The following is a 109261-nucleotide window of genomic DNA, read 5'->3' on the forward strand; positions in this document are numbered from 1 at the left end:
ACATCATACTCACCATCAACATGGTACCACCCATCAATTCAACCTCAATCACCCATCAAGCATATATCACAACATGCATTTCTCATACATCACACAATCAAGGCATCAATATTCATAATCACATATATGAACACATCATATATCTCAACTATTCAATAACACCAACAATTCAATGCCTATCTTAGGGCCTCTAGCCTAAGTATTTCCTACCACATTACATATTAGATACGAGAAACCGAAACCATACCTTAGCCGATTTCCCAAGCTCAACCGGAGCACTTCCAAACCACTTGTCCTCAAGCTCTCAAGGTCTCAACACCTCCAAGAACAGATTTTGTCACACAAAACCCTCTTCCAAGCTTTCTAAAATCACCAATCAAGCTCCAATATTCACATATACACAACCTAAGCCACAATCATCATACCCATACACAACATCTCAATGCCCAAACCTCATAGAACAACAAATTACACTAGGGTTGAGAATCTTACCACACCCAAGGTCCAAGGAGACAAGATTAACCTTCTCCTTCAAGAGAGTTGGGTCCTATAACATCAAAGAACCCAAAATCTCAACATTTTTGCTCATGAAACTCGAAATCAAGGGCTGGAATTTCGAACAGTAAAACGTGGCTTATCTCAAGATTAATTGTATGGGTTTTGTAGAGCTCTCCGCGGTGAACGCGTGGCCACAAACGGAGCGGCAATCGGAGCTCTAGATCAAAAGTTATGGTGGTTTGAAGATCAAGTGAGAGAAAGAACTTGAGAGAGTGTTCTTCCCTCCATAGCCTCCATTTTCAGCGTGTTTAGTGTGTTGTGAGGAGAGAGAGTGCTGAAAACTAGGGTTTTGGTTTAGTTTAGTTGGGCCAAGGGCCCACTTTGGGTCCGGTTGGACCGGTTTGGCCCGTTTGGTCCAATCTTGGTCCGATTTCTATAAAATTGGTATCGAAATTCTCGTCTCAATCTCCTCTATCACATTTAGCCATAAAAATAACATTTTTGGCTTTCTAGAATAAATTCTCATTTATGGGTTAATTAGCCGTTAATTAACTGGGTCTTACATTCTACCCACCTAATTGGGAATTTTGCCCACAAAATTCAAATGCAATTACCTGAGAATAAGTGCGGATAATCCATTCGCATCTCCGACTCAAGTTCCCAAGTGTGTTCCTCAACACCGCCTCGACTCCAAGCCACTTTGACTAATGAAATCTCTTTTCCACGCAGTCGTTTGATACTAGTATCATCAATTCTGACTGGAGCCACTGGAAGCGTCAAATCTTCCCTTAACTGAACCGATTCGGGTTCTAACACATGGCTAGCATCAGGGGTGTACTTCCGAAGCTGCGACACGTGAAACACGTCGTGCAGGTTCGAAAGATGAGGTGGTAGAGCCACGCGATACGCCACCGGCCCAATCCTCTCCAGGATCTGAAATGGACCAATGTATCGAGGATTCAACTTCTTTGCTTTAATCGCTCTACCTATTCCTGTGGTCGGAGTAACCTTAAGGAAAACATGATCTCCTTCCTCAAATTCCAAGGGCTTCCGCCTCTGATCGGCGTAACTCTTTTGGCGACTCTGCGCCGTAAGCATCCTATCTCGGATTTTCTTAACTTGTTCAGTAGTCTCAGCTATCATTTCCGGCCCCAACAAGCCTTTCTCTCCAGTTTCATACCAACATAGCGGAGATTGACATTTCCTCCCATACAATGCCTCACACGGAGCCATTCCGATGCTCATATGGTAACTATTATTGTATGCAAACTCCACTAACGGCATATACCAATCCCAACTTGCCGGTTGATCCAAAACACAAGCTCTCAACATATCCTCTAGTGTTTGGATCGTCCTCTCAGATTGACCATCTGTTTGAGGATGGTAAGCTGTACTCAAGCTTAATCGGGTTCCAAAAGCTTTCTGAAATGCACCCCAGAATCTCGAAGTGAAACGAGGATCTCTATCAGAGATTATAGTAGCAGGTACACCATGGAGTCTCACAATCTCCTTTATGTATAACCGAGCTAGCTCCTCAAGGGTGTAAGTCATCCGAATGGGCAAAAAGTGAGCTGACTTTGTCAGTCGGTCCACAATCACCCAGATAGCATCAAAACCAGTCTTAGTCCTTGGCAATCCCGACACAAAGTCCATTGCAATACTTTCCCACTTCCATTGCGGAATCTCTAAAGGTTGCAACATCCCGGAAGGTCTTTGATGTTCAATCTTTACCTTTTGACAAGTTAAGCACTTTGAAACATATTCCGCCACATCATTCTTCATACCCAGCCACCAAAACATCGCCTTTAAATCATGGTACATCTTAGTACTTCCCGGGTGAATGGAGAATCCGCTTTTGTGTGCCTCCTTTAAGATATCTTGCCTCAAAGTACCAACATCCGGCACAATGATCCTACCCTTGAATCTCCATAACCCATATTTTTCTTCCGACACTCTCCACTGTTTTCCTTGCTCAATAACCAGTAACACCTTCCATAACGCTTCATCATTTTCATGAGCCTTTAGGAGTTCGGACTTAAAGTCACTTGAGATTTCTAATCGGCTTAAACACAAGGTTCCAGATACTTCTCGAGCACCAATTTTTAGACTCTCGAATCCCTTGAGCAACTTCTCCTCTTGAAGCATCATCCAAGACGCATATAACGACTTCCGACTTAACGCATCCGCCACTACATTTGCCTTTCCCGGATGGTAATTCAACTCAAAGTCGTAGTCTTTCAATAATTCCATCCACCTCCTTTGCATCATATTAAGCTCTTTCTGATCAAAGAGATATTTCAAGCTCTTGTGATCAGAGAAGACTTGGAACTTAACCCCATAGAGATAATGCCTCCACACCTTCAAGGCAAACACAACCACAGCGAGTTCCAAATCGTGCGTAGGGTAACTAACTTCATGAGGTCTTAACTGTCGTGAGGCATACGCCACCACATTATGATGCTGCATCAGCACGCATCCTAGACCCTTTAGTGAGGCATCACAGTACACCTCAAAAGGTTCGTTCGGCTCAGGTAACACTAACACAGGTGCAGTGGTCAACTTTTTCTTCAATACCTGAAAGCTCTCCTCGCACTCAGGAGTCCAAACAAACGGAGTGTCTTTGCGGGTTAACTTTGTCAATGGCAAGGCTAATTGCGAAAAGCCTTTGATGAACCTTCGGTAATAGCCAGCTAAACCCAGAAAACTCCTTATCTCAGTTACTGTGGTTGGTTTCCTCCAATCCATCACAGCTTCCACCTTAGTTGGATCTACGGCTATTCCCTGCTTACTCACCACGTGACCCAAAAACTTTACCTCACTCTTCCAAAACTCACACTTAGACAGTTTCGCATAGAGTTTCTTCTCCTTTAAAATCTGCAACACGGTCCGCAAGTATTCCGCATGCTCTTCTTCAGTCTTGGAGTAAATCAGTATGTCGTCAATGAAGACAACAACGAATTTATCCAGAAACGGACGGAATACTCTATTCATGTAATCCATAAACACTGCAGGAGCATTCGTCAACCCAAAAGACATCATAGTATACTCGTAATGACCATAACGAGTCCTGAAAGCGGTCTTAGGGATATCCTCACCCCTCACCCTTATTTGGTGATAACCGGATCGCAAATCGATCTTAGAGAAAACCCCAGCTCCTTGTAACTGATCCATGAGATCATCAATCCTTGGCAATGGGTACTTATTCTTTATAGTGACCTTGTTCAGCTACCTGTAATCCACACAGAGCCGCATACTTCCATCTTTCTTCTTTACCAGTAACACTGGAGCACCCCACGGGGAAACACTTGGTCGGATAAAGTTCTTACCCAACAATTCCTCTAACTGAGACTTTAGCTCGGCCATCTCTAACGGTGACATCCTATAAGGAGCACTTGAGATTGGTCCCGCCCCAGGCACCAACTCAATAGCAAACTCGACCTCTCGGTTAGGTGGAAATTCCTCAATATCATCGGGAAACACTTCCGGAAACTCACACACTACCGGAATCTGATCCAACTTTTGATCATCACCCGAAACACCAGCGGTTAACAACAGGATATCCTGACATTCGATTCCAGAATAGTTCACCATCATCGAATTCAAGTAATAATTATTCACCACGACCGGCCCTTCTGTATCTTCCGGCATAAAGTACACCGACTTTGTAGAACAATCAAGCAGGACATGGTTCTCAGATAACCAGTCCAATCCCAAGATAAGATCAAGACCGATCATCGGTAAGCAGATTAAATTATGGACAAAATCACGCTGCTTGAACCTAAACGAAACTTTCGGGCATCCTAGCCTAGTTACCATGGCCTCATGGGTAGCATTATACACTTTTAAGTCATAACCTAAGGTTACGATCTTCAATCCTAATTCATGGGCTTTCTCAAATGCAATAAATGAATGTGATGCTCCCGAATCAAATAAAGCATTTAAAGTTTGACCAGCCATTTCACAGTTACCTCGAATGAGTGTCTCAGATCCCTCTGCACCCACAGCTGAGGTGGTGAACACCCGACCAGTCTGTTGTGCTTTCCCAGCACCTTGCTTTTGCTTCTCCGGACAACTTGTGGCTTTATGCCCCGCTTTTCCACAATTGTAGCACAAACCCCATTCGGCCTTGCATGGTACTCCCGGATGGTGACTCCCACACCTAGTACAAGCTTGATCATTCTGAGGCTGCTTCCCAAACCTTTTCTCTTGGGAGTAGTTGTTGGGCCTCCTAAAAGAACCTCCCCTCTTGAAAGACGGACCTCTAGGTGCAAAGCTCTTCCCTCGGTTCTGTGGAAATGATCCTTTGTGACTTCCTTTCTCAGCGGCTGCCCTCTTCACACACTCTTCAGCAACCCTACACTTGTTCACCAATTCGGAGAAAGTCCTAATCTCCATTGGCCCCACTGAACCGAAAATATCACTCCGGAGTCCTCCTTCGTACTTAACACACTTCTATTCCTCATATTCCACCAGAGTCCCTTGACACATACGAGAGAATCTGAACAGCTCCTCAAACTTGTCAGTATACTCAGATACGGACATAGTACCCTGCTTCAGCTGCAACAATTCAAGCTCCTTGGCTGTCCTGGCAGAAGTCGGAAAGTACTTCTTATAGAACTCCTCTTGGAAGACGTCCCAGGTGATATAATCATCACCCTGCTGCAGAAGGCGTCGAATACCCTGCCACCAATGCGACGCTTCAACAGTGAGCAAATAGGTAGCAAACTCCACACGCTGCCCTTCAGGTACCACCTGCGCTTGCAGTGCTCGTTCCATAGCCTGAAACCATGTATCGGCCTCAGTCGGGCTAGTAGTTCCCTTGAACTTTGGGGGATTAACCTTCAAAAAGTTTGCCAGTGTCATTGGGCCCTGAACTCCACCTCCGTCATTACCATGGTTATTCATCTGTTGACCAAGAGCCTCAACAGTGGCTTGCATAGCAGCAGCCATATTCTCCAACGTAGTCATAAAGTTCACCGGGTCATTAGGGTTAGTCTCCGGCGCACGAGCATTAGTACGACCTCTCCCACGACCTCTACTGCGTACACGAGACACCATCTGGTTCCTCTACACACCAAACAATCGATATTAAGTTGATCAGTCTCAATATCGGAAGTCTAGTGCTTCAAAGTCCCAAATGTATGCTCATGAACGTTTATGCCAATTATATCAAGTAGATATACTAACAGCACATAACACACACACAGAGAATGCACAGAAGCATAGTCAGTCCATTCCTCAGGCTCTACAGGAACGAACTGCTCTGATACTATAATGTAACACCCTACCATACAGAGTCTTATGCTTAAGTCATAATTCAGAGATGGCAAGGTATTACGACCTCTAAAACAAAAATTTAGTACGTATAGTAGTATGAATAATTGATTATAGCTAGGAGCCTTTGTAGAAAAAGGGGTAAACAAAAACCGTAACTCGAACGCGCAACACTCCGATTGATAACGTAACGAGCAAAGGATAAGCTAACGCAAGATCATATATATAAGGAGTGTCAAAAACGGGAATATCAAGACTCAAAATCCGGCTGCGAAGATAACTGGTCCGAGCATAATAATATATACATATAATAAAATAAGGAAACCCCAAAGAAAACCCAAAGGGACACAAATACATACAACCTATTCTCCAAAATCCCCTCTAGAAGGAGTCATCATAGTTTGTATTATTTAATGGAGATAAAAGTATCTAAACAAGATATATAAACCAAACAGAGTCCCAAGAACAAAGGATCTTCGCTAATCCAGGAGTCTCCAGCATGCCTCAACGAGAAGCCTCGCGTCCTGCATCTGAAAACCACAAAATCCGCATGGGTGAGAACCAGAGGTCCCCAGTACGGTAACAGCTTCCACATATATAATACATAATAATAGAGGAAAGCCGAAGGCAATCCTAGAACTTCCTCCAGGTAATATCAAAGCTTATAAACAAGCTAAACCGTAAGTGGCAACTGACTAAAGACCCTTCATTCTAACTAATACTTCCCTTTCCAATTCCTTCAGACCTCCCAACCACCAGCAGGAGTATAATATAGCAAACACAGTTATATCAGACAAGAGATTTACAAATAGGAACAGATAAGGCATTTAGGCAATTAGCAAGTAATATGCAGTCAATAGGCAATCTCAAACAATTCATGTAGTATGCTTATGATGCATGCCTGTCCCTAGTGGCTGATGATATCATCTGTCGGTTATAGAGCCAACCCGACAAGTCCTGGTAGCTAACCATTGGACTGTCCCTCTGTCGTGCATCCCCAACTCGAGTTATACTCATCATAAACTTGATCATAATCATGATCCATATCCATCACCCTCACTGGTGAATATTTACGGGGGCGAGCTCATCCGGGCCTTTCACAGTGCCCGGCCACACTTACGACATTGGGTTAACAGAGCTTCGAGTCTCAACCTGGAGCACATGGTGGCTAGCCATTGCTACTACCCAGGGAAACCCTCATCTCCAATGGTGGAAGTGCAAACATACACAATTCAATCAACAGCATATATGCATTTATACTTGGCCATAAACATGGCTCCGCCATAACACGGCAATAATCTAGCCATCCGGCTCACGGTTAAATCCATAACCAGCCAATTCATTAACAATTATGGCCCTTCGGCCCATGGCATAACAAGCACTTCCACCGCCATTCTCCGCATCTCACATAATCATCTTTGATCCTCAATGACCATTCATTTTTCCCCTTGCTTCACTCGCAAGTTACCACAGTCACTAGCCCTTTTTCTCATGCTAGGCATATCATAATGATTTAAGACATAAGTGGTGAGATCGGAGGCTTAGAAGTATGAAATTTGGCTTTTAAAACTCAAAAATCAACTTTGGGATGAAAACAGGGCCACGCGTACGCGCACTTCACGCGCATGCGCGGATGGCCTTATAACTCATCTACGCGCAAGCGTCATACGCGCGAACGCGCGGGTTGAAAATTAGCCAAACAACGCGCACGCGTCAGCCACGCGTACGCGTGGGTACTCTTGTGCCCCAGGCACAAAACGGGCACAACTCTGGCACAACTCTCTGGAAAATGGCTGGGCATTGGGTGCAGCACATTCGGCGCGCCCGCGCACATCACGCGCACGCGTGGATGGCGCTTCCTGGAAGAACGGCGCGTACGCGCCAAGTGTGCCTACGCGCGGGGGGTCATTCTGCTAAAAATTTTCTAAGTTAAAAACTGCAGAATTCACAGATTCAACCCCCAATCTTCCGACGGTCATAACTCTCTCATTTTAAATCATTTTTCACCCGTTCTTCAAACGGCATGGACATCCCGGATTCAATTTCATTTCTAAACAGATTTGGCACAAATCAGAGATCCGTAGTCCAAGTTATGTCCCGTCAAAGTATGCCCAAAAACCATGTTTTCATTCAAAACCACAAAGTGCCATTTTCAAAACAAGCCACTTTCAACTCTTTTCAAAATCAATCAAAACATGCTAATTTCAACCCTTCTCTTTGAAATCATTCGAAATGTACCAAAATCAACAACAAGCCATCCTCAACTCACACATTGACATTTTACCAAAATTTCCAAAACTACCTCTAACCATTTTAACACTTCTTAATCAATGACTAAAGGACAAACACAATCTCATGTCATACATCCTTCTCATCCCAATTTCCAATAATATTAATTTCCAAATCAACCATCATTATACATGATCAACATCATACTCACCATCAACATGGTACCACCCATCAATTCAACCTCAATCACCCATCAAGCATATATCACAACATGCATTTCTCATACATCACACAATCAAGGCATCAATATTCATAATCACATATATGAACACATCATATATCTCAACTATTCAATAACACCAACAATTCAATGCCTATCTTAGGGCCTCTAGCCTAAGTATTTCCTACCACATTACATATTAGATACGAGAAACCGAAACCATACCTTAGCCAATTTCCCAAGCTCAACCGGAGCACTTCCAAACCACTTGTCCTCAAGCTCTCAAGGTCTCAACACCTCCAAGAACAGATTTTGTCACACAAAACCCTCTTCCAAGCTTTCTAAAATCACCAATCAAGCTCCAATATTCACATATACACAACCTAAGCCACAATCATCATACCCATACACAACATCTCAATGCCCAAACCTCATAGAACAACAAATTACACTAGGGTTGAGAATCTTACCACACCCAAGGTCCAAGGAGACAAGATTAACCTTCTCCTTCAAGAGAGTTGGGTCCTATAACATCAAAGAACCCAAAATCTCAACATTTTTGCTCATGAAACTCGAAATCAAGGGCTGGAATTTCGAACAGTAAAACGTGGCTTATCTCAAGATTAATTGTATGGGTTTTGTAGAGCTCTCCGCGGTGAACGCGTGGCCACAAACGGAGCGGCAATCGGAGCTCTAGATCAAAAGTTATGGTGGTTTGAAGATCAAGTGAGAGAAAGAACTTGAGAGAGTGTTCTTCCCTCCATAGCCTCCATTTTCAGCGTGTTTAGTGTGTTGTGAGGAGAGAGAGTGCTGAAAACTAGGGTTTTGGTTTAGTTTAGTTGGGCCAAGGGCCCACTTTGGGTCCGGTTGGACCGGTTTGGCCCGTTTGGTCAAATCTTGGTCCGATTTCTATAAAATTGGTATCGAAATTCTCGTCTCAATCTCCTCTATCACATTTAGCCATAAAAATAACATTTTTGGCTTTCTAGAATAAATTCTCATTTATGGGTTAATTAGCCGTTAATTAACTGGGTCTTACAAGTATTGGTATTTGTCATCCACCTGAAACCAACACAAATAATTACACAACAAAATAAATCATTTACACATTCATGGGTCTTTTTTAAGTACCACTCCTCCAAATTGAGGGTCGCTTGGTTTCGTTAAGAGAACGACTCCAGGGTGAGCCAGGATTTATCTCTTTTTCTATCTTTTATTGTTGGCATGGTTCTTTGTCTTGTACTAGATAGAGCCATATAGTTGAACTTATCTTTCAGAAACTTATAAACAAATCTAATTTGAACAACTTTAAAGCCCAACAAGTGGTATCAGAGCTGATGGTGGCCAACAAATAGCTATATAATATTAGTACTTTTATTTTTATTATTATTGTTGTTGTAACATTTTTTTCTAATGCATTGTACTCATTTCATTTCAAAAAAGGCTTAAGGAGAGCAACGACATCTTCCGATTTTGCAATCAAGCTTAATGAAGAAAGCCAGCAGCAGGTGAATTAATAATGAACTAAATTAATTAATTTGCTAAATTTTATTTTTGTCAGAAAAGAAGCTAAAAAGTACTTAATTAATTGATGTTTTGACATTAACATAACTAGGTCTGAATTTTACTTGTTTTCAGTTGGTGGTTGACAACGGCATCATTTCAGTGACTTTGTCAATACCGGAGAGCTATGTGTGTATATATGAGCTCTCTTTTTCTATTATTTATTATTTTTATTTTTTATTAACTGTTTGTTTGACATCATACACTTTTTAATTGTGATTTTTATGTATTATTTTTGTTATTATCTTTTTATAATATGATTTCTTGATCCTATTAGAAAAGCTAAATTAAATAAAAAATTTATATTTCTTTAGTTTTATTTAAAAATATATTTTATTTATTTTTATATGTTATTTTTATTTTAGTAAGTAAATATTAATTTCATTATAAAATTAACTAATAACTATTCAAATATCTAAATTAAAATGATAAGATAACATAAAAAAAATTATTTAAGTTGATGTCTATTTTAATAAATTTTTATCTAAAAATAATTTTGAATAGTATAATTCAAACAACATTTATTTTATTATAATCAATTTTGATACAAAAACGGCCAAACATAAATCACTTTAATACAAATCTTTTTTTTTTTATCAAAATCAAGTTTGTAAAATCAATTTTATGCAAATAAGTAGTATCAGATTCGAACAAGTGGTATCAGAGCCGATGGTGACCCGACAAATGCTATATAATATTAGTGCTTTCACTTTTATTATTATTATTGTTGTAACATTTTTTTCTAATGCACTGTATGCATTTCATTTTAGAAAAGACTAAAGAGGGAGCAACAGCATGGAGGCAGCATAATATTTCGATTTTGTAGTCAAACTTAATGAAGAAAGCCAGCTGCAGGTGAATTAATAATAAACTAAATTAAATAATTTGCTAAGTATTATTTTTATCCGAAAGGAAGCTAATCTCCCACCCTTAACGCACCTGCTACATTTTATATAAGTCATGGTGTGAAATTAAATAGAAAAATAAACATATGAAAAATATTGTATCAAATTATTGTACCAATTTTAGACTAACAATCTTCCTAACACTATTCTTCGTTGATCAGGTGGAAAGTAATCTGGTGACAGTAAAAAATCGTAAGGTCAGGCTTTGATTTTATTGGAGAACTAATAATAATTACCAAAGAATAAAAAAATCAATTATTAATTATCGTAATTATTTTCATTATGAGAAATTAAAGTAAGAGAGAAACCTGGTAAATAGCATCTGACCAAAGAGACAAGGGATGATCGAAGATTGAAGCAGAGTTAAGGTAGACAAAAACAGGTCCGAAAACCTTTTTATAAGTGTCGCCTTGTTGGAAAGACATGGTTACTTCTTTGCCGACATATTGAGTGCTGACAAACATGAAAAGAGTGAAGGGGCCAACGTGAGAAGTGAGGTCTAGCTTGATGGGGTCACCATCGCGGAACTCATTGGAAGGAGTAATCATCCAAAAACCCACGGATTTATCAGGCTGAAGGCTAATTCATCCATGAACATTGTTTTCACTGTTCTCACTTGAGTATTGGTATTTGTCATCCACTTGAAACCAACACAAATAATTACACAACACAATAAATCATTTACATTTTCACGGGTCTTTTTTAAGTACCTCTCCTCCAAATTGAGGGTTGCTTGGTTTCGTTAAGAGAATGACTTAAGGATGAGCCATGATTTATTCTATTTTTCTATCTCTTATTGTTGGCATGATTCTTTGTCTTGTACTAGATAGAGCCATATAGGTGAACTTATCTTTCAGGAGCTTATAAACAAATCTAATTTAAATAACTTCAAAGCCCAACAAATGATATCAGAGCTGATGATGGCCCAACAAATAGCTATATAATATTAGTGCTTTCACTTTTATTATTATTGTTGTTCTAACATTTTTTTCTAATGCATTGTACTCATTTCATTTCAAAAAGGGCTTAAGGGAGCAACGACAATCAGATAGTATCATCTTCCGATTTTGTAGTCAAGCATAATGAAAAAAATCAGCAATAGGTGAATTAATAAAGAACTAAATTAATTAATTTGTTAAGTTTTATTTTTATCAAGAAAGAAGCTAAAAAGTACTTAATTAATTGATGTTTTGACATTAACATAACTAGGTTTGAATTTTACTTGTTTTCAGTTGATGGTTGACAACAACATTATTTCAGTGACTTTGTCAATACCGGAGGGCTATATGTGTTTATATGAACTCTCTTTTTCTATTATTTATTATTTTTATTTTTTGTTAACTGTTTATTTGATATCATACACTTTTTTAATTGTGATTTTTGTATATTATTTTTATTATTATCTTTTTATAATATGATTTCCTGATCCTATTAGGAAAACTAAATTAAATAAAAAATTTATATTTCTTTAGTTTTATTTAAAAATATTTTTTGTCTATTTTTATAGGTTATTTTTATTTTAATAAGTAAATATTAATTTTATTATAAAATTAACTAATAAGTTCTATTCAAATATCTAAATTAAAATGATAGGATAACATAAAAAAATTATTTAAGTTGATGTCTATCTTAATAAATTTTTATCTAAAAGTAATTTTGAATAGTATAATGCAAACAACATTTATTTTATTATAATCCATTTTGATACAAAAATTGTCAAACATAAATCACTTTAATATAAACTTTTTTTTTATCAAAATCAAGTTTGTAAAATCAATTTTATACAAACAAGTAGTATCAAAGTCGAACAAGTGGTATCAGAACCGATGGTGACCCTACAAATGCTATATAATATTAGTGCTTTCACTTTTATTATTATTGTTGTAACATTTTTTTTCTAATGCACTGTATGCATTTCATTTTAGAAAAGGCTAAAGGGGGAGCAACAACATGCAGACAGCATAATCTTCCGATTTTGCAGTCAAGCTTAATGAAAAAAGCCAGCAGCAGGTGAAGTAATAATGAACTATATTAAATAATTTGCTAAGTATTATTTTTATCAGAAAAGAAGCTAATCTCCCACCCTTAACACACCTGCTACATTTTATATAAGTCATGGTGTGAAATTAAATAGAAAAATAAACATATAAAAAATATTGTATCAAATTGTTGTACCAATTTTAGACTAACAATCTTCCTAACACTATTCCTCGTTGATCAGGTGGAAAGTAATCTGGTTATAATGGAAAATCGTAAGGCCAGTCTTTGACTTTATTGGAGAACTAATAATAATTACCAAAGAATAAAAAAACTAATTATTAATTATCGTAATTATTTTCCTGGTAAGAAATTAAAGTAAGAGAGAAACCTGGTTAATAGCATATGACCAAAGAAACAAGGGATGATCGGAGATTGAAGCAGAGTTAAAGTAGACAAAAACAGGTCCAAAAACCTTTTTATAAGTGTCACCTTATTGGAAAGACATTGTTACTTCTTTGCCGGCATAGTGAGTGCTGGTAAATATGGAAAGAGTGAAGGGGCCAAAGTGAGAAGTGAGGTCTTGCTTGATGGGGCTACCATTGCGGAACTCATTGGAAGGAGTAATCATCTAGAAATCCAGGGTTCATCAGGCTGAAGGCTAATCCATCCATGAATGTTGCTTTTAGTGTTCTCACATGAGTATTGATATTTGTCATCCACCTGAAACCAATACAAATAATTACACAACAAAACAAATTATTTACACATTTACGGGTCTTTTTTAAATACCTCTCCTCCAAAATGAGGATTGCTTGGTTTCGTTAAGAGAACGACTTAAGGGTGAGCCAGAATTTATCCCATTTTTCTATCTCTTATTGTTGGCATGGTTCTTTATCTTGTACTAGATAGAGCCATATAGCTGAACTTATCTTTCAGGAGGTTATAAACAAATCTAATTTAAACAATTTCAAAGCCCAACAAGTGGTATCAGAACCAATGGTGGCCCAACAAATAGCTATATAATATTAGTGCTTTCACTTTTATTATTATTGTTGTTCTAACATTTTTTTTCTAATGCATTGTACTCATTTCATTTCAAAAAAGGCTTAAGAAGAGCAACGACATGCAGATAATATCTTCTTCCGATTTTGTAGTCAAGCATAATGAAAAAAACCAGCAATAGGTGAATTAATAATGAACTAAATTAATTAATTTGTTAAGTTTTATTTTTGTCAGAAAAGAAGCTAAAAAGTACTTAATTAATTGATGTTTTGACATTAACATAACTAGGTTTGAATTTTACTTGTTTTCAGTTGGTGGTTGACAACGGCATCATTTCGGTGACTTTGTCAATATCGGAAGGGTAGGTGTGTTTATATAAGCTTTCTTTTTCTATTATTTATTATTTTTATTTTTTGTTAACTGTTTATTTGATATCATACGCTTTTTTAATTGTGATTTTTGTATATTATTTTTGTTATTATCTTTTTATAATATGATTTCTTGATCCTATTAAAAAAACTAAATTAAATAAAAAATTTATATTTCTTTAGTTTTATTTAAAAATATATTTTATCTATTTTTATAGGTTATTTTTATTTTAGTAAGTAAATATTAGTTTTATTATAAAATTAACTAATAAGTTCTGTTCAAATATCTAAATTAAAATGATAGGATAACATAAAAAAATTATTTAAGTTGATGTCTATTTTAATAAATTTTTATCTAAAAGTAATTTTGAAATGTATAATGCAAACAACATTTATTTTATTATAATCCATTTTGGTACAAAAATTGCCAAACATAAATCACTTTAATACAAACTTTTTTTTAATCAAAATCAAGTTTGCAAAATCAATTTTATGAAAACAAGTAGTATCAGAGTCGAACAAGTGGTATCAGAACCGATGGTGACTCTACAAATGCTATATAATATTAGTGCTTTCACTTTTATTATTATTGTTGTAACCTTTTTTTTTTCTAATGCACTATATGCATTTCATTTTAGAAAAGGCTAAAGGGGGAGCAATACACATACAGGTAGCATAATCTTCCGATTTTGCACTCAAGCTTAATGAAACCTAGGAGTAAGAAACGTCCTAGGATACGCCGCCGGTTCCTACAGTGGTCTCCATCATATCTTCCCGTTCACAAGAACGAAAGCGGACGATGTATACTGCACCCACCTGAAAAGCTGCTTTTTCCTTTGAATCACGCTGTTGCTAACCCTAGCCACGGCAGTGGCGGTATACGTGAAAGAGAAACCACTCTCGCCGCAGAAATTAACGGCGGCGGCAGACGCCGAGATTAAAGGCAAATCAGAACGCATGGATAAGCATTAATACATTATGGTAACAAAATGTATATTTAATTATTCTGTGAGAACTAAAACTAAATATATTTTGTTATTTCTATATTTAATAGGCTTTATCAAATATAGAAATAAAATAACATTTTCCTAATTTCTAACTAATTATTCTATAAAAGTGTAGATCATTTTTTAAATAATCTAACCTTGTTTATGTTATTTTTAACTAGAATTAATTTGACTAAAGGATCTTAAATTAATTAAAATATCCTTCTCCCTCCCTCTTTTATTATAAAAACTCTCACATCCCTTCCCTTGAACTCCACACCGTAACACTCAACTCACAAACACACACACACATACACACACTACTTGAATTGAAAGTTTCAAACACACGTAACACACAATTCACAAACACACACACAGTACTTGAATTAAAACTCTTTCAAACACACAATGGAGTTCCTTTCTCTTAACGTAGAGAACCAGTCCGCACTACTATCGAAACCGAGTCTTTTACGTCAGATCATTGTTGTGGCGTCTATCGCCGTAGGTGTTCAGTTTGGATGGGCATTACAGCTATCCTTGTTGACACCCTACGTCCACCTCCTTGGTATCCCACACGCTTCCGCAGCTTACATCTTATTTTGCGGACCAATAAGTGGGATGCTCGTGCAGCCCAAAGTAGGCTACTAAAGTGACCGCTGCACGTCGCGGTTTGGACGACGGCAGCCTTTCATTGCTGTCGGTGCCTTAGCGGTCGCCATTGTGGTGCTACTTATAGGCTACGCTGCTGACATGGGACAGATGTTTGGTGACTCGCTCGAGAAGAAGGCCCGCCCGCGCGCCATAGCCATCTTCATGGCCGGGTTCTGGATCCTCGACGTTGCGAACAACATGCTTCAAGCTCCATGTCGGGCACTCCTCGCCAACCTCGCCGCTGGTGACCAACGGAAAATGCGGACGGCCAACGCTGGCTTCTCATTCTTCGTGGGGTGGGAAACGTCCTAGGATACGCCGCCGGTTCCTACAGCGGTCTCCATCACATCTTCCCGTTCACAAGAACGAAATCGGGCGATGTATACTGCGCCCACCTGAAAAGCTGCTTCTTCCTTTTAATCACGCTGTTGCTAACCCTGGCCACGGCGGTGGCGGTTACGTGAAAGTGAAACCACTCTCGCCGCAGAAATCAACGGCGGCGGCTGACGCCGAGATTAAAGGCAAATCAGAATGCATGGATAAGCATTAATGCATTATAGTAACAAGATGTATATTTAATTATTCTGTGAGAACTAAAACTAAATATATTTTGTTATTTCTATATTTAATAGTCTTTATCAAATATAGAAATAAAATAACATTTTTCTAATTTCTAACTAATTATTCTATAAAAGTGTAGATCATTTTTTAAATAATCTAACCTTGTTTATGTTATTTATAACTCAAATTAATTTGTCTAAATGATCTTAAATTAAATAACATACCCTCTCCCTCCCTCTTCTATTATAAAAACTCTCACACCCCTTCCCCTGAACTCCACACCATAACACACAATTCACAAACACACACACACACTACTTGAATTGAAAGTTTCAAACACACGTCACACACAATTCACAAACACACAATGGAGTTCCTTTCTCTCATCGTAGAGAACCAGTCCGCACTACCACCGAAGCCAAGTCTTCTACGTCAGATCATCGTCGTGGTGTCTATCGCCGTCTGTGTTTAGTTTGGATGGGCTTTACAGCTATCCTTGCTGACACGCTACGTCCACCTCCTTGGTATCCCACACGGTTCCGCAACTTACATCTTATTTTACGGACCAACAAGTGGGATACTCGTGCAGCCCATAGTAGGCTACTATAGTGACCGTAGCACGTCGCGGTTTGGACGACGACGGCCTTTCATTGCTGTCGGTGCCTTAGCGGTCGCCGTTGTGGTGCTACTTATAGGCTAAGCTGCTGACATGGGACACATGTTTGGTGACTCGCTCGAGAAGAAGGCCCGCCCGTGCGCCATTGCCATCTTCGTGGTTGGGTTCTGGATCCTCGACGCTGCGAACAACATGCTTCAAACTCCATGCCAGGCACTCCTTGCGAACCTCGCCACTGGAGACCAATGAAAAATGCGGACAGCCAATGCTGGCTTCTCGTTCTTCGTGGGAGTTGGAAACGTCCTAGAATACGCCGCCGGTTCCTACAGCGGTCTCCATCACATCTTCCCGTTCACAAAAACGAAAGCGGGCGATGTATACTGCGCCCATCTGAAAAGCTGCTTCTTCCTTTCAATCACACTGTTGCTAACCCTAGCCACGGCAGCGGCGGTATACGTGAAAGAGAAACCACTTTCGCCGTAGAAATCAACGGCAGCAGCGAATACCGAGATTAAAGAAAAATCAGAACGCATGGATAAGCATTAATGCATTATGGTAACAAAATATATATTTAATTATTCTGTGAGAACTAAAACTAAATATATTTTGTTATTTCTATATTTAATAGGTTTTATCAAATATAGAAATAAAATAACATTTTCCTAATTTCTAACTAATTATTCTATAAAAGTGTAGATCATTTTTTAAATAATCTAACATTATTTATGTTATTTATAACTCAAATTAATTTGTCTAAATGATCTTAAATTAAATAACATACCCTTGAAGGGCCAGCTTATCTCTAGTATATATTACATGATCATACTTGTATATATTACATTATCAGGTTTCAAACCATGATCCTGCATCTGTTTTAAGAGACCAAATAGTGTTTTCCTATCTAGTTGCTTCAGTGAACCGTGGATGAGAACAGCATGGCAAACCAAATCTAAATTGATTCCTCTTTGAATCATCTCAGAAGCAGCACTCAACGCCTCCACCAATCTACCTTCCCGGCAATAACCATGTAGAAGTGCGCTATAGCACATCTCGTTTAATTTACGGTCCTGTTTGTGTAGAACATCAACAAAATTTTTAGCATCTGAAACCCTGCCAGCAGAACAAAGGCCACTGATAAGAGGTCTGTAGGTATATGTGTCCGGAACAGGGCCTTTCTGAAGCATCTCATCAAGTAATTCAAACGCCTTGTCAATTTTACCACTCCTACAATACCCTTCAATCATAACATTATATGTTACCTCATTTGGGGTGATTTTCTTTTCCACCATTTCAACAAAAAGTTTGGATGCTTCAGCCATATTATTTGCACTGCAAAACCCAGAAATAAGCGCAGTGAAGGTATACACATTTGGGGCATACAGTTGGAATGCTTTTCGTAGTTGTAGATCTTTGCAATATGTACTAATCAACGGCGTAAAGGTTGTCACAGTAGGCTTCAAACCTTTATTGATCATCCGAGCGAACAAAGACTCGGCGGCACTCAAATGACCAAACATGCATTGGCCATTTATCATGGAGTTGTATGCATATACAGTTTCTGCTATGCCAGCCTCTATCATTCTATCAAACCTTCCCCTTCTGCAAAAGGAATCAATCAGAATAGAATAAGTAATATCGTTGGGATGCAAGTTCACCGGACACATATTATAAAGCGACTCTGATTTATCCAAATCTCCTCGTTTGCACAAAGCTTTGATTAATGCATTACAAGCAAACAAATTTGGCAGAAAACCAAATCTGCTTACCTGAACAACCAAATTATAAGCATCATCAACCTTTCCTTGCTTTCTTAACCCATCTACTAGCCAATTCAATCATTTCATTAAAAAGCTGCAATCCAGCCGAACAAGTATAAGAATCAGGTCCAATATCCACGTTCACCCACTCATCAAACAATTCCAAAACTATTATAAACCTTCTAATTCTCAATAAACCATTCAAAAGCGTCCTCACTACTCACAATTAAAACTGGTCAATAGAGACTCCATATTTTTACACTTCCATTCATGTGTATCTAATAATAGAAAAGAAGAAAAAAAAAAACGATTCATATATCACTATACTGCAATGTCTATTTATCATTTTGTTTTATTTAAATTAGAATAGAAGAAAAAATAAGTAACAGGAATTACTTAATAATTCATATATCACTATACTGCCATATTTATTTTAATAAATATCTATCTTTGATTTTTTTTAAAAAAAAAATTTACATGCCAATCGCTTAAATTTTTTGAGTGTCTTTTATTTTTTATTTTTAGAAAAATAAACTAGAACACTCTTAAGTCTTGACTCAAGTCTTATCCAATGGAAATCATGAACTGGATGTAATTCCTTATCTTCTTCGGACACTCCAAACCCCTTGCTCCTACACTCACTCACCATGCCACTGCCACATATTCAACAAACCACCGTAAACCAATTACACCATTAACCACCTTTAATGGAAGCTGTTTTATTCGCCGCTAATCCAGCTTCTCACCTCAAACTTCTTCCCACTCTCAAACAACCCTTCTCTTCCACCCACCACCTCCCCTTCCGCCACAAAACCAACCACGTCCACCTCCCTCCTCTCTCCGCACTCCAAAACCAGAGCCAGCCAACTCCCACCGAAGATGAATCCTACGGCGAGGTCAAGAAAATCATCGGAAGCAGAGCCCTCGAAGGTGCCACTGGAATGGAGTACCTCATAGAGTGGAAAGACGGTCATGCCCCTTCCTGGGTCCCCTCTGACTTCATAGCCAAAGACGTCCTCTCCGAATACGAGTCTCCCTGGTGGACCGCAGCTAAGAAAGCCGACCACGACGCACTCCGTCAAATCCTCGACTCCGATGATGGTCGGGACGTCAACGCCGTCGACTCAGACGGCCGCACTGCCCTCCTCTTCGTCGCTGGACTGGGTTCTGAGCCCTGCGTCCGCCTCCTCGCGGAGTCCGGCGCCGATGTCGACCACCGCGACAACGCCGGCGGCCTCACCGCTCTCCACATGGCGGCGGGCTACGTGAGGCCCGGCGTCGCGAAGCTTCTCCTGGACCTCGGTGCGGATCCGGAAGGGGAGGACGATCGAGGGAGAACGGCGCTGGATCTGGCGAGGGAGCTTCTGAAGGCGACGCCGAAAGGGAATCCGATGCAGTTTGGGAGGAGGATTGGGTTGGAAGGGGTGGTTAGGGTTTTGGAAGGCGCGGTTTTCGAGTTCGCGGAGGTGGAGGAGATTATTGAGCGGAGGGGGAAGGGTGAGAATTTGGAGTACCTTGTGCGGTGGAAGGATGGTGGCGCCAACGAGTGGGTGAAGGCGAGGTTTGTGGCGGAGGATCTGGTTAGGGATTACGAAGCTGGCCTTGAGTACGCGGTGGCGGAGGCGGTGCTTGGGAAAAGGGTCGGCGATGAAGGGAGACCGGAGTTTTTAGTTAAGTGGGCTGATATGGATGAGCCCACTTGGGAGCCTGAGGAGAATGTGGATCCTGAACTCGTTAAGGAGTTTGAGTTAAGTAGTAATGGTCAGGCCCAAATTAGTAATGGGCCTATTCCGAGTAATGGGCCTGAAGTGGTGTTTTCGAATCAGGACAGCCTGTGATTGGCATAATTGTTTCGTTTCTAAAATTACATGATCTAATAATGCAAATTTTACTAGTTGCTTTGCTGATTAAATGGTAGTGACCATGTTATTTTTAAAGAAACTACAAACCATATTCATATTTGCTTAAATTTTATCTAGATTTTGACAGAGTATGATGTTAGATGTTCAGAACTTAGACTTTAGACCACAAATTAACCAACAACGAAAAAGAATTAGAAAAGAAGAATATGAAGTATGAACAGCTGTTTTGACAGCTCATCCAGCAGGAATTTGTGTTGCCGGTATTGGTGGTTTCTGACTTTCTGTGCTCTGCTCGATAAAGAAAATCATGGGAAAATGTTGTTGTATTTAGTTTGGCATTTTCCATCTAAGCAGCAAGTGATTTATTATTTATATACCAAAAGCACCCTCAATTTGAATTATCAAATTACTGATACAAAGACTTTCTAAATTTACCAATGATAAAAATATTCTAAAATGTGAAAAAAATTGAAAAATATATAATTTTTTTAATAAATGATAAATGAATTTTGTATTTAGCAGAATATTTGTTTTTTTATTTGAAATTTTAAAAAATATTTAAATAACTATTTAAAAATTTATGCAATAAAAGACCAAAATTCAAAGTTTAATTTTTTTTGTTTTTTAGAAATGATTTTGGTCATTCAGAAAAAATACAAAAAAAAATCCATTTAATATAAAATCACAAATTTTTTTTAAGAAATATATTTTTTATTTAAAAAAATATATTTAATTTAAATATTTTTATTATTTTTTTAAATATTTTGAAAATATTTTGCTTGTGAGTAAATTAGAAGATATTTAGTCACCAAAAAAAAAAAATTAGAAGATATTTTTGTCTACCATAATGACTATCATTTGATAATACTTAATAAATATGGCGAAAATTAATATCACATTATTTTCTATTTGATAACACTTCATTTTAAAATAAAAAAGATATAAAAATATAACGAAATTAAAAAATATTATAAAACAAAATTCATGTCACCTGCATATTTCTGTCTTCAAGGGATCACATATTTAATCCATCTCTGGTTTCCATGTGATCCAAAAGCGGAGGCTAGTACTAGTGTACTAGGCCCTCGATTTTGGTACCCAAGGAGGCAAGGACTAGTATAAGCCTTTGCTTCATAAAGAATTCTGAAAACCATTCACTGTGGGCTAATTTTGTTGACTTGTGAGCCCAATAATCAAACGTTGAGAATGGAAGGAGGGTCCACAACCTCACCCAAAGCCCTATCCTAATGGAAACAATGGGACCACTTTCCATGTTAGTGTCCTTACGAAGAGCGTTCTAGACAACTAATTTAGATTAATTGAATAATTATTTTTTTCGTCTATTTAAATAAATATTAAAATTTATATCATATATTATATATGTAATAATTTATTAATTAATAAAATTTTTATATAAAAATTAAATTTATAATAAAATAGTCTTTAATATGTTAAACTAAAAGATACTATGAAAAAAAAAAAATCTTAGACTCACTACTGCCTGCGCAAATCCGCAAACCAAGACTAAAACCTTCATGTCTTTTAATGCATGAAAATTTGTCACCCAAAACAAAAACGCATGAAATTTGGCCCCACACTCCTTTTTGATCATGCATTCTTAAACTCCACAAAGGTATTTATTTATTAAGAATATTTTCTTTTTAGGGTGAATTAGTGTCCTATCCCACCCATAACCCTTGAAGCCTATATATCAACTCTAATTCTATTTCAATTCAAGTATTCAACCACTCACTCGGAAAGAGAGGACAAAGGAAAAACGTAGCTTAAGAAATAAGTCACTCACACAAAACAAAATAAGTCAGATACACGAGGAAGGTAAAACCTTCGAGTTTAGTGCGCCTATCTCTGCTTCCCACAAATCACCAAAGAATTTGAGTGTTTGGAATTGCGTGATAAACCCCAATCCACCAAAGATTGTACTACTAATATTAAAATACCAAAATTTAAGAATATTTAATATGTACTTAACGAAGAAAATTAATATTTCTTTTGCATAAATGATATGGTTTTTAAATTTGTGACGAGGTATAAAGAATGGACTTGAAAAAGCAAAATAATAAGCCAGAGAATTTTAACAAAGAAGTAAATAAATGATATATTTGCGGAAGCCATCTTTCCAAATAAATTGGCCTACTATACAAGAAATTATCAGATTGAGTAAGAGGAGATATGCTATAAATAAAGCCATAAATATATTCATTGCCAACGCGTTCAAACAAATTTTTCAACGCAACAGCACAAAAAGGGTACACCTTCTATGACGAAAATTCTATTTACATTAAAAAATAAAATCAATTATTATATATTTTTATATAAATAGTTCATTTTAATATAGATCTAACATAATTATTTTTACAAATACATAAATTTTTATTTTTATTAATAAAAGTTTTAAGTGTTAACATATATGAATTAATAAAATTAATTTTGTACAAATAAATAAATAAATGATCGTTTTTATCTATATAAATTCACAGCTTTCTATAAATAAAATTAACATTTAAAAACTTTTGTGATATAAAAAATATATTTTGTGAATATAAACTTAATTTCGTTCAATTGATAATGTAAACCTTTTTCATTGTATTACTAAATTAAAACTTACCAAAATAACTGATATTCTTTAAACTTCTAACAGTCACACATTATTATTACTTATAATTTTCCCAAAACTATTAGATTAAAAAAAATATAGAGAGACAATAAATTTAATAAATAATATAATTATATATATAATAATTTTTTTTATTTATAATTTTTGTATGAGTGTAATGTATTTTTATTTTATTAAATTAATTCTAAAATATATTATTTATATTGTTTATGAAAATCATTGTCAACCTAATAAAACCGAATTGATTAAACTGCCGTAAAACCCTTTTTTACTTGGAAGTTTGAAAACAGTAAAGTTGAACCTTTATAATAACTTTAAAATTTATCATCTTCAAAATCCTTTCAGGCATAAAGTTATCTACATTGGTCCATGATTAGTTGGAAGTTAGTAAACAATGAAAGCTAAATTTTATTCTGTGTAGTTTTCCTTATAACTTAAAATTAGGAGAAATTAATTAATTAATTAATTGATGTAAAATTTTATATGATCAATAAAATGTATCATTTTTTATTAACACTTAGACAATTTTAAATATTAAAAATTAAAAATTAAATATTAAATTATAAATCTTAAATTTTAAATTTTGATAATATAAAAATAAAATATTGATTATTAGTTAATATTAATAAAAAATATTGTTATTAAGTAAACACACATAGTATTTTTATTGTATAAAATTAATAGTTAAAAATTATTAAATAATAATTTAATTAAATAATTTTTAAATATCAACTTTATATAAAAATAAATACACGTAAATTTTTATTTTATTATTTATATTTCTCTTAATTAACTAATTAAATTAATTTAAAAATTATATTATTAGTCAACTTAAATAATTCTAGAGCATTGGAATTATATTTTGCATATATAGTAATCTGTTAGCCAGCCGGACAGAGGGATATGGTGAAAAAAATTATATTTGTCTTGTCTTAATTAATTAAGAGGAGAAAGGGCTAATTAAGTTGAATATTTAGTGTAGTAACCTTTGATAATATGTGACCGTTTTGTAAAGTATATTTAAAACAATTAAAAAGCTTCCATTCTCTCTTCATTTTCCACTTCTGTGTATCTCTGCGACTGTGACAGGCTCTGTTCATAACTCATAAAAGCACACGCAAAGCAAAAAACACACACAAAGAAGAAGAAGAAAACAATGGGAGGAGTTAGAATGCACACGAAATCCGACTCCGACGTAAGCATCGACCAATCAACATCGTCGCCACCGCGATCTCCACGCCGTCCACTGTACTACGTCCAAAGCCCATCCAACCATGACGTCATCGAGAAGATGTCGTACGGCTCCTCCCCCGCCGCATCACCGCAGCACCACCACCACTACTATGTCTGCTCCCCCGTCCACCATTCCCGCGAGTCCTCCACCTCTCGTTTCTCCGCCTCTCTCAAGAACCCTAGCCGCCACCCTCACCACCACCACCACACCTCCTCCTCCTTCGCACCCTGGAAGAAGCTCAGCCGCCACGATTCCGAAGCCGCCGGTGACGACGACGACGACGACGACGACGCATATGATGACTCCGGCCGTAACATCCGCCTCTACTTCTGCTTCTTCCTCCTCTTCGTGGTCCTGTTCTCCGCGTTCTCTCTTATCCTTTGGGGTGCCAGCAAGAGTTACAAGCCTCGCGTCACCGTTACGGTAACCAACAAACGAAACCTTCATTTTCTCCGAGTTGACTCGGTGGTTTCATCCGAGTTGTGACTCGCTGTTTTTACATTTTGTGTAAAATTCTTGTGTACGAGTGATTCATGATTCATGCATTGAGGTTACCACTTACTTTCAGTAAAGTTTTCAGCTGGTGAGAGACATTATGGAGTGTGTAATTACCGAATTGACCTTCCCTCTGGCCCTGCATTCCTTTTTAACTTTGATTTAATGTAGTTCCGTTGTTGTTGGGGTTTGAATAATGCAAATCATGAGTTTCTGAATTGAATAATAATATTTGTGGGGCCTAAATGCGATCATTGTTTGTGTGTTCCCTTGTGCTAGTGCTTAGTTATTTGGAGTTTGGATAAGAATATTTATTAATAAAGAAAATGCAGAACATGGTGTTCTGGAATCTGAATGTACAATCTGGGAACGACGGAACGGGGGTGCCAACGGATATGCTGTCATTGAACTCAACGGTGAGGATCTCATACAGAAACCCTGCCACCTTTTTCGGCGTCCACGTCACCTCCACCCCTCTTCAGCTCAACTATTATCAACTCAAACTAGCCTCCGGCCAGGTATCATATATTAATATTTATTATTATTATTATTATTATAATTTCTTGATTGACTTTAGAGTATAGAGATTGGAAGGGGCCGTTTGGGAGGGGCATGGGGCATGGGGCAATAGAGAGCAGAGGAGTGTATTGGGGAACACAGACATACTGAAGAAGGGTTCTGTTTGATTGGTTCTCTTTTGTTGGCTTTTTTGTTTACTGAATAAAAACTAAAAAGCCTGCTTTTCCTTCTCCTTCTTCTGGATTCATCCTTTAACCTAGTTGTGGGGGACCTACTTGTCATTGGTTATGTTTTGCTTGGAAAAAAATTGATTCCTTTCTCTTCATCAAATCCTACACGCACCTTTCTCTCTCTTTCACGTGGGTTTCACGCCCATTTTAATAGGAATTAGGATACACCACTATTAATTTGATTACACTACACTAGGCCATAAAGACAGGCCCCATTCCAATTACCCACAGACATTCCTACTCTTATTATTATTAAACTCCTCTAAAGTGCAAATTAATAAAGAAATAGAGAGGAAGGAAATAGAAAGAAAAGAAAGAGAAGAAAAGGAAAGAAATTAAGTGAATTTTTATTTTTTTTAGATGTATTTGGATGGAAGGAAAATAAGAAAGAAAGAAATGTTATAAAAAGATAATTTTATTTTTATATTATAAAATATATTAAAAAAGTAAAAGGGTAGTATTGGAAGTAGAAAAAGAAAAATTAGTTTTCTTTCTATTTTTTTTCTAATATTAGAGAGAAAAAAATTGATGGATTCCACCAGATTTTTTCCATCCATTTTTCTTTCTCTTTAATTTTTTTCAACCAAATAATGAAAAATAATCATTTTTTCTTGCCATTTTCTTTCTTCCTTTTTCTTTCCTTCCATTTTACCTTCAATCAAACATAACCTAAATGAAGATAATAGAACTCACGTGATAGTATTTATAAATTTAATATTGGTTAATTTCTTATTTTATTCAGTTATAATTTTTTTATTTTAAAAGCTCTTTATTATTGTTATTATTATTAGAGTTTAATTTTGATACGAGTCACATTTGTTTGTCGGATGATTACATCTGATTTTCTGATGATCATTCACTCATTCAATCTAAAAGATAGTTATTTTACTAACATGACAATATGTAATTGGATGTATGAATAATAAAATTATTTTATAATATCAAAATTAAATTATTAATGTTATTATTATTATTTCTCTTCAGTGTTAACTATAAGGGTCTTCAACTTCTTCACATTCCCATTTCTGGATTACAATATCATGGTGTTATTGGATTTGGATTTGAGTTCCAATGTAAAGTGCCATAACTCAGATTAAGTAATTTTCTCCACTCTTGTTGAGATAGTGTTAAAGTATCTAAAATAAACTACTTTATATGAGATTATATTGAAGTATCTACACTTATTAGTTTGTTGCTTTAGCCCTCTCTATGGAAGGACATCATGCACTTCTATAGTTAACTATTTTGAATCAACTAATCTGTCTAACATTGTCTTCATCCATATCCTTTGATTTTGTTAATACAACAAAGAATACATGATCAATTGCTGTTACCTATGAAAATGACTCTTGCCAATGGAATGATATAACAGATGCAGAAGTTCTATCAGCACAGGAAGAGTCAGAGGAAGCAAGTGGTAGTGGTGTTAGGCCACCAGATTCCACTCTACGGCGGGGTGTCGGTTCTCGGTGACACGAAACAGCACATGGAGAGTGTTGCATTGCCATTAAACCTCACATTTGTGGTGAGATCAAGGGCTTATATCCTCGGAAGATTGGTCAAGTCCAAATTCTACACAAGAATCCGATGTCCGGTCACCTTGCATGGTAACAAACTTGGAAAACCTCTTCACTTGATCCATTCATGTCTCTACGATTGATTTAATTCTCTTCTCCTTGGGCGTCTCTCTCGCGTGTAAAGATATCGATCTTTATTTTTTTTTGTTACCCATTGACTCTGTTACTAGAACTTGTCGTGCCAATTTTAGTGTAAATCGTGTGTTCAATTGGATGTTGTTTGTTTCTAAAAATGCAGTCCATGTTTATAATGTTGACGAATTATTGACAGAAACTGATAAATGTGTGTTAAATTCTTAATAGAATAGAGATGAAGACCAGGATGATAGAACTCAGCAGCAGAAAGCCAGAAACAATATAAATATCTACACAAAAATAATATGGAACTACTCTCAACACAATACGAAAGCAACTATCAATAATAAGTAAATATATTAAGTAAAGCAATAATAAGAACATACTAAGATCTGTTAAAAAAATTCTTTTAATATAAGAGATAAAAATAATCAGTTGTCCAGACAAAAAGGAAGTTTCACTAGCCAAATGAGAAGCAAAAAAAATGGAAAAAATACCTAAAAAAAAGCTGCTGTGTGTGCTCTGCCAATTTTTCCCAATTCCCCCCCCCCCCCCCCCTACATTTCTCAAATCAACATTTCCACTATCCATAATAAAGAACCAAAGGAGACGAACCTAAAGTCTAAATTTTAGGTGGACAATTCTATTTTCTCTCTTTTCTTTCACTCTATGACTGCTCTCTCACTCTCTCAATAACCTCTAAAATCTGATTAGGATATTGACACTTGAGTGTAAAGACTAAAGAGACACCTTCACAATTTGAACTTGGACTTCACAGAGGAGGGAAAACAAGCCCAACAAAGATAAAATGTAGTTCTCTGATGCACTCTGCATGAGCTATATGATGGTTTGTTCTATGAAATTAGCAAGATGACATAAACATTAAAAGAAACTATTCATGTCAGTTTTTGTAGTCGAAATTCGATGAATAACTCGAGATTTTAGTTGGTATATTAGTTTGGGCTTGATTCTTACCATGGATTACAAGTTTTTGAAAGTAGAGAAGTCCAAAAAAAAGGGAAAGAGTAGAGTGTAGAGTGGCGGGTGAGATACGAGAAATTTAATTTTCAACCCAAACAAGTTAATATAATATAACTCAAGTCCAACAAAAAAAATTAATATAACTAAATTTTATATTAACAAAAGTAACTAATTAATTTTGGATATTTAATTGGATAATAATATAAACCTTTTAAACAATTGCATATCGAAATTTAAAACTATATATAACGAGGATACACTTTTGTTAACACGATTTTTTTAAAACTTATTACTTTTTATATTTATACGCTTCTATTACCATAATTATTAAATTCGAACAGAATGAGTGCAAGCGAACTAGTTCGAATCAAGTTGATCGAAATGTGTCCATCAGACCATCACACCTTCAGAAATATTTTAAAATGGCTAAAATAAAAGTCGAACTTATTAGTATTTTCGTTCTCGCTATAAAGAATCCTTATACACAATTTTTATTCGCTAAACTATGATTAATTTTTTGTTTTGTATCATAGAAAACATATATATCTATATATAAAAATAAAAATGCTACTTCACGAGTCGTGCATATCCCACTAAACAGGGGAATGGTGTATCATATATAACCATTTCAAAATAATTTTGACATTCTGATAGATTGAATAGCACTACAAACAGCTATTCAAACTTTAATATATTTACATACTCAGAAGTCAGAATTGTATTTTTGTGTACACACAGACATCAAAAATGATCTAAAGTCTGCTCTGTAACGCGATTCTTCTTTCATTTGAGAAACCAATGAATAATAACAATGGACAAACTATATATTGGTTATTAATTAATTAACAATTAACCTTCAATTTCTTAACTTAATTGTGCTAGTTTAATTAATTAATTAATTAAATCGGTTCATGTTATTAATTACGGTTTGAAAAAATTGGCATTGAGATAGCAACAATAAGCATTCCTAAGCAACCAAGAACAACGTTGAAGCACCAAGCGAAGCTTCTCGTACGAGGTTTCTTAATGGCCACCCACATAAAACATGGGTATGCATAAGACACTGGCACGAATGCGATTCCACCAAGAAGAAGTGACAGTGATGGTAGGAAGGGGAACGCCACGGCTACAAAGAAGGTTAATCCTCCAAAGAAAAGACGAATGCATGTTCTGACCCACCTTGGACACTTGTTGTTCTTTCTGGCTGTGATTTTGAATTCAATGTTGTCGAAAAATGGCATCGCATACACTTGGTAGCTGCTCAGGCAATGTAGAATTACCAAAAAGTACATTGCTCCTATTGTGAACTTCGTTACTTGATGCACGTGCATGTGTGCAAACGAAGTTAATAGCCCGTCTTTTTCAATCTGTAACAAAGGAACATACATACATTAAGTTTGTCAAACTAATATGTGTTAATTTTGATGCATTCCATTTATGAGGATATTGAAAAGGAGCATCATACAATTCAAAAAAGTGAATGTTTTATTCAAGTAGCTGAATTTGTTACTTCATTTTAGTTTTACAAAAATATTCGGCTTCTAATGTGAGTATAGTTATTTCTCACATCTCTTGACAGTTTTTTCTTCATTCTTCTATTAATCCTCTATTAATGCTAGAGATGCTAGATCCATATTTTTATGATATTCATGATTTTAACCAAGAATCATTTTTTATTCATCTGAACTTTTGAACTTGATGTACATTCATTTTTATTCAAGTATGCAACAGGATTGATTTCACTTAGTTGAATAAATTTAAGAGGAATGCTAGGGCCAGCAACTTTTGTAATTTGTAGCCATCAATGATGGTTTTAATGGTGTGAGATTAGTGTGAGATTTCATCCAATGACTCACATTTTTTTGCTGGTTACATGCTGGCCAGAATTTAACAAAGTTGCTGGCCCTAAACTTTTTCTTATTACCAAAAAATAAAGAAAAATACATATTAAAGATTATAAGTTTCAAAGACATTATGAAGTTTAGTGGTTATGTTTTAACCAATCCATTTACTATAAAGTGGGTGCCAAATAATGTGGAACAAAATGAACAATAAAACCAATAAATTAAATTCAAAAATTTAAAATTAAATTTCATTATTTGTACAGTTATTTTAGTTTTCAATCCAAAAAAGTTTCATCTTTTGCCTATATATAAATGCATGAATTAGTTGAAAGGAATATAAGAACACAGAAATATCATTTGCTTCTAATTTAAGTTTGAGTTAGTGTTCACTCTTCTTGTAAGTCATTTCACAATGCTCCGATTCTTAGTTCTTTTTTGGTGACTGCTCCGATTCTTAGTTCAAGTCTTCTTACAAGCAATTTTTTTCTTTTTTTTTTTTCCATTATATATATCTTTCTTTTTTTTTTAACGTCATCCGTCTTTATTCTTTTACTTTTACTTTTATTTATTTATTTATATCTTGATTTTATATTATAATTATAAATAATATTTCTTAAGTTTATAATTAAAAAGGCAAGCTAATAATTTTAAATTATAATGATTTTATTAAATAAAATCTAATTATAAAATAATAAATAATATTAACAAATGATTTCATATTATTTTAGTAATTTTAATCTTTTATAATACAACAATATTTTTTAACTAAATTATAAAATAGATAAACTAATTCCACATGATTTAGTCCATGAGTAGTGTTTATTAAAATAAGTCTAATTAGTAATATTTTAATTTTCTATGTTATTGTCAAACTGTGTTGTACAATAGAATAGGTGATATCATAAAATTTAAAAAAAAAAAAGAGCTTTTGCTAAATTTTAAGTTTATCATTTTATATTTTTTTATCGATTTTTAATATTTTTTAGAAAAATTAATTTAGAAATTAAAAACAAACATATCTATTTATTGTAATTTTAGATGTTATTATGTTAATTATAATTTCTATTTTTTTATATAATTTATTACAATTCTATAATTATGAAGTTATAATGATTGAAAGATAAAAAATATTAATACTTTTAATTTGAACATAAATAATTTACATATGAATTTAAGTTTTTGAAAAAAAATTAATTTCATGACACAATTTATATCTTAATTATATGTTTGGCTCCCATAAAAAATTTTTCAAGATGGCTTGTTCAAAGTAAAAATTCCAATTGCATCCAAATTTTGGTATCGTGTTAGATCACATTAACTTATAACTGTATAATAATATGCTTTAATTGCAAAAATACTCATAGTACACAAAAATAAAAAATCATAATAAACAGTAACAATTTACATAACTTTCAACAAACAATCCCTCATACAAGTGTCGAGTTTTTTAATTTTGATATGGAGGGAATGATGGTGTATAACAGGAATATCTAGGTTTATGGTGTATCACCGAATTGTGATGGCTGTGTAGAAGTAATCAGACGGACCGATTAAGAGAATTGAAATCAGACGGTCCGATTTTACAAATCGGACGGTGCACAAATCGGTGGGTCCAATTTGCGTCTTTCCTCCACGTGGCGTGCATGCAGATGGCTTCCTTGGTTGGCTTCGTATGACTATACCCCAAACACGAGTGTTCCCTCCCCTCCCAGCAGACATCTCCTTCACTCCCATATCCCTTTCTTCATGCTCCCCAACCTCACCACTTTTTTCATTATTCATCATTGTTGGACCATAACAAAGCTCCGAAAAATTTGGAAAAAAATGTCAAAAAGACCAAAAATTAAAAAAGTAAATCAACCAGAATTTTATATTGTTAATTATCTTGGGCATGCATCTTAATTATGTAAGTTTTTATTTTTTAATAATTTGATTTAATAATAATAATAATAGTGATAATATTAGATTTTATTAGCAATATATATTATAATGGCACTAAGTAGAGATTAATCATGTATATGTGTATGATTTTATTGTTAGGTGGCTAAAAATAGAGATTAAAATGAGGATTAGTCATGTATGTATGTATGAAATAATGATAAGTTTTTACTCTTGATTTGGGTTTTTTTATGATTATTAGTTAAACTGAAATGAAATAATGAAAGAAAGAATGAATGAATGTGAATGAAAGAAGAAGGAGAATGAGAATAAGATCTGTACATATTAGATATTGTTATTGGTATTAGTATTAGTAGTAATTGAGTTTAATAAATTATTACGATTAATAATATAAATTTAATAAATTATTTATGATCATTAATAATAATTGAATTTAACATAATTTAGTAAAATTTAGACAATAAATTAGTAATAACTAAATCTAAATTAGAAAATTAGTATGTTGTTTTATAAATAATAATAATAATAATAAAAGAAGTTGAAAGAAAAAAAATATTTATTCTACGAATAAATAATTTATCAGTCGTGAAATTATTCTGGTTAGTTAGTTAAGGTTAATTAATTTTTGTTACAAGGTAATGAATATGATTGAAGGATTTTTGTATAACAGATTTACTATGTATGTTTGAAATGCAATTATGCTGGTAATTAGTTATAATACTAATTGTGTTTTTGTTAATATAGTTATATTATACCGGTACTTATAACAGAAATGTGATATTGTAGGGTTCACGGATATTGATATGTGATCACTTAAAGCTGCCGGATCCATACAACCAAATTGTTGAGTCACACTTACACGAGACTAGATTTTATTATGTTTCTCAGATTAGAGTTATTCAATGTCAGTCAGCAATGATTAATGCTCTGTTTCAGAGATGGCGGCCTGAGACTCACACATTTTATTTTTCGATTGGTGTGTGTACCGTGACCTTGGAGGATGTGACAATAATTCTCGTTCTGCCGACAAATGATCTTCCGGTTACAGGACCGACCATGAGTAGTTTTGAGGCATTAGAGGCCGAGTGATTTTACCAGTTTGGGGTTGCATCGAGGAAGATGGACTGTAGAGGAAGCTTTATAAAATTAATTGTTCTGTAATCATCTCACTGTTTCGATGTGTCTAGTTTGTTTGGCAGGCTTATGGCGTTGGAGACATTGACCCAGACGTGATTCCTTTAGACATCCGTCATAATTCGGTTATTTGGAGTGCCACGGTGCTGCTTATATCTTTTGAATGCAACGAGTGGCATGCATCTGACAGAGTCAGAAGGTAATTTGGCTTGAGACAAGGTGTTCCTAATCAAGAGCGGGATCTAGGTGCATCACATGGCGAAGTTCTAATTGGGCCTAAGAATCAAGATTGGGCTGATACCCACTCTTTTTGGGTGATGCAGTGGACCAATCGGTATGGTCACATTCTTGTTGATGACTTGGTGCCTTTACATTATCCATTGGAAATTTACATGCATTGGTACCGAGAAGCATTCGATGCCCACTTGCAATTGTCAAACCTTGTCTTTCAAGAGAATCCAGAAGGTCCTCCACCACCACCGCCACCGCCACAACAGGGGTTGAGTGTTTTGCACCATATGTTCCTGACATGCATCCGTCTGATTATTTTTCAGCGTCAGTCCTGGTACATCAACAGTATTGGGGTGGTCCACAGTTTGAGTCAGGGAAGCAACATTCATTCAGTCAGCTGCTTGGTTTCATGGCTCCGGGGCCGGGTCACTCACATTCAGGTAATTATGTTGACATTCCCACTGACCATCAAGCACATCCGGGTGGTATTACGCTAGTTAGGAGGTCATTGGATTCGAGACCTCGGGTTCGCACTTCTTCTGATAATTCTGGAGCCAAAATGTCTGTTGACTCAAGTAGGAGTGCTGAAGTGGCGGGAGGGATTATACAGAGTGGAAATCCTAGACGTATTCCGATGAGTCTGATTTAAGAGAGTAATAGGGCAGTTGATGATGAGACTGATGACTACCTAGTAGACCATCCAGAGGATGAGGATGAGGATGAGGATGAGGATGATGATGATGACGACGACGATGCTGTTGATGAAGACTGTGACGATGATCCAGTGCCTAGTGCAGGTAAAATAAACTGTTGATAATGAATTTCAATTTGATAATGAATTTATATTGGTATATTCATGATGAACTTCTATTTGTATTACATAATGAAGTGCCATATGATTACTTGCATCCTACATATGTTGTGTTTCAAATAGGTACGGCCACAAGTTAAAAAGGTAAAGGTTACAATCTTAGAGCTGATCCTCTACATCGGAGTACGAATTGGTATACACCACCCGCTTTTAACAGGATTGCCAAGAAGTGCAAAAAGTTATACAACGATATGAAGTGGGCAGCGAGAAAATAAAGTGTTTGATGTTGTTATTTAACTTGCATGGATTGTTTGTGTTAACTAAGTTGTTGTAACTCTTTTGTAATGGACTATGTTAATTAAGTTGTATGGATTAATTGTGTTAATTAGGTTGTTATTACTATTTAATTATTGAGTATGTTGATTAGGTTGTTATTACTATTTAATTATTAAGTATGTTAATTAGGTTTGAAATGAACACAAGCACGAAAAGGTAAATTCAAATGTCAATGCCGTACATTAATGTAAATTCAAATGAAATATAAGTATATAACAAAAGTAACTACTACTCTTCGGCTGAACCTGCACTTTGACCAGCAGTTTGACGACATCTGTTACGACTATGGCCCTCGGCACCGCATTGCTTGCATCGCCTAAGGCGACGCAACATACAACTGTCCATCTCATTCAAGAAGCGGGTCATCTTAGGCCGACCTTTGGCTACCCGTCTGAGGAACGGGTTGCCAACGAATCGAGGTCCATGATAAGCAGGCCACGTTGCAGGATTTTTCAGTGGTCTAAACCTAGCCCTGTATACTCTTCGAACTTGGTCCATCTTGTATACATCATGAACGTACACTTGTCAATCTAACCGCTGATTTGCACAACAAGCAAACACATGTCGACACAAAATTCGGTCAACCTGGAATTCACCACAGTCGCATCGATGTTGGCGTAGGTCAACTGCATACTCAACCCCACTAGGCATCTCACGTACTTCAAAGACTTTATTTTCTCTATCAAAACAGCTAACCTATATGTTTCCTGCAGCTCGTTGATTTGCATGCAGCTTGGAGGTCACCATCTCAGAGAACACAAGTCCAGCATTAATTCGAGCCTCAGCCTCGGCTCTTTTCCTAGTGAACAACTCATTTAGTCTGTAACATGTAGCCTTAACAAGCGCGGTGACTGGGAGATTGCGTGCACCCTTTAAGACGGAGTTGATGCACTCCACAAGATTGGTAGTCATATGACTCCATCGGTATCCACCATCAAATGCCAAAGCATACTGCTCACGTAGGATCCGTTCAAGCCAGTTGGTGTAAGCCTCACCCTATTCTTTTAATCGTTCATAGGGCATCTAGTACTCCCTAATCATCCTCGAATATCCTATGAAAAAGAAACAATCAACTATGAACACCATTCAATTTAATCGTACTTACAATAAATTCAAAGGTCATTGTATTCAAACTTACCAATGTTGACGATAAGCTTCTGCAAGTAAGGTGCCTTGAACTTCCTCAAGAAGTCAATATGCCGGATACAACACATATGGAAAGCTCTAGGAGGAGACCAAGCCCATTACTCCGATCAATAGCTGACCTAATAGAATCGTGTCGATTAGAAATAAGTCCCACACCATCACGTGTCACTACATGTTGACGCAAGTTACTTAGAAAAAAGTACCATGCATCAGAAGTCTTTTTCCCTCCACTATGGCAAATGCAATAGGCACGATGCTGTTATTACCATCTTGTGAGACTACAACCAATAAACAACCCTTGTATTTTCCAAACAAATGAGTCTCGTCCACCTGCACCACCGGCTTGCAGTGTCTGAAGGCCCTTATACAAGGGTAATAACTCCAGAAGACTCTATGTAGTACACGTATATCAGGAACCAAATCATCCCCCTGGTACACAGGCTATGTTTCAAAGTGAACCACTGCTGATGGCTCCTTGTGACACATGGCCTCAAACCATATGGGCAAAGCTTCATATGATGCTTCCCAACCTCCGAAAATTGATTCCACCGCCTTTTGCTTTGCTAACTAAGCCTTGCGATAACTGGTAGTGTAGTTAAACTTTGACTGGACTTTAGCAATGACTGATTTCACCTTTATAGACAAGTCAACCTCTACCAACGGCTTAATTACTTCTGCAACTGTCTTGGAATCCAGCTTCGAATGGTCTTGAGAAATAGTAGACTTGGTACAAGTGTGACTACCATTGTACCTCCTTATTTCCCAACAGTACTTCTTCTACATTTTGGTTACCCTGATCAGCCAATCACAACCACCGCCATATTGTGTACATTTAGTATAGAATGTCGTCAGTTCTGACTCATATACCCGATAGTCTACACCTCTACAGATGGTATAATCTTTCATTGCCTTGATTACTGCCTCTCTTGAACTGAATTCTATCCCCACCGTGAACTCACCATTCGCCACAACAGGAAGCGCTGCATACATCATAAGTAATAAACACACTTATCCATGTATGATCATAATAGCCTTTTTTTCGCTATTGTATCTACGTAAAGAACAACTAAATATAATTCATAATAAAGAACTATTAACTAATAAAGTAATCAAATGCTATGGTCACTAATTACTATCCACATATAACATATATTACTCATCCGACCATATTGATCTCCTACTTCAGAGTATCACAAAGCTATCTTACTTTACGTACCTACATTCATATATTGGGAAAACTCCGGTGCATGCATAGCCTCCAAATCCAACGACCGCATGAAAGAAGGCTCCTGAAACGGATGTGGGTTTGCTAGTGCATTTGCAACTTCCGCCGCATCTGCGTTCATGGTGTCGTCAGCTTCATCTTCGTCTTCACCTGGACCAACGATCTCATAGTTACTTTCAAATTTCTCCTCGCTTTCACTATTATAATCTTCTAATTCAATATTACGGTCCACTTCATATTGCTCGAACTTAATATACAACTCGGTGCACGACATTCGGTGGCGATTTCCCATATACATTGAAAACATTTCATGCATACTCGCTTCATCCGTAATGTATTTGGTCTGAAATTGAACGAACCCACCAAACAAAGATAAAGGATACCTGTACAAAATACACGATACTCTCCTATATATTTGAGAATCTATCTTCTCACAAATCACACTTTTCAATTTTTCAAATGACAATGTGAACGGAATAACAACATTTAATGGATTTTCACACACAAATTGAACTCCCTCGTATGTTTGTAATAAAATCTGCCCGTAACAATAAATTTTCAACACAACTATATCATCCATAACACTATACTCACTTAACTACTCTCAATCTCACTAAAATTTATTTTGCAAGAATGAAGGAGAAGAATGAGAGAAGAACATGAGTTGAGACACACGATGAAGAAATGGAATTTCTGTCATTTTTTTTGGGTTTATGTATGCACTAACAAACAAATCGGACGGACCGACCGCGTCCTATCATTTCAAAATTTTTGCACATCACAAATTGTTGGGTCCGATTCGTGCACTCCCGAATTAAAAAAAATTTTGCCCCCAGAAATCGGTGGGTCCGAAAAGTGCACTCTAGGATTTAAAAAATTGAACAACCGAAAATCGGTGGGTCCAACTTCATGCAACTCATATATCTGCCTCACACAAATCGGACCGTCCGATTTGTATTCCTTTCTCTCTCTGCATGAAATCGGATGGTTCGATTTCTTCCCCCCCAGATTCCTAAAAGTAACGCCGTCATAACAGTGTAATTCATCCCTAATCATCATAACCCAGCATAACTCACAATGCTAAATCATATAAAAAAATCAGCCTACAAGTGTCTTATGTCAACTATAGTTACATTAAACAACAAAATATATTTAGTTTTAGTTCTCACAGAATAATTAAATATACATTTTGTTACCATAATGCATTAATGCTTATCCATGCATTCTGATTTGCCTTTAATCTCGGCTTCGGTGGTAGTGCAGACTGGTTCTCTAGGTTGAGAGAAAGGAACTCCATTGTGTGTTTGAAAGTGTTTTAATTCAAGTACTGTGTGTGTGTGTGAATTCTGTGTGACGTGTGTTTGAAACTTTCAATTCAAGTAGTGTGTTTGTCTTTGTGAATTGTGTGTTACGGTGTGGAGTTCAGGGGAAGGGGTGTGAGAGTTTTTATAATAAAAGAGGGAGGGAGAAGGGTATGTTAATTAATTTAAGATCCTTTAGACAAATTAATTTGAGTTAAAAATAACATAAACAAGGATAGATTATTTAAAAAATGATCTACACTTTTATAGAATAAATAGTTAGAAATTAGGAAAATGTTATTTTATTTCTATATTTGATAAAGCCTATTAAATATAGAAATAACAAAATATATTTAGTTTTAGTTCTCACAGAATAATTAAATATACATTTTGTTACCATAATGCATTAATGCTTATCCACGCGTTCTGATTTGCCTTTAATCTCGGCGTTCGTCGCCGCCGTTGATTTCTGCGGCGAGAGTGGTTTCTATTTCACGTATACCGCCGCTGCCGTGGCTAGGGTTAGCAACAGCGTGATTGAAAGGAAGAAGCAGCTTTTCAGGTGGGCGCAGTATACATCACCCGCTTTCGTTCTTGTGAACGGGAAGATGTGATGGAGACCGCTGTAGGAATCGGCGGCGTATCCTAGGACGTTTCCCACCCCCACGAAGAACGAGAGGCCAGCGATGGCCATCCGCATCTTTCGTTGGTCTCCAGCGGCGAGGTTGGCGAGGAGTGCCCGGCATGGAGTTTGAAGCATGTTGTTCGAAACGTCGAGGATCTAGAACCCGACCACGAAGATGGCTATGGCGCGCGGACGGGCTTTCTTCTCGAGCGAGTCACCAAACATGTGTCCCATGTCAGCAGCGTAGCCTATAAGCATCCCCACAATGGCGACCGCTTTGGCACCGACAGCAATGAAAGGCCGTCGTCGTCCAAACCGCGACGTGCAGCGGTCACTATAGTAGCCTACTATGGGCTGCACGAGTATCCCAATTATTGGTCCGCAAAATAAGATGTAAGCTGCGGAAGCGTGTGGGATACCAAGGAGGTGGACGTAGGGTGTCAGCAAGGATAGCTGTAAAGCCCATCCAAACTGAACACAAACGGCGATAGACACCACGACGATGATCTGACGTAGAAGACTCGGCTTCGATGGTAGTGCGGATTGGTTCTCTACGTTGAGAGAAAGGAACACCATTGTGTGTTTGAAAGAGTTTTAATTCAAGTACTGTGTGTGTGTTTGTAAATTGTGTGTGACGTATGTTTGAAACTTTCAATTCAAGTAGTGTGTGTGTTTGTGAATTATGTGTTACGGTGTGGAGTTCAGAGGAAGGGGTGTGAGAGTTTTTATAATAGAAGAGGGAGGGAGAAGGGTATGTTAATTAATTTAAGATCCTTTAGACAAATTTATTTGAGTTAAAAATAACATAAACAAGGATAGATTATTTAAAAAATGATCTACACTTTTATAGAATAATTAGTTAGAAATTAGGAAAATGTTATTTTATTTCTATATTTGATAAAGCCTATTAAATATAGAAATAACAAAATATATTTAGTTTTACTTCTCACAGAATAATTAAATATACATTTTGTTACCATAATGCATTAATGCTTATCCATGCGTTCTGATTTGCCTTTAATCTCGGCGTTCGCCGCCGCCGTTGATTTCTGCGGCGAGAGTGGTTTCTCTTTCACGTATACCGCCGCTGCCGTGGCTAGGGTAAGCAATAGCGTGATTGAAAGGAAGAAGCAGCTCTTTAGGTGGGCGCAGTATACATCGCCCGTTTTCGTTCTTGTTAACGAAAAGATGTGATGGAGACCGCTGTAGGAACCGGAGGCGTATCCTAGGACGTTTCCCACTCCTACGAAGAACGAGAAGCCAGCGTTGGTTGTCCGTATTTTCCGTTGGACTCCGACAGCGAGGTTGGCGAGGAGTGCCCGACATGTAGGTTGAAGCATATTGTTCGCAACGTCAAGGATCTAGAACCCGACTACGAAGATGGCTATGGCGCGCGGGCGTGCCTTCTTCTCCAGCGAGTCACCAAACATGTGTCCCATATCAGCAGCGTAGCCTATAAGAAGCACTGCAATGGCGATCGCTAAGTCGCCGACAGCAATGAAAGGTCGCCGTCGTCCAAACCGCGACGTGCAGCGGTCACTATAGTAGCCTACTACGGGATGCACGAGCATCCCACTTATTGGTCCGCAAAATAAGATGTAAGCTGCGGAAGCGTGTGGGATACCAAGGAGGTGGACGTAGGGTGTCAGCAAGGATAGCTGTAAAGCCCATCCAAACGGAACACCTACGGCGATAGACGCCACGACGATGATCTGACGTAGAAGACTCGGCTTCGGTGGTAGTGCGGAGTGGTTCTCTACGTTGAGAGAAAGGAACTCCATTGTGTGTTTGAAAGAGTTTTAATTCATGTACTATGTGTGTGTGTGTTTGTGAATTGTGTGTGACGTATGTTTGAAACTTTCAATTCAAGTAGTGTGTGTGTGTTTGTGAATTGTATGTTACGGTGTGGAGTTCAGCGGAAGGGGTGTGAGAGTTTTTATAATAGAAGTGGGAGGGAGTAGGCTATGTTAATTAATTTAAGATCCTTTAGACAAATTAATTTGAGTTAAAAATAACATAAACAAGAATATATGATTTAAAAAATGATCTACACTTTTATAGAATAATTAGTTAGAAATTAGGAAAATGTTATTTTATTTCTATATTTGATAAAGCCTATTAAATATAGAAATAACAAAATATATTTAGTTTTAGTTCTCACAGAATAATTAAATATACATTTTGTTACCATAATGCATTAATGCTTATCCATACGTTCTGATTTGCCTCTAATCTCGGCGTCTGCCGCCGCCGTTGATTTCTGCAGTGAGAGTGGTTTCTCTTTCACGTATACCGCCTCTGCCGTGGCTAGGGTTAGCAACAGCGTGATTGAAAGGAAGAAGCAGCTCTTCAGGTGGACGCAGTATACATCGCCCGCTGTCATTCTTGTGAACGAGAAGATATGATGGAGACCGCTGTAGGAACCGGAGGCGTATCCTAGGACGTTTCCCACTCCTATGAAGAACGAGAAGCCAGCGTTGGCTGTCCGTATTTTCCGTTGGACTCCGGCAGCGAGGTTGGCGAGGAGTGCCCGACATGGAGTTTGAAGCATGTTGTTCGCAGCGTTAAGGATCTAGAACCCGACCACGAAGATGGCTATAGCGCGCGGATGTGCCTTCTTCTCCAGCGAGTCACCAAACATGTGTCCCATGTCAGCAGCATAGCCTATAAGAAGCACTGCAATGCTGACCGTTAAGTCGCCGACAGCAATGAAAGGCCACCGTCGTCAAAACCGCGACGTGCAGCGGTCACTATAGTAGCCTACTATGGGATGCACAAGCATCCCACTTATTGGTCTGCAAAATAAGATGTAAGCTGTGGAAGCGTGTGGGATACCAAGGAGGTGGACGTAGGGTGTCAACAAGGTTAGCGGTAAAGCCCATCCAAACTGAACACGGTGGTGATAGACGCCACGACGATGATCTGACGTAGAAGACTCGGCTTCGGTGGTAGTGCGGACTGGTTCTCTACGTTGAGAGAAAGGAACTCCATTGTGTGTTTGAAAGAGTTTTAATTCAAGTAGTGTGTGTGTGTTACGTGTGTTTGAAAGTTTCAATTCAAGTAGTGTGTGTGTTTGTGAATTGTGTGTTACGGTGTGGAATTCGGGGGAAGGGGTGTGAAAGTTTTTATAATAGAAGAGGGAGGGAGAAGGGTATGTTAATTAATTTAAGATCCTTTAGACACATTAATTTGAGTTATAAATAACATAAACAAAGTTAGATTATTTAAAAAATGATCTACACTTTTATAGAATAATTAGTTAGAAATTAGGAAAATGTTATTTTTTTCTATATTTGATAAAGCCTATTAAATATAGAAATAACAAAATATATTTAGTTTTAGTTCTCACAGAATAATTAAATATACATTTTGTTACCATAATGCATTAATGCTTATCCATGCGTTCTGATTTGCCTTTAATCTCGACGTCTGCCGCCGCCGTTGATTTCTGCAGCGAGAGTGGTTTCACTTTCACGTATATCGCCACTGTCGTGGCTAGGGTTAGCAACAGCGTGATTGAAAGGAAGAAGCAGCTCTTCAGGTGGGCGCAGTATACATCGCCCGCTTTCGTTCTTGTGAACGTGAAGATGTGATGGAGACCGCCCTAGGAACCGAAGGCGTATCCTAGGACGTTTCCCACTACTACGAAGAACGAGAAGCCAGCGTTGGCTGTCCGTATTTTCCATTGGTCTCCGGCAGTGAGGTTGGCGAGGAGTGCCCGACATGGAGCTTGAAGCATGTTGTTCGTAACGTCAAGGATCTAGAACCCGACCACGAATATGGCTATGGCGCGCGGGCGTGCCTTCTTCTCCAGCGAGTCACCAAACATGTGTCCCATGTCAGCAGCGTAGCCTATAAAAAGCACTGCAATGACGACCGCTAAGTTGCCGACAGCAATGAAAGGCCGCCGTCGTCCAAACCGCGATGTGCAGCGGTCACTATAGTAGCCTACTACGGGATGCACGAGCATCCCGCTTATTGGTCCACAAAATAAGATGTAAGCTGCGGAAGCGTGTGGGATACCAAGGAGGTGGATGTAGGGTGTCAGGAAGGATAGTTGTAAAGCCCATCCAAACGAAACACCTACGGCGATAGACGCCACGACGATGATCTGACGTAGAAGACTCGGCTTTGGTGGTAGTGCGGACTGGTTCTCTACGTTGAGAGAAAGGAACTCCATTGTGTGTTTGAAAGAGTTTTAATTCAAGTAGTGTGTGTGTGTTACGTGTGTTTGAAAGTTTCAATTCAAGTAGTGTGTGTGTGTTTGTGAATTGTGTGTTACGGTGTGGAGTTCGGGGGAAGGGGTGTCAAAGTTTTTATAATAGAAGAGGGAGGGAGAAGGGTATGTTAATTAATTTAAGATCCTTTAGACACATTAATTTGAGTTATAAATAACATAAACAATGTTAGATTATTTAAAAAATGATCTACACTTTTATAGAATAATTAGTTAGAAATTAGGAAAATGTTATTTTATTTCTATATTTGACAAAGCCTATTAAATATAGAAATAACAAAATATATTTAGTTTTAGTTCTCACAGAATAATTAAATATACATTTTGTTACCATAATGCATTAATGCTTATCCATGCGTTCTAATTTGCCTTTAATCTCCGTTGATTTCTGCTGCGAGAGTGGTTTCATTTTCACGTATATCGCCACTGCCGTGGCTAGGGTTAGCAACAGCGTGATTGAAAGGAAGAAGCAGCTCTTCAGGTGGGCGCAATATACATCACCCGCTTTCGTTTTTATGAACGTGAAGATGTGATGGAGACCGCTGTAGGAACCGAAGGCGTATCCTAGGACGTTTCCCACTACTACGAAGAACGAGAAGCCAGCGTTGGCTGTCCATATTTTCCATTGGTCTCCGGCAGCGAGGTTGGCGAGGAGTGCCCGACATGGAGCTTGAAGCATGTTGTTCGCAACGTCAAGGATCTAGAACCCGACCACGAAGATGGCTATGGCGCGCGTGCGTGCCTTCTTCTCCAGTGAGTCACCAAACATATGTCCCATGTCAGCAACGTAGCCTATAAGAAGCACTGCAATAGCGACCGCTAAGTTGCTGACAGCAATGAAAGGCCGCCGTCGTCCAAACCGCGATGTGCAGCGGTCACTATAGTAGCCTACTACGGGATGCACGAGCATCCCACTTATTGGTCCGCAAAATAAGATGTAAGCTGCGGAAGCGTGTGGGATACCAAGGAGGTGGACGTAGGGTGTCAGCAAGGATAGCTGTAAAGCCCATCGAAACGGAAAACCTACGACGATAGACGCCACGACGATGATCTGACGTAGAAAACTCGGCTTTGGTGGTAGTGCAGACTGGTTCTCTACGTTGAGAGAAAGGAACTCCATTGTGTGTTTGAAAGAGTTTTAATTCATGTACTGTGTGTGTGCGTTTGTGAATTGTGTGTGACGTATGTTTGAAACTTTCAATTCAAGTAGTGTGTGTGTGTGTGTTTGTGAATTGTATGTTACGGTGTGGAGTTCAGCGGAAGGAGTGTGAGAGTTTTTATAATAGAAGAGGGAGGGAGTAGGGTATGTTAATTAATTTAAGATCCTTTAGACAAATTAATTTGAGTTAAAAATAACATAAACAAGAATATATTATTTAAAAAATGATCTACACTTTTATAGAATTATTAGTTAGAAATTAGGAAAATGTTATTTTATTTCTATATTTGATAAAGCCTATTAAATATAGAAATAACAAAATATATTTAGTTTTAGTTCTCACAGAATAATTAAATATACATTTTGTTACCATAATGCATTAATGTTTATCCATGCGTTCTGATTTGCCTTAAATCTCGGCGTCTGCCGCCGCCGTTGATTTCTGCAGCGAGAGTGGTTTCTCTTTCACGTATACCGCCACTGCCGTGGCTAGGGTTAGCAACAGCGTGATTGAAAGGAAGAAGCAGCTCTTCAGGTGGGCGCAGTATACATCGCCCGCTGTCATTCTTGTGAACGGGAAGATGTGTTGGAGACCGCTGTAGGAACCGGAGGCGTATCCTAGGACGTTTTCCACTCCTACGAAGAACGAGAAGCCAGTGTTGGCTGTCCGTATTTTCCGTTGGACTCCGGCAGCGAGGTTGGCGAGGAGTGCCCGACATGGAGTTTGAAGCATGTTGTTCGCAACGTTAAGGATCTAGAACCCGACTACGAAGATGGCTATGGCGCGCGGATGTGCCTTCTTCTCCAGCGAGTCACCAAACATGTGTCCCATGTCAGCAGCGTAGCCTATAAGAAGCACTGCAATGCTGACCGCTAAGTCACCGACAGCAATGAAAGGCCGCCGTCGTCCAAACCGCGACGTTCAGCGGTCACTATAGTTGCCTACTATGGGATGTACAAGCATCCCACTTATTGGTCCGCAAAATAAGATGTAAGCTGTGGAAGCTTGTGGGATAAAAAGGAGGTGGACGTAGGGTGTCAGCAAGGTTAGCGGTAAAGCCCATCCAAACTGAACACGGTGGCGATAGACGCCACGATGATGATTTGACGTAGAAGACTCGGCTTCGGTGGTAGTGCCGACTGGTTCTTTACGTTGAGAGAAAGGAACTCCATTGTGTGTTTGAAAGAGTTTTAATTCAAGTAGTGTGTGTGTGTTACGTGTGTTTGAAAGTTTCAATTCAAGTAGTGTGTGTGTGTTTGTGAATTGTTTGTTACGGTGTGGAGTTCGGGGGAAGGGGTGTGAAAGTTTTTATAATAGAAGAGGGAGGGAGAAGGGTATGTTAATTAATTTAAGATCCTTTAGACACATTAATTTGAGTTATAAATAACGTAAACAATGTTAGATTATTTAAAAAATGATCTACACTTTTATAGAATAATTAGTTAGAAATTAGGAAAATGTTATTTTATTTCTATATTTGATAAAGCCTATTAAATATAGAAATAAAAAAATATATTTAGTTTTAGTTCTCACAGAATAATTAAATATACATTTTGTTACCATAATGCATTAATGCTTATCCATGCGTTCTGATTTGCCTTTAATCTCGGCGTCTGCCGCCGCCGTTGATTTCTGCAGCGAGAGTGGTTTCACTTTCACGTATATCGCCACTGCCGTGGCTAGGGTTAGCAACAGCGTGATTGAAAGGAAGAAGCAGCTCTTCAGGTGGGCGCAGTATACATCGCCCGCTTTCGTTCTTGTGAACGTGAAGATGTGATGGAGACCGCTGTAGGAACCGAAGGCGTATCCTAGGACGTTTCCCACTACTACGAAGAACGAGAAGCCAGCGTTGGCTGTCCGTATTTTCAATTGGTCTCCGGTAGCGAGGTTGGCGAGGAGTTCCCGACATTGAGCTTGAAGCATGTTGTTCGCAACGTCAAGGATCTAGAACCCGACCACGAAGATGGCTATGGCGCGCGGGCGTGCCTTCTTCTCCAGCGAGTTACCAAACATGTGTCCCATGTCAGCAGCGTAGCCTATAAGAAGCACTGCAATGGCGACCGCTAAGTTGCCGACAGCAATGAAAGGCCGCCGTCGTCCAAACCGCGATGTGCAGCGGTCACTATAGTAGCCTACTACGGGATGCACGAGCATCCCACTTATTGGTCCGCAAAATAAGATGTAAGCTGCGGAAGCGTGTGGGATACCAAGGAGGTGGACATAGGGTGTCAGCAAGGATAGCTGTAAAGCCCATCCAAACTGAAGACCAGCGGCGATAGACGCCACGACGATGATCTGACCTAGAAGACTCGGCTTCGGTGGTAGTGCGGACTGGTTCTCTAAGTTGAGAGAAAGGAACTCCATTATGTGTTTGAAAGAGTTTTAATTCAAGTAGTGTGAGTGTGTTTGTGAATTGTGTGTTACGTGTGTTTGAAAGAGTTTCAATTCAAGTAGTGTGTGTGTGTGTTTATGAAGAGGGTATGGGAGTTTTTATAATAGAAGAGGGTATGTTAATTAATAGAAGATCCTTTAGACAAATTAATTTGAGTTATAAATAACATAAACAAGGTTAGATTATTTAAAAAGTGATCTACACCTTTATAGAATAATTACTTAGAAATTAGGAAAATGATATTTTATTTCTATATTTGATAATGCCTATTAAATATGGAAATAACAAAATATATTTAGTTTTAGTTCTCACAGAATAATTAAATATACATTTTGTTACCATAATGCATTAATGCTTATCCATGTGTTCTGATTTGCCTTTAATCTCGGCGTCCGCCGCCGCCGTTAATTTCTGCAGCGAGAGTGGTTTCCCTTTCACGTATACCTCCGCCGCCGTGGCTAGGGTTAGCAACAGCATGATTGAAAGGAAGAAATAGCTTTTCAGGTGGGCACAGTATACATCGCACGCTTTCGTTCTTGTGAACGGGAAAATGTGATGGAGACCGCTGTAGGAACCAGCGGCGTATCCTAGGAAGTTTTCCAACCCCACAAAGAACGAGAAGCCAGCGTTGGCCGTCCGCATTTTCCGTTGGTCTCCGGCGGCGAGGTCGGCAAGGGATGCCCAGCAAGGAGCTTGAAGCATGTTGTTAGCAACGTCGAGGATCCAGAACCCGACCACGAAGATGGCTATGGCGCGCGAGCGGGCCTTTTTACATGTGTCCCATGTCTGCAGCGTAGCCTACAAGGAGCACTACAATGGCGACCGCTAAGGACCCGGCAGCAATGAAAGGCCCCCGGCGTCCAAACCGCGACGTGCAGCGGTCACTACTATAGTAGTCTACTAGGGGCTGCATGAGCATCCCAGTTATTGGTCTGCAAAATAAGATGTAAGCTGCGAAAGCCTGTGGGATACCAAGGAGATGGACGTAGGGGTGTCTGCAAGGATAGCTGTAAAGCCCATCCAAACTGAACACTGACGGCGATAGACGCCACGACAATGATCTGACGTAGAAGACTCGGCTTCGGTGGTAGCGCGGACTGGTTCTCTACGTTGAGAGAAAGGAACTCCATTGTGTGTTTGAAAGAGTTTTAATTCAAGTACTGCATGTGTGTTTGTGAATTGTGTGTGACGTGTGTTTGAAACTTTCAATTCAAGTTGTGTGTGTGTGTTTGTGAATTGTGTGTTACGGTGTGGAGTTCAGGGGAAGGGGTGTGAGAGTTTTTATAATAGAATAGGGAGGGAGAAGGGTATGTTAATTAATTTAAGATCCTTTAGACAAATTAATTTGAGTTAAAAATAACATAAATAAGGTTAGATTATTTAAAAAATGATCTACACTTTTATAAAATAATTAGTTAGAAATTAGGAAAATATTATTTTATTTCTATATTTGATGAAGCCTATTAAATATAGAAATAACAAAATATATTTAGTTTTAGTTCTCACAGAATAATTAAATATACATTTTGTTTCCATAATGCATTAATGCTTATCCATGCATTCTGATTTGCCTTTAATCTCGGCGTCCGCCGCCGCCGTTGATTTCTGCGGCAAGAGTGGTTTCACTTTCACGTATACCGCCGCCACCGTGGCTTGGGTTAGCAACAGCGTGATTGAATGGAAGAAGCAGCTTTTCAGGTGGGCGCAGTATACATCGCCCGCTTTCGTTTTTGTGAACGGGAAGATGTGATGGATACCGTTGTAGGAACCGGCGGCGTATCCTAGGACATTTCTCACCCCACGAAGGACAAGAAGCCAGCGTTGGCCATCCGCATTTTCCGTTGGTCTCTGGCAGCGAGGTGGGCGAGGAGTGCCCGGCATGGAGCTTCAAGCATGTTGTTCACAACGTCGAGGATCTAAAACCCGACCACAAAGATGGCTATGGCGCTCGCCCAGGCCTTCTTCTCGAGCGCGTCACCAAACACGTGTCCCATGTCAGCAACGTAGCCTATAATGAGCACTGCAATGGCGACCGCTAAGGTGCCGACAGCAATGGAAGGCTACCGGCGTCCAAACCGCGACGTGCAGTGGTCACTATAGTAGCCTACTATAGGCTGCACGAGCATCCCACTTATTGGTCCACTAAATAAGATGTAAGCTACGAAAGCGCGTGGGATACCAAGGAGGTGGACGTAGGGTGTTAGCAAGGATAGTTGTTAAGCCCATCAAACTGAACACCGGCAGCGATAGACGCCACGAGGATGATCTGACGTAGAAGACTCGGCTTCGGTGGTTGTGCGGTCTGGTTCGCTAAGTTGAGAGAAAGGAACCCCATTGTGTGATTTAAAGAGTTTTAATTCAATTAGGGTGTGTGTGTGTGTGATTGTGAATTGTGTGTTACAGTGTGAAGTTCAGGGGAAGGGGCGTGGAAGTTTTTATAATAGAAGAGGGAGGGAGAAGGGTATGTTAATTAATTTAAAATCCTTTAGACAAATTAATTTGAGTTATAAATAACATAAACAAGGTTAGATTATTTAAAAAATGATCTACACTTTTATAGAATAATCAGTTAGAAATTAGGAAAATGTTATTTTATTTATATATTTGATAAAGCCTATTAAATATAGAAATAATAAAATATATTTAGTTTTAGTTCTCACAGAATAATTAAATATACATTTTGTTACCATAATGCATTAATGCTTATCCATGCGTTCTGATTTGCCTTTAATCTCGGCGTCCGCCGCCGCCGTTGATTTCTACAGTGTGAGTGGTTTCTTTTTCACGTATACCGACGCCACCATGGCTAGGGTTAGCAACAGCGTGAATGAAAGGAAGAAGCATCTTTTCAAGTGGGCGCAGTATACATCGCCCGCTTTCGTTCTTGCGAACGGGAAGATGTGATGGAGACCGCTGTAGGAACCGGCGGCGTATCCTAGGAAGTTTCCCACTCCCACGAAGAACGAGAAGCCAGCGTTGGCCGTCTGCATTTTCCGTTAGTCTCCGGCGGCGAAGTTGGCGAGGAGTTCCCGACATGGAGTTTGAAGCATGTTGTTCACAACGTCGAGGATCTAGAACCCGACCACGAAGATGACTATGGCGCGCGAGCGGACATTCTTCTCAAGCGAGTCACCAAACATGTGTCCCATGTCAGTAGCGTAGCCTATAAAAAGCACTGCAATGGCGACCGCTAAGGTGCCGAGAGCAATGAAAGGCCGCTGTCGTCCAAACCACGACGTGCAGCGGTCACTATAGTAGCCTACTATGGGCTGCACGAGCATCTCACTTATTGGTCCGCAAAATAAGATGTAAGCTGCGGAAGCTTGTGGGATACCAAGGAGGTGGGCGTAGGGTGTCAGCAAGGATAGCTGTAAAGCCCATCCAAACTGAACACCGGCGGCGATAGACGCCACGACGATGATCTGACGTAGAAGATTCGGCTTTGGTGGTAGTGGAGACTGGTTCTCTAAGTTGAGAGAAAGGAACTCCATTGTTTTTTTGAAAGAGTAAGTAGTGTGTGTGTGTGTTACTGTGTTTGAAAGGGTTTAATTCAATTAGTGTATGTGTTTGTGAAGGTTAAGGGGAAGGGGTATGGGAGTTTTATAATAGAACAGGGGAGTATGAAGGTTATGTTAATTAATTTGAGTTATAAATAACATAAACAAGGTTATATTATTTAAGAAGTGATCTACACTTTTATAGAATAATTAGTTAAAAATTAGAAAAATGTTATTTTATTTCTATATTTGATAAAGCCTATTATACTCTAAATATATTGTTTAGGTGTTTATTATGGTGAAATATATTGGTCAAGAATTTAATTTATTTGTAAATTTGGTTATGGCTATTGCTGTAAATTTGGTTATGGCTATTGCTGTAAATTAAAATATTTTGTCCTAGTGACAATACAGTTACTTTTGCATTAGTTTTATGTATCATGGATTAATATTTCTTTCTTAAAATAAATATTTTCCCAAGTCTAAAAACATTGGAACACCCCTGTTTGTAAAACTATCACAGAACTTTCTTTGGAAGGAAAGTTATCAAACTTGAAGTTTAAACTTTAAACAACTTCGCTGCCAAGCTTGCTCATCTTGTGGAGATGGAGGTGAAACATAGATGTAATCAGATACTTGAACTCGGATTTCCTTTAGGTGGAATTGCCAAGCTGTTTGCTCAAGAATGGGAGGGTGATGTAACTGTTGTTATGACTACAACTCTTGCTCAGTACTCGAAAATTATACAGAATCCTTCATATATGGAACTTCAGAAGGCAAACAACCAAGGGAGAAGATGCACCTGGGAGAAGCTTTCGGCCATAAAAGCTAATTGCGGAATTGAGCTTGCTCTTGATGAGTGTGTTGTAATGCTCAATCATATGAGAAGACTCAAACGAAGTGCTGCAAGAGCGGCAGCTGCTGTTTCTTCTCAAGGTCCCGGTTTTCCCCCTGCTGTCAAGTTCTGTGGTGCAAGAAGAATTCCTTCATGGAATGTTATTGCACGAGAAAATTCAACAGGATCCCTTGAAGATCTTATTCTAGGCGCTAACGGTCCCAATGAAACCTCCGGTAAAAATTGGAAGTCCAACCGTAGCGCATATGATGGAAGTGACTGTGAATCTGAATGTAGTGACTCAAATTCTTGGACAAGAACTGGGGGGCCTTTAATGAGAACTACTTCGTCCAATCTGTTCATTGACTTCGTCCAGCACTTAGAAATCGATATTGAACCTAGTACAAGCATGCCGGGTCGTACTACGCCTCACGATTTTCAATATCACAGTCCCAGGGTGACAACACCGGATAGGAGCTCCTCAGAATCCGACCAGAGGGAAAACGACAACAAGGTTTTCACGAATGGATCTAGCATAATGGTAACTGAAGGCGATCTTTTGCAGCCTGAAAGGATCCATAATGGGATTGTGTTCAATGTTATCAAGAAAGAAGACTTGTCACCTTCAAGTAGGAGTCATGATAGTTTTAGCAATGAAGTCGCCGAGTCTGTCCAAATTTATTGTCCAGGGAAGGAGATGGACACTGCTAGCACAGTTTCTGATTCCGAAAATGGCGACAATGAAACAATTACCCTAGACAACAACTCCGAAGTTGATTCCAGTGCCGATTTGGGTAAGGATAAAACCGTTGCTGACCGTTAACTCTTGGAAATTTTCCCTGGTGACTTCAATACTTCGATGCTATTGAACGTAGATTGTTAATAGCATGAAATTTGGTCTTGCCAAGGAAAATATTTACTTACCCTTATAAGTTATGTGTTCTTAGTGTAGATCATTACTCCCACTTATGAAAATATCTTCACGCCAAAGATTTGTCTACTGTTGTATTTTGACGGGTATATGTATAGCTGTTAATCAAGGTTACTCAGGAATGCAGCGAAAGTAAAATGGGGTTTCTTTATCGTCCAAAAAAAAAAACTTTAAACAATTTCTAAAAATATCAATGTAATCAGTTGCTTAGAGAAGAAACATGAAATGTCTCAAGTCCCAGCCACCATTATGGTAAAGAAAGTGATATTGAGGCCCAAAAGACCAGTCTACTTGGCCTTGGGCAAGGAATATTAAAACTGTAGGCTACTTGGAAGGCGTTTCAGAAGATGTAGAACCCTTTTCAACCACTTTGGTAGAAGTAGAAATAGCATATTCTTCAGTTTCAACAAGCTTTCGTAGTTTCTCTTGAAGATTCTTTACTCTGTCTTCGGTTTTTCGAAGCTTTTTCCATCTATATGCAGTCCATAGACCAAAGCCACCATATACAACAATATAGGAAGCCCATACATAAGGGTAGGTTTCTGCATTCTCTTTGATTTTGAGATATTGTTTCTGCAATGAATCTATCAAGTTCACAGTAGAAGAGGCACTTGCTACTTGATCCTCAGTATTCTGGACCGGTGTGGCAGAACTAGTTGCTTGTGGCTGATTTACCATACTCTCTGACTGTAATATTCAGTTATCAATAATCTAATAGTTGCATAACCAATGACCCTTTTACAATCGAGCCCTATACAATAACATCAAAGCATAAACATACAACATGAGAAAAGATTTATTGTGCTGCTAATCAAGAGTCAACAGTCTTGTAAAGGAGAAACTGTAATGAGTATAGGTATTGCAACACTTAGTTTGGAATTTGTAAAATTTCTTAGGACTCTCCTCCCCGATTACATCTCTTCTATCTTATTTATCTCTCTTTTCTCTACCAAATTTCCTCAATATGATTCTACTTTCACTATAATCCTCTAATCCTACTACTCGTAAAATCAATCTCATTACAGAAAAATATTTTCCTTTTTTCAAAATATAAAATTATCAATGATCAATAATATAACTTAGAAACAAAATTACAAAACAATATAACATGGCTACAAAACCAAGTCAAGAACAACTAAACCGACATAAAATATTAATGAGTATAAAGTGAAACTTTAACCAGATGCATTCTCATAATATGGCTGCCATAATCTAAACTGAACTCACAATTAGCATTTTTGTTTTCTCAAATTTGAAACTTTTCAACCATAAAACCAAGGGAAACAGCCATACAAACATTAAAACAAAAATTTTTAATGCATTTAATTCATTTGAAAAACAAAAACTTTCCCCTTTCATTAACTTAACCAATGCCTTTTGCCTTAGGAGTGAGGACACTTTTTTACCTATTTTTTTTTTCAATATTGTGATGGGATAGAATTTAAACTTAAAGTTTTATGCGCTTAGTGACAATATAGTAACTTTGCATTAGTTTTAGATAAACTATTTTTTTTTCTTGTTTTTCAGATACAGGTCCAGGTGCTCAGAAGTGAGTTATGGATCGTCTGAGAGACGGCGAAGATCCTTATTTCCTCTACTTTGTGTTTTGATTAGAATCTCTCTACCTTTGTTTTGGAAAGTTTATATTATATTGAACTCTTTGAATTTGCCTATAGAGGCTCTCATGTTTCCTTCGGGAGAGATTAGGATATACTGTTGTCAACTAATTTCATAATGTACCCTAGCCGACCTAAACTTCGCGGGTCGCGACTAGTGGCTATTTAGTGACGAAATATATTGGTCAAGAATTTAATTTATTTGTAAATTTGGTTATGGCTATTGCTGTAAATTTGGTTATGGCTATTGCTGTAAATTAAAATATTTTGTCCTAGTGACAATACAGTTACTTTTGCATTAGTTTTATGTATCATGGATTAATATTTCTTTCTTAAAATAAATATTTTCCCAAGTCTAAAAATATTGGAACACCCCTGTTTGTAAAACTATCACAGAACTTTCTTTGGAAGGAAAGTTATCAAACTTGAAGTTTAAACTTTAAACAACTTCGCTGCCAAGCTTGCTCATCTTGTGGAGATGGAGGTGAAACATAGATGTAATCAGATACTTGAACTCGGATTTCCTTTAGGTGGAATTGCCAAGCTGTTTGCTCAAGAATGGGAGGGTGATGTAACTGTTGTTATGCCTGCAACTCTTGCTCAGTACTCGAAAATTATACAGAATCCTTCATATATGGAACTTCAGAAGGCAAACAACCAAGGGAGAAGATGCAACTGGGAGAAGCTTTCGGCCATAAAAGCTAATTGCGGAATTGAGCTTGCTCTTGATGAGTGTGTTGTAATGCTCAATCATATGAGAAGACTCAAACGAAGTGCTGCAAGAGCGGCAGCTGCTGTTTCTTCTCAAGGTCCCGGTTTTCCCCCTGCTGTCAAGTTCTGTGGTGCAAGAAGAATTCCTTCATGGAATGTTATTGCACGAGAAAATTCAACAGGATCCCTTGAAGATCTTATTCTAGGCGCTAACGGTCCCAATGAAACCTCCGGTAAAAATTGGAAGTCCAACCGTAGCGCATATGATGGAAGTGACTGTGAATCTGAATGTAGTGACTCAAATTCTTGGACAAGAACTGGGGGGCCTTTAATGAGAACTACTTCGTCCAATCTGTTCATTGACTTCGTCCAGCACTTAGAAATCGATATTGAACCTAGTACAAGCATGCCGGGTCGTACTACGCCTCACGATTTTCAATATCACAGTCCCAGGGTGACAACACCGGATAGGAGCTCCTCAGAATCCGACCAGAGGGAAAACGGCAACAAGGTTTTCACGAATGGATCTAGCATAATGGTAACTGAAGGCGATCTTTTGCAGCCTGAAAGGATCCATAATGGGATTGTGTTCAATGTTATCAAGAAAGAAGACTTGTCACCTTCAAGTAGGAGTCATGATAGTTTTAGCAATGAAGTCGCCGAGTCTGTCCAAATTTATTGTCCAGGGAAGGAGATGGACACTGCTAGCACAGTTTCTGATTCCGAAAATGGCGACAATGAAACAATTACCCTAGACAACAACTCCGAAGTTGATTCCAGTGCCGATTTGGGTAAGGATAAAACCGTTGCTGACCGTTAACTCTTGGCAATTTTCCCTGGTGACTTCAATACTTTGATGCTATTGAACGTAGATTGTTAATAGCATGAAATTTGGTCTTGCCAAGGAAAATATTTACTTACCCTTATAAGTTATGTGTTCTTAGTGTAGATCATTACACCCACTTATGAAAATATCTTCACGCCAAAGATTTGTCTACTGTTGTATTTTGACGGGTATATGTATAGCTGTTAATCAAGGTTACTCAGAAATGTAGCGAAAGTAAAATGGGGTTTCTTTATCGTCCAAAAAAAAAAACTTTAAACAATTTCTAAAAATATCAATGTAATCAGTTGCTTAGAGAAGCAACATGAAATGTCTCAAGTCCCAGCCACCATTATGGTAAAGAAAGTGATATTGAGGCCCAAAAGACCAGTCTACTTGGCCTTGGGCAAGGAATATTGAAACTGTAGGCTACTTGGAAGGCGTTTCAGAAGATATAGAACCCTTTTCAACCACTTTGGTAGAAGTAGAAATAGCATATTCTTCAGTTTCAACAAGCTTTCGTAGTTTTTCTTGAAGATTCTTTACTCTGTCTTCGGTTTTTCGAAGCTTTTTCCATCTATATGCAGTCCATAGACCAAAGCCATCATATACAACAATATAGGAAGCCCATACATAAGGGTAGGTTTCTGCATTCTCTTTGATTTTGAGATATTGTTTCTGCAATGAATATATCAAGTTCACAGTAGAAGAGGCACTTGCTACTTGATCCTCAGTATTCTGGACCGGTGTGGCGGAACTAGTTGCTTGTGGCTGATTTACCATACTCTCTGACTGTAATATTCAGTTATCAATAATCTAATAGTTGCATAACCAATGACCCTTTTACAATCGAGCCCTATACAATAACATCAAAGCATAAACATACAACATGAGAAAAGATTTATTGTGCTACTAATCAAGAGTCAACAGTCTTGTAAAGGAGAAACTGTAATGAGTATAGGTATTGCAACACTTAGTTTGGAATTTGTAAAATTTCTTAGGACTCTCCTCCCCGATTACATCTCTTCTATCTTATTTATCTCTCTTTTCTCTACCAAATTTCCTCAATATGATTCTACTTTCACTATAATCCTCTAATCCTACTACTCGTAAAATCAATCTCATTACAGAAAAATATTTTCCTTTTTTCAAAATATAAAATTATCAATGATCAATAATATAACTTAGAAACAAAATTACAAAACAATATAACATGGCTACAAAACCAAGTCAAGAACAACTAAACCGACATAAAATATTAATGAGTATAAAGTGAAACTTTAACCAGATGCATTCTCATAATATGGCTGCCATAATCTAAACTGAACTCACAATTAGCATTTTTGTTTTCTCAAATTTGAAACTTTTCAACCATAAAACCAAGGGAAACAGCCATACAAACATTAAAACAAAAATTTTTAATGCATTTAATTCATTTGAAAAACAAAAACTTTCCCCTTTCATTAACTTAACCAATGCCTTTTGCCTTAGGAGTGAGGACACTTTTTTACCTATTTTTTTTTTCAATATTGTGATGGGATAGAATTTAAACTTAAAGTTTTATGCGCTTAGTGACAATATAGTAACTTTGCATTAGTTTTAGATAAACTATTTTTTTTTCTTGTTTTTCAGATACAGGTCCAGGTGCTCAGAAGTGAGTTATGGATCGTCTGAGAGACGGCGAAGATCCTTATTTCCTCTACTTTGTGTTTTGATTAGAATCTCTCTACCTTTGTTTTGGAAAGTTTATATTATATTGAACTCTTTGAATTTGCCTATAGAGGCTCTCATGTTTCCTTCGGGAGAGATTAGGATATACTGTTGTCAACTAATTTCATAATGTACCCTAGCCGACCTAAACTTCGCGGGTCGCGACTAGTGGCTATTTAGTGACGAAATATATTGGTCAAGAATTTAATTTATTTGTAAATTTGGTTATGGCTATTGCTGTAAATTTGGTTATGGCTATTGCTGTAAATTAAAATATTTTGTCCTAGTGACAATACAGTTACTTTTGCATTAGTTTTATGTATCATGGATTAATATTTCTTTCTTAAAATAAATATTTTCCCAAGTCTAAAAATATTGGAACACCCCTGTTTGTAAAACTATCACAGAACTTTCTTTGGAAGGAAAGTTATCAAACTTGAAGTTTAAACTTTAAACAACTTCGCTGCCAAGCTTGCTCATCTTGTGGAGATGGAGGTGAAACATAGATGTAATCAGATACTTGAACTCGGATTTCCTTTAGGTGGAATTGCCAAGCTGTTTGCTCAAGAATGGGAGGGTGATGTAACTGTTGTTATGCCTGCAACTCTTGCTCAGTACTCGAAAATTATACAGAATCCTTCATATATGGAACTTCAGAAGGCAAACAACCAAGGGAGAAGATGCAACTGGGAGAAGCTTTCGGCCATAAAAGCTAATTGCGGAATTGAGCTTGCTCTTGATGAGTGTGTTGTAATGCTCAATCATATGAGAAGACTCAAACGAAGTGCTGCAAGAGCGGCAGCTGCTGTTTCTTCTCAAGGTCCCGGTTTTCCCCCTGCTGTCAAGTTCTGTGGTGCAAGAAGAATTCCTTCATGGAATGTTATTGCACGAGAAAATTCAACAGGATCCCTTGAAGATCTTATTCTAGGCGCTAACGGTCCCAATGAAACCTCCGGTAAAAATTGGAAGTCCAACCGTAGCGCATATGATGGAAGTGACTGTGAATCTGAATGTAGTGACTCAAATTCTTGGACAAGAACTGGGGGGCCTTTAATGAGAACTACTTCGTCCAATCTGTTCATTGACTTCGTCCAGCACTTAGAAATCGATATTGAACCTAGTACAAGCATGCCGGGTCGTACTACGCCTCACGATTTTCAATATCACAGTCCCAGGGTGACAACACCGGATAGGAGCTCCTCAGAATCCGACCAGAGGGAAAACGGCAACAAGGTTTTCACGAATGGATCTAGCATAATGGTAACTGAAGGCGATCTTTTGCAGCCTGAAAGGATCCATAATGGGATTGTGTTCAATGTTATCAAGAAAGAAGACTTGTCACCTTCAAGTAGGAGTCATGATAGTTTTAGCAATGAAGTCGCCGAGTCTGTCCAAATTTATTGTCCAGGGAAGGAGATGGACACTGCTAGCACAGTTTCTGATTCCGAAAATGGCGACAATGAAACAATTACCCTAGACAACAACTCCGAAGTTGATTCCAGTGCCGATTTGGGTAAGGATAAAACCGTTGCTGACCGTTAACTCTTGGCAATTTTCCCTGGTGACTTCAATACTTCGATGCTATTGAACGTAGATTGTTAATAGCATGAAATTTGGTCTTGCCAAGGAAAATATTTACTTACCCTTATAAGTTATGTGTTCTTAGTGTAGATCATTACACCCACTTATGAAAATATCTTCACGCCAAAGATTTGTCTACTGTTGTATTTTGACGGGTATATGTATAGCTGTTAATCAAGGTTACTCAGAAATGTAGCGAAAGTAAAATGGGGTTTCTTTATCGTCCAAAAAAAAAAAAACTTTAAACAATTTCTAAAAATATCAATGTAATCAGTTGCTTAGAGAAGCAACATGAAATGTCTCAAGTCCCAGCCACCATTATGGTAAAGAAAGTGATATTGAGGCCCAAAAGACCAGTCTACTTGGCCTTGGGCAAGGAATATTGAAACTGTAGGCTACTTGGAAGGCGTTTCAGAAGATATAGAACCCTTTTCAACCACTTTGGTAGAAGTAGAAATAGCATATTCTTCAGTTTCAACAAGCTTTCGTAGTTTTTCTTGAAGATTCTTTACTCTGTCTTCGGTTTTTCGAAGCTTTTTCCATCTATATGCAGTCCATAGACCAAAGCCATCATATACAACAATATAAGAAGCCCATACATAAGGGTAGGTTTCTGCATTCTCTTTGATTTTGAGATATTGTTTCTGCAATGAATATATCAAGTTCACAGTAGAAGAGGCACTTGCTACTTGATCCTCAGTATTCTGGACCGGTGTGGCGGAACTAGTTGCTTGTGGCTGATTTACCATACTCTCTGACTGTAATATTCAGTTATCAATAATCTAATAGTTGCATAACCAATGACCCTTTTACAATCGAGCCCTATACAATAACATCAAAGCATAAACATACAACATGAGAAAAGATTTATTGTGCTACTAATCAAGAGTCAACAGTCTTGTAAAGGAGAAACTGTAATGAGTATAGGTATTGCAACACTTAGTTTGGAATTTGTAAAATTTCTTAGGACTCTCCTCCCCGATTACATCTCTTCTATCTTATTTATCTCTCTTTTCTCTACCAAATTTCCTCAATATGATTCTACTTTCACTATAATCCTCTAATCCTACTACTCGTAAAATCAATCTCATTACAGAAAAATATTTTCCTTTTTTCAAAATATAAAATTATCAATGATCAATAATATAACTTAGAAACAAAATTACAAAACAATATAACATGGCTACAAAACCAAGTCAAGAACAACTAAACCGACATAAAATATTAATGAGTATAAAGTGAAACTTTAACCAGATGCATTCTCATAATATGGCTGCCATAATCTAAACTGAACTCACAATTAGCATTTTTGTTTTCTCAAATTTGAAACTTTTCAACCATAAAACCAAGGGAAACAGCCATACAAACATTAAAACAAAAATTTTTAATGCATTTAATTCATTTGAAAAACAAAAACTTTCCCCTTTCATTAACTTAACCAATGCCTTTTGCCTTAGGAGTGAGGACACTTTTTTACCTATTTTTTTTTTCAATATTGTGATGGGATAGAATTTAAACTTAAAGTTTTATGCGCTTAGTGACAATATAGTAACTTTGCATTAGTTTTAGATAAACTATTTTTTTTCTTGTTTTTCAGATACAGGTCCAGGTGCTCAGAAGTGAGTTATGGATCGTCTGAGAGACGGCGAAGATCCTTATTTCCTCTACTTTGTGTTTTGATTAGAATCTCTCTACCTTTGTTTTGGAAAGTTTATATTATATTGAACTCTTTGAATTTGCCTATAGAGGCTCTCATGTTTCCTTCGGGAGAGATTAGGATATACTGTTGTCAAATAATTTCATAATGTACCCTAGCTGACCTAAACTTCGCGGGTCGCGACTAGTGGCTATTTAGTGACGAAATATATTGGTCAAGAATTTAATTTATTTGTAAATTTGGTTATGGCTATTGCTGTAAATTTGGTTATGGCTATTGCTGTAAATTAAAATATTTTGTCCTAGTGACAATACAGTTACTTTTGCATTAGTTTTATGTATCATGGATTAATATTTCTTTCTTAAAATAAATATTTTCCCAAGTCTAAAAACATTGGAACACCCCTGTTTGTAAAACTATCACAGAACTTTCTTTGGAAGGAAAGTTATCAAACTTGAAGTTTAAACTTTAAACAACTTCGCTGCCAAGCTTGCTCATCTTGTGGAGATGGAGGTGAAACATAGATGTAATCAGATACTTGAACTCGGATTTCCTTTAGGTGGAATTGCCAAGCTGTTTGCTCAAGAATGGGAGGGTGATGTAACTGTTGTTATGCCTGCAACTCTTGCTCAGTACTCGAAAATTATACAGAATCCTTCATATATGGAACTTCAGAAGGCAAACAACCAAGGGAGAAGATGCACCTGGGAGAAGCTTTCGGCCATAAAAGCTAATTGCGGAATTGAGCTTGCTCTTGATGAGTGTGTTGTAATGCTCAATCATATGAGAAGACTCAAACGAAGTGCTGCAAGAGCGGCAGCTGCTGTTTCTTCTCAAGGTCCCGGTTTTCCCCCTGCTGTCAAGTTCTGTGGTGCAAGAAGAATTCCTTCATGGAATGTTATTGCACGAGAAAATTCAACAGGATCCCTTGAAGATCTTATTCTAGGCGCTAACGGTCCCAATGAAACCTCCGGTAAAAATTGGAAGTCCAACCGTAGCGCATATGATGGAAGTGACTGTGAATCTGAATGTAGTGACTCAAATTCTTGGACAAGAACTGGGGGGCCTTTAATGAGAACTACTTCGTCCAATCTGTTCATTGACTTCGTCCAGCACTTAGAAATCGATATTGAACCTAGTACAAGCATGCCGGGTCGTACTACGCCTCACGATTTTCAATATCATAGTCCCAGGGTGACAACACCGGATAGGAGCTCCTCAGAATCTGACCAGAGGGAAAACGGCAACAAGGTTTTCACGAATGGATCTAGCATAATGGTAACTGAAGGCGATCTTTTGCAGCCTGAAAGGATCCATAATGGGATTGTGTTCAATGTTATCAAGAAAGAAGACTTGTCACCTTCAAGTAGGAGTCATGATAGTTTTAGCAATGAAGTCGCCGAGTCTGTCCAAATTTATTGTCCAGGGAAGGAGATGGACACTGCTAGCACAGTTTCTGATTCCGAAATTGGCGACAATGAAACAATTACCCTAGACAACAACTCCGAAGTTGATTCCAGTGCCGATTTGGGTAAGGATAAAACCGTTGCTGACCGTTAACTCTTGGCAATTTTCCCTGGTGACTTCAATACTTCGATGCTATTGAACGTAGATTGTTAATAGCATGAAATTTGGTCTTGCCAAGGAAAATATTTACTTACCCTTATAAGTTATGTGTTCTTAGTGTAGATCATTACTCCCACTTATGAAAATATCTTCACGCCAAAGATTTGTCTACTGTTGTATTTTGACGGGTATATGTATAGCTGTTAATCAAGGTTACTCAGAAATGCAGCGAAAGTAAAATGGGGTTTCTTTATCGTCCAAAAAAAAAAACTTTAAACAATTTCTAAAAATATCAATGTAATCAGTTGCTTAGAGAAGCAACATGAAATGTCTCAAGTCCCAGCCACCATTATGGTAAAGAAAGTGATATTGAGGCCCAAAAGACCAGTCTACTTGGCCTTGGGCAAGGAATATTGAAACTGTAGGCTACTTGGAAGGCGTTTCAGAAGATGTAGAACCCTTTTCAACCACTTTGGTAGAAGTAGAAATAGCATATTCTTCAGTTTCAACAAGCTTTCTTAGTTTCTCTTGAAGATTCTTTACTCTGTCTTCGGTTTTTCGAAGCTTTTTCCATCTATATGCAGTCCATAGACCAAAGCCATCATATACAACAATATAGGAAGCCCATACATAAGGGTAGGTGTCTGCATTCTCTTTGATTTTGAGATATTGTTTCTGCAATGAATATATCAAGTTCACAGTAGAAGAGGCACTTGCTACTTGATCCTTAGTATTCTGGACCGGTGTGGCGGAACTAGTTGCTTGTGGCTGATTTACCATACTCTCTGACTGTAATATTCAGTTATCAATAATCTAATAGTTGCATAACCAATGACCCTTTTACAATCGAGCCCTATACAATAACATCAAAGCATAAACATACAACATGAGAAAAGATTTATTGTGCTGCTAATCAAGAGTCAACAGTCTTGTAAAGGAGAAACTGTAATGAGTATAGGTATTGCAACACTTAGTTTGGAATTTGTAAAATTTCTTAGGACTCTCCTCCCCGATTACATCTCTTCTATCTTATTTATCTCTCTTTTCTCTACCAAATTTCCTCAATATGATTCTACTTTCACTATAATCCTCTAATCCTACTACTCGTAAAATCAATCTCATTACAGAAAAATATTTTCCTTTTTTCAAAATATAAAATTATCAATGATCAATAATATAACTTAGAAACAAAATTCAAAACAATATAACATGGCTACAAAACCAAGTCAAGAACAACTAAACCGACATAAAATATTAATGAGTATAAAGTGAAACTTTAACCAGATGCATTCTCATAATATGGCTGCCACAATCTAAACTGAACTCACAATTAGCATTTTTGTTTTCTCAAATTTGAAACTTTTCAACCATAAAACCAAGGGAAACAGCCATACAAACATTAAAACAAAATTTTTTAATGCATTTAATTCATTTGAAAAACAAAAACTTTCCCCTTTCATTAACTTAACCAATGCCTTTTGCCTTAGGAGTGAGGACACTTTTTTACCTATTTTTTTTCAATATTGTGATGGAATAGAATTTAAACTTAAAGTTTTATGCGCTTAGTGACAATACAGTAACTTTGCATTAGTTTTAGATAAACTATTTTTTTTCTCTTGTTTTTCAGATACAGGTCCAGGTGCTCAGAAGTGAGTTATGGATCGTCTGAGAGACGGCGAAGATCCTTATTTCTTCTACTTTGTGTTTTGATTAGAATCTCTCCACCTTTGTTTTGGAAAGTTTATATTATATTGAACTCTTTGAATTTGCCTATAGAGGCTCTCATGTTTCCTTCGGGAGAGATTAGGATATACTGTTGTCAACTAATTTCATAATGTACCCTAGCCGACCTAAACTTCGCGGGTCGCGACTAGTGGCTATTTAGTGACGAAATATATTGGTCAAGAATTTAATTTATTTGTAAATTTGGTTATGGCTATTGCTGTAAATTTGGTTATGGCTATTGCTGTAAATTAAAATATTTTGTCCTAGTGACAATACAGTTACTTTTGCATTAGTTTTATGTATCATGGATTAATATTTCTTTCTTAAAATAAATATTTTCCCAAGTCTAAAAACATTGGAACACCCCTATTTGTAAAACTATCACAGAACTTTCTTTGGAAGGAAAGTTATCAAACTTGAAGTTTAAACTTTAAACAACTTTGCTGCCAAGCTTGCTCATCTTGTGGAGATGGAGGTGAAACATAGATGTAATCAGATACTTGAACTCGGATTTCCTTTAGGTGGAATTGCCAAGCTGTTTGCTCAAGAATGGGAGGGTGATGTAACTGTTGTTATGCCTGCAACTCTTGCTCAGTACTCGAAAATTATACAGAATCCTTCATATATGGAACTTCAGAAGGCAAACAACCAAGGGAGAAGATGCACCTGGGAGAAGCTTTCGGCCATAAAAGCTAATTGCGGAATTGAGCTTGCTCTTGATGAGTGTGTTGTAATGCTCAATCATATGAGAAGACTCAAACGAAGTGCTGTAAGAGCGGCAGCTGCTGTTTCTTCTCAAGGTCCCAGTTTTCCCCCTGCTGTCAAGTTCTGTGGTGCAAGAAGAATTCCTTCATGGAATGTTATTGCACGAGAAAATTCAACAGGATCCCTTGAAGATCTTATTCTAGGCGCTAACGGTCCCAATGAAACCTCCGGTAAAAATTGGAAGTCCAACCGTAGCGCATATGATGGAAGTGACTGTGAATCTGAATGTAGTGACTCAAATTCTTGGACAAGAACTGGGGGGCCTTTAATGAGAACTACTTCGTCCAATCTGTTCATTGACTTCGTCCAGCACTTAGAAATTGATATTGAACCTAGTACAAGCATGCTGGGTCGTACTACGCCTCACGATTTTCAATATCACAGTCCCAGGGTGACAACACCGGATAGGAGCTCCTCAGAATCCGACCAGAGGGAAAACGGCAACAAGGTTTTCACGAATGGATCTAGCATAATGGTAACTGAAGGCGATCTTTTCCAGCCTGAAAGGATCCATAATGGGATTGTGTTCAATGTTATCAAGAAAGAAGACTTGTCACCTTCAAGTAGGAGTCATGATAGTTTTAGCAATGAAGTCGCCGAGTCTGTCCAAATTTATTGTCCAGGGAAGGAGATGGACACTGCTAGCACAGTTTCTGATTCCGAAAATGGCGACAATGAAACAATTACCCTAGACAACAACTCCGAAGTTGATTCCAGTGCCGATTTGGGTAAGGATAAAACCGTTGCTGACCGTTAACTCTTGGCAATTTTCCCTGGTGACTTCAATACTTCGATGCTATTGAACGTAGATTGTTAATAGCATGAAATTTGGTCTTGCCAAGGAAAATATTTACTTACCCTTATAAGTTATGTGTTCTTAGTGTTGATCATTACTCCCACTTATGAAAATATCTTCACGCCAAAGATTTGTCTACTGTTGTATTTTGACGGGTATATGTATAGCTGTTAATCAAGGTTACTCAGAAATGCAGCGAAAGTAAAATGGGGTTTCTTTATCGTCCAAAAAAAAAAAACTTTAAACAATTTCTAAAAATATCAATGTAATCAGTTGCTTAGAGAAGCAACGTGAAATGTCTCAAGTCCCAGCCACCATTATGGTAAAGAAAGTGCTATTGAGGCCCAAAAGACCAGTCTACTTGGCCTTGGGCAAGGAATATTGAAACTGTAGGCTACTTGGAAGGCGTTTCAGAAGATGTAGAACCCTTTTCAACCACTTTGGTAGAAGTAGAAATAGCATATTCTTCAGCTTCAACAAGCTTTCGTAGTTTCTCTTGAAGATTCTTTACTCTGTCTTCGGTTTTTCGAAGCTTTTTCCATCTATATGCAGTCCATAGACCAAAGCCACCATATACAACAATATAGGAAGCCCATACATAAGGGTAGGTTTCTGCATTCTCTTTGATTTTGAAATATTGTTTCTGCAATGAATCTATCAAGTTCACAGTAGAAGAGGCACTTGCTACTTGATCCTCAGTATTCTGGACCGGTGTGGCGGAACTAGTTGCTTGTGGCTGATTTACCATACTCTCTGACTGTAATATTCAGTTATCAATAATCTAATAGTTGTATAACCAATGACCCTTTTACAATCGAGCCCTATACAATAACATCAAAGCATAAACATATAACATGAGAAAAGATTTATTGTGCTGCTAATCAAGAGTCAACAGTCTTGTAAAGGAGAAACTGTAATGAGTATAGGTATTGCAACACTTAGTTTGGAATTTGTAAAATTTCTTAGGACTCTCCTCCCCGATTACATCTCTTCTATCTTATTTATCTCTCTTTTCTCTACCAAATTTCCTCAATATGATTCTACTTTCACTATAATCCTCTAATCCTACTACTCGTAAAATCAATCTCATTACAGAAAAATATTTTCCTTTTTTCAAAATATAAAATTATCAATGATCAATAATATAACTTAGAAACAAAATTACAAAACAATATAACATGGCTACAAAACCAAGTCAAGAACAACTAAACCGACATAAAATATTATTGAGTATAAAGTGAAACTTTAACCAGATGCATTCTCATAATATGGCTGCCACAATCTAAACTGAACTCACAATTAGCATTTTTGTTTTCTCAAATTTGAAACTTTTCAACCATAAAACCAAGGGAAACAGCCATACAAACATTAAAACAAAAATTTTTAATGCATTTAATTCATTTGAAAAACAAAAACTTTCCCCTTTCATTAACTTAACCAATGCCTTTTGCCTTAGGAGTGAGGACACTTTTTTACCTATTTTTTTTTCAATATTGTGATGGAATAGAATTTAAACTTAAATTTTTATGCGCTTAGTGACAACACAGTAACTTTGCATTAGTTTTAGATAAACTATTTTTTTTTCTCTTGTTTTTCAGATACAGGTCCAGGTGCTCAGAAGTGAGTTATGGATCGTCTGAGAGACGGCGAAGATCCTTATTTCCTCTACTTTGTGTTTTGATTAGAATCTCTCCACCTGTGTTTTGGAAAGTTTATATTATATTGAACTCTTTGAATTTGCCTATAGAGGCTCTCATGTTTCCTTCGGGAGAGATTAGGATATACTGTTGTCAAATAATTTCATAATGTACCCTAGCTGACCTAAACTTCGCGGGTCGCGACTAGTGGCTATTTAGTGACGAAATATATTGGTCAAGAATTTAATTTATTTGTAAATTTGGTTATGGCTATTGCTGTAAATTTGGTTATGGCTATTGCTGTAAATTAAAATATTTTGTCCTAGTGACAATACAGTTACTTTTGCATTAGTTTTATGTATCATGGATTAATATTTCTTTCTTAAAATAAATATTTTCCCAAGTCTAAAAACATTGGAACACCCCTGTTTGTAAAACTATCACAGAACTTTCTTTGGAAGGAAAGTTATCAAACTTGAAGTTTAAACTTTAAACAACTTCGCTGCCAAGCTTGCTCATCTTGTGGAGATGGAGGTGAAACATAGATGTAATCAGATACTTGAACTCGGATTTCCTTTAGGTGGAATTGCCAAGCTGTTTGCTCAAGAATGGGAGGGTGATGTAACTGTTGTTATGCCTGCAACTCTTGCTCAGTACTCGAAAATTATACAGAATCCTTCATATATGGAACTTCAGAAGGCAAACAACCAAGGGAGAAGATGCACCTGGGAGAAGCTTTCGGCCATAAAAGCTAATTGCGGAATTGAGCTTGCTCTTGATGAGTGTGTTGTAATGCTCAATCATATGAGAAGACTCAAACAAAGTGCTGCAAGAGCGGCAGCTGCTGTTTCTTCTCAAGGTCCCGGTTTTCCCCTGCTGTCAAGTTCTGTGGTGCAAGAAGAATTCCTTCATGGAATGTTATTGCACGAGAAAATTCAACAGGATCCCTTGAAGATCTTATTCTAGGCGCTAACGGTCCCAATGAAACCTCCGGTAAAAATTGGAAGTCCAACCGTAGCGCATATTATGGAAGTGACTGTGAATCTGAATGTAGTGACTCAAATTCTTGGACAAGAACTGGGGGGCCTTTAATGAGAACTACTTCGTCCAATCTGTTCATTGACTTCGTCCAGCACTTAGAAATCGATATTGAACCTAGTACAAGCATGCCGGGTCGTACTACGCCTCACAATTTTCAATATCACAGTCCCAGGGTGACAACACCGGATAGGAGCTCCTCAGAATCCGACCAGAGGGAAAACGGCAACAAGGTTTTCACGAATGGATCTAGCATAATGGTAACTGAAGGCGATCTTTTGTAGCCTGAAAGGATCCATAATGGGATTGTGTTCAATGTTATCAAGAAAGAAGACTTGTCACCTTCAAGTAGGAGTCATGATAGTTTTAGCAATGAAGTCGCCGAGTCTGTCCAAATTTATTGTCCAGGGAAGGAGATGGACACTGCTAGCACAGTTTCTGATTCCGAAAATGGCGACAATGAAACAATTACCCTAGACAACAACTCCGAAGTTGATTCCAGTGCCGATTTGGGTAAGGATAAAACCGTTGCTGACCGTTAACTCTTGGCAATTTTCCCTGGTGACTTCAATACTTCGATGCTATTGAACGTAGATTGTTAATAGCATGAAATTTGGTCTTGCCAAGGAAAATATTTACTTACCCTTATAAGTTATGTGTTCTTAGTGTAGATCATTACTCCCACTTATGAAAATATCTTCACGCCAAAGATTTGTCTACTGTTGTATTTTGACGGGTATATGTATAGCTGTTAATCAAGGTTACTCAGAAATGCAGCGAAAGTAAAATGGGGTTTCTTTATCGTCCAAAAAAAAAAAAAACTTTAAACAATTTCTAAAAATATTAATGTAATCAGTTGCTTAGAGAAGCAACGTGAAATGTCTCAAGTCCCAGCCACCATTATGGTAAAGAAAGTGATATTGAGGCCCAAAAGACCAGTCTACTTGGCCTTGGGCAAGGAATATTGAAACTGTAGGCTACTTGGAAGGCGTTTCAGAAGATGGAGAACCCTTTTCAACCACTTTGGTAGAAGTAGAAATAGCATATTCTTCAGCTTCAACAAGCTTTCGTAGTTTCTCTTGAAGATTCTTTACTCTGTCTTCGGTTTTTCGAAGCTTTTTCCATCTATATGCAGTCCATAGACCAAAGCCACCATATACAACAATATAGGAAGCCCATACATAAGGGTAGGTTTCTGCATTCTCTTTGATTTTGAGATATTGTTTCTGCAATGAATCTATCAAGTTCACAGTAGAAGAGGCACTTGCTACTTGATCCTCAGTATTCTGGACCGGTGTGGCGGAACTAGTTGCTTGTGGCTGATTTACCATACTCTCTGACTGTAATATTCAGTTATCAATAATCTAATAGTTGCATAACCAATGACCCTTTTACAATCGAGCCCTATACAATAACATCAAAGCATAAACATACAACATGAGAAAAGATTTATTGTGCTGCTAATCAAGAGTCAACAATCTTGTAAAGGAGAAACTGTAATGAGTATAGGTATTGCAACACTTAGTTTGGAATTTGTAAAATTTCTTAGGACTCTCCTCCCCGATTACATCTCTTCTATCTTATTTATCTCTCTTTTCTCTACCAAATTTCCTCAATATGATTCTACTTTCACTATAATCCTCTAATCCTACTACTCGTAAAATCAATCTCATTACAGAAAAATATTTTCCTTTTTTCAAAATATAAAATTATCAATGATCAATAATATAACTTAGAAACAAAATTACAAAACAATATAACATGGCTACAAAACCAAGTCAAGAACAACTAAACCGACATAAAATATTAATGAGTATAAAGTGAAACTTTAACCAGATGCATTCTCATAATATGGCTGCCACAATCTAAACTGAACTCACAATTAGCATTTTTGTTTTCTCAAATTTGAAACTTTTCAACCATAAAACCAAGGGAAACAGCCATACAAACATTAAAACAAAAATTTTTAATGCATTTAATTCATTTGAAAAACAAAAACTTTCCCCTTTCATTAACTTAACCAATGCCTTTTGCCTTAGGAGTGAGGACACTTTTTTACCTATTTTTTTTTCAATATTGTGATGGAATAGAATTTAAACTTAAAGTTTTATGCGCTTAGTGACAATACAGTAACTTTGCATTAGTTTTAGATAAACTATTTTTTTTTCTCTTGTTTTTCAGATACAGGTCCAGGTGCTCAGAAGTGAGTTATGGATCGTCTGAGAGACGACGAAGATCCTTATTTCCTCTACTTTGTGTTTTGATTAGAATCTCTCCACCTTTGTTTTGGAAAGTTTATATTATATTGAACTCTTTGAATTTGCCTATAGAGGCTCTCATGTTTCCTTCGGGAGAGATTAGGATATACTGTTGTCAACTAATTTCATAATGTACCCTAGCCGACCTAAACTTCGCGGGTCGCGACTAGTGGTTATTTAGTGACGAAATATATTGGTCAAGAATTTAATTTATTTGTAAATTTGGTTATGGCTATTGCTGTAAATTTGGTTATGGCTATTGCTGTAAATTAAAATATTTTGTCCTAGTGACAATACAGTTACTTTTGCATTAGTTTTATGTATCATGGATTAATATTTCTTTCTTAAAATAAATATTTTCCCAAGTCTAAAAACATTGGAACACCCCTGTTTGTAAAACTATCACAGAACTTTCTTTGGAAGGAAAGTTATCAAACTTGAAGTTTAAACTTTAAACAATTTCTAAAAATATCAATGTAATCAGTTGCTTAGAGAAGCAACATGAAATGTCTCAAGTCCCAGCCACCATTATGGTAAAGAAAGTGATATTGAGGCCCAAAAGACCAGTCTACTTGGCCTTGGGCAAGGAATATTGAAACTGTAGGCTACTTGAATAACTCCAGATTTTAGTTGGTGTAATAGTTTGGGTTTGATTCTTATCACGGATTTCAAGTTTTTGCTGGAAAGCCTACTCTAGATATTAGAGAAGTAGAGAGGACAAAGTGGAGTAAGTCCCAAAAAAAAAGGGGGGGGGGTGAGATGCGAGAAACTTAATTTTCAACCCATCCAAGTTAATAAAATATAACTCAAGTCCAAAAAAAAGTTAATATAACTAAATTTTATATTAACAGAGTAACTCAAAATTTTCAACATTTAATTGGATAATAATATAAATGTTTTACACTATTGCATATCGAAATTTAAAACTATATATAACGAGGATACACTCTTGTTAACACTATTTTTTTTTTCAAAAAAAAACTTGTTACTTTTCATATTTACATGTATGTATTACTACAATTATTAAATTTGACCATAATGAGTGCGAGCGAACTGGTTCGAATCGAGTTGATCGAACTGTATGTGTTCATCATACCTTCACAAATAATTTTCAAATGGCTAAAATAAAAATCGAACTTATAAAGAATGTTTATACACAATTTTTTTATTCGCTAAATTATGTTTAATCTTTTGTTTTGTATCATAGAAAACATATATATCTAAATATATAAAAATAAAAAATGCTACTTCACGAGTCGCGCATAGCCCACTAAACAGGGGAATGGTGTATCATATATAACTCCATTTCAAAATAATTTTGACATTCTAATAGATTGAATAGCACTACAAACAGCTATTCAAACTTTAATATATTTACATACTCAGAAGTCAGAATTGCATTTTTGTGTACACACGGACATCAAAAATGATCTAAAGTCTGCTCTGTAACGCGATTCTTCTTTCATTTGAGAAACCAATGAATAATAACAATGGACAAGCTATATATTGGTTATTAATTAATTAATTAAACCGGTTCATGTTATTAATTACGGTTTGAAGAAATTGGCATTGAGACGTTTATCAATTAGAGTCTTCAAAGCCGAAGCTATCAAAAGAGCAGCGATAAGCATTCCTAAGCAACCAAGAACAACGTTGAAGCACCAAGCGAAGCTTCTCGTACGAGGTTTCTTAATGGCCACCCACATGAAACATGGGTATGCATAAGACACTGGCACGAATGCGATTCCACCAAGAAGAAGTGACAGTGATGGTAGGAAGGGGAACGCCACGGCTACAAAGAAGGTTAATCCTCCAAAGAAAAGACGAATGCATGTTCTGACCCACCTCGGACACTTGTTCTTCTTTCTGGCTGTGATTTTGAATTCAATGTTGTCGAAAAATGGCATCGCATACACTTGGTAGCTGCTCAGGCAATGTAGAATTACCAAAAAGTACATTGCTTCTATTGTGAACTTCGTTACTTGATGAGCGTGCATGTGTGCAAACGAAGTTAATAGCCCGTCTTTTTCAATATGCAACAAAGGGACATACATACATTAAGTTTCTCAAACTAATAGAGGTAATGAATCAATATATATATATATATATATATATATATATATATATATATATATAGATGCAAATTATTAGTGTTCGGTAGATCGGCTACCGGACGGTTTGGGTCAGGATTCGGAGTGATGGAGGGGCTCGTCTGGCTACGATCGTCCAGTCCAAGAGGAGCGAGGTCCCGAGTACTTTGTGTGGAGAAGGGGTGGTGCCACCTGCAAGGACACTCCGACGCTCTTGTCAGACAATGTGCAGGCGGAAAGAGGGTGATGTGAAAGATGTGACGTACCTCGGGGGAAGAGCCAACCTTCCCCTTATATACATGTCAGCAGTGGGCTCCCCTGGAGGGCAGGCCCATATTCTCAAGGACGCTGTCCCATAGCTGCGGGTGAGCCGTACGGGACGCGTGTCCGGGTCGGTTGGAGGGTGCACAACCGGGCCGGGTGGAGCTCGGGTCGGGTTGACCCGCGAGAGTCCTGGGCCGGGCCGTAACAGTGCCCCCGACGCGTCAGTGAGGGTCGTGAGGGCGGTCGGTGGCGCGTGATGTCCTTGTTCGTGTGTTGCCGTTGAGTCGGCGGACCGTAAGAGAGGCGCGTCTCTCGTGCGCGTGTCCCTTGGTCTGCTGAGGCGTTCGTTCGTCGCTTCGTTCTTTGCGCTGAGCATTAAATGCTCATAATGGTTTGAAAAAACCCCGCGCGTAAAGACCGTTTTGCCCTTGCTTTCTTTCGCGCTTCTCGTGGTGGTTTTTAAACAGTTTCTTCTTTCTTTTTCTCCCACTCTTGCTATTTTCATCCTCTTTTCTCCCTGACATCCAAATTTTCTTGCTCGAGCTATCTTGTGCTTCTCTTTCACACTCCAATTCCTACAGCCATTTCAGGTAATTTCTTGTTTCTTACTTTCTTGTGTTTATACTGTGCCTTATTGTTACGTAGTTGCTGTTTGTGTTTACCTTTGCCTGATGGCTTTCCAATCGTTGGGGTAGATGAATTATGGGAGGGGTACCATTCCGGGGTAGGTTTTTAGGTGACTTGTGCGATAGGTTTAGATTTTAACCGTATTTGGTCATGGTAAAGTTGAAAGGGTGTAGTTTCTGGGTTGTTATGGACCCCCGACCTCATAGACTAACGGATTGGTACCCCGCTGTAGGTATGCCTCGCATTGTCTCCCGGTCTTCCGGATCTGGCGCAGCCTACGACCCGTACGCCTGGGTGACTGACGATATAAAGGCATCGCCCAACCAAATGGATTTGGAGGAGTTGAATGAGTTTCGGCGAGCCGGTCACTTGTGTGGGGGGACGGACGAGGAGGCCAATTATGAGACCGTCGTTCCTGCCCCCCACGAGCGTATTTACGAGCTCAACTTCCATTCTCCTCGCGTCCCCGATTGGATTTGGTTTTACAAGTCCATGTTCACGCAAGTTGGCGTTCGGATACCGTTCTCTGAGTTTCAAATGGCACTCCTAAACCGGATATCCGTCTCCCCCTCTCAGCTCCATCCGAACAGTTGGGCCTCGATCCGCTGTTTCGAAATGGTTTGCGAGTATCTAGAGCTGCCGGCGTCAGTGGACGTCTTCCTCTTTTACTTCAACCTTACCAACCCTTCCAAGCAGGGGAAGGCGAGGAAAGGATTTCTCTCTTTCCGTTCTGGCCAGGGTAGGAGAATATTTGGCCTCTTCGAGGACTCCTACCATGGTTTCAAAGATAAGTATTTCAAAGTCCGTCCCGTCAGAGGTCGTCATCCCTTTTGGTTGTCGTTAGAGGGGGAGCGGCTCATCCCGACTTACTGGAGTTTCGGGGCGGGTTCGAATCCCTTTATCAAGGTGACGTACAAGAGGTTGTCACCTGTAGATAAGCAAATAGCTGACGTACTTTTTGCTATTTTTGAAAAGAACCCCGTGAACCCTCATCTTCTTTTGGGTGAACGGGAGGCCGGCAGGAGCTATATCCGTGAGTTGTCTTATTTGCTTGTCTTTGCGTTTACTGTTGTTTTCTTTATCCGTTTTAACGACTAATGCATTTGTTGTTTGTTGTAGTGGAAATGTCTGCCACTGTGGTCGGACTTGAAAACTTGATGAAGACCTTTTTTGAAGGTAGTGACGACGAGGAAGCGGAGAAGGATGCTGGGGAGGCGGAGGATCAGACCGGGAAGTCGGAGGGTCCAGCCGTAGAGGTTGGAGGTCAGGGCGAGGCTTCTTCTCGGGAGGCCGTTAAGGCGGGGAAAAGACCTATCGAGGATCAGGGTTCCCCTATTCCCGAGGAGGCAACTGGCGGGCACTCAACCGCTTCCCGCCAAGAAGATGATGACGTGGAGCTTATTCACACTCCCAAAAGGCGGAGGTCGTCAGCCAGTCTGGAGGGGGCCCTTAGTATCATGGAGAGAAATTTTGATGCAACAAGGTTTATAGACTCCCAATTGATCCCCGGGACGGAGGAACATTTCCTTGGCACTGAACTGGCTGGGCAGGCTAGATGGATGTATCGGACTTTGCTCCGGGGGGCCGTAATAGCTCGAAAGGCTGAGTTCGAGTTGTCGGGAATGCAAGCCCTCCGAAGGAAGCTTGAGTCCTCTGTTAAAGCCAATAATGATTTCAAAGTTCAAGTTGAGCAGCTCCAGGGTCAGTTGTCCGAAATGGCGGAGAACCTAAAAGTTTCGGAGGAGAAGGCGACCTCCGCTGCCGAGAAGTTGAAAATTTCGGACGATTCGGTGGCCCGCCTAATCGAGCGGGAGATGACCTTGGAGGGCCAGCTGAACTCTGCTCAGGGTCGGGCGGCGGCCTTGGAGAAAGAGCGTGACGAAGATGTCTCGTTGGCCGAGGCCGCTAGGTCGGAAGTCGAGGGGCTCAAAAAGAAGCTGAAGGCTACCAGGGAGCAGGGAAAGAACACCATCTCGATGACCGAAGATGCTTTGAAGTCTCAGCTGAGGATCGCAGCTCCTGATTTCGGCACGTCGTTAATTGGCGTTTTCAAGACTATCCAGGACGGAAAGATTGTTGACATGCCGAGGAAGTGAGGCCTTGTAACTTAAGATATTTTGTAATGGCGTTTGCTGAACAACTTATTGCTTGTTTTTTGTTTTGACTCTTTATAAGTTATACTTATTTGGTCGTTTGGCCGGGTTGCCGTTTACTATATTTGCTGTCGTTGTTTCTCTTGGGGGCTCGCGCCCGTTTTCCCGTTTTATGATTGTTATGGCTTGGGTCGCCGTGGTCGTATTGTCGTCGCCGTTGGCTTTGGCCGTAACGAAGATGGCCCCTGGGGTGATCAATCCCGGTCTGCCGTTTTAAGGCGCGCTCGTGTGCGGCGCACATAGGGAAGAGGTAAACAAGTACGAAAAGAAAGAAAAAAAAGTTTTGACAAGTATGAGTTAATCGTTAGCTAAGCAAATTAATCAATATGGCGAATATTTGATAAGATAAAAAGGTAGATTGTCATGCAAACAAAGCAAGTATTTACTATCTCTTTAGGTTCTCAGGTCGGCGAGTCATCTGGTCATGAGTAGAACCTTCTTAGGCTTCCCGCATTCCATGTTCTGGGCACTTCCTTGCCGTCGAGTCTTTCGAGCTTGTAAGCACCTTTGCCGAGTACCTCCCTTACCCTGTAGGGACCTTCCCAATTTGCTGCCAGCTTACCTTCCCCTGGGATCGGGACGCCGATGTCGTTGCGTCGCAGGACGAGGTCCCTTTCCTCGAAATCTCGTTTGAGGATTTTTGCGTTGTATCGCAGGGCTATTCTTTGTTTCAGCGCCATTTCTGTTAGGTGAGCCATCTCCCTTGTTTCCTCAATCAGGTCCTTCTCGACTGCTTCGCTCATGCCTGCGAGTAGTAGTCGAGGGCTCGGTTCGCCGATTTCGACTGGTATCACCGCATCGACCCCGTATGTTAGGCGAAAGGAAGTTTCCCCCGTAGCGCTTTGCTCGGTTGTCCGGTAAGACCATAGGACGGAGGAGAGTTCGTCAGCCCAGCTTCCTTTCTTATTGTCTAGGCGCTTCTTTAGACCAAGAAGGACGACTTTGTTTGCGGCCTCTACCTGCCCGTTTGTTTGGGGATGTTCTACCGAGGAGAACTTTTGCTTTATCCCTAGGCTAGAGAGGAACTCCATGAACTTCTTGTCTGTGAACTGGGTCCCGTTATCTGAGATGACAACCTCTGGGATACCGAAACGGGTTATCACCTGCCTCCACACGAACTTCCGGCAGTTGGAGGACGATATCGTAGCCAGTGGTTCGGCCTCCACCCATTTGGTGTAGTAGTCAATGGCGACAATGAGGTATTTGACTTGTCCTGGGCCGACCGGGAAAGGTCCCAGGAGGTCGACTCCCCATTGTGCAAAAGGTCGAGTAATCGTTAGAGAGTTTAACTCGGAGGCCGGCGCCCTGTGGAAGTTGGCGTTTTGTTGACACTTTGTGCATTTTTTGACAAATTCCTTTGAGTCCTTCATCATTGTCGGCCAGTAGTACCCCGCTCGAATGAGCTTCCTTGCTAGGGCTTTGCCCCCGATGTGGTGTCCGCAACACCCCTCATGGACTTCTCTAAGCACGTAGTTCGTTTGGTCGGGGTGCAAACACTTCAATAGGGGCTGGCTGAGTCCCTTTTTGAATAGCTGTCCCTGTATGATTGCATATCTGGCCGCCTCCCTTCTTAAAGCTTTGGCTGCTTTCTCATCTTCAGGCAACTTGTCGAGTTCCAGGAAGTTGGTGATGGGGTCCAGCCATGAGGGGCTCGACTTCGCCAAGTAGAGGGCGACCGTTGGTTCCTTCACCATGCCTTGGATGAGCGACCGGTTACCCGATCCTGGCTTTGTGCTCGCCAGCTTCGACAGGAGGTCTGTCCGTGTGTTTCTTTCTCTTGGAACGTGTTGGACAATGACCTCCTAGAACTGGCTTGTCATTTCCTTAACCTTTTCCAAGTATTTTTGGAGGAGGGGGTCCCGGGCTTGGTAGCTTCCGTTTACCTGCGAGGTGACGACTTGGGAGTCGCTGCATACTTCGACCTTCGTCGCCCCGACTTTCCGAGCTAGTGTGAGTCCTCCCAAGAGAGCTTCATATTCTGCTTGGTTGTTGGACACTGGGAAGTCGAACTTGGTTGATTGCTCATAGATGATCCCTGCTGGGCTTTCTAGGATGACCCCTGCTCCCCAGACGTTTGGTTGGAGGCCCCGTCCACGTGAAGCCTCTACCGTGTGCCCGTTTTTTCGGGAGGGTCTCCCGTTACCTCAACTAAAAAGTCTGCCATTGCCTGGGCTTTGATTGCATGTCGGGGTTCATACTGCAAGTCGTATTGCGAGAGCTCGATGGCCCAGGTCATCATCCTACCGGCCAAGTCGGGCCTTTGCAGTACTTGGCGAATCGCTTGATCCGTCCTCACGACTATACGATGGCTCTCTGGAAGTATTGTCTTAACCTTCGGGAGGAGACTAGGAGCGCCAGCGCCAGTTTTTCCAACTTGCTGTATTTCAGTTCTGGTCCTTGGAGGACCCTACTAACGAAATAAACGGGTTGTTGGGTCTTCTCCTCTTCTCTAATGAGCACTGTGGCAAGCGCTTCTTCGGTTACTGATAGGTAGAGATAGAGCGGTTCTCCGGCCCTGGGTTTTCCGAGAACTGGTGGTGCCGCTAAGATCTGCTTGAAGTGGTTGAATGCCTCTTCGCACGTTGGGGTCCATTCGAACGTCATTCCTTTTTTCATTAGATTGAAGAAGGGCAGGGCTCTTGCTGCTGACGCGCCGAGGAATCGGGACAAAGCCGTTAACCTCCCGGCAAGTCGTTGAATGTCTTTGATAGAACCCGGGCTCTTCATCTGGAAAACTGCCTGACACTTCTCGGGGTTGGCTTCCACCCCTCTTTGAGTAATCATGAATCCCAGAAACTTTCCGGCTTCCATGGCAAACGCGCACTTGAGCGGATTAAGCCTCATGCCGTGTTGCCGGAGGGAGGAAAAAACGCCATCAAGGTCGCTAAGGAGGTCGTCGGGTCGTGTGGTCTTCGCGAGTATATCATCCACGTAGACTTCTACTGTTTTGCCTATAAGCTCACTGAATATTTTATTCATCAGCCTTTGGTACGTGGCCCCAGCGTTTTTCAAACCAAAAGGCATTACCCTGTAACAATAGATTCCCCCTGGCGTTATGAACGCCATTTTTTCCTCGTCGGGTCGGTGCATCGGTATCTGATTGTATCCTGAGTAGGCATCCATGAAGCTCAGATACCGGTACCCCGCCGCTGCGTCGACGAGTGCATCAATGTTAGGTAGGGGGTAGCAATCCTTGGGACACGCCTTGTTGAGGTCAGAGTAGTCCACGCACATTCTCCATCTCCCACTGTGCTTTTTAACCAGGACCACGTTCGACAACCAGGTCGAGTAGTCAAGTTCTCGGATGAATCCTGCTTCTAGGAGGCTGGCCGTTTGCCTGGCTACCTCTTCTGCCCTTTCTTGCGACATTTTTCTCCTCCTCTGGGCCACTGGCTTGGTTCCCGCCTTGACGGCCAGATGGTGCGATATGAGCTGGGGATCTATCCCGGGCATATCGGCGGGCGTCCAAGCAAAGAGGTCGGCATTAGCCCTGATCATTTCCATCAAAGGCTCCTTCATTTCATGGGGAAGGTTCCTGTTTATGAATGTGAAGTTATCGTCCTCATCACCGACCCTGAACTTTTCCAAGTCTCCTTCTGGCTCTGGTCTAGGTTTGTCTTCTATCCTGGCGTCCAGGTCAGCAAGGAAGACCCCAGATGCTTCTTTGGACTTTTTCCTGAGAGAAAGGCTGGCGTGGTCGCAAGCGACCGCCGTTTCCAAGTCGCCTTTGATGGATCCTACGGATCCGTCATCCGTGACAAACTTCATCACCAGCAGCTTTGTGCTAATGGCCGCCCCCAGGTCGTTGATGGTTTTCCTCCCCAGGATGATGTTATAAGCCGTGGAGTCTCGTAGTATTACGAAGTCCGCCATGATTGTTCGTCGCTTTTGCCCCTGTCCAACAGAGGTCGGGAGTGAGATGATTCCATCCGGCTTGATGAAGTGGTCCCCCAACCCTACCACACCGTGCTGGTGGGTCGTCAGGTCGGCGTCTCTTAGTCCCAGGGCATCGAAAACGTTTCGAAACATGATGTTCGAGTCTGCCCCCGTATCTACCAGGATTCGTTTGACGAGGCCCGTTCCGACCCTGGCTGTGATGACCATGGGCGGACTTTCCGGTACCTCGTCAAACCATTGGTCCTCTGGGCCGAAGGAGATGGGTGGGATACCTCGGAAACTTCTAACGGTCGAGGTGGAGACCGCTAGGACCTTGGCGTCTTTTTTCTGTGCTGACTTTGACCTTGGGGCGGTGTTCCTGGCTGTTACCACGTTTACCACCGTAAGGCCGTGGTCGTCACCCTCTGGTTCCTGCCGTCGCCTCGTTGACCGGGGGCCATCTTCGCTATCGTGGTCCCGGTTGCGTCTCCTTGGTTCCCGTATAAGGTGAGAGAAGTCGGCAAGTTTCCCATCCCTGATAGCTTGCTCCAGGGCGTCTTTTAGGTCGAAGCAGTCTTGGGTCTTGTGTCCGTAGCCCTTGTGGTACTCACAGTAGAGGTTCTTGTTTCCTCCCGTCCTGTCCTTCAGAGGTCGGGGCTTTGACAGTATCCCCTTTTCCGCTATCTGTTGGTAAACTTCGGTGATTGGTGCAGTGAGGGGGGTATAATTGGTGAACTTCCCAACTCGGGGGAACGGTTTGGGTGTTATACTCGGACCGCCGTCCCTGGCGTGTTCCTTTGGTCTTTCTCTGCCTTCATAGTGCCGGGCTTGGTTGTAGGCGGGCTGACGTTTATTGGCAGCCACGACCCGGCTGACTTCTTCGTCATTGATGTATTCTTTGGCCACGCACTGGATCTCTTGCATCGTCCAAACGGGCTTTGTGGTAAGGTGTTTCCTGAAGTCCTCATTCGAGAGCCCGTTCGTCAAGCATAGACTTGCCACCGAGTCCGTTAGACCGTCAATTTCCAGGCACTCGTCATTGAAACGGTCCAGGTATTTCCTGGTCGGCTCTCCGGGTCTCTGTGTCACCCCTAGCAAATTGATTGGGTGTTTGGCTTTGACAATCCTGGTCGTGAATTGAGCCAAGAAGGCGTGGCTGATGTCAGAGAATTGAGTCACCGAGCCCTGCGGGAGGTTGTTGAACCACCGTATCGCTGGGCCCGCCAGGGTGACCGGGAAGGCGCGACATCTGACCTCGTCTCCTACCCCTTCCAGGTTCATTCTGGCCTCAAAGGCCGTCAAGTGTTCCAGGGGATCTTGTGTTCCATCATACTTCATGTCCGTTGGCTTGTCGAAGTGTTTCGGCAGCCGGACCTCGAGCACGGAACGGTGGAAGGGGGTCGCTCCTATTATCACTGGTCCCCGGGTAGTTCTCCCCGGCTCGCCATTCTCCCGACGGGCGTTCTCTTCGCCTCTGTTCGACGCGCGCCGTCTCTCGTGTCAGGCGTAAATGATGGGGTCCCGACTTCTTCTTCTGGCTCGTCCCCGTCCCCCCGTGCTCTCTGACTCGTATTGGGGGCTGGGTGAGCGCCTCGAGCGGCTCCTTGAACGGGAGCGGGTGGGGCTCCGCTCCGGAGTGCGTTGGTCGCGTTCTCTCTCGGCTAGCCGGCGCTCTAAGTCTTTCATCCTATGGCGCAACTCTTGCATTATCCTGGCGTGGTTGTCGCCAGTACCTCCGAAGGGGCGTCTTTCGTGAGTCTGCGTCGTGTCCCTCGGAGGCGACCTCTGCTGTTGTCGGGTATCTGTCGGAACGGCGCCTCCCCCAAGCACGGGAGGCGCAGCCTCGCTACCTGTCTCAGTCTGGACTAGTACGAAGTCCATGTTTGATCCCCACAGACGGCGCCAATGTTCGGTAGATCGGCTACCAGACGGTTCGGGTCAGGATTCGGAGTGATGGAGGGGCTCGTCTGGCTACGATCGTCCAGTCCAAGAGGAGCGAGGTCCCGAGTACTTTGTGTGGAGAAGGGGGGGTGCCACCTGCAAGGACATTCCGACGCTCTTGTCAGACAATGTGCAGGCGGAAAGAGGGGTGATGTGAAAGATGTGACGTACCTCGGGGGAAGAGCCAACCTTCCCCTTATATACATGTCAGCAGTGGGCTCCCCTAGAGGGCAGACCCATATTCTCAAGGACGCTGTCCCATAGCTGCGGGTGAGCCGTACGGGACACGTGTCCGGGTCGGTTGGAGGGTGCACAACCGGGCCGGGTGGAGCTCGGGTCGGGTTGATCCGCGAGAGTCCTGGGTCGGGCCGTAACAATTAGTTAAGTTAAAATTCTTGCCTGGTTTCCGTAAGCCCAAAATCCGGGAAGAGCCAGGGGATAAAGCACATGGCAATTATTGCGTACGAAATGATCACTCCTCTACGCATTTTTACGTTGGATTTCTCTTTCAAATCTGATGGAAGCGTTCCCTGTGTAACCATAGATACATAAATGAATTGGTTTGATCTAATTTTCAAAATCATAATCTTAACTATGATTTTTTATAAATATATTTTTATGTGAATAATTATAAACTCAAAATTTTTTTGGGTGTAATTTTTTTTTTTATAATTATAAACTCGAATATAATTAATGACTCACCTGTATTTCGAGTATAAGATTATGTCCCCGGAAAGCAAGCAAAATGATTCCAATGGAATTCATAACGTCATTAGCCTCAGCCACGTTACTTCCATGCATCGTTGTTACCATAATTCGTTAATGTTTATCCATGCCTTCTGATTTCTCTTTAATCTCGGCGTACGCCGCTGCCGTTGATTTCTGCGGCGAGAGTGGTTCCTCTTTCACGTATACCGCCGCTGCTGTGGCTAGGGTTAGCAACAGCGTGATTGAAACGAAGAAGCAGCTTTTCAGGTGGGCGCAGTACACATCGCAAGCTTTCGTTCTTGTGAACGGGAAGATGTGATGGAGACCGCTGTAGGAACCGGCGGCGTATCCTAGGACGTTTCCCACCTCCATGAAAAAGGAGAAGCCAGCGTTGGCCATCCGCATTTTCCGTTGGTCTCCGGCGGCGAGGTCGGCGAGAAGTGCCCGGCATGGAGCTTGAAGCATGTTGTTGGCAACGTCGAGGATCTAGAACCCGACCACGAAGATGGCTATGGCACGCGGGCGGGCCTTCTTCTCGAGCGAGTCACCAAACATGTGTCCCATGTCAGCAGCGTAGCCTATAAGGAGCACTGCAATGGCGACCGCTAAGGCTCCGGCAGCAATGAAAGGCCGTCGGCGTCCAAACCGTGACGTGCAGCAGGTAGTAGCCTACTATGGGCTGTACGAGCATCCCACTTATGGGTCCGCAAAATAAGATGTAAACTGCGGAAGTGTGTGGGATACCAAGGAGGTGAACCTACGGCATCAGTAAGGATAGCTGTAGAGCCCACCCAAACTGAACACCGGCGGTGATAGACGCCACGACGATGATCTGACGTAGAAGATTCGGCTTTGGTGGTAGTGCAGATTGGTTCTCTAAGTTGAGAGAAAGGAACTCCATTGTTTTTTTGAAAGAGTAAGTAATGTGTGTGTGTTTGTGAATTGTGTGTTACTGTGTTTGAAAGAGTTTAATTCAAGTAGTATGTGTGTTTGTGAATTGTGTTTAGGGTGTGGAGTTAAGGGAAAGAGGTGTGGGAGTTTTATAATAGAATAGGGAAGTATGAAGGTTATGTTAATTAATTTGAGTTATAAATAACATAAATAAGGTTAGATTATTTAAAAAGTGATCTACACTTTTATAGAATAATTAGTTAAAAATTAAAAAAATGTTATTTTATTTCTATATTTGATAAAGTTTATTATGCTCTAAATATATTATTTAGGTATTTATTATGGTGAAATATATTGGTCAAGAATTTAATTCATTTGTAAATTTGGTTATGGCTATTGCTGTGATGATTAATGTCTTTTTTCCACTAGAATCTTTGACCAAGGTGTAAATTAACATTATTGTAAATATGGATTATTTGAAAAGTTATTCTTGCCAACACAAGAATACAGCATATAAATAAGCAATTAGCACTTAGCAGTAAGCACCATTGCTCACTCCAGGGTATATTCCTCCTGTTGTTATAGCTGGAACATTCGCAGCTAACGCTCTGCTCATAAAGGACTTTGCACGCACTGCATAGCTTGTGTCATCGCAAACATCAACATATGCAGTCTGCATCAAGAAACATATCGAAAATGATAGTCAGGTGTTGCACATGCACATTTAAAAGGCAGGAACCAAGATATATGCCTGCATGTAGGTGCGGAGAGATTTTCAATATCATATATAACATGAGCAAGGATTAAATGTTGAATATAGAATATGGTACCTTAGTGTTTATGGCAGCTTCAAGCACACTGCATTTTTCTGCTTGTTGGAATGGCCCCGCCGTATGAACTACAAGATCCACATCTGCATAAAGCAGAGCCTTAAGATATCATTATCACTGAATTTTCCCATCAATATCATTATCACTCCAAACATTTAAACTTACATAACCGTATAACTGTATTACAATACAATATAAATTTTACGGCAGTATCAACAACATCAATTCACCACACAAAATAAACAAACAAGCAAGCAAGTAAATGAAAAGCCAGTTGACAAAATGTGATGTTACTGCAACTACCTTCTTTTAAGTTTTAACTAACTAATACTGTACAATCTATTTAGAGTAGTTATGATTACCTTGCAGAGCAGTTTGGAGTGAATCTTGATCATTGAGATCAACCTGAGAAAAACCAGAATTGCCCCCGAGTTTTGCAACCAAAGCTTCACCTTTCTCTCTGTTGTTACCATACTTGAATAGAATGAATTACTCATATTCACAGTAAACTACGTTAGTAAACAGTAATTGTTATATACATAAAGGTGCTGCTGAATAGCAGAGCAGATGATAACATGGAAGAGAGAGAGAGAGAGAGAGAGAGAGACCTGTTTCTGCCAGCGACGAGGATGCGGAGATCGGGGCAAAGGTTGGAGAGAGCAATGGCGGTGGATCCACCGACCCTACCTGTTCCGCCAAGAACCAAGACTGTCGAGTTGCGGGTCTTCTCCGGAAGCTGAACCCTCTCAAACTCAATGTTCCTGCTGCTTGTTTGGAGTTGGCTCTTGGCTTTGAGCTTCGAATTCAGCGGCAACCATTTAATATTCAACGGCACTGCAGCTGGCGCCATTGAATTGAAGGAATCAGTGAACAAAGCTCCCTCTTCTTTTTCTTTTTTCTTTCTAATTTCTGCACTGTATTATCAACTTATCGTCTGCTCGTTTTTGTTATCTTTTGTAATTTTGTTTATATTTGGCTGTTGTGCTGACGTGGTCACAAACGCTTCTTACATACTTGGCAAAATTGACGCCACTAGAAGTGTTTGAAAGAATTTAATTCAAATAGTGTGTGTTTGTGAATTGTGTTTTAGGGTGTTGAGTTAAGGGGAAGGGGTATGGGAGTTTTATAATAGAATAGGGAAGTATGAAGGTTATGTTAATTAATTTGAGTTATAAATAACATAAATAAGGTTTGATTATTTAAAAAGTGATCTACACTTTTATAGAATAATTAGTTAAAAATTAGAAAAATGTTATTTTATTTCTATATTTGATAAAGTCTATTATGCTCTAAATATATTGTTTAGGTATTTATTATATATGGTGAAATATATTGGTTAAGAATTTAATTTATTTGTAAATTTAGTTATGGCTATTGCTGTGATGATTAATGTTTTTTTTCCACTAGAATCTTTGACCAAGGGTGTAAATTAATATTATTGTAAGTTTATTTCTTTCATTTTCAATGGTACAATCCTGATGTCATTCTTCTGGAAGATCTTTTAGAGAGCTTGTGCTTTGCCTATATATGATTTTCCTTGTCAAATTTTTTTTTGCTGAGTTTTTTAATTTAAGTTACATCGATTTTGATAGATAACAAATTAGACAATTGAGTATTGCTACCATTATTAGCACATTTCTTATTGGTATAGTTCACAGGATACTGTCTGCCGGGTGCCTACTCATACTAACATTCTATTTCTTGTAACAGGTGTTAGATACCCGTGGACATTTTTGTTGGTTGCCTTGGGTATGGTTTATGGCCACCGATGATTCTTATATCAGAAATTGTCCAGACCTTCTTCCTAGCAGATTTCTTTTACTACTATGTCAAAAGGTTGGTTTAGAATATTGTACAGTCCCTTATGTTGCAGCTTTGGCATAGAATCTTGAGGTCCTTCTAGCATGACTTCTTATAATATTTATTTTGTTGGAGGTCAGCTTGTTCTTCTAGCATGATAATAAACTTGTGATGCATAATATAAAATTCCTTGATAAGAGTTTTGTTGAAATTAATTTATTAGATTTTTTTTATTTTATCATTAAAGCATTGAACTTGTATTCGATTGTGATATATCAGTATCACACACCACACCTCTATGACAACAATAACATTGCATCCCTCAGTCAATCTTCTATCAATTTTCTTCTCAGTGTCTAGGAGAAACTCTTAAATTGCTGTGTCAAGCTCAAAGAGAAGCTTCTCAGTACCCCCTATTCATGTCATTTTTTGGAGTCGAAATTCCATGAATAACTCCATATTTTAGTTGGTGTAATAGTTTGGGCTTGATTCTTATCACGGATTTCAAGTTTTTGCTGAAAACCCTACTCTAGATATTAGAGAAGTAGAGAGGACAAAGTGGAGTAAGTCCCGGAAAAAAAAAAGGAAAAAAGTAGAGTATGGCGGGTGAGATGCGAAAAATTTAATTTTCAACCCATCCAAGTTAATAAAATATAACTCAAGTCCAAAAAAAAAAAAAGTTAATATAACTAAATTTTATATTAACAGAGTAACTCATAATTTTCAACATTTAATTGGATAATAATATAAATGTTTTACACTATTGCATATCGAAATTTAAAACTATATATAACGAGGATACACTCTTGTTAACACTATTTTTTTTTTCAAAAAAAAAATTTGTTACTTTTTATGTATTACCACAATTATTAAATTTGACTATAATGAGTGCGAGCGAACTGGTTCGAATCGAGTTGATCGAACTGTATGTGTTCATCACACCTTCACAAATAATTTTAAAATGGCTAAAATAAAAATCGAACTTATAAAGAATGTTTATACACAATTTTTTTATTCGCTAAACTATGTTTAATCTTTTGTTTTGTATCATAGAAAACATATATATCTATATTTAAAAATAAAAATGCTACTTCACGAGTCGTCCATATCCCACTACAACAGAGGAATGGTGTATCATATATAACTCCATTTCAAAATAATTTTGACATTCTGATAGATTGAATAGCACTACAAACAGCTATTCAAACTTTAATATATTTACATACTCAGAAGTCAGAATTGCATTTTTGTGTACACACGGACATCAAAAATGATCTAAAGTCTGCTCTGTAACGCGATTCTTCTTTCATTTGAAAAACCAGTGAATAATAACAATGGACAAGCTATATTTTGGTTATTAATTAATTAACAATTAACCTTCAATGACTTAACTTAATTCTGCTAGTTTAATTAATTAATTAATTAAATCGGTTCATGTTATTAATTACGGTTTGAAGAAATTGGCATTGAGACGTTTATCAATTAGAGTCTTCAAAGCCGAAGCTATCAAAAGAGCAGCAATGAGCATTCCTAAGCAACCAAGAACAACATTGAAGCACCAAGCGAAGCTTCTCGTACGAGGTTTCTTAATGGCCACCCACATGAAACATGGGTATGCATAAGACACTGGCACGAATGCGATTCCACCAAGAAGAAGTGACAGTGATGGTAGGAAGGGGAACGCCACGGCTACAAAGAAGGTTAATCCTCCAAAGAAAAGACGAATGCATGTTCTGACCCACCTTGGACACTTGTTGTTCTTTCTGGCTGTGATTTTGAATTCAATGTTGTCAAAAAATGGCATCGCATACACTTGGTAGCTGCTCAGGCAATGTAGAATTACCAAAAAGTACATTGCTCCTATTGTGAACTTCGTCACTTGATGAGCGTGCATGTGTGCAAACGAAGTTAATAGCCCGTCTTTTTCAATCTGCAACAAAGGAACATACATACATTAAGTTTGTCAAACTAATAGAGGTAATGAATCAATATATATATATACATAGATGCAAATTATTAGTGAAGTTAAAATTCTTGCCTGGTTTCCGTAAGCCCAAAATCCGGGAAGAGCCAGGGGATAAACGCACATGGCAATTATTGCGTACGAAATGATCACTCCTCTACGCATTTTTACGTTGGATTTCTCTTTCGAATCTGATGGAAGCGTTCCCTGTGTAACCATAGATACATAAATGTCAATCTAATTTGATTATAGAGTCTCTCTACCCACATGTGAAAATACAGAGATATATCAGTTTAGACAAATATTATAAATTATTTATGGAATCTTAATTAAAATTTTGAAAATCAAGCTGAATATTAGATTAATAAAATTTAAAATTAAAAAATTTAAGGTTTAATAGGTGTTGAACTAATTAAATATAATAAAATAATATATTTTTATTTGAAAATGAATTTTTTATTTTATTAAACTAATTTACAGTTAAAAAATTTGACTGATTTAATCGATTAATTAATTTTTCAAAAGGTTTTTTTTTTTAAATAATACTAAAAATTATTAAAATTTATTATTTGTGGCCATCATTTTTAACTATTAATCTAATTCTTTTAGTTTAATAACTTAATAACAATATATTTTGATCCACATTTTTAAGTATTGATGACCAAAAATAATAAATTTTGATGACTTTCTGATATTTTTCTTTTTTTAATTCATTATAAATTCATTTTTATCTTGAACTAACTTGGTCTAGTAACTAATTTTTAATGAATCCAATTAAATCAATTGGTTATCTAATTTTCAAAATCATAATCTTAACTATATCATTTTATAAATATATTTTTGTGTAAATAATTATAAACAATTTCTTTTTGTGTCATTTTTTTTTTGTCTGATTAGAAGCTCAAATATAATTAATGACTCACCTGTATTTCGAGTATAAGATTATGGCCCCGGAAAGCAAGCAAAATGATTCCAATGGAATTCATAACGTCATTAGCCTTAGCCACGTTACTTCCATGCATCGTTGTACTATAGGACACGTCATCATTGGGCTTACCCGTCTTGACGGAGATGGCCCAAAAGAGTGTGCAATAGGCGATGGCGGCGACGGAGCCGACGGCGGAAACAGCAGCCATTGAATTGAGGTTTGGCAACTGAGCTATGAGAATGGCTATGCAAGTAAAGATCAAATACCACTGAACTCCAGTTAGTGAGTGGAGAGTACAATTATCCTTTTCACAAAGTGTCTTGAATAGTAGGTCTAGGGTTCCACCACCGGTGATAATTAAGATTACGCACGTTCCTCCGGAGAGGTAACTCACCGGAAATAGTGCTGCTACCTTCCCTAGTTTCTTACCTAACATTTATATAACATAGGTTAGGTTTGTGTTAGAAAAATCCACTCTTTTAAAGAACATGCCAAAAAAATTATAATTATTCAAAGTACAGCACATGTTATAAATATTATAAATAAGTTTTACTTAAATTAAGAGTTTTAATTTTGATATACTCGTATAAAAAGTTTTATATAATTATTTAATTAAATTTATATATGTAGATTATTTTTTAAATGATAAATTTTAAAATTAGTTACATGTAGCAATAAACATGTCATGATACCAATTTTCTTAAAAGTTTAAACTGATAAGAAGTCGCAACTCTGATATTATGTCATGGAAGATGGAACCCTTATCTCAAAAGTTTAAACTAATAAAAAAAAAATAATACGAATTGTTGTATTTTTATAAAATAATTAAATATTTATGTAAAATTATTTTATTCAACATGTGAAAATTGATTTCTTGGAATAATATAATAGGTGTATGTAGTGCTGTTAAAGGCTACTTCAACATGAGTTAAAGTATGTTATCTTCTCCAAATGTTAGCATCAAATCAAGTTGAAAATATTTATATGGGCTATATATAAATTAAAGGTAATGAGGTGTTTAATTTCTAGATGACCCAGTGGGGCTCTGTTAAAAAATGGACAAAAACTATATATAAAGTAGACCACATATCAATAAGCTAAGTGAAAGTAGAAGTGATGTATCATGTGTAGTGGCTGGCATATATAGAAAATTTTGGTGCATGCCATCCTATAATTGATGAGATAGCACTTTCAAAACAAGTATTTTCAAATTTTATATTGGAAAAAGAAAATTAATAATGGAACACATTCAGAATATATTTACTACCATATGATGTATGCGAGAACAAAATATATAGTATATATGTAGTTAAGGTGGAAAAAAAATATAATGGAATACATCCACTATCATACCACTACTTAATTTGTTCTTGGTAAGATTCTAGAATTCATATTAAAATTAAAAATATGTTAGTTGATGAGTTTCGGAATGATATTAGTTTAAAAGTATATTAAAAAATTATATATTTAATATAATATGTACTAATTTAAAGAAAATAATTTTTTAACTATAGTATTAAGATATTTGTTAACAAAATCTTTTAAAATATATAAAGAGTATAATCCAAGTAAATGATAAAAAGTGCCTTCTTACTGTATATGACTAAAGTGGGTTGTAAAATTTAAAACAAAAAAAAAATATTTTATCATAAATAATAATTTTACTTAATTAAGACCATCATCTAATTAGCGTGTTGAGGTAGCATATTTTTTCTTTTTGAAACAAGCTTAGCTTAATTAGTAGAATAATAAAAGTGGAAGTTTGTGTTATTGCTGTACCAAAAGCAGCCATAGCGAGAACAAGGAATCTGCTGTGCCGAATTCCAGGAACTGATTCATGAAGCTCAACAAGGAGAAATATGGTGTATAGCTGCCAAATAAATGCCAGAGACAAACATACACTACCCCATGCCCTGCAATTATTTCCATTTCATTATTCATTAATTTATATTCCGCAAATTATTATTCCATTATTGTGGAATTTGTCCAATAACAATAATAGTATACTGTACTGGAAATGTATGCATGTGCTATTATATTATATTTCTTTTTTTCTTTTTGATTATAAATTATGTAAGTATATATATAGAACTATATATATAGAAGAGTAATGATGATAAATTCTGGTGAATTATATTCCACATATATAGAAAGTGAAAGATGTAGACCAAACGATCAGCCATTTGCATTATTGTATATGATATTTTTAGCTATATTATTATTATTATTATCATTATTATTATTATTATTATCATTATTATTATTATTTCTCTCGTCGAATAGTCATACAGATATACATTAAAAAAGACTTAAAAAAAATAATTAAATGAATCAATATATTAAATAAAAATAATATATATATATATATACACAATTAGTTATTATATATTTATATATAAATATATATATTATTTTATATATTTTAAAAATTTATTTTATATAAATAACTAATTTAGTGATTAGTTTTTTAAGTATACATCATGATAATAAATTATAGTCATTATTGTTTGATCAATCAACTACTAGATTGTGTGAGTAGTAGTTATAAAAGTCTGTCAAAGACTTTTCTATATTTAATTTTTTCTTCAAGATATTTCATCTTTTTTCCAGATGCATTGCTTTTGCTTTAATTTAGGCCTATGACTTTTTATTTTGCCCTACCTCTTTTTGTTCTCTCTTTCCCATCACATTCACATACACACATGTACGTATACGTGCGTGTATCACATGCATTGTTGTCATGGTTTTCGTATCTCACTCTGCTACTTCTACTAGCTACTCTTCATGTATAAAGACCTTTTGTACTTTCTAATACTAGTCAATAAAAATAATAATAATATCGTATTATTATACGGAGAATTAAAATTATATTAATCTGACATATAATATATCATATTTCATACACATGCACATATATAACTCCAAGCAGTAAATTATTCATAGAACGAGACGACCAAGGGAAGTTAGGTGAAATTTGTTAGATTTAAGCAAATTCATCCATAAACAAATAAAATTTGTTGGATGAGATTATTTTTATTCAAATTAATAATGAATTTAATTAGATTAGATCCAATAATATGAAAAAAAAAAAATTAAGGTACGTACCAACCAAGAGTGGCGAATGCAACGGGAAGCATGAGAGCCTGAAATCCAATATTTGAATTGAGAACATGAAACGCTGCAAAATATGCATTTCCATTTCTTGATTCCGTGATTGGAAGCCACTCATCTTTCGGACCCTGCTGCTGTGAAAGGCCAGAGGAAGGTTCATCCTCGAATTCGGAATTAGTAGGGTAAATTTGGGAAGAAGAAGAAGAGTGACGACGATGATGTTGATTTTGATGTTCATTATTAATATTATCAATGTGTATCAACAAAGTAGAAGCTTGATGAGGAGGCAATGGCGGTTTCAGAATCGCATCGGAGTTGCTCAAAAGAACAGTTCCCGATCTGAAATTTCTTTCCTTCACCTCCTCCTCCGCCATTATTATTTTATTTTAGTAACTGAATTCAAAGAGAAAAAATTAAAATATGCAGAGATTATTGGTGGAACGGAATTGAACGAAACGAGAGAGGAAGAAATATAATACAATTCCTTGATTATATAGTTGAAATTAACGAGACTATTGAATAAGAGAGTTAGGTAGAAGGAACATTGAAGGTACTTGGAAGTTTAAAGATGAAGACTTATACCGAATGATGAAGGGGAGATTCGACTCTCCCTTTATATAAGAGAAAATATTCTCATGTGACTGGTACATTGCTGTTCCAGCTGCGGTAGTTGAAATGACCAATATAGGGCTCTTAATTTGTCGTGTTGCAATTTGTTCCACCAACTTGGGTGAGATGTGCCTAGTACAGTATTGCTGGCACTTAGGAGATTCAGTTCCAACTTATTACAAAACTTATCTTTTATTTTTTGTCCTTGATTAATCTAATAATCAACCACCATTAACTATATATTAAAAATTGTCCCAAACTGATTCTCGTTAATCTTTAGTTATAAGTAGTAGTCATTTTCACATCAAATTTACAACATAAAACCAGGTGACTTGCCTTGATCATTTTCATTTTCACAGGTGTTATTAAATAAATACTTTTGTTAGTATTGTTGTTTGAATAATGCTAGAATACGAATAGAATTTCTTGTTTATCATCAGCAGTTAATCAATTATATTTAAAAGTATAGAGTAAAGAGTATAGACTAATAATATATTGTTAAAACGATAGACTAAGGATATTAAATTATTGATTAAAAATATTGGTCAATATAAAATAAAATTATTGGCCTTTATTAATACTTTTTTTTTTAGTTTGAAAGAACAAGTTAAGTAAAAGTAATAAAAAATAAGATATGTGATAAAATTAAATTAAATTTTGAGTGATATTTTAAATTAATCTTTAACTATTTTTATTTTAGATAATACAAATACTTTTGTACAGTAAATAGTTAAAAAATTATTACATATTAGTTTGTTATAAAGAAAAATTCATAACCGTTAAATAAGGTGAGCGCTCACGTAATTATCTCTAAGTAAAGTTTATAGTTAAAAATCGTTAGATGATAATTTAATGGAAGAATGATCCTTGTCATCAAATTTTGTCCTACTTGGGTGGCGCAGGTAGCCCGCGCGAGTAGCCATACTTGATGTAATGCGCATCAACGGTGTGACCGTCGCAACCACAATTCGAGCACAACATTGAGGAAGAAGAAGAATGTTGACAATTAGGATTGACAATTTTAGTTATGGATAAAACCATAATAAAACTCTAAAAAAGATGAAATTGTCAGAAGAAAGTGCCGACAGAATTGCTGAAAAGAAGCGCAAACGGAATTGTCAGAAGGATGAAAACTTGTCCCAAAATTGTCGAAAAGATTACAAATTGCAAAGAGATGGTAAAATGTCAAAGGGTGATGAATTATCGGAAGGTGACGAAAAATAAAAGTAGGTAAGTAGCGGATGACAGTGACGTTTGATTTATTAGACTCGAAAAGACACAAGGCGAAAAAAAAAAGTCTCCAAATAATGACAAATGACAAGAAAAAATGAAATAAAAAAAAAGTGTAAAAAGTACAATAATTTCATGAGAAAAAAAATAATTTATTCTCTTCAATGAGAATACCATGACTTATTAGACTCAGAAAGACAAAAAAGAAAGGATGGACTAATCAATGAGATGAGAAAATGTCAATGCATAGACAAAAAAAAAAAGAAAAAATGCATAAAGAAAAAGAGTACTAATGATAAAAAAAAAACATAATTTTCTCATTAAAACTAAAATAAGCTATCTTATTCAAAAAAATACCATTATTCTGATATTATAATAAAATTATGAAAAAATAACAAAAATAAAAAAAATATTATCCTTTATATTTTTATTGTTATGGACTAATAGAAAAAAATGGTTTAATACAAATTAAGTAAAGATAATCAATAATAAGATACGTGATAAAATTAAATTAAATTATAAATAATATTTTAAATTAGTCTTAAAAAACTTTTATTTTAGATAAATTAGAGAATACAAATACCTTTGTATGGTATGTAATTAAAAAATTATCATATATCTTGATATAAAGAAAAATCCATACCCGTTAAGTAATTGGTTGAGCATACACAATGATGATTTAAAAAAAAAAAAAAAAAAAAAGTCAAAAACCGATGATGTACAAAACGGTCATTTTCGCTACCTGAAAAAGGGATAGAGGAACAAATGGGGCGCATGCTCTTCGTGCACTGCACCACCTATGTGCACACCATAAAATTTGTCAACTCAATCTAGACCTTTAATATTAGTTAAATAAATCTCTGCGGTTCATAATATTGGACCCTCAAGCACCCTTCTGCTACATGTTAAATTTTTTCCAATGGGTTGTTATGTGAATGAGACTTTTATTCAAATAAAATCGGAAATGCGTGGATTGCACTTTCAGAATGACGTCACCTCACTGATGTCATCTACGACAGTGTATTTTTGACTTTGGCATTCGAGGATGGTGGACTAAATTGTAATTTGCTTGTGACGGTATAATAATATTAGCATTTAGCCGCTTAATTAACTAGTTAGTTATTGCATAATTGTTTATTAATACTACTAATTAAGTAGCCCTTCACATCAAATTCATCAATACTTGATTTACTCTCGCTTCCCTGGCTTAATGGGATTCATATATATATTTTATTTTTATGTTTAAATTTATTAATGTTCTTCATAGGAGTATATTCGGAATAATTAAGTTTTTGAGTCATGGTCTTATATTGGTCTTCCTAGAATAATAATAATTAAGTTATATGTCTCGTCACCTTGTAAAAAAAATAAAATAAAGTTATGTCTCGGCACCAGTTCCAATATATATTATTTCATTTTGCTATAGCTATTGTATAGGAGTATAGTGTTTATTTATTTATTTTAAACCAAAAATAAGTCTATCCATGAAAATTTTGGTTATTAATTCGTAAGTTCTTAAAAATATTATCACATAGGATTTTAAAATTTTTTTATGACGAATTTATAGGTGTATAAAAATGATACAAAAAATATTAATTAAATTCTTGAAAAATTGTAAAGTAATTTATATATTTTTTGACTGATAAATGAATCATATTTAACATTATAATTTTTCAAGGACCTATAAGTCAAGTATTAGAATTTTCTAAAAATTTATTTGTTATTTTTCTCAAATATAAAATTTTCTAAAGGAATTACTTAGTATTTATTTAAAAAAAAAAAACAATAAATCCATATGATAAGATTCTTTAAGAATCTAGTTCTAATATACTATTTCATGATCGGAATATACTCTAGTTTTTTTTTTCCCACTTTGCCTTTAGGATATGTGCAAAGACTGTTCGTCTGATGAGGTTTATTTAAAACAAATCTTTTCTTTAAAAAAAAAACTGAAAAAAGGTTATTTTTCATATATTTGTCTAATTTTTAAATAACATTAGTTAAAAACTCAAATAAAGAGTTTTTAATCAAAATCATTTATTAGCTTGTGTTTAGTTTTTACATAGGAATCTTACAAAATTACTCTTTTTTAAAATTTTAGGTAGACAAAAAAAAAATAATCAGAACTTGTCTTATTTAGCATTAATTAATTGTCGCAACAATTAATGAATGTTAAATAAGGTAAGTTATGACTGTTTTTGGCAGATTTTCTTTGGTTATCAAATATTTTCGTTATAATAAATACATTCTTAGCCTTCATTTATTTTGTTCTTCTTTTATAAATCATGAATAATTAAATGACTAACTAACATGGTGGAAGGATCAACTTTGGATATGCATATGCATAAGTGTGTATAAAAACCTATGAAGCACGGATTCTCTTATGGTGCCGGCGTATCCGTGTCGGACACGAATCCGACACCGACACTCGACGGATACTTTAAACGAGTGTATCGGTGGCGTGTCTTCTTGCGGTGCAGAATTTTAGTAAAGCTGTCAGGAATTTGAACGAGTCCGACTCGATTTTGTGGTTTTATGGCCCAATTAACCGATTTTTTTATTTTAAAATATTTTAAAATAAAAACAAATCAAAATTTAAATTTAAAAATAAAATAATTAATAGAAGCAGAGTTGATGACAACAGTCCAGATCTGAGTGAGATTTCGTATTTATCTTTAGATGAACCAAACATAGAAGCTGTGGTATTTGCGGATGATGGATTTGGAGGAGAAGAAATTGATACATTTTTTGTTAGCGAGATGGCAAAAATAGATTAAAATTTTTTATTTTTTAAATAATTGCATAATTTTTAGACTTTTTTATGCAATTATATTTCCTCTTAAATTTACAATATGATATTTTATTAATTTAATATATTATTTAAATTTTAATTCACAACGTATCCTAAACGTGTCGTATCCAATTTTTTATAAGAAGAACGTGTCGACGTATCCGTGTCGTGTCGTGTCCGTATCGCGTGTCGTATCGGTGCTTCCTAGATAAAAACAACACATGTATTTAATATGTATACATAACATAAATATATAGCAATTCATTTGGTGGTTGATTATTCATTCATTATTATTGTCCAAAAATATAATGTAACGTTAACTTACTAGTATGAACCAACCACGTACCAATAATATGTAATTTTTCCCATTCTTATCCGAAAATGATTAGTGTCCAATAATCTTACGTTTACTGAAAATCATTATAAAATTAAATATGTTGTTCGCTGTTCGAAGTATAATTCCCTTTTTCTTTAAACAAATGTAAACATGTGTTCTGCAAATTCCGGTCTTAAAATTTATGAATGAGAGGAATAGTAATAAAGCAGTTAGGTATGAATTTGGGGAGCAAAAGTGAATTTTCATGGTTACATTTATAATGTTATATATTTAAGGTAATAAAAAATGTTGCTAAAACTTCATTAAGATGCTACAATATTATATTAAAAGTACTATATGTTGGGCTACCGTGATTATATAAGAGGAGAAGACACTACATTCAACTCAAAATCTTAAAGTATTAAATTAATGAGTCTCTCATCTTATAAACTCTTCACTCTTTCTTGCTTTTTTTGATATGGGACTAACTTTATTGCAATATTGACAATCTTCCCCTCAAATGTGAGTCTCCAGTCTCCACATCAAGCATCAATTCCCCTCTAACTCCTCCACCACATATGAGTATTTGTCCATTACACCACCGCACCACACCGCGGGACATGCCGCTCGGACCACCTTTGTCGAAAAGACTTTCGATACTTCACCTTGAATACCCCCTTAAAACCACCAGACCGATTAACCATCGGCTCTGATACCACTTTGTTGGGCCACCGTGAGGAGTTCTTGATTACCGGGGAGATTTCGGAGAAGAATCAAGTGAGAGAATATAAAATGAGAAGACACCACATCCAACTCAAAACCTTATACCACTTGTGGGGCCAACCGTAGAGAGCTCTCGACCACCGGGGAGATTTCAGGGAGGAATCAAGTGAGAGAACATAAAATGAGAAGACACCACATCTAACTCAAAACCTTAAGGTAGTAATTATCAACAAGCATCAACTCTCCTCTAGCTCCTCCGGACCACCTTTGCCGGGAAGACTTTCAATGCTTCACCTTGAATACCGGCTCTGATACCACTTTGTTGGGCTACCGTGAGGAGCTCTCGACCACTGAGGAGATTTCAGAAAAGAATCAAGTGAGAGAATATAAGATGAAAAGACAGCACATCCAACTCAAAACCTTAAGGTATTGAGTTAATGGGTTTATCTAGAGGAGTAGGTTTCGCTCCAAAATCACTAGATATCAAACTATTTCGATTTGTAATCATCACAGCGATAGGTATCACTCTGATATGCCAGCAAACAAGCCATAACCAAATTTACAAATGAATCAAATTCTTGACCAATATAACTAGTAATTTTTAAGAATATATCATACCTGAAGAACCCAATGAGCACAGCTAAGGAATCTCGCAACACACAATGAGCAGTGAGTGGCTCAACAATCTGAAGGTTAAAATTGAAAAAGGTTAGAAAGAAAAATAACCAGATCAGATTCCAAACATAAAATTTAGAATGATAATTCTTGTAGTTAAGTAATAATACCTTGGTGTTCTGCATGATCCGCAGTTGAGGTAATACCGAAACTGCTTCCAGACATACACGGAATGTCCAGAAAATCCTGTTCAATAAATGATGAGAAGTTGATGGATGAATAAGCAAGGCCAACACAACACAGGTATCACCTGCATTCAGTTTCAAAATTAGAACACGTCAAATTGAATCTAATAGAAGGTCAATCTGTACAGAACAACCCAACCTCACATTTCAACCATCTATACACAAAACCAGCAGCGGTGCAAGCAGCGGAAGTAATCAATCGGCAATGGCAGAGCAAAAAAGAGAAGAGCCAAATGTAGCGATAGGGACGGTGACAGCGTGTCTCGACGGTGATGATTATGATACCTGTATGATATATTTCACCATAATAAATACCTAAACAATATATTTAGAGCATAACAGGCTTTATCAAATATAGAAATAAAATAATATTTTTTTAATTTCTAACTAATTATTCTATAAAAGTGTATATCATTTTTTAAATAATCTAACCTTATTTATGTTATTTATAACTCAAATTAATTTGTCTAAAGGATCTTAAATTAATTAACATACCCCTCTACCTCCCTCTTCTATCATAAAAATTTCCACACCCCTTTTCCTGCACTCCACACTGTAACACACAATTCACAAACACCACATCCAACTCAAAACCTTATACTACTTGTGGGGCCAACCGTGGAGAGCTCTCGACCACCGGAAAGATTTTGAGGAGGAATCAAATGAGAGAATATAAGATGAAAAGACACCACATCCAACTCAAAACCTTAAGGTAGTAAGTATCAACAAGCATCAACTCTCCTCTAACTCCTCTGGACCACCTTTGCCGGCAAGACTTTCGATGCTTCACCTTGAATACCGGCACTGATACCACTTTGTTAGGCCACCGTGAGGAGCTCTCGATCACCGAGGAGATTTCGGAAAAGAATCAAGTGAGAGAATATAAGATGAAAAGACACCACATCCAACTCAAAACCTTAAGGTATTGAGTTAATAGGTAGTAAGTATCAAGTGAGAGAATATAAGATGAGAAGGCACCACGTCCAACTCAAAACCTTAAGGTAGTAAGTATCAACAAGCATCAACTCTCCTCTAACTCCTCCGGACCACTTTTTCCGGGAAGACTTTCGATACTTTACCTTAAATACCGGCTCTGATACCACTTTGTTGGGCCACCGTGAGGAGCTCTCGACCATCGAGGAGATTTCGGGAAAGAATCAAGTGAGAGAAAATAAAATGAGAAGACAGCACATCCAACTCAAAACCTTAAGGTATTGAGTTAATGGGTTTCTCTAGAGGAGTAGGTTTCGCTCCAAAATCACTAGATATCGAACCATTTAAATTGGTAATCATCACAGCAATAGGTATCACTATGATATGCCAGCAAACAAGCCATAACAAAATTTGCAAATTAATCAAATTCTTGACCAATATAACTAGTAATTTTTAAGAACATATCATACCTGAAGAACCCAATGAGCACAGCTAAGGAATCTTGCAACACCCAATGAGCCGTGAGTGGCTCAACAATCTGGAGGTTAAAATTGAAAAAGGTTAGAAAGGAAAATAACCAGATCAGATCCCAAACATAAAATTTAGAATGATAATTCTTGTAGTTAAGTAATAATACCTTGGTGTTCTGCATGATCCACAGTTGAGGTAATACCAAAACTGCTTCCAGATATACACGGAATGTCCAGAAAATCCTGTTCAATAAATGATGAGAAGTTGATGGATGAATAAGAAAGGCCAACACAGCACAAGGTATCACCTGCATTCAGTTTCAAAATTAGAACACGTCAAATTGAATCTAATAGAAGGCCAATCTGTACAGAACAACCCAACCTCACACTTCAACCATCTATGCACAAAACCGGCGGTGGTGCAAGCAGCGGAGGTGATCGGTCGGCAATGGCAGAGCAGAAAAGAGAAGAGCCAAATGTAGCGATAACAACGGTGACAGCGTGTTTCGACGGTGATGATTATGATACATGTATGATATATTTCACCATAATAAATACCTAAACAATATATTTAGAGCATAATAGACTTTATCAAATATAGAAATAAAATAACATTTTTCTAATTTCTAACTAATTATTCTATAAAAGTGTAGATCATTTTTTAAATAATCTAACCTTGTTTATGTTATTTATAACTCAAATTAATTTGTCTAAAAGATCTTAAATTAATTAACATACACTTCTCCCTCCCTCTTCTATTATAAAAACTCCCACACCCCTTGCCTTGAACTCCACACCGTAACATACAATCCACAAACACCGCATCCAACTCAAAACCTTATACCACTTGTGGGGCCAACCATAGAGAGATCTCGACCACCGGAGAGATTTCGGAGAGGAATCAAATGAGAGAACATAAGATGAGAAGACACCACCTCCAACTCAAAACCTTAAGGTAGTAAGTATCAACAAGTATCAACTCTCCTCTAGCTCCTTCGGACCACCTTTGTTGGCAAGACTTTCGATGCTTCACCTTGAATACCGGCTCTGATACCACTTTGTTAGGCCACCGTGAGGAGCTCTCGATCACCGAGGAGATTTCGGAAAAGAATCAAGTGAGAGAATATAAGATGAGAAGACACCATATCCAACTCAAAACCTTAAGGTATTGAGTTAATGGGTAGTAAGTATCAAGTGAGAGAATATAAGATGAGAAGGGACCACGTCCAACTCAAAGCCTTAAGGTAGTAAGTATCAACAAGTATCAACTCTCCTCTAGCTCCTCCGTATCACTTTTGCCGGGAAGACTTTTGATACTTCACATTGAATACCGGCTCTGATACCACTTTGTTGGGTCACCGTGAGGAGCTCTCGACCATCGAGGAGATTTCGAAAAAGAATCAAGTGAGAGAATATAAGATGAGAAGACAGCACATCCAACTCAAAACCTTAAGGTATTGAGTTAATGGGTCTCTCTAGAGGAGTAGGTTTCGCTCCAAAATCACTAGATATCAAACCATTGCGATTTGTAATCATCACAGCGATAGGTATCACTCTGATATGCCAGCAAACAAGCCATAACCAAATTTGGGCATATTTAGAGCATAATTTGATTATGATACCTGTATGATATATTTCACCATAATAAATACCTGAACAATATATTTAGAGCATAATAGGCTTTATCAAATATAGAAATAAAATAACATTTTTCTAATTTCTAACTAATCATTCTATAAAAGTGTAGATCATTTTTTAAATAATCTAACCTTGTTTATGTTATTTATAACTCAAATTAATTTGTCTAAAGGATCTTAAATTAATTAACATACCCTTCTTCCTCCCTCTTCTATTATAAAAACTCCCACACCCCTTGCCCTGAACTCCACACCGTAACATACAATCCACAAACACCGCATCCAACTCAAAACCTTATACCACTTGCGGGGCCAACCATAGAGAGATCTCGACCACCGGAGAGATTTCGGAGAGGAATCAAATGAGAGAACATAAGATGAGAAGACACCACCTCCAACTCAAAACCTTAAGGTAGTAAGTATCAACAAGTATCAACTCTCCTCTAGCTCCTTCGGACCACCTTTGCTGGCAAGACTTTCGATGCTTCACCTTGAATACCGGCTCTGATACCACTTTGTTAGGCCACCGTGAGGAGCTCTCGATCACCGAGGAGATTTCGGAAAAGAATCAAGTGAGAGAATATAAGATGAGAAGACACCATATCCAACTCAAAACCTTAAGGTATTGAGTTAATGGGTAGTAAGTATCAAGTGAGAGAATATAAGATGAGAAGGGACCACGTCCAACTCAAAGCCTTAAGGTAGTAAGTATCAACAAGTATCAACTCTCCTCTAGCTCCTCCGTATCACTTTTGCCGGGAAGACTTTTGATACTTCACATTGAATACCGGCTCTGATACCACTTTGTTGGGTCACCGTGAGGAGCTCTCGACCATCGAGGAGATTTCGGAAAAGAATCAAGTGAGAGAATATAAGATGAGAAGACAGCACATCCAACTCAAAACCTTAAGGTATTGAGTTAATGGATCTCTCTAGAGGAGTAGGTTTTGCTCCAAAATCACTAGATATCAAACCATTGCGATTTGTAATCATCACAGCGATAGGTATCACTCTGATATGCCAGCAAACAAGCCATAACCAAATTTGAGCATATTTAGAGCATAATTTGATTATGATACCTGTATGATATATTTCACCATAATAAATACCTGAACAATATATTTAGAGCATAATAGGTTTTATCAAATATAGAAATAAAATAACATTTTTTTAATTTCTAACTAATCATTCTATAAAAGTGTAGATCATTTTTTAAATAATCTAACCTTGTTTATGTTATTTATAACTCAAATTAATTTGTCTAAAGGATCTTAAATTAATTAACATACCCTTCTTCCTCCCTCTTCTATTATAAAAACTCCCACACCCCTTGCCCTGAACTCCACACCGTAACACACAATTCACAAACACCGCATCCAACTCAAAATCTTATACTACTTGTGGGACGAACCGTGGAGAGCTCTCAACCACCGGGGAGATTTCGAGGAGGAACCAAGTGAGAGAACATAAGATGAGAAAACACCACATCCAACTCAAAACCTTAAGGTAGTAAGTATCAACAAGCATCAACTCTCCTCTAGCTCCTCCGGACCACCTTTGCCGACAAGACTTTTGATGCTTCACCTTGAATACTGGCTCTGATACCACTTTGTTAGGCCACCGTGAGGAGCTCTCGATCACCGAGGAGATTTCGGGAAAAGAATCAAGTGAGAGAATATAAGATGAGAAGACACCACATCCAACTCAAAACCTTAAGGTATTGAGTTAATGGGTAGTAAATATCAAGTGAGAGAATATAAGATGAGAAGGCACTACGTCCAACTCAAAACCTTAAGGTAGTAAGTATCAACAAGTATCAACTCTCCTCTAGCTCCTCCGGACCACTTTTGCCGGGAAGACTTTCGAAACACTTGCAATTCTTCATTATAATTACTCGAAGTGTGAATGATTGGTGAGCGGAGGTGTGAGCCTTTGGTGACAATATAAGAGAAGTGTGAAACTGTGAATGATTGGAAAGGAGGTGGTGAGCGGAGGTGTGAGCCTTTGGTGAAGAGAAGTGTGAAACTGTGAATGAAGAGAAGTGTGAAACTGTGAATGATTGGAAAGGAGGTGGTGAGTGGAGGTGTGAGCCTTTGGTGTGCGAAGGTGTGAGCCTTTATTATATAGTTATCAGAATCGGTCCGGACCGGCCGAAAAATCGGCCGGTTCATACTCAGATTGCATTAAACCCACGCGGGTCCACGGTGCACCTGCGCGCTGCTGAACCATTGTAGGAGCACCCTCTTCGCAACTCCAAAAATGCAGCAAGAAATATTCGAACTCGAGTGGGTAAAGATATGGCACCTCCTCTTTCCACTGTGCCACCTAGATTCTTATTGATATATGTGACAAAAATTAAATATATAATAAATTTTGAATAAATTTTTATTTATTTTTATTCTTTTAAATATAGATTGACATAGATACCAACACAAGTAATAACACATAATATACAAATATATTGATATATTGATATTGATTGTATCTTATTCATTTAAATTGAGAAAGTATTTTGTACTAGTAACTAATTTATTATCTGTTTTTATACTATAAATTATGTCTAAAATTAATATTTAATTATCATTAATATATTTTTTAAAAACATGTATTTAATTTTTAATTTTATTAATTTTATTTTTATACCTCACTGATGTCATCTACGACAGTGTATTTGACTTTGGCAGACGGAGATGGTGGACTACTCGACTAAATTGTAATTTGATTGTGACGGTATAATAATATATTAGCATTTAGCAGCTTAATTAACTAGTTAGTTGCATAATTGTTTATTAATACTACTAATTAAGTAGCCTTTCACCTCAAATTCATCAATACTTGATTTACTCTCGCTTTCCTGACTTAATGGGATTCATATATATATATATATATATATATATATATATATTATGTTTAAATTTATTAATGTTCTTCATAGGAGTATTTTCGGAATAATTAAGTTTTATGTCATGGTCTTATATTGGTCTTCCTAGAATAATAATTAAGTTATATGTCTCGTCACCTTGTAAAAAAAAAAAGTTATGTCTCGGCACCAGTTCCAATATATTATTTCATTTTGCTATAGCTATTGTATAGGAGTATAGTGTTTATTTATTTATTTTAAACCAAAAATAAGTCTATGCATGAAAAATTTTGTTATTAATTCGTAAGTTCTTAAAAAAAATTATCACATAAGGTTTTAAAAAATTTTATCACGAATTTATAGGTGTATAAAAATGATACAAAAAATGTTAATTAAATTCTTGAAAAATTGTAAAGTAATTTATATATTTTTTGACTGATAAATGAATCATATTTAACATTATAATTTTTCAAGGATCTATAAGTCAAGTATTAAAATGTTCTAAAAATTTATTTGTTATTTTTCTCAAATAATACTTGTAAGTCTATTATAAAATTTTCTAAAGAAATTACTTAGTATTTATTTTTAAAAGAAAAAACAATAAATCCATATGATAAGATTCTTTAAGAATCTAGTTTTAATATACTATTTTATGATCTGAATATACTCTAGTTTTTTTTTTTTTTTTTCAATTTGCCTTTAGGTATGTGTAAAGACTGTTCGTCTGATGAGGTTTATTTAAAACAAATCTTTTCTTTAAAATTAAAAACTGAAAAAAGGTTATTTTTCATATATTTGTATAATTTTTAAATAACATTCGTTAAAAACTCAAATAAAGAGTTTTTAATCAAAATCATTTATTAGCTTGTGTTTAATTTCTAGACAGGAATCTTACAAAATTACTATTTTCCAAAATTTATGATTAATACATTCTTAGCCTTCATTTATTTTGTTCTTCTTTTATAAATCATGAATAATTAAATGATTAACTAACACGGTGGGAGGATCAACTTTGGATATGCATATGTATATAAGTGTGTATTAAAACAACACATGTATTTAATATATATAGCAATTCATTTGGTGGTTGATTATTCATTATTATTGTCCAAAAATATAATGTAACGTTAACTTACTAGTATGAACCAACAACGTACCAATAATATGTAATTTTTCCCATTCTTATCAGAGAATAATTAGGAACCAAAATCATATCAGCAAAAATCAGCCAAAATGTGTTTGGGTTTTATGAAAAATTGGGTTTTGATTTGTGCTCCGTGATTTTAGGAGCGGTTTTCAAACATATTATTCAAAAAGTGATTTTAATTAAAGAAAAAGTCTAGGGGGCCAGCAGTTTTGTTGAATTTTGACCAGTATGTAGCCAGCAGAGAAAGGTGAGTCATTGGATGAAATCTCACACTAATCTCATACCATTAGATCATCATTGATGGCTATTTGATGGCTACCAATCACAAAAGTTGCTGGCCCCCTAGCATTGCTCTTAATTAAACGGTTTTGTTTACTTTTTGGCCGGTCACATTTTGGTTCCATATACTTTTCCATCCGAAAATGATTAGTGTCCAATAATCTTACGTTTACTGAAAATCATCATAAAATTAAATATGTTGTTGTTCAAAATATAATTCCCTTTTTCTTTAAACAGATCTAAACATGTGTTCTGCAAATTCCAATCTTAAAATTTGTGAATGAGAGGAACAGTAATAAAGCAGTTAGGTATGAATTTGGGGAGCGAAAGTGAATTTTCATGGTTACATTTATAATGTTATATATTTAAGGTAACCAAAAATGTTGCCAAAACTTCATTAAGATGCTACAATTTTATAATAATAGTACTATATGACCTAATAATAGGGTACAAGCTACATCTAGCTATAGCATCTACAAATGAATGCTGCCAAATATCTCATTGATGCTCGTTCTTTTCATTTTACAAAGTTTTTTAATTGAATTCATATTTGAAATGATTCGAGATATCTATTTAATAATTGAAAATATTTGATAACAAAAAAAATTAGTTAAAAATAATTTAAAATTATTTTATTTAATATTTATTAATTATTAAAATTATTTTAAATTAATTTTTTTTGTTATCAAATATTTTCAATTATTAAATAAGTATGTGAAATCATTTTAAATATGAAATCTGTTAAATTTTGTAAAATGAAAAGAACGAATATCAATAAGATATGCATTCATTGTAGACACTAGATATAACTTGTACTCTTAAATAAATTCTGACTATTTTTTTAGTTTTTCTAATATTACCGTTTAATAATAGATTCATTAATACTTGTTACTATAAAACTCTTAAAATAATTGAACCTAAAAGTATAGTTGAATGTTTTATTTTTAATATTGGAGTGGTATTGGCGTTTTTTTTAAATGTGGATTATTGGAGTATTATACTTAAATGTGGGATCGTTTAACTAGAGAAGCAGAAATTGATCCCAGGAATTTTTGAGAGGTACACAAATTGGTCCCAAAAATTTCTGAGAGATACACAAATCGGTTCGAGGGATTTCTGAGGTACACAAATCGGTCCCAAGGATTTGTGTAAAAAAAAATTTAAAAATTTTAAGTACAGAAATCGGTCCCAGGGATTTGTGTACTTCCACAGTTTTAAAAAACACCAAAAATTACCATGTTAAAGTATATCACCACTTTTACCTCCATAACAAAAAAAAATTAGCCACTATAGTTGGCTCAAAAACAACTTTATTTTTTTGAGGCATATTGAATCTAGAAAGGACATAATCTAAAACATATCTATACAAGATTTTGTGTATATTATATACGAATTTATTCAATTTTTTTTAGATTCTCATCGAAACACTATAAATAAAGGGTTTAATTCATGTTCAAAGTATGCTATTTAATCATAATTTTTATATTTTTGGATTGTGATTAATTTGAGCGTCAAAATTTCTTACAAGCAAAAACCTCCATTAATCAATTTAAGAAAGTACGATTTGATGAAATTTAAGTTTTTCGCTAGAAATTCACTCAAATAAAACCCGTTGATGAACACTAGTAATTAATTGGATTAAATACATTTTTTGCTCTTAAAGTTTGGGGTGAAAATTAAATTTATCTTTGACCTTTTTTTGTTATGAAAATCATTCTCAATATTACTAAACGTTATAAAATCGTCCTTTTCTATCTCAATTTTAATTTTTTTTTACTAAATTACCCTTAACAATAATAAAAATGATATTAAAAAAACAAAATTAAACATACTTTCTTTGGGATATCTCTTCACTTTCTTCCCTCTCCATCCCCTTTCATCTACCACTCTCTCTTCGGACTCTCCCTCCCCCTTCCCAAAATTCTTTTTCTCTCCCTTTCCGCCACCTTACCACCTCCGCCCTCTGCCTCCTTTTTCAACTTCCCTATCTCTCTCCATCACCAACTTCAACCCTTCCTCCATTAGCGTCAGCCTCGCCTTCCTCATCTCCCACGACGACCACTCTCTCGGTGATCCCGACTCCTCTTTAGGCCTCAATGACAACCATGTTGACATCGACTTCAACGGCGTCGTTTCAGCTGAAGCCACCGATTTGGGTCTCCTACTCTAGTGTCAACTGTCAAGTCCAAAGATCTCATTTTGAAGTTGAATTTCGAGTTGGATCTCCCACTCCACTGTCTTTATCGTCCTCAACAGACCAACTCAGACACATTCTTCGCCGTCTCAAATTTTCTATTCCTATTTTCTTCCCTTGCTCTCTATTCTTATTCGATGTTCTTATTTTGTTCTTCTAATTTTTTATTTTTATTTTTGAAGAATATATACATAAGTGTTTTTATTATTTTTTGTTCTGAAATCTTTAAATTAGAATAAAATTTGAGCCTGTGGCTGCACACACCTCCCTTCTCTGCTTCTCTGTTTTCAATTAATGGTCTACATTATCCCTAATAACACGTGTATGTCTGAATTACAATTTAAATGGTAAATTTATAAACATTGTACTGTATTATAGCATTGCTGGTAATTTTATAGAGATGAAATAAAAAAACATAACTTTTAAGTTGTTGTCATTGAATTGTTGATGCCAAGTTTTTTTTCTCTATTTTCACTTTAAAATTGAGTTGCTATTACTAGTGTTGGTGTTGTTTGGATGAAGAGAGTGGTGTTGTGATGGGTTTAGATTGATGGATGGATGAAGAATGGTGTGATGGTGGTAGTCATGATGACTGATGATGCAGGGGGTGTTAGGAGTGAGAATGAAGAGGATTTTTTTATTTTTGTTTAAGAATAAAATTGTCCGAAAAATATTATTTATAGACAAAAGGACGATTTTATAACATTTTATAATGTTAAGGATGATTTTAATAAAGAAAAAAGATGGGGAAGGATTTTGATTTTGACCTCAAATTTTGGAAATGAAAAAAATACTTAACTCTAATTAATTTATCACTAATTGTTATTCGACAACAAACGTATCAAGATCGAAGAAAAAGAGCCGATCGGAAATGGATTGATTTGTCAGGGAGTTTTGCGTGAAAACAATTTGAAACTTTCCAAGGGAAGGCATCGAAGAGTTAAATCGATGGAGAACCATTATCCAGCTGAAAAGTGTGGTTGAAAAAAGGATTCGAAAAGCAGCAAGAGTGATGTATTTCTTGCCACGACCAGTTATTATAGAAATAACTGTAAAGTCCTACGTGTCAAAGGGCTATTGGGCAAGTTTGTATATAAATAGTGGCAAAAATACTCTTGTACTGTCACACATATATACGGTGAAAATTCAGGTGTAGTCAATTTTACGTTAAGTTAATAGTTGAGAGCCGTTAAACGATTTGATTGATTTGACTAAATTTTTATCTAACAATTTTCAATTATCAACTTCACGTGAAATTGACTGCACCTGAATTTCTCCAATAGATACCAGCGATTTTGTGCGATTGATATTGTTTAAGTTAGATTTTTTAATAGAGATTCCTTTTATTATCTTTTCATTTTTTTTATTCTATACTTTACTTTACTTTTTACAAAGTCTTTTTATTTTATTTAGTTTGTTAATTTTTTTTTTTCTATATAAATCCTTCCTATGTATCTTTTTATTTTCTTTTGATTTTATACTTTACTTTTTACAAAGTCTTTTCATTTTATTTAGTTTGTTAATGTCTTCTTTTTTACGTGAATCCTTCGCGAGTTCGCATTCGATTATTTGTATGTATATTTTATAATGCTATTAAGTTTATTATCTTCTGTCATGATACTACTTATTCCAAAAGTTTAAGATGATATATAGAAAAATGTAACATAAATAACTATACATCTAATACTTTCCTTCAAACAAAAATTTTTCTTGAGTTTGTTTGGTTTTTTACACAGACATTCTTTTCTTTTTTTATTTGCCTTATGCTATTTTTTTCATTTTTAGATTCACCAAAAATCGAATTCTAGACCTTTTAGACATAGAGTTCTAATACCATGTCACGATACTACTTAAGTTGATATTTCTTCTTCTTCTTCTTCTTCTTCTTCTTCTTCTTCTTCTTCTTCTTCTCACGCTCGTTTACGTACGGAGCGTCTTCTTCTTCTTCGCGTTCCTCCTCCTCCTCATTCTCCTCCTTATTTTTTGCGTTCCTTTTTTTTCACGTGTTTTCTCCTTATCGTCAATCTTTTGTTGTTGTTGCTGCTGTATTTTTTTGTCTTTTCCTCCTTCTCTCTCTGGTGAAGAAACAGTAGAAGGTGAGGAGGAAAAGTTTTGAATTGTGCAGAACAGAAATGAACCGAATATGTTATTATGGTGAAACAATTGTATAGTATTAAATGAATAGAACATTATCTATTATATAAATTCAAATTCGAACAGCTTTCTGCATAATGAACCGAACGTGCTTCTTCTTCTTCTTCTTCTCACACTCGTTTACGCACGAAGCGTCTTCTTCTTCTTCGCGTTCCTTCTCCTTCTTTTTTG

The 109261-nt window shown here is 37.4% G+C and overlaps 11 protein-coding genes and 14 pseudogenes across 11 annotated transcripts; 10 read left to right on the forward strand and 15 right to left on the reverse strand.

Moving 5' to 3' along the window:
• Positions 1-15433: 15433 nt before the first annotated feature.
• LOC112732623 (sucrose transport protein SUC5-like) lies at positions 15434-16226 on the forward strand (annotated as a pseudogene).
• A 378-nt stretch (positions 16227-16604) lies between these two features.
• On the forward strand, positions 16605-17336 carry LOC112732624 (sucrose transport protein SUC5-like; annotated as a pseudogene).
• Positions 17337-17607: 271 nt separating this feature from the next.
• On the forward strand, positions 17608-20522 carry LOC112737149 (signal recognition particle 43 kDa protein, chloroplastic). The gene has a single exon (XM_025786919.3). The coding sequence runs from the start codon at positions 19318-19320 to the stop codon at positions 20446-20448; it is 1131 nt and encodes a 376-aa protein (XP_025642704.1). The 5' UTR covers positions 17608-19317; the 3' UTR covers positions 20449-20522.
• LOC112737150 (uncharacterized) lies at positions 17620-18923 on the reverse strand. The gene is made up of 2 exons (XM_025786920.2): positions 18620-18923; positions 17620-18452 (listed from the first exon to the last, which is right to left on the reverse strand). The coding sequence occupies exons 1-2, from the start codon at positions 18643-18645 to the stop codon at positions 17666-17668; spliced, it is 813 nt and encodes a 270-aa protein (XP_025642705.1). The 5' UTR covers positions 18646-18923; the 3' UTR covers positions 17620-17665.
• A 3605-nt stretch (positions 20523-24127) lies between the features above and the next one.
• Positions 24128-27436, forward strand: LOC112737151 (uncharacterized). Its single transcript, XM_025786922.3, has 3 exons — positions 24128-24764; positions 25169-25354; positions 26958-27436. Exons 1-3 carry the CDS (start codon positions 24264-24266, stop codon positions 27243-27245), a joined length of 975 nt encoding a protein of 324 aa, XP_025642707.1. The 5' UTR covers positions 24128-24263; the 3' UTR covers positions 27246-27436.
• An 11196-nt stretch (positions 27437-38632) lies between these two features.
• Positions 38633-39346, reverse strand: LOC112732625 (sucrose transport protein SUC5-like; annotated as a pseudogene).
• Positions 39347-39756: 410 nt separating this feature from the next.
• On the reverse strand, positions 39757-40551 carry LOC112732626 (sucrose transport protein SUC5-like; annotated as a pseudogene).
• Positions 40552-40967: 416 nt separating this feature from the next.
• Positions 40968-41761, reverse strand: LOC112732627 (sucrose transport protein SUC5-like; annotated as a pseudogene).
• Positions 41762-42155: 394 nt separating this feature from the next.
• Positions 42156-42950, reverse strand: LOC112732628 (sucrose transport protein SUC5-like; annotated as a pseudogene).
• Positions 42951-43347: 397 nt separating this feature from the next.
• On the reverse strand, positions 43348-44127 carry LOC112732629 (sucrose transport protein SUC5-like; annotated as a pseudogene).
• Positions 44128-44575: 448 nt separating this feature from the next.
• LOC112732630 (sucrose transport protein SUC5-like) lies at positions 44576-45339 on the reverse strand (annotated as a pseudogene).
• A 397-nt stretch (positions 45340-45736) lies between these two features.
• LOC112732632 (sucrose transport protein SUC5-like) lies at positions 45737-46531 on the reverse strand (annotated as a pseudogene).
• A 376-nt stretch (positions 46532-46907) lies between these two features.
• Positions 46908-47689, reverse strand: LOC112732633 (sucrose transport protein SUC8-like; annotated as a pseudogene).
• Positions 47690-48101: 412 nt separating this feature from the next.
• LOC112732634 (sucrose transport protein SUC5-like) lies at positions 48102-48894 on the reverse strand (annotated as a pseudogene).
• Positions 48895-49318: 424 nt separating this feature from the next.
• Positions 49319-50050, reverse strand: LOC112732635 (sucrose transport protein SUC5-like; annotated as a pseudogene).
• A 583-nt stretch (positions 50051-50633) lies between these two features.
• Positions 50634-51959, forward strand: LOC112735748 (triacylglycerol lipase SDP1-like). Its single transcript, XM_025785259.3, has one exon. It carries the CDS (start codon positions 50662-50664, stop codon positions 51712-51714), a length of 1053 nt encoding a protein of 350 aa, XP_025641044.1. The 5' UTR covers positions 50634-50661; the 3' UTR covers positions 51715-51959.
• A 1929-nt stretch (positions 51960-53888) lies between these two features.
• LOC112735749 (triacylglycerol lipase SDP1-like) lies at positions 53889-54994 on the forward strand. Its single transcript, XM_025785260.3, has one exon. It carries the CDS (start codon positions 53917-53919, stop codon positions 54967-54969), a length of 1053 nt encoding a protein of 350 aa, XP_025641045.1. The 5' UTR covers positions 53889-53916; the 3' UTR covers positions 54970-54994.
• Positions 54995-57143: 2149 nt separating this feature from the next.
• Positions 57144-58412, forward strand: LOC112735751 (triacylglycerol lipase SDP1-like). The gene has a single exon (XM_025785261.3). It carries the CDS (start codon positions 57172-57174, stop codon positions 58222-58224), a length of 1053 nt encoding a protein of 350 aa, XP_025641046.1. The 5' UTR covers positions 57144-57171; the 3' UTR covers positions 58225-58412.
• A 1987-nt stretch (positions 58413-60399) lies between these two features.
• LOC112737152 (triacylglycerol lipase SDP1-like) lies at positions 60400-61733 on the forward strand. The gene has a single exon (XM_025786924.3). It carries the CDS (start codon positions 60428-60430, stop codon positions 61478-61480), a length of 1053 nt encoding a protein of 350 aa, XP_025642709.1. The 5' UTR covers positions 60400-60427; the 3' UTR covers positions 61481-61733.
• A 1934-nt stretch (positions 61734-63667) lies between these two features.
• On the forward strand, positions 63668-64860 carry LOC112735752 (triacylglycerol lipase SDP1-like). The gene has a single exon (XM_025785262.3). It carries the CDS (start codon positions 63681-63683, stop codon positions 64731-64733), a length of 1053 nt encoding a protein of 350 aa, XP_025641047.1. The 5' UTR covers positions 63668-63680; the 3' UTR covers positions 64734-64860.
• A 2049-nt stretch (positions 64861-66909) lies between these two features.
• LOC112737153 (triacylglycerol lipase SDP1-like) lies at positions 66910-68278 on the forward strand (annotated as a pseudogene).
• An 8859-nt stretch (positions 68279-77137) lies between these two features.
• On the reverse strand, positions 77138-80053 carry LOC140177436 (uncharacterized). The gene is made up of 3 exons (XM_072210540.1): positions 78896-80053; positions 77976-78733; positions 77138-77801 (listed from the first exon to the last, which is right to left on the reverse strand). The coding sequence occupies exons 1-3, from the start codon at positions 80051-80053 to the stop codon at positions 77138-77140; spliced, it is 2580 nt and encodes an 859-aa protein (XP_072066641.1).
• Positions 80054-81475: 1422 nt separating this feature from the next.
• LOC112732643 (sucrose transport protein SUC5-like) lies at positions 81476-82265 on the reverse strand (annotated as a pseudogene).
• A 423-nt stretch (positions 82266-82688) lies between these two features.
• On the reverse strand, positions 82689-84182 carry LOC112737154 (uncharacterized). Its single transcript, XM_025786925.3, has 4 exons — positions 83694-84182; positions 83448-83545; positions 83086-83168; positions 82689-82928 (listed from the first exon to the last, which is right to left on the reverse strand). Exons 1-4 carry the CDS (start codon positions 83933-83935, stop codon positions 82788-82790), a joined length of 564 nt encoding a protein of 187 aa, XP_025642710.1. The 5' UTR covers positions 83936-84182; the 3' UTR covers positions 82689-82787.
• A 1811-nt stretch (positions 84183-85993) lies between these two features.
• LOC112737156 (lysine histidine transporter-like 8) lies at positions 85994-91477 on the reverse strand. Its single transcript, XM_025786926.2, has 5 exons — positions 90882-91477; positions 89556-89689; positions 87772-88205; positions 86924-87055; positions 85994-86815 (listed from the first exon to the last, which is right to left on the reverse strand). Exons 1-5 carry the CDS (start codon positions 91259-91261, stop codon positions 86330-86332), a joined length of 1566 nt encoding a protein of 521 aa, XP_025642711.1. The 5' UTR covers positions 91262-91477; the 3' UTR covers positions 85994-86329.
• Between the last annotated feature and the right edge of the window lie 17784 nt (positions 91478-109261).

Source organism: Arachis hypogaea, chromosome 13 (assembly GCF_003086295.3).
Source record: "Arachis hypogaea cultivar Tifrunner chromosome 13, arahy.Tifrunner.gnm2.J5K5, whole genome shotgun sequence".
NCBI lineage: Eukaryota > Viridiplantae > Streptophyta > Magnoliopsida > Fabales > Fabaceae > Arachis > Arachis hypogaea.

Coding starts and splice junctions, on each gene's coding strand:
- LOC112737149 (XM_025786919.3), top strand. CDS start 19,318: ATGGAAGCTGTTTTATTCGCCGCTAATCCAGCTTCTCACCTCAAACTT.
- LOC112735751 (XM_025785261.3), top strand. CDS start 57,172: ATGGAGGTGAAACATAGATGTAATCAGATACTTGAACTCGGATTTCCT.
- LOC112737152 (XM_025786924.3), top strand. CDS start 60,428: ATGGAGGTGAAACATAGATGTAATCAGATACTTGAACTCGGATTTCCT.
- LOC112737154 (XM_025786925.3), bottom strand. CDS start 83,935: ATGGCGCCAGCTGCAGTGCCGTTGAATATTAAATGGTTGCCGCTGAAT. Junction 83,546..83,693: donor CTCGTCGCTGGCAGAAACAG/GTCTCTCTCTCT, acceptor TGGTAACAACAG/AGAGAAAGGTGAAGCTTTGG. Junction 83,169..83,447: donor ACTCCAAACTGCTCTGCAAG/GTAATCATAACT, acceptor TGCTTTATGCAG/ATGTGGATCTTGTAGTTCAT.
- LOC112735749 (XM_025785260.3), top strand. CDS start 53,917: ATGGAGGTGAAACATAGATGTAATCAGATACTTGAACTCGGATTTCCT.
- LOC112737150 (XM_025786920.2), bottom strand. CDS start 18,645: ATGATGCTTATAATTTGGTTGTTCAG. Junction 18,453..18,619: donor CTTATAATTTGGTTGTTCAG/GTAAGCAGATTT, acceptor TTCCTTTTGCAG/AAGGGGAAGGTTTGATAGAA.
- LOC112735752 (XM_025785262.3), top strand. CDS start 63,681: ATGGAGGTGAAACATAGATGTAATCAGATACTTGAACTCGGATTTCCT.
- LOC112737156 (XM_025786926.2), bottom strand. CDS start 91,261: ATGGCGGAGGAGGAGGTGAAGGAAAGAAATTTCAGATCGGGAACTGTT. Junction 88,206..89,555: donor TCTCGCTATGGCTGCTTTTG/GTACAGCAATAA, acceptor TATAAATGTTAG/GTAAGAAACTAGGGAAGGTA. Junction 86,816..86,923: donor TTTGGGCTTACGGAAACCAG/GCAAGAATTTTA, acceptor CCTTTGTTGCAG/ATTGAAAAAGACGGGCTATT.
- LOC112735748 (XM_025785259.3), top strand. CDS start 50,662: ATGGAGGTGAAACATAGATGTAATCAGATACTTGAACTCGGATTTCCT.
- LOC140177436 (XM_072210540.1), bottom strand. CDS start 80,053: ATGAAGTATGATGGAACACAAGATCCCCTGGAACACTTGACGGCCTTT. Junction 78,734..78,895: donor GCCTCGTCAAACGAATCCTG/GTAGATACGGGG, acceptor TCTGTTGGACAG/GGGCAAAAGCGACGAACAAT. Junction 77,802..77,975: donor GACGCAGCGGCGGGGTACCG/GTATCTGAGCTT, acceptor TAAAATATTCAG/TGAGCTTATAGGCAAAACAG.
- LOC112737151 (XM_025786922.3), top strand. CDS start 24,264: ATGGGAGGAGTTAGAATGCACACGAAATCCGACTCCGACGTAAGCATC. Junction 24,765..25,168: donor AGCCTCGCGTCACCGTTACG/GTAACCAACAAA, acceptor AAGAAAATGCAG/AACATGGTGTTCTGGAATCT. Junction 25,355..26,957: donor TCAAACTAGCCTCCGGCCAG/GTATCATATATT, acceptor ATGATATAACAG/ATGCAGAAGTTCTATCAGCA.